This window comes from Molothrus ater, chromosome 5, assembly GCF_012460135.2.
Source record: "Molothrus ater isolate BHLD 08-10-18 breed brown headed cowbird chromosome 5, BPBGC_Mater_1.1, whole genome shotgun sequence".
Taxonomy (NCBI): Eukaryota; Metazoa; Chordata; class Aves; order Passeriformes; family Icteridae; genus Molothrus; species Molothrus ater.
The window spans coordinates 21,963,385-22,085,280 of NC_050482.2; the positions used below are offsets into that span (position 1 = coordinate 21,963,385).

At 39.2% G+C, this 121,896-nt stretch overlaps 5 protein-coding genes across 7 annotated transcripts; 3 read left to right on the forward strand and 2 right to left on the reverse strand.

The window, feature by feature from the left end:
* Positions 1-8,287: 8,287 nt before the first annotated feature.
* Positions 8,288-14,290, reverse strand: LMOD2 (leiomodin 2). Its single transcript, XM_036401146.2, has 3 exons — positions 13,958-14,290; positions 8,789-10,114; positions 8,288-8,445 (listed from the first exon to the last, which is right to left on the reverse strand). The coding sequence occupies exons 1-3, from the start codon at positions 14,228-14,230 to the stop codon at positions 8,419-8,421; spliced, it is 1,626 nt and encodes a 541-aa protein (XP_036257039.1). The 5' UTR covers positions 14,231-14,290; the 3' UTR covers positions 8,288-8,418.
* A 10,611-nt stretch (positions 14,291-24,901) lies between these two features.
* On the reverse strand, positions 24,902-34,504 carry ASB15 (ankyrin repeat and SOCS box containing 15). Its single transcript, XM_036400633.1, is given in 13 exon segments — positions 24,902-24,973; positions 24,975-25,038; positions 25,619-25,719; positions 25,721-25,788; positions 25,791-25,829; positions 25,832-26,184; positions 26,559-26,732; positions 27,321-27,504; positions 27,507-27,587; positions 27,590-27,628; positions 28,040-28,171; positions 28,336-28,361; positions 34,443-34,504. Coding segments are annotated over 13 exon segments (1,395 nt in total).
* On the forward strand, positions 34,485-38,818 carry NDUFA5 (NADH:ubiquinone oxidoreductase subunit A5). Its single transcript, XM_036400361.2, has 5 exons — positions 34,485-34,577; positions 35,542-35,586; positions 37,111-37,227; positions 37,986-38,051; positions 38,611-38,818. The coding sequence occupies exons 1-5, from the start codon at positions 34,503-34,505 to the stop codon at positions 38,710-38,712; spliced, it is 405 nt and encodes a 134-aa protein (XP_036256254.1). The 5' UTR covers positions 34,485-34,502; the 3' UTR covers positions 38,713-38,818.
* A 114-nt stretch (positions 38,819-38,932) lies between these two features.
* Positions 38,933-62,464, forward strand: IQUB (IQ motif and ubiquitin domain containing). 3 transcript variants are annotated; one of them, XM_036400357.2, is made up of 13 exons: positions 38,933-39,328; positions 42,293-42,363; positions 43,405-43,667; positions 44,506-44,637; positions 44,745-44,920; positions 45,166-45,321; positions 47,675-47,885; positions 51,475-51,650; positions 56,006-56,176; positions 57,553-57,729; positions 59,099-59,347; positions 59,769-59,954; positions 62,201-62,464. In XM_036400357.2, the coding sequence occupies exons 3-13, from the start codon at positions 43,439-43,441 to the stop codon at positions 62,360-62,362; spliced, it is 2,025 nt and encodes a 674-aa protein (XP_036256250.1). In that variant the 5' UTR covers positions 38,933-39,328; positions 42,293-42,363; positions 43,405-43,438; the 3' UTR covers positions 62,363-62,464. The 3 variants fall into 3 exon arrangements, with proteins under 3 accessions (XP_036256250.1, XP_036256249.1, XP_036256251.1); XM_036400356.1 differs by lacking the exon at positions 38,933-39,328 and having other exon boundaries at positions 39,936-42,363; XM_036400358.2 differs by lacking the exons at positions 38,933-39,328; positions 42,293-42,363 and adding an exon at positions 42,819-42,869.
* A 4,083-nt stretch (positions 62,465-66,547) lies between these two features.
* Positions 66,548-120,899, forward strand: ATP6AP1 (ATPase H+ transporting accessory protein 1). The gene is made up of 10 exons (XM_036400359.2): positions 66,548-66,775; positions 72,948-73,074; positions 73,177-73,245; positions 80,027-80,220; positions 81,243-81,286; positions 89,096-89,181; positions 108,586-108,827; positions 109,414-109,467; positions 115,215-115,458; positions 120,198-120,899. The coding sequence occupies exons 1-10, from the start codon at positions 66,663-66,665 to the stop codon at positions 120,405-120,407; spliced, it is 1,383 nt and encodes a 460-aa protein (XP_036256252.1). The 5' UTR covers positions 66,548-66,662; the 3' UTR covers positions 120,408-120,899.
* Positions 120,900-121,896: the final 997 nt, after the last annotated feature.

A 121,896-nucleotide genomic window follows, 5' to 3' on the forward strand; every position in this document is an offset into this window, starting at 1 on the left:
TAAACTTTAGCAGAGACTGAAAAGTTTAGCTCATGAGTGGCTAGACAGAAGATAATCCTGGCATGGGATGACATAAATCTTCTAACAAGGGCTTGTAACACACCCAAGCCCATGCTAAACTGGGATGAAAGGCAGGAGTATTTGCCATGGAGTATCTGTCTGGGTGCTGCCTGTGCAGTCACAAACCTGGACTGGTGCTGGTGCCTGTCTCACCACTCACAACATGGGCAGAGTTTGCTTGCTCCTGCCACCCTCCACAGCTGAGACTGACCTGCCACAGTCTGGCCACACTTGGGGAGGAGGAAAACAAAGGGCTGGAATTTGGCTGAAGTGATTAAGAGCACATGAAACTCGAGCACTGTTGCCTTCCAACTTGTTTGTGAAACACAGCAACACAGGCATGGGTCGCAGATTTAGAGAGCAGTAAGCTGAGACCAAGCAACAGGGATGACCCCACACTGTGTACACATAAACACTTCCTTCAGGTGCCTGCAAAATTCACTGCTTTAACTGTAGCTCTTTGGCAGCCCTCAGGAACTTTGATGAGTGTGATAATTAAAAAATACAGCTATACATATACACAAGAAAAATACCCTTCATACGTGGAGGCTATACTTGGTTAGTCTGGTGAAATGTCTTTTAGGCCACTCCTGGGAATCATCCCAGATTTATCCTCCCCAGAGTGCATAAGCATTTCTGACTCTCAGTTCCTTAGATGCTTGTTTCTTAAATGAGGGAATGGCAGAAATGGCGTGCCTTCCTTTTCACAGGCATTCTTTCACTGCCAGGTCAGCTCTGAGACTCCCGTCCTCATGGCTTGCCTCATCTGCATTTACAAATTTCCACACTGGATCGTGGGCTGTGCTTCTCTCACCATTTAGAAACACACCATTTAGAAATATTCATTTATATTCCACCAGTTAAAGTATTCCTGTTAGCAAAAATTAAAATAAAATAAATATAGTAATAATGAACAGCACTTGATGCCTGAGGATCTTGGAGCACACTTCAGTCTATGTGAACATAACCTTGCAGTACTGCGAGATGGATCACTTCTGTGAGATGGATCAGTACTGATGTCTCCAAGGCAAAGGAGAGGTACAACAAATTAAAAAATATACCCCAGGGTACACAAACAGCCCAGGACATAACCCTCAGTCTTGGCTTTGAGATACATGTCTGGGCTCTTACCACACACTCAGTAAGAATTTTTACTGTGACTGTGTTTTAATAAAAGAAAAACATCTTGCCCTGTGTCATAGAAAATAACTCAATTGTTTTTTTGCCATTAAAAAGGGTTTATAAAATTCATATTCATTTGAAGGTAAAGTAGTCAAAGGTTACAGATAGAAAGAAATACATTTGGCAGATAGACTATTTCCTTGCTTTCCACAATGACAGAATTTTTTCATATCTCCATTTTTCTTTTGGACTGATCCATCCACTTTTGACACAGAACAGTTACATAGTTACATCTGGATCTGACAGTGCCCCAGCTACCCTGCAGCTGTCCCATTTTTCCACCATCTACACAGAGAGAAAGCCCTCAGCTGTTGTGCTGTCTCCTTTGCCTTCCAGTTTCAGCACAAGGTTGCAGCCCATGGCAGACCTTCAGCCCATTCTGCCGTGCAGGACAGCCCTGGCACGGCAGGGAGCAGCGTGGGGCTGGGGCAGATGGTCAGTCCATGCTGGGAGCTCCCCCATCCTTTCCAGTGCCCCACGTGCTCTGCCCAGATTCACACCTTCCCTTTGCCTACCCAAGCTATGGCAGCACCCCCTGTCCCTGATCCTCCTCCTTCCTGGCTCCAGGTCCTGGCAGCTCAGGCTGTGGCTGAGGACTGGGAGCTCAAGTTCCACCAAGAGGTAGGATATTGAGATGTTGTCCCTTGATAATGGTGTTTTGTGTGTAACAGCTCTTAAACGTGAGTCCTCTGTACTTCCCAGAGCAAGAGAACTGTCAGAGAAAATAAAATTACTAAAATACTGCAAAAATCACAGAAAATTCATTTAGTGCCTAACTTGAAACACTGTGAGTGGACAGATATTTCACATGTGTGAAAAGAAAAACATCTCATGCTACTGATATAAAAGGGGCCACCACAAATCACCAGGTGATTCTAAAGAGCAGTGATACAGGCATGCAGGTTTTTTTCTAAGCAAGGCACTTTTTCCTGGTGCAGTATTTCTCCTTATGTGTATGGCACAATTATCACTATCATATTTAAGAACTTAAAATTCAAAGTCAAGTAATTGAACTGGCAAGTCAAAGTAAACTTGTTTTATAACTTTTGTGGAATGAATCTAAAAATTAATTCTGTCATAAGTGCAGCATTGGACAAACAGATCTGCAGTGCTGGGCTCATCAATATGTGAACAAAATTCCACTCCCTCTAGTAAATTATTACTTTCCTGCTGGCATCAAGTGTGGATGGTATTAAGCCATAATCTAGCAGAAGACTTTGGTTTCTATGTGATAGTCTTTGTGTAAAGTAACATCTTACTTGCATGGATTTGAAAATAGAGCATCTTACTACAAATTGTAGGAGATTTTTGCAACTTTCAGTACTCTTCCAGGTTTCAGATCCTGTGGAGTTATCACATCTAAGAGCATTAATTTAATAATGGCAGAGCTTCTGTGTTACCAGTTTCAGGCTTCTGCTTCTGAAAACACCAAACCATACTACTATTTTCATAAGCTTTTTGCACTATTTTAACAGTTAGAATTTGTCCATTCTTTTTTAATGGGAAGGCTGTTCCAATCACCTTCTTGTTCTAAGAGTTTGGATATGTCGTCTAATTTCTCATCCAAATGCAGTCATGCACGTTTCTGGGTTTTTTTCCTACTGCTAACTATGTCCCATAGCTCCTTCCACATTGCAGTATTTATAGACATGAGCTGAAATCCCTTTGAGCCTTTGTTTGGCTAGATTGATCCCACCACCTGTTCTCATCTCTCTCACAGGACAGCGTCTTCAGTTCCCCAATTATCCCAGCCATTTTCTGTCTCCCTTCCAATTCAAAACAATTTTTCCTGGCTGTTAGTTACTGAAATTGTACACACCCTTCCAGATGCTGTTTCACTTGGGCCTGCACCTGTGAAAACAGTGTTTGGAGCTACCTCTCCCCTTACATCCAGGCCTTGCAAGTACCCTCTTCATGGCTAACTCATGGTGGTCATTCGTGCCACTCTTTAAACAGCCTGCAGAGAAGCCCTCTCTAATTTGGGTGTGGAGCTGCTCTGCCTTAATCATTACTTCTCCTGAACTGATGGACTTTAAAGAAAGATGTATGAGTGGTGGCATGGAAGTCTGCTGTGTTTTGCAAGAGCCATAACTGTGCTGTGCTGCCATGTGGGCAAGGAGAGGCCTTGGCTGCAGCTTCCCACTCCTCTGCCTCACAGCCTCTCAGGACATCCATTCTCCCACCACGCCATGCAGGGACTGTCCCACAACAGCTCTTCTGGCTCCCCACTTGTGTGCAGCACAGACTTGGCCTCCAGAAATGGATGTGGCTTCACCTGGCAGGAGCCCCCATGGCCACCTGCCCTGTTTGGTGGGAAGGAATCACCTCTGCAGGGCAAGAATTCCCTCTGCTCATCCAAGCCCTAGCTAGGTGGGTCACTGTCCAGAACACCAACAGGGGACTCAAAAGGAAGCAATAAAACTTCCAGAAGATGTGAAAATAAAATTTCTTGCTCTTTTATGAACTCCTTTTCTTTCTATAATTTCTGCCACTTCCCTGGGTGGTGAGGCATGACCTAAAGGGCCATGTACTGGATTTACAGGTAGCAGTCAGGCTCTGGTATTTTGGTTCTTTTAGGTCTTTTATAGAAGCAGAGAATCATTAAGGTTGGAAAAAACCTTCTAAGATCATTGAGTCTAACTCTTAATCCAGCACTGCCAGATTCACCTCTAAACCTTGACTCTAAGCACCACACCTACACATTTTGTGAACACTTCCAGGGACATTTCCACCACTTCCCTGGGCAGCCTATTCTATTACTTGATCACCATTTTGCTGAAAGAAAAAAACTTAATACTGTAGAGAGCTTTTTGGATAATTGGTTAGCTGAGAAAGGACATTTCGATGTGATACCAATGGATAAGGATAGGGGAAACAAGCTGGGAACTGAGCAACCAGTGTCTAATCACTGACAAAGGTCACAGTGACCTTCTCTGAAATGGGAAGACGGGGGAGAAAATCGCTTGCCAGAAAATGTAGTTATCTTAGGTAGAAAAGCTAGAAGAATGCAAACATAGAAGCAAAATAATTGTTAGAAGATAGAAGTAGGTGTGGTTGATCTAAGTGAGCTTTAACCAATGATGAGCTCAGCTTTTGCAATATGTATAAGCTTCATTAACACCAATATAAATATGTGTAAGCTTTCAATAAACTTCGGGATTTGCTATTCACGCATATTGTGTGTCGCATTTCTCTCGCCGTTCACGACATAATACCCAGTCTAAATGTCCCCTGGTGAAATTTGAGGGCATTTCCTCTTGTTCTGTCACTCTGGGAGAGGAGCCTGACCCCCACCTGGTTACAGCCTTCTGTCAGGTAGTTACAGAGAGCAACAAGGCTCCCTTGTCTCCAGGCCGAGCACAGCCAGCTCCCTCAGACACTCCTGCTGTGACTCACTCTCCAGACTCTTCACCAGCTCTGCTGTCCTCCTCTGGACACGCTCCAGCCCCTCAGTGTCCTTCTGCAGTGAGGTGTACAGGAGCTGAGGTGCTGCCTCACAGTGTGAATTGTGCTGTGTTACACATGGAACACACACATGATGGATTTTGATGTGTTTGTTTCTCTGACTGGTCTTTCAGAGAAAAGGGATGGCCACCCACTGCAGGAGCCTCAGGAGTCCAAATGAGGAGCATATCTGCATCCTGGGGCTCCTGTGTCTGACTCTGATGGGAGCATGGCACAGGATGTGCAGGAGCTGACTCCAGGACACCTGTCCTGCAGGTCAAACAAGGGGCAGCCAGCCCTCCAGCAGAGATCATCTCCTTGTGAGCAAGAAGAAGTGAACTGAGCTTACAGGCAGGACCTGGGCCCCAGGGGTGCCTGTTCCCAAGACAGAAACACACTTGGCACCTCTTGGCTCCTGCTAAACCATATTACTGTCCAGGGAGGCAACACAGTAGCTCCCAGAGGGGTTGGGCTGCTTTGTCATGGGGTGCTTGCCTGTTTGAATGGAGAAGAGACTGCTCCTTGGACACATGCCTGGCAGCAGAGCTGACACCCCAGAGGGAAGGGCACTGGCTTTCCTTTCAGGGGGACATCAAAGCCTTAACAAGGGTTTGGGGGTGCCTTGTGGCTCTGCAAATGGGAGCCATGCCTTGAAATGCCTCCAAGGGAAACTGCTGTGAAATGTGGGCAGGCAGAAGGTAATGGCCCAGATTAGACTTTGGCTAAGGCACAGGACGTGACCCTTGGGGAGGGAGTGTGGCACAGAGCTTCAATAGCCACACGTGGCAGCTGCTCCTGAGGCTGCACAGCTCCTCAGAGCAGGGCCCAGCACCTCAGAGCAGGGCCCAGCACCTCAGAGCAGGGCTCAGACCCCAGAGCAGGGATCACACCTCAGAGCAGGGCTCACACCCCAGAGCAGGGCTCACACCCAGAGCAGGGCTCACACCTCAGAGCAGGGCTCACATCCCAGAGCAGGGCTCAGACCCCAGAGCAGGGCTCACACCTCAGAGCAGGGCTCACACCTCAGAGCAGGGCCCAGCACCTCAGAGCAGGGCTCACACCCCAGAGCAGGGCTCAGACCCCAGAGCAGGGCTCACATCCCAGAGCAGGGCCCAGCACCTCAGAGCAGGGATCACACCCCAGAGCAGGGCTCAGACCCCAGAGCAGGGCTCAGACCCCAGAGCAGGGCCCAGCACCTCAGAGCAGGGCTCACACCTCAGAGCAGGGCTCACATCCCAGAGCAGGGCTCACACCTCAGAGCAGGGCTCACATCCCAGAGCAGGGCTCACACCTCAGAGCAGGGCTCACACCTCAGAGCAGGGCTCACACCCCAGAGCAGGGCTCACACCTCAGAGCAGGGATCACACCCCAGAGCAGAGCCCAGCACCTCAGAGCAGGGCTCACATCCCAGAGCAGGGTTCATACCCAGAGCAGAGTTCACACCCCAGAGCAGGGCTCACACCCCAGAGCAGGGCTCACACCTCAGAGCAGGGCTCACACCTCAGAGCAGGGTTCATACCCCAGAGCAGGGCTCACACCTCAGAGCAGGGCTCACATCCCAGAGCAGGGCTCACACCCCAGAGCAGGGCTCATGGACACTCAACAGCCACCACTGGGAGCTCTGGACAAAGCTTTATAGGAGCTGTGCCTATCGTCCTCTCCTTCTGCAAAAGGGTAATTCCAGCAGCTCTTACCAACCTGAAAAATGAATTCTTCCCTCTTCCTTTTTTTCTAGGCTTTTTCTCCTTTCGCATTTTTCTCTTCTCTCATCTGACACTTTTCAGTATTCATTTTCTTCTTTATCATCTCCTTTTGCTATATCATTTTTCACCTCTCATACAGTTTCCTCACTTGTCACTCTACTTCTTTTCTCAAAAGCATGGTATTGGTTTTTAAAAATGTTTACTTGTCTTGTCCAAATCCTCTCCATCATGCTTTCCCTGAGTTCCCTCGTTGCCTTTTATTTTCCCTTGCAGCTGCTTAGCTGCTTTTGCCTTTTGATTAAACATCCAGGATGTTTCTCATCCTCCTCAAGCTTCTGTGTACAAGGTCTGTGGCCACAGGTCTACTCCTGAATGGGGTCTGCATTCCAACATTGCTTTCATCCTCAGAAGATCCCAAGCCCCAGCTTCCATTTGGTCACGGGAGATTGACCACAGGTCAATTTTTATGCTATGGGAGCCTATGCAATTATAAAGGCAGCTAAAGACCAATCATACTGTAATATTGAATTTAGAAATACTCATAAGTAGTTGTGATCCTGAGCAAGAAGAAGATTGTTGCAACATGTTTCAGTTAGTCATAAATTGCTTTTGGTATGTTTTGGTCAATAAATACAAAAGAAAAAGGTGTCTTCACTGTTTTTTTTTTTTGCCATGGTAGTAACATTTCTGACAATTCGATTTCCCTCCAGTAATTTGTTCCTATTTCTGGGAAAATCTATCTCATTAATATTTATAGGAACAAGCTTACCCATATTTTTTCAGTAACACTGCTAGGTAACCTTAAGTAATTCTCATTGGTGTGGCTTCATAGAAAAGAAATACTAATTCTGTTATTTATAGTTGCAATGAGTAAACTAATTAACACTTAGCAGTGCTTCTGGACATACCTACCTTCTTGCCTTTCAACATTTTGGCCACTACTCAGTTTTCTTCATGTTATCACTGCCTTCACACTAGCTGAAGCACCCAGAACCATAACTAATTTGACAGAGGGAGATGTCTAGTGCTACATGAGGAAGGGCTATCCATGCCATTGCCTGTGATGTGATATCTCCAGTTGTGCATCTCCAAGTGACATTGGCTCTGCTTCCACTGTATCACATTGACAGTTCACACCCTGCTTGTTGTTCAACTGATACCATAGGAAAGCCTTTTTCCACCTGGTTGGTAGGCTGCTTTTCAAGTTTCTCTGTCTGACTGGATGTCTGCACTGGGGTTAGTTCTGATTACAGACAGGACTTGCATTGACGGGATCTCACTTGAATAACTCTGCTGCATCCTTAAAATATTGACATTAACTATCAGCCTCTAAGTCAAGGTGAACTACAGCTCTGTTCATCTTCCAGTTCTTCAGGCCAAGTTTCAGGACCTGGTGGGCCATACTGGTGACCTGACACAACCCATAGCTTAGTTTTAATGGCCCTATAAACCATTTTTTCCAACACAAATATGAAACTGCACTAACATATGGGCTCAGGTACTGTGCTCCACACATGCTCAGGGGCAGCTGAGAAAGATCTCAGATTCTTTCCCAGGAGACTTCCCAAATGCTCATGAACTTGATGCAAGCATCTGGAGGGTCTTCACTCACAGAAATCCAGGACTATGTGTCTGCTTGAAAGCTTCAAACCACATTTATTGTAAATTCATGGAAAAAAAAAAAGAAGAAACCACAGGCTGGTAAACTATTACATCTCAGTGTAAAGAACTTGTCCAGTTATGTGCAATCAGATATTGACAAGAATATCTAAATAAGCAACAACTTCTCAATATAAATCTCATTAAATAAAAAAGAAAATTATTTCCATATTTACAGATTACAATGGAAATGGATCCTTAAAGCATTATTTTGTATTTAGCAGGTTTATTTCTTTGAAATAAAAGAGAAATGGCTTGAATCTAAGAGTGTACTTTGGAAGCAGCTTTCTAGACAGTCTATGTTATCACCAGTGAAAGGACAAGCAGCCTCCCCTCGATCACTGTTCTGCTTGTTCTGCCATCCAGGATTTCACCGAAGGGCTTCTGGTACCTCCACCTATGAAACAGGGAAGGGAAGGGCATTCATTACATTTGCTGTACAGTCTAGATGGCAAAACACCTGAAATTCCTGCAGACATACACTGCCAAGAGCTCTGTGCTACACATTATCTCCCATAACAAGACAGAGCCTGGGAGAGTACCCCAATTTCTGTCAAAATCACAGTCAGATAGAAATCACTGTGCTGAGAAAAGCCTAATCAGAGGGAAGCCTCCTCCCAAGTGCTTTATTATGATCACATTGCTAAGATTTTTTTTTAACTAACTATGTGTACTAAAATTACTGAGCTTGTGCTATATTTGGACCACAATCAGTTACTGACCTAGGATCTCTTACTTACCCGCCTTAATTGCTTTATGCTGCTTGCCCGAATTGCTTCCATAAGGTTGTCATGGAGAGACCTTTGTGGGGTGGATGGCCGGGTGGAGGGTCGTGAGCCTTCCTCTGATTTTCTGTCTGAGATTGATTTTAAAGAATCTTTAATTTCTTTCAATATGTTGTTCTCATGTTTTCTGGTTTTTTTGCCTTTTTTCTTTTTCTGTCCATTATGCAAGGCTTTTTTTGAGCTTTCTTGCTGTTTGATGACTTCAGCTATATTCCTGGTAGGTGCCTTCTTCTCTGGAAGAAGCGGAGGAGGGGGAGGAGGAGGGGGAGGTGGGGGAGAGGGGGGAAGGGGAGGGGGGGGTGCAGGGGCTGAAGGCTGACATTTCACTGGCAGTGCTTTCTTAGGGAGCTTTGGGGAAGACCATGGTGAGCTTTTAGGGGACACATAAGGTGAGGACCGAGGTGTCCCCTTCTGCAGAACTTTGGTCTTTGGATTGATAGCTCCGTCACAACCTGACTCCTGCTGCCGCTGCTCCTGCATACGCTTTTGCCTTTGTTTGTCCATATTTCTTGTCAGGATACTTGTCATGCTCATTCTTGGGCCAGCAAGGTCAAAGTGGTAGCCCAGCTTTACCAGAGTGGTGTTCTCTTTCAGCAGTTTGACTATGTCCATTTCCACCTGGCTGCCCATGATGTGCCTTTGATTGTGGAAGCGCAGTTCTGTTAGAACTTTGTTGTGCTGCAAAGCTCTCATGATGGCCAGCACGCCTTTGCCTGTGATAAAATTTGACTCAATATTCAGACTTGTTATATGCTGATTAACCTTTAACATACCAGCAATAGCTATTGCCACGTTGTCATCAGCATGGGTGTTAGCCAAGCTGAATGACTTAACCATTGTGTTGTCCCTCAGGGCTTGAGAAAATTGTATAAGCATCTGTGAAGTGATGTTTTCAATGTTGTTCAGATTGACCTCTGTGGTGTCAGGGTCGTTGCTCCTAACTTTTTCCAAAGCATCTTCAATAACTGTTGGATTTCCACAAGGGTGGATGGCACTGCTTTTTGAGCTCCGATTATCACTGTCTTTTCCATCATGGCCATTAAGGAAGCTTTCATTGTCCTTTGCACCATTACACTTTTTGTGTCTGACATGGTCAGAATGCCTGCCAGCTGCAGCATTTTGCTCTTCCTCATTCTCATCATCACTCTCATCTTCATTTTCCTCTTCATCTTCTTCTTCATCATCCTCTTCAGTATACGCCTCCTCAGACACTTCACTATTGCTTTCTGTGAAACATTCTTCTTGAAGTTCTTCCGAATTGTCCTCTTCTTGCTCAGAATCCTGAACAGGAACGTAGGTGTGGGTGTTAAACATGATTGAAGTAATGGAACTGCTGCCTTTTAGCACAGGAACAATTATACTGTCACTATATAAATTAACATTGAAAGCTAAAAACAAACAGATGCAGTTAGGAGAACAGAAAAATGATTCATCTAACACCTATACAACATTATTTCTTTTACATTCTTTAGAAAATGCTTAGCATAAATTGCAAACACTCTACCAATGTCAGTGATTTCTGCCAAGAGACAACTTGATACAAGGTATTATGACACGGACATACTTCAGGTTTTCTATGTGTTGGCATGTCTACAAGGGGATATAATTTGGATACTTGACAGCAGAAACATAAGACAACAATTTCAGAATGAACATGAGCAGCAAGCTTCTTCATTTCATGAGGATTAGACATCTCAGACTCCCTTGCATATGTTAGTATGTCTAAAAAATTAAAGGTTGCCATGTTTTAAAATACAAATAGCATCTGCATGTGTAGTCTTGTATACCAGCATGCAAAACAGTACTACTGAATTACAGAATTCATGTCAAAAATTACAGAATTGAATTACAGAAGTCATGTCAAAAATACTTTGGATGTATTGCATGGGCTGCACATACTAATAAACTATTTGTGAAGAAAGGTTTGAGGTGCATTCCCACAGGTAAGATGTAACCACATGTCAATAACCCCTGAATTTCTTTGTGTTTGTCAGGAGCTAAGCTGGTGCCCACCATCAGCTGTCACAGGTCAGCCACCACACTGAAAATTGTTATAACTCATTGTCTACAGAGCAAATGCATTGTTTTTCTGAAACACGAGGTTCTTTTAGTGTGTTTGGTGGGTACCAGGAAGGCAAATTTGGAACCATGCCTCAAAGGTCTGCTTGCATAATTGCTTTAGCAATTATGGTGCCTAAAGAGAACTCTATGCAGAGGAGCAGGAAAAGGTCTCTACCCAGGAAAGACTCACTCTTCCCATGGAGGACTCCAGCAGTGTGATGGGGATCTATGGGGTGTTACAGAACCCAGAATCTACAACCAGCCTTAAACCTCTTGCTCAAAAGGTCTTCCATGTCATATTTTGCCTACTGGAAAAACTATAGGTACACATTTTTCTTTACAATTGTAAATGTAAAACTTTGGATGAATTATAATTGTTCTGTAAGCACTACTTTAGCAATACTTGTGTTTTAATCTCTGTAAAATACTAGATTGTATTTTGCAAAGTGAGTACACTGTGCAGAGACACAGTGATTCTGTTTCTGGAAAACAAAAGTGTTACTAGCAGGGCAGCCTATTTTTAGACAACCTGTGCAGTTTTAGGTTTGCTTAGTTATCTGTCTCTGAAAATAGAGACCTGTTAAAATGCAGGGTACTGTTTCACAATTTTCAGTAGGATTCTGTGCTGGGACATATGCAAAAAAGATGCTAATTGTAATGTTTGCAGAACTGTGACTCTTAATGAAACAGGACATTGAGTTGTTTCTGCCTGATGTTCCTGAGCATTCAGTACTTGGGATCTTGCAGGGTCTGATTGCATTGGCCTGCACACAGAGTTCTTGTAGGACCCAGCCCTATTGCTTCTCCTGTAGAACATGTGCAGCAAGGCCCTTATGCTGAGAGATACTGTGCTACCTATAGGCTTATTATGGGATTAAGATTTGTATCTGTATCTTCCATATATGTGTAGAGCTTTAAGACTTGAAAACAGCAGGTATCCAAAACCCTATCTTCATGGCTTTGGTTTTATATCTTGAGGAATATATACTACAGATGAGCAGAAGGAGGTGCCTTTAAATTTACTATTGATATGTGTAGTGATGTTAAATTAATAAAAACCTACTTGATTTTTTTTTTTGAGTGACATTTCTGAGGTCAAAGGCAGAATTTAGTTGCCTGTCAGGTACATTTTCTGGTGTCATAATAATCTGGATGATAATTTTGAAATTGAACATGGAGAGACATATTCTTACTGTAGCAGCACTGTGGCACAGGACTGCTGCAGGCAACCTGTAGGGCTTCATTTTACTTTTTGGGAGTAATATAATGAAAAGTTAGGACTAAGAGAGTCAATGCTGAGGTAAATATCTTGGGAGGACAAGTTATTCACCCTAAAAGGCTATCTGCAAATTGTTTGCCTTTTGGACCAGCTGATCTGTCACCACTAGCTATAGAAGGAGCATGAATAACCATCTTAGATAAAGGTGCATAATTTCCAGACAGTTGAAAGCAAGAAAATTGTTTTCAAGGACCTTTCTCATTGCCATCAGTGGAGAGAGTCTTTGCAACGTCTATATCAGCATATCAACCTTTTATTATTTAAGGATGCATTCTGGAAGTTTTTTCTCAGATCAAAAAGTATAGAATCTTTTGCCAGGACTTGGAGGTATAGCCAGTACCCATCATTAATGCTGCATATACACGGAAAAAGAAAAAAAAAAAGATCCTGCCATTGCATAAGATACAGAGCTAGACCTGTTCAGCAGGTTTTTTAGAAGTGCCCAGGTTTTGAGTTCCAGGCTAAGCTGGAAATAAACATTAATCTTGCCATTTACTCTCTAGGACTGACAAACAGGGAGTGAAGTCGATGTCTGCAAACTGATACTAATGGTCTGCTGACAGCTACTGGTCTCTGCTCTTGCCTGCAAAGACCTTATACCTCCATTCACAAACAAGAGAAAATACTTACATGTAAAAACATCCTGGATATTGCAGAGTAATTTAATACATCTGACTTTCATCTAGGAAGATATTTTATCTAATGTATAAACTGCAATTATTTCCTTGCAAATGAAATAAGCTCCTACATCAAGGCTGTTAGAGGTTCTGAGTTCAGTTTTGCTGTCTTTGCCTTTATTGTATTACTTTCTGCTTAAACATGGGAAAATGTGTCTCTGTAAACACAGTAAAAGCTTGGTAGGAAGCAGTGCTTAAAAATCCCCAAGTCCCCACTTTGCTTTGAAATTACATGGAGCCATCATCAAAATAGAAGTTGCTTTTTGGTTGGGCTCAGTCTCACATACACTTTTAGCAAGGATCAGGAGTGCCAACGTGGACATCAGCTGAGACTGAGAGTGCTCACTGCTTGCCAAGACTAAGCCCTTCACTCCTGCCCAGCTGTACTCCTCATTTGCAGTTCAGGAAATGGCTTTTATTACTAACATTTTTATTTTGGGGAATGAGTTGCCTAACAAACACTACTGATTGTTTTTTTTGGGAATGCAGTTAAATGGTTTGACTGATGACTCTATCCACTTTTTAGATAATGTACAGCTGCCCTCTGACTACAGTTGCCAGAAGACTCCTGACCCATGCCAAGGATCCTCAGCAGGAACAAAGCAACACAAGCTGCTGACTGCAACACAAGCTGCTTTCTTCCAGAGAGCACAAAGCCTAGCATCCGCTTACTCAGCTTCTGACATAACATGTATTCAAAATTATCTTCCTTACATGTTTCTCAGCAGTCAATACTGGTTGTTTTTAAGGAAAGGAAAAGGCACTATGTGTAGCTTTCTTAAAAAATCAAATACTATCCAAAAGCCCACATCTTTAGCTATTAATAATTTCTAACATGCCCTTTAATTTTTGTTCCTGTTTTAATCACTAACAATAGTTTTTATGGCACTTTCTTCTATTCTGAACTGAGCACTTAAGGTACCTGCAGAGAGAGCAAATACTCTCTGATCTAGTACTCAGCGCTTTAGCAGGCACAGAGGTATGGCTAACAATGTTCTTAAAAACGCCACAAGAGACTAAAAAGAAATTAACTCAGTCAGTGAGATCATGCCAATGCAGAATAAAACCAAATATTTATAGGAAAGAGCAAATGCCTCAGCACCTTACCTTTTCGCATGCACCCAACCTCTCTTTTTCCAGGAGTTTCTTGGTCTCCCTCTCCCAGTAGGCCATCAGTGCTTCCCTGCTGAAAGTCCCTGTTGGGGTTTTCTCTGTCAGGCTCTTCTGGCGCTGTCCCACTGGAAGGTTACGGTCGGGCTCTATGTCCTCCAGCTCCCGCTCCAGCTCCTTCAGCTCCTCTTCAGTGAGAGAAGCGAGGAGCTCATCTTCATCAATGTCTTCATATTTACTGAGCTCTCTTCTGTACCCAAAGGTAGACATGGTCCTGCTTGGTCAGGCTGGTACAAAGCTACAGTGACCAGGCATTCAAGAAGGCTGAAGCAAGCAAGCTGTGTCTGGTGTGGTCAGCAACTGTTTCCCTGCATAGCCAGAGGCACCCTTTTAAGAGTAATCATCGGGGGCTTACGACAATGCATGAAGGGATGAAAGCATGCTCCGTTTTAAGCATCAGACGTCAGCTAGACATCTGAACAGCAAGAATGTCCCAACACTAATGTTTGCAAGTCCCTTAAAGAGGGGGATTATTGACACACTGGCCATGGCCATATTTAGAGCAGGCAGCTAGTAGGAGAATACCAGCCTCGCAGACGGGGGGGGGCGGCACCAAATAAAACCCCGGGCGCACTGACACTGGCATCGTGTCCACATTGCAGTGGGGAAAGAACAATGAAAATCCATTTAATCCTGAGCTGTCACAGGGGCTGGAAATAAAACACCCTTGCTGTTGTTCAGTGAACTTCCTCTCACAGTTTTCTCGTGGAATGCTGTTATCCCAGCAAGGTGTTTGCAGGTGGTTGGGCTCTGTGGAAAGGCAGCCAAGGGGAGGAGGTCGGCGTGCCAGCAGCCGTGGGGATCACTGCTCCCACAGTGGTACACATTGTCTGTAACAAATCACACAACTGAATTTTTTATTAATTCCCTTATTTCTTCTAGGACTATCAGAGTGAGAATCAGCTGTTCATGTCCATTTGGAGCACCTGTGAGATTTTTGTTCACGTGGAGAATTGTGCTCTGCTGGGGGGAATGGACAGAGTCACCCGGAGATTTAAGGGTAACAAGCCCTGGGTGGGCAGGGGGGCTGTGCCTTCATCACTTCTGACGGGACGAGCGACTGAAGGCCTCTAGTGGCTGTTCTGTTAATGGCTGTTGCTCGCTGTCACTGACTGATGTGCAGCTGGAGAGAGCCCTTCAAGTCTTTATTCTAAATGTATAGCTACATTATAGTTTCTGATAATACATTTTATACTATTCTGACATTATTTTTATTGACAGGCATCTTTCAGTAAGAAGAATTACAAAAAGAAAGATTAAACTTTGTGCAGTTTATTGTTTGTTTTTCTGATGTGGTCGTTTTTTGTTTTTTTCCTTTTTTCTATTTAGCAGTGCATGATGGTGAGCTAGCAGCATTTTCTGAAACACGCCGACTAGCAATACCTGCCAACCTCTGTTGTGAGAGAGGGGGAGGGAGAGGAAGAGAGAAGGTTTTGGTACATGGAAGTAGGAACACATCTATAACAACATATATCAGCCTTCTTAAATGATGACACACAGTGTGTTTTAGACAGTCAAGCCTATATTTAATGGAAATGTAAGTAAACATAATTTGAAGTATTGTTATTTTCTGACATCATCTCTTTGGTCAGTATGGATTGGACACCTGCACTGAGGTATGTTGTTTAGCCAAATTGCTCATTTAATTTCATTATTATGCATACAGCTTTACTGACAGTAGAGAGAGGAGAATATCAGACCTTTATGAAAATCATACTCAAACAAATCATATTTTTCCTTTGATAATTCATCTATATGAACATCATGCAGTTATCTTGATCAAGAAATGGTATGAAACCTTATAACCTTAGTCTTTCCTAACCTACAAAATACATTAATAAAGCAGACATAAGAATATCATGCAGTTTAATATAAAATAAATATTTGCAGGTCATTTACATTGACAGAATCTTTGGATAAAACAAAAAGGAGGCAGATGCTTGGCTTCTGTAGCTAAGAGTGTTACCTTCACCCTTTTACCTTCCTGGTATAAGGTCCCATGATGGGCCAAGTGCACACAGACAGGTCAGTGGGTCCACAGAAGTTCTGTTCACTCTTTCACCTGCAGAATGAAGCCTGGGCCAAATTCTGAAAAATGTGAAAGACTAGAAAAATATAATAAGTTCCTTTTTTTTTAATTTGGCATTTTCAATGCTTTTTGATAGAGCTGACATAGGCATTAATTATCTGTATATAGCTGCACTCCAAGCAATTTTATTTATTTAATATGTCTAGGACAATGGTTCACATTGTTATCATTGGAGTTAGCCAGAGAAGCAGCATAATGAAGTTACATTTCTTGAGTGCATTTTTGCTGACAACATTTTGTTACACATTTTGATGGAGTTAGGAAATGTGAACTGGATATATTTTCTGTTGGAAAATCTGATTGAAACTGAAATGCTTTTAGAAATATGCTATATTTTATTAGTACAATGTTGATATGTACAACACTGATATGTACAAAAATATGCTGTTAAAAATTAAATCTATTCAAAAATACTGTTTCCAGAAAAAAATATCAGCTTCCTGCTGTTCCTTTTTTGTTAGGTACAACAGAATTTCTATGTCTTTCAATTTTCCTGAGCTGAGAGTCCATTATACAAAGTACAAACATACAGATACCTGAATTGTCTATTTGAAATTTTCTATGTATAAACAAAAATTTCCAAAATCAAAGAAACTTTTAAAAAGCAGCATGTATAATTCACTTCTAAAATAATATTCCAAAGGAATATTAAATACCATGAGTATTACCTTCAATGCTACTCCTTACTGAGACATGATACAAGACTGGGCCAGTGGTTTTTTCTACACAAAATGCCAATGATGTCCATTCTAGCCATGAGATAATTTAAAGACCTTACTAAAGATGGACAAGGTACTTTCTTGTACATTTCTTCCCTGAAGCAGGGAGAAAACTGGCAGTCAGGTGAGGTTATGAAAGGTTTGTGTCCCTTCTTGATCCTATATGGCACTTGTGGTATTTTATGACCTATTCTTTACAGGGACATGGCCAAAGGTGAAGAGCCACAAACACTCTCCAGGAAAATTTTAATAAAAACAATAAGGCTGTAGCACATGGAAAATAACACACAGACTAAAAATAATATGCTAAAACTGTAAAGACAAGTACTCACAGGTCAGAAAATGTAGGAATAGTATTTATTGTTGCCTACTGATGAGCACTGAAACACAGTCCTTAATTCCATAGTTCTCTAATCACATACTTTGATCCTAGACACGAGTGTCAGAACCTTTACTCAGAACCTTTACTCTTTTTCATTGCATGAGAAAGATCACACACATTTAATAGCTTTACAGTGTTTTATTTTGCCCCTGTTCTTCAGCATAGTAAAGCTATCAATGATTTAATTGTCAGTGGCCTTTTCAGAGGACATGAAGGTGTTACCAGTTTTTCACAGAAGAAGAAAGAGGTACAGAAACCTTAAGACTCAAAGTATCCACTAATTTGGAATTTGGGATTCCCTTTCTGGCAGTATTTGGCATAATGCAAGCATTTCAGCTGATCAGGGTTGAGTTCCTGTGGGCATCAGCCATGGCTGAAACTTCCCACCCTTACAACATTTCAGATCACAGGTTCCAACTTCCAAGAGGAACTCAGAACAAAGACAGGAGTAATTGTGTTTTCCTGTTATTAGCATTCTTACCTGAAACATTTTGTTCCTGTTTCATAGTGTCCTTTCTCAGGTACTATAAATGTTCTGATTTCTAAAAAAACCAAGCCAAAGACCCAGAGGTCTGAGCAAACTTCTATCTCCCCAGCTGTGTTCTCAATCACACCATTAGAAACAGTTTAGGAAGAGTCCATTGTGTGCTAGTGAGGTGGCACAGGGAACTTCCTTCCATCACAGGAGGCAGTGAGTAGAGCATGAACAATATGTAGTACAGGAAGGCAAATTTATAGCAGCTACATTGGCTGCTGTTTAGGATGAATCCTACAATTAGACATTAGGAAAAATCTCTTCATGAAAGGGGTTGTCAAGTATTGGAACAGGTGTCCATAGCTGAGTCACCATCCCTGCATGTATTGAAAATACATGTAGATGTGGCACTTAGAAGCACAGTTTACTTGTGGTCTTAGCAGTGTTAGGCTAACATTTGAACTTGATGACCTAAAAGATCTTTGTGATGATTTGATAAAGTGCTTTGCCAACTCGTAACAGAAAACCCAAACTCACCTCCCTAATGCCCTGCTGAAATCCTCTATGCAGGGAATTCACCATTTCACCAATAGGTCATGAAAACTCATCTCTCATTTGACAGAATTATTAAATGTTTTTTCACTTCAGAACCTGAGCTGAGAGAAAAGGAGAACTGGAAGCACCCATTTTATAGAAGGAGGATTCACTCTATCATTGTAGACCTTGGCACCCAGGGTTCCTGGCTTTCAGCAGCTAAATTTCAGATAAGATTTTCCATCTTTCCTAACCTGGAGGAAAGATCATTTATTGTCTTGGTTTTACAAGAGGAAACCCTTTGAAGTGTCCATTTTTCCCTTCAAAGCAATTAATTATTTCAATCAGCAGCCAAGGGAACTCTGTTCCGCCTCTCGCATTTCCACACTTGGGGCACATTGGCTCAATTGCTTAAAGGCCACAAGCAACATGTGGCAGGTGGTGCCCACCCCACAGCAGGACAAAGCCCACAGATAAATGCATATTTCCACTCAGATGAGTGCAGGGAAAACTACAGGCAGGCAAGGAGAGGGCTGTACAACCTTGTCCTCAGGCACAGGACAGTGGCTATTTCAGTCCCGGCTCGGGAGGACAGCCTGTCAGACAGATGCGTTGGCTCATACTGAGCTCAGTCCCACACTGCAGGAACTGCTCCAATTGCCATAGAGCACATCAAAAACAATGCATCACAGTACGCTGGGCTTTCCCCATGCCTCCTGCTGCCCATCTGCTGTGCTGCTTGCTCCTGCAGGCCTCCCACCACCACTTTTGCAACCCTCAGTCCTGAACCAGCTCCTTCCCTTGTGCTGTCCACTCAAGGCACCAGCCCCTGAGCTCTCTCTTCATGCCTTATTGCTGCTGTGCTGCCTTCTCCATCCCTGGTCCTGCAGGCCCCCCACTCCTGCTTTCCCTGCAAACCCCTCACTGTTCTCAGCCACCTCCACAGCCTGTTTGCTGACCTCTCCTTCCTACTCCTCCTTGCACGTCTCCTCTGTCCTGCCCTCGTGTTCCTCACTGCCTGCTCTCCCCCTCCCACTACAGCAATACATATATATATATATATTTATCTCTATATATGTCTCAGTTTTTGTATGCTGCATGTACAGGCCCAGGTTGAATGCAGAATTCAAACCATCCTGGAGAGACACAGGGTCAAGCAGCCTGGCAAGTACACAAGACCACGAGGCAGACTGATAGGACAAGCTGCAGCTCTTTCCCTCGGGAGACTCGCATACCTTGTGAAAATCGTGCACACGGTACTGTGCCTGAAAAGGATGTGTCATCACCTACATTTAACAGTGGTGTCAGCAGAGCAAATGGGACGAAGCGTGCACTGAAGGCATTTGAAGAAACAATTTTTCAGCTGCTTTTCTCAGTGCCAGATGATTCTGTTGTTCACTCCATCTCTCCGGGTGATGGCTGTAAACAGGGAGTCACACAGAAGAAAAAGATGTTTTCTGTCATACATGCTGGGGGAACCCAAAGTGGGGTAAGTGCAAACATGACCCTGATTCAAAACCAGTCTTTGCTTGGGAATCAGATTCAGCATTCTAGCTCAAAGACAGATTTTTCCCACAGATTCCCTGCAACACACCCCAGGCTACCAGGAGGGCAGATTCCAGGTGCAGGCTGTAGTTTAACAACTCAGACCATCGTAAACAGTAATCAGCTTTCACTCAAATACATGTGCACGTGGGCTGCCTTATTGCTCAGATCAGTTTGGAAAACAGCTTTCTCAACAGTTGCTGGGGACATAATTATGCACATATACCCATAAGGCACAGGACAACCACTAGTCTAATGTATTTCAGTGGTGGGGGTGTTTGTGTTGCCTTACTTATCAAGACAGAAGAGTAAGAGGGAGTGAAGAAGCGAATGGGCTCTGATAATGCTGCTGATGGGAAGATAGTATGGACGCATCCTGGAAGGGGAGTAAGGGGGGAGTCAGGTAAACCTGCCTGCAGGGAAGGACTGGGGGCAAAAATACATCTGAGTGCAAATAAGAACATTTCTGAACTAACAAATTTCTCAATCTTTAATGAAAAGAAAGAACGCTCACCTTTGTGCATGGATCCTGGTGGTCTATTTTATTATACAGAGAGGATGCCACTGGGTGCCAAAGGTGCAGCAGACTTGGGACTTATTGCTCCTTCTGCCTACCTGAATCACACTAAACTAAGGAAGACATTGGGGGAAAATAAATCTTATTGAATAAATGTCATTCCAATTCCCAGTTTTCTTTTCTTCCTACACAGTCAATACTTTTTAATCATCTCATGTCAGTACAATGTCATGCTCTGTATTAACAGCATGAGATGAACCTGCTTATCTTTGACAGCACAGACTATTCCTGCCAGGGTTTTGCCCAAAGCAAGTGCTTTTTCATGTCTCTGCAGACTGGCCACTTCCTCATTTCTCCACACCAAATATAAACTGCTTTGTATGCAAGGACGGGCTTAATGCTCCTGCTTTCCCAGAGCTGCTCTTATTCCTCAGGAAGAATCTCAGTCTGCTTTACAAACATTGCCAACAGATTTACAAACTATATATAGAAATCGTTTCACTTGCTACTGATGTACAGACATAGGGTGACCACAGCAGCTGTTTGGAATATTACATCGCAATATTGCTCAACAGGTTTGGAAAGGAAGTAGAAGCCACTGTATTGCGAAGAAAGTAACAGAGAAACTGCTGTATGCACAGAAAATGTGGGGTTTGGAAGGATAATTTCAGTGGGATGCAGTTAGCCTACTACTTTTTAAAAAATGAAGCATAATAAAATAGGTAAAAATTACCAATGTAAGAACTGTATTATTTATGGTGGTATTTGCAAATACACTGTAATATGCATGTCCGTATCTGGTAGTTATTAAATTATAAGTGATTGTGAAAACCGCATGGATTTCATCCTTTGTTAATATCTGGCAGACAATTCTCTCATGTAACTTAGCCAAACCTATGGTTTGTCATTCAGTTTAAAAAATTATTCTATTTCTTTATACACAAGAGAGCAAAACAGGTAGTTACTATATTTAGCATTTCCTTTGTCACTTATTTTTAACAGTGTGTGTTTATGAAGATTTTTTTAAAAAGGAGATGCCAGCAATATAAACAAGTTACATACTTCATAGAGAATTAAATACATGCAGCAGTACTAACCAGGTAAATTCTCTATTGTCTTTAATTATGTCGGGGGTTTGTTTTGTTTTTATTTTTTGTTAGTCCATATTAATGACAACAGAAGTTCTGCCAATATCTACCATGCAAAGCAAATGTGGACAAATGGCAATGGGTTTGCCCAATTAGATGTAGAGATTTCTACTGAAAATGTGAATTTTGAAAATTAAATGAAAATACATTGAACATGTCACCAGAGCTACACTGTTATATCATTCTTATGACTACTAACCATTCACTAATATATTTTTGTAGCTTTTCAGGAAAACGCCAGCTCCCTCAGACATTCCTCATAAGACTAATGTTCCAGACCCTGGAAGTGATGGAAAAACAAAAGAGATAAAACCTGTTCTACAGAGATAAATCAAAACAAATTATATCCATGCAAGCCATAGCCAAACCATGGATATTTTAGTAGAGTTTTTTTCCTGCCCCAAGTAAGGGTCATGAAAAATCCGTTTACCTTACCCCAAGCTAGACACAAAAGAGCCTGTGACTTAGTGACGGTGTTTTTCCATGTGTGACTCGTGCACTGATGGCAATAGTCTGAGAAAGGGCAGCTCAGGCACTTGGAGCCCATGTCAGAACACAGACTGCTGCAGTAAAATTGCTGCTCACTTCCCACCTCAGCCTCACCCTGGCCTTGATACCCAGAACAAACTCTGCCATGCCAGCTCCCAAAATTAGATGGTAGCCAGTGCACAGAGCTTTTTGGATAACCCACACACAACATTATGGCTTCTACAGGGAACAGCTCATCATATACAGGACTCGTGGCGATGGTTTTCTCCCTCCTGCACTGAGCTCTGAAAACACTCACAGCTACAAACTCTATCCCACGGGTGCTGAAAAGGCTAAAGGCTGATGTAACCACTGTTGAATGTCTGGCTCCTTGGAGAGCTCACAGCCTGGTGCAGCTGCTTGTGTCAGATTTTTATGAGAAATAGAAACCAAATTATACCTCTGATTTCAAACATTGTCCCCAAATTGATAGGAGGCCCTATCCCACAGCATGCCTGATTCAGTGCCAGGGCATTTAATTACTTGTAGACAACATTGCCCGGGGGTGGGCATGCCATGGAATTGGGTTGCGATGGAACAGCCTGTGGGACACACCCAAATAGTCGAGAAAATTAAATGCTAGTGTTGCAAGGGTTCAATCACAGTCCAAGTAGGGAAAATAAAAATGTTTTTTCCTACCAATTTTTCTTCCAGCTGGGAATGAAGCCTTTGTGTCTTTTCACACAACCACCAGCTCTGGCCCAGTTACATTTCCTGGTTCTACCACCACATAGTCAAGTCCATAAAAAGTAGCATCAAATGGTCAGGCTGCAAAATATGGGAGTCAAAACAGTTGTGTTCAATTCCTAGCTGTGCCATAAGCCTGACATGGGGAAAACAGCTCCGTGACTATCTCACCTCATATTTCATTTAAAATAAAGTTTTGCTTTTCCCTCCATTCAGTTCACAGTTGCCTTGAAAATATAAAAGACACTTTCTCATAATGCTGTACTTGCTTTAGAGTTAAGGAGGATGGGGGTGGGAAGGAAGGGAAGCAAGGGTGGGCAGAAGTCTTTAATAAATAAACAACTTCAATGGCGAAGGATAGAAAAGCTTTATATCAGTATCACCTCCTATAAAAGGCAACCAAACAAAAAAAGGGCTTGGCTGTACTGATTAAAAGATAAACACAACCAGTACCATGTCTTTTTAGCTTACCTAGTGATATTCAAAGGACTAGTTCATGGTATTTTAAACACTTGGGGCAATGTTCAGTGCTACATCTGAATGCTTTGATGCTACAGGCAATGTAACTACTGCCTGATGCTTGTATGAAGTCCTAAATATAAACCTTTGCCCATGAACTAAAATTACTAATGGAATTTGGCTCTAGCCACAGAAAGGGTTTAAAATCTCCTATCTAAAGCCTTATTTGATCATGTTTCCTTTGCTGGTTGCAGTATACTGTATCAGATATGCAATTACCTAAATTCTTCTGTTGTGGTCACTGTATTAATTAAAATTACCACAATTTAAGATTTACTATGATCAGGCCCATATTTCTAATTAAGAATTCCCACAAAGAAGTATCAGTTTATAGGTTAGGAAGCATACATGTATTTATCCTGTTATGTCCAGGAGGTATTGGCCAGTAGAGCCTTGACTTGCAGTCAGCTGTGTTGGGCTCACTGGGCACTCTGTGCTCAGGCCATGCCTGCAGTCACCAGTCACCTGGGGCATCCTTCTGTCAGGGGCCTGGCTCAGATGCCAGATGCCTAGAAATTTTTCAAAAGTGACTAAATTAATATTTTTCATCCTGGTCAAAATTCCTGGCAAAATCCCCAGAAGTTATGTCTCAGAAAGCTACATGAATAATAGCCCTACTGAGAGCAGAAGGAGGAATGAAGCCTTCTGTTAAACCTTCTTCGTATCCGAGACCAGTAATTTTCACTTCTTCCATTTGCTCCAGTGAATCTGTCATGAAGAAGGACACACAAAGGACCAATCTAGCTGCCTTGGGAAGTGGAATTTACATGTCTGACTCAGAAGTTAGGTCTTATATGACGATGACATTCAGCAAGTAAGGAGAAATTCTGAAGAACATGGAAAGCAAGTTCAGGGGGTAGGGCAGAAGCATACTGGAGCTGAGTTTTGGTTTCTGTGAATATGTGTATGTGTAATAAACAGCAAATCTCTCAAATAACAGGATGCCCAGAGTTGTTGTGGCTGCCCCATCCCTGGAAGTGTTCAAGGCCAAGTTGCAGATGGCTTTGAGAAACTTGTTTTAATGCAAGTGTCCCCACCCATGGTAGGGGAGTAGGAACTAAATGATCTTTAAGGTCCTTTCCAACACAATAATTTGATAAATGTGGGTTTAGCTAAATGGATTATGCCCTGTGTAATCCTGATATCCACCAATTGAAATATCTTCTTAGTTGGGAGGGTCTGTATTTTTTTCTTTCCTCAAGATGGAACAGATGCTAGAAAAACAAAGGGAGTAACTGCAAATAATTTTTAATTAAATATCTTTAAATTTATTCTGTTGGATGTTTGCTCCTCTAAATGTGCAGAAACATACTGTGCAGTGCATGACAGCATGACTGAGGGTGAGTCTGTTAAAGAACTGGTCTGCCAAAACTCTGGAATGAAAATTAAAGTTACAATATTTCTTAACCAAGGGGATATGCTCCTTGATTTCCTGGTTTGCTCATCAAAATCTACTCTTTGTTTAAAAGAGCCTACCTAAAGTCCCTTAAATTTTGCCAAGCCTTGAAACATGCACACACCGAAGTTGTACCTGGGACCAAACACTTTGCAAAAATACCTAAAAATAATCATTTAGGTGTTTGAAGAATTTTACATAGGACCATGACCTTTAATGTATAAAGTATGCTACAACACTTTGGATGAATGTGACCTGACATAAGCAATTAAAATTTCCTATAATAAATCATAATGTTATTAACTGGAAGTTAGATATTTATCCAGTCTGTGGTATCTCTGCTCATTTTTTCTGTGTTTCTATGAAAAACTGAATTCTTGTGCTTAGAGGCACATAATCTGTGTAATCTATAAAAAACACAAGCCACTTTTCCAGCTAAATGTCTCAGTCACAGAACAGCAATAACCTCACAAAACTGAAACAGAGAACACATCAAGCCATAATTTCAAAATCTGTGCAGAGAAATGCCAAAGAACAAATTTTAAAGTAATTACAGAAGATAATTTAAACAAAGTCCTAGCAATGGCCTTCAACAGTCAAATTGATACCTAGGTAGGTTACTTTAAAATTCATTTTCTTCCATGTTTAGCCTTTGTGAACCCTTAATTTATGCAACCAGGCTTGAAGGCAAAAAAAATGCTGTAATCTGTGGCTCTGTTTTGTTCAACAGAAATATTTCTTTGGAAACACATCTAATCCACTAGTTAGGAAAAGAACAGAAATTCCAGAATCTTTCCTCATGATTTCTTAAAATTTCCTTTCTAAATTTCTAATATACTAATGAAAATAAATAATAAAACCACCTCACCACCATATGTACATCATTTTCTCTACCTCAGAGAGGAAAATGAGGAATGGCTATTTTATCTTTAGAGTGTTTTCAAAAAATTATTTTGACAGTATGTTAATCTTAATTCAACACTATAAACCAGAGTGTTTCAATCTGGCTAATGAAAAGAGCCAAGTGAAGAGAAGCAAGGAATGTATGTATTTATTAGTTTATTATTTATTGAAGAAGTAGTCCAACTGGGAATAGGCTCGAGCTCTGGAGCTGGCCACACAAAAGAATTTCCAAAGATACCCTGACACATAAAAGCCCAAACACATCTTCACATTATATCCATGACTGAGCAACAGCCTCAGCATCATGTCACCATTCAAAGAATACCAAATGCACTGGGGAAATGTGTATCATTAAGCAACAAAATTAGCAGTTGACATCTGCTCCACAAGATAGGAGTAGTTTTACAATTCCATGGCTGTCAGCTCTCACTGCTACAAGAACACAGTTTAAAGGATCCTTGTTTGGATTTGCTCCTGCTTTGAGCAATATTTTGGTGCAAAGAATCTCATTACTAGAAACAGCATGACAAAGTGCAGTCTCTCTTCTGTCATCATAAGTATTTGAAGTTATGTGTTCAGACAAGAGAGTGTTGACATCCAAAGCATTTTCAATGACAAGCTCTAGACACTGGTTCTGGCTGTCTACAGCAGAATGAACAGTGCTTGACCCACTTTCCTGGATTAAAGTTTGGGATGTGGCTGCAAAGAGATACTTCCTGCTCCTAAAAAACTGTCAACAAAACTAGGCAGGTGTAACTTCCTTACAGGACGAAAATAACCCTCATCCATCTATGTTCTTAGTTACTACCTAGACATCTTACAAAGAATCAAAACACAGAAACATCAGTTTTGAGTACTCTCAAATAAGATGTGTTTAAGTCGTTTCAGTGGTTTTCACTTAATTCTAAGGAACGTGTTTTGCATTTTGCTTAGTTTCTGCTAAAAATAAAAGTTAATTAAATCTAATCAAACAGAGGTATTTCTGAAATAGAAATGTACCTGAATATACATTTGCAAGCTTACTACAAACATCTTTGACGTAACCTTGTGCCACATTGTTTCTTAGAGAAAATGTAAAGTCCAAGCTCATACTCACAGGTGATGCCCCTCATAAGCCATTTTGTGTATGGGAAGCAGCCCTGCCTCACCAGGCTCATTGCCACTTCCTCCAGATTTCAGAAGCAGAGCTCTGCAGTCTAGACTGTGTCCTCGAGCTGCTTAAAACAATACTGGTACACGATCATCTGCTAAGGCCTTGACATGTCCACCTCAAAGGAGGATATAGAACTTATATTTATATTCAAAGTGATTTATAGATCATCATAAAAACAAATCCAGAGTACCTTCCTCCTTATTTTCAGATATATTTAAGTTAAAGCTTTACTAAAGCACGGAATATTTTTTGTGACAAATATAAAACCCAAAATCAAAATAAAAGGTGTACAGACACAAGTTCAAGTGCTCACCTGAGCGGGCTCTGCTTTGACTGTAAGCATTACAACTGAGGACTTTCAAACTGACATATTTCAAATATACTTCAGTAATTAATACCAATATAATTCCATACGTGGAAGGAAAGGTAGGAGGCAGGGATTGAGTGGAGTAAAGAGAAACACAGAAGGGCAAGAAGAGCACGTATAGCAATCTCTCCTTGACTGAAAGGGATTGCTTTCAACTCTGCCACTCCTCTCACATGCATTACAGAAAGATGTAAGCATCACTCCAGTCCAGCAGAAACACTCACATATGCTTCCTTTCCTTCCAGCTAGTTTCCTCTTTTTTTCCTGAAAGACCTCAGCACTCAGGCAAGACGTATGCCAGTGCAGAGGTGAATTTCTCTTTTCCTCACTACATATCATTATGATTAAGATGCTCCAGCACATCACAGTGATCACATTCAGTCGTAACCCCTAATGGTCTTACCCAATATTTGTCCTTAATGTTCACATTTCCATCATTCTTCAGAATGTCAACAATGTCTTTGCATCTCTGTTTTGCAGCTTCTTGCATTGTTGACCAATAAGTTTCTCCTTGTAAATCATGGTATTGGGATAAACACCCTTTTCCAGGATCATTTGCCCATTTTCCACAAAGCCAGTTTTTGCTGCCAAAGTTAGTGCTGTTTTCCATTGCATGTTTTTTATTGCCACGTTGATTCATAAGATGCTAGAGGTAAGAAAGTGAAAAAAAGATACAACAAAATAGAGCACAAGGCTGTTAACACATACACATATATCAGAAATCTTAAATGCTAAGTTTTAATTACAAGTATTTGTAATTATGTTCACCTAACCAGTTCTGACAAACACACTGAATACTGAATAGAAATTCTTGCCTTGTCTGTAAGCTTCTGAACAAAATGTTAAAAATGGTCCAATTTATTTGTTGGTGTAAACTGATGCAACTTTTCCAAAACCAGAAATTTGTTGGAACATTTAAACAACATAAGCAAGATGCTTCATGGAGGACTTGATCATACTTCTTTCAGTTAACATTTCTAGCCTACATTGATGTCTACATTATTCTATATTTCTTTGTTGCTCCCCTTATCTTATGGGATATTTTAACCTTTCTTGCCATCTAAAGTGACTTCAAATACTTGTAGAATTGGCTGAACTGCAACCTTGTGCAGTGGAAACCACTCTCTTTGATCAGTTTCCTTCAAAGCATATGTCAGGTTCACAAGTCCTTGAAGCCCAGATACTTGACCTTACAAACTTGAATGGATAAACATGATGCAGTTGAAAAACAATATGTCAAAAGCTCAGATTTGCAAAGGGACTATTTTATTTAATTTTAGGGTGTCATTTTTGTTTTGTTGTTTGTTTGTTTGTTTGTTTGTTTTGTTCTGTTCTGTTTTTACCCTAGGACACCTTGCTTCATGGATGTTACAATTTTCCTGTTGTTCTCACGAGGTGATAGAATAAAATGGTCTCATCTCATGTCATTAATTATCTCTTTTAATGGTCCTTAATATATTAAAACCCCCCAAAACAAACCTCAAACACTCACAAATATTGTTTTATCTTTATACTGCCAAAGCACAGTGTATTAAAGAAGAAAAAGGTCTTTGGACTCCCCGCACTATTTCTGCAGTCGTGAAGTTTAATGGACATTCACGTGAGTTTGGTACACAAGGTCAGGCCATGGCCAAGCCATGCCACCTATTATTTTCAAGGTGTGAGAGTCATAGAAATGCTCAGTGGATTAGTAACAGAGTATGTCAAACCTTTTAACTATAGTCATCAACTTAATTCAGTCTGTTCATATCACCAACTGTAACTGTGGCTTATGTTCACTATGCTTTTTCCTCATGATATCACACCAACCAACCACCTTACTAGTAAATTCTCATTACAACTGGAAGGTCAGGAATTATCTCTTTACAACATCTTCCAGGTTTTTGAACTGTAAAATGCAGTCTTTATATGTTATAAAACAGACAGAAATAAAAATGTTTTAAGTTAATACATGCTGTACCTACCTAGGTTTTTCCAAATGAGTTTTGGGTTTTGATAGTTTCAAAATAGTTTGACTGTTTGATTCAATCTTAGTGGCTTAACCCATTTGTCTTGTTGAATCTTTTTATTTATTTTTAAACTACTACTTCCACAGTTTGTGCAGTCATGTGCTCTTTCTACCACACTGAACACTTATCATCCTCGAAACGTTGCACAAATATTACACAACTATACTAAGTCCCCGTTGTATGTTTGTCACAGCTCATGGTTCTAGTCATCCTGCAAATAGAGAAGGAGCATTGGAAATGCTACTTGGAAGAAATCTTCTGAAACTTATTTTCAAGGGGAAGAGTTAATCAACTTTCTCTTCAGACTAGTTTCTGCACTGCTCTTGTAAGCAGTAAGTCACTCAAAGTACCATAGCCAGTATTATAATCCCATCCACAAATACCTTACAAGTTAGTATACTATGATAAAGCTTGCAAACCAAAATTAAATTAGTAAGGGCTTACATTTAGATTGACTCAGAAACTAACTGAAAACTAACTGACTAAAGGTCTCTTGGATTCAAACTCCCATATAATAGTTTCTCACCTTTTCCAATGTGCACTGGAATCATGGCCTGGGTTTTCAACTGCAAGGAAACAAATTTGAAGGAAGATGTTAAAAATCTCTACGTCAATCCCATTTTCTCTGATGGAGAAAATATACAGCTTGGGTCTTGAGTGCCATCTCTGAGCACAAAAAAAAGGAGTCCAAGAATAATAAAAGAATATTTACGAACACATTTTCATTTAGGGCTTAGAAAAACAGATCTTTCTGTTGTTCATAAAGGAGAAGCTTTTCTGAAGGTTCTCTTCTCTGTCCCTTCCTATTGTGTCCATAGTCAAGATTTCAGCATAACAGGCCAAAAGAACATTTAACATGGAAGTTGGACTGAGGAACTGCTCATCACAACGTGGACACATGTACTACTCTCCCTCATCTCTTGTGGGCAATACACTCCATTGACAGGCAGAAGAATTCTGAGGCAAGATTCTTTAACGCATTTTTCCTCTCATTTTCATTAACACTTCTCAAATTCTGATGGCACCTTACAGCTTCCATCACTTAACTCACAAATACACTCCTGTTATGAACACTCACAAACCTTTCAGAGAGCAAAGATAAAATTTCTCCTGGACTAGCAGTTTCAGAAATATACATCAATGAACACAACTGCAACCTCCAGCTGCCATCAGCTAAAAGGAAAGTACATTTTAGAGCACATGAATATCTCACTGGCAGCTAAGAGGTGCTCCTAATCAAACAGTTAATTTACATGAGATAATTTATTAAGGAGAAATATGTAACATTCATAAACTTATTTCTTCCACAACTGCTTTAAGACAAAAGTTACCTTCCCCTTTTTCATACCTTTCATTTTGAAAACCCTCACTTTGAAGATTTTATACCATTGATAAAACTTTTTTTTAATGAGTCAGGATCACCCTATTGGATTCATGAAAGGACCTTCATGCTCTGCCAGCCTTACTGAAGTTGCTGTCCTTAAGAAAGTTGAGAACTATTATATTCCAGCCCATCATGTTATATTTACCCCAGAGCCTGAACTGAAAAGGCTCCTGAAGACTTGCACAGACCTCAGATCACACCCTCACACTGCAAAATCTCTGAAAAAAAAAGTCAGTTTAGTATATTAAAAAGACATTTTAGCAATGTTCACATATGGTCTATTCCTGCCAGATGATAAATACGCTCTCAACATCAGTGTTTCCAGGAAGAGTTAAGAACACTAAGATAGTTTTTTTAGTAATAAAATAGTTTTATTTTCATTAGAATGTATTTCCTTTCTATGACTCCTTTCTCTCCAAAATATCAGAGGAATAAACCAGTTTAGAGGCCACCCCAGAAAATTTTCTCGGGTCACATAGTTTCCATACCCAAAACCTTCTCCTGCTTTGCTATATTCCCCTGAGTGATTTCACCAGAGGCATCATAAAGCTCTTGAACACAAACTTAACCAGAAAGGGCTCAGATGAGCAGTGTTTCAGAATTGCTGTGTGTACTATTTTCAAATTATCTTATTCCACAAAAATCCAAATATTGTAAAATGAGAAAGTTGGTTAGTAGCAAGTGACTGTGACAGGGTAGAGTCAGTGTGAGGCAAAGAGCTCCCCAGAGCTGGAGACGCTGCCAAAGGGTCTACAGGCACTCCAAGAGCCTGATTTGCTGTATCACTGCTGGTAATACACTGTGCTGGGGTGACAAGGGCTGACCAAAGCATGGATGTTCCACAGGGATCACAGGGAACAAAACAGCATGGCTGATACACTGAGCAGCAACAGAAACATCGCTGCTCCCTTACATGATGTGGCAATGAAAAGGCTAAAAAGCTCAGCAGGAAAATCTTCTTCCATTCACCCTCTGGCACTTTCTCAACTGCCAGACGCACACACTAGATCACTGGAAACAATTGCAAACCCTTACTCTAAATAAGTTGTAGTTTTTTATATTACAAAGAAGATTTTCCTGAAACAACATTTTGAGTAGCCTGATATTTTTCTGATACGTTTTGTATTCATACCTGAAACACTAGACATTACTCCTTGATGTTCTATTTAGAAAAAATGTTTTTCTCTCTAAATTACTGTTTTCTCATTAGAAAAAATATGAGCTACTTGCTAATCATGGAAGTTGCATCTTTCCTTGGAAAGACGTGTATCAAGCATTTATTGCTTTTAAACACATAAAGTTAGGTGAGAGTTAATGCTATTCTAATTTCTTATACTTAAAATAAGCTAGACAATCTTAGCTTTATTCTATAAATAGGAGGCCCTTAGGCATGCACAGAGGTTATTCATAGCAATGAAAGAATTACTAGCAACCTAAATTTGGACTCAGTCTCTGAAGTATTACGTTTTTAAACTATTTCTCTGTTAGTTTAATTGGCGAGCACAGCACAGTCTCACCATTTCAACCCATTATCTTGCCAGTGCTACTCTGGAGCCTGAATTTTAAGCAGCCAGGAACAGTGCCCTGCAAGCTGAGGTGTCCTGTGATACTTCTAAAATTAAATACGCAGTTGTTAGATAAATTAAGGTCTGACCTTGTACAACTGTAACATAAGCAGACTCGACCCTCAGGAAAGTATTACATATGACTTCTCTAAAATCTCATCAAATGTAACACGAGGTCTGGGGATATAAGAGTATCTGTGTCCCCATTGGTTAAACTACTCCCATTAAGAAAATTAAGTATTTGCCAATTATTCTCAAGCACTACGTTAACAACATATGGGAGCATATTTACATAAATCACAACAAATTTGAGAAGGTTTAGCCTTCAACTAGTTGCAGATCCCACCATATTACATCACCAAACACTAATCTCTCTCTCTGAGGCTGACATGATCAAAGCTTTATAGATTCAATGACAGACAATTACAGTACTTATTTAACCAGTTTAGTAACTTGAAGATGGACAAAGAAGCAGGAAGCATGGCACCACAGACAGCAGTGAGGAAAACACAGAATAACTCCAGAGTAAGATCAAGAACAGCAGTACCCAGCAAGCTAAACCCAGGCATGGGATGAGGAAGAAGCTGGAAATGTCACTGATTCAAATCCTGTGTTGTTCTTGCTTTAACCAATTAGTTATAATTTTTACCATAATGAACAGACAATAAGGGTACACAACAAACTGAAAAAAACCCCAAAACTTCCATCTTGTGTTTAATTGTTCTAATGAAATTAAATTTTACAGTGAACTCCTCTGTGACTTTTGACTCACTTGCATTTATAGAACCATAAAAGTGTAAGCTTAACTAAAGCACTACATGCATTCCAATCTTTGAACACGAGATCAACAAAACCATTTAATGATGATAAGCAATATTCACTGCAACTTCTTTGGCCAATGCAACCTAACTAAAGGTGGCACACTCCTAAAAAACCCCAGTATAACAGAAGCAGACAGAAGCAATGCTGAGATCCTGTTCTACTGCTAGCTATGAGATTATATGAAGAGAGATATATTCTTATCTAATTTAAAAATGAAAAACATGCATTTTTAATACATATAAAGAACACAAATGTTGTAATTATTTACTTTCAGTTCTTTCATTTTCTGTACATAACCAAGACACCATCAGAATTAGTACATATCCACATTACAAACATGGAATTGTTTTGATTTTCAGATATTTTTAATAACATTGTGCATGAAGTGCCTGATTCCACTCATACATAATTACTAGATATAAATCCATCAATTATGTTTCATGCAGAATAAATAAGTTGTAGTTGTATATACACCACATCCCATGGCAATTTGAGATATAATATCATGCAATAAATTCATTGGTGAGACAAACATGAGATGGAGAGCTATAGCACAGCCTTCTTAAGTTACCTACATACTGAATATTAATACATAGGATACTAGTCATAACAGAACCCACGGTGTAAAACAAATAATAACTGTGAAATGCTATGTGGGAGGTTTGGGGTTGGGTTTTTTGTTTGTTTGTTTTCAAAGTCAGTACACTGATAATACTTTGTAGGTTTCAGCTTTGTTATATTTTAAATAAATCATGTATTGAAATGGGATTTGACCAGTTTGGAGAACTTCCCACAGTACCACTTTGAGATGGGTTTAATGAAGATTTTCATCAACAATGCCTATTGTTTTTCACTTTGTTTGGATGTGGCAAGCACTCCCACGTGCTTAGGCTGTCCAAAGTCCCTCAGAACTACTGCTGGAATGACACTGACTGTGCTGAAAGATCGTCAGGGGCAGAACCATTGGTGCTGTGCTCTGTTAGTGTCACCAGGAGACAGATCAGCTGGTTGGACCATCACAGAGAAGGGGAAAATACAGGGCTGGTCCAATAAAAAAAAAAGGCATGAACTTTTAAAGACTGGCATTTTGGAAAGAAAGAATTTCAGTACCTAGGAAAGAAATTCCAGCTGTTTCCGATGCAATTGCAAAGAGCACAGATGTAGGGAAACACAAACCTTGCATACTGATATAAACTGTATGAGGCACTATGCTTTAGTTGCAGACTGGAGGAAGTGCTTGTTTTATCAATGCACTGGCTTCCAGGGAAAAATCTGATATTCTGAGACTCAGCTGGGGGAGTTTGCTTACCAGTTATGAAAAAGAGGAGCTCAAGAGCAGGACAAAGGAATTATAAAGAACGAGTTGTCCAGAGTAAGACACAAACTTACAATGTGATTATTATAAAGTATTACTGCGGAAAACTCACACTTTAAGCTAGCAACTAAGCATACGACTTAATAGAGGGACAACTGGATCTTCAAATGAACATCATGTTCACCTCAACCAATAATTTAAACTGTCTTTTCATTGCTCCTTTGTCCCACTGTCTCTACCTCAAGGTCCTTAATTAAGTTCCCTGTTTTCTATTTTCTGCCTAGTTCTGTTTTAGGGCATTTTTTGCTTTTCTAAGCGATCCCACGACAGGACCCCGAGCAGGGCGCTGCCGCCGCAGCCATTACCCGCAGCGGCCCCGCGCACGCGCACTGCTGCCGGCCCGCCGGCCGGGGCCGCTGCGGCGCATGCGCAGCCCGGCGCCCTCCGCTGCGTCCTCTGCGGGCGCCGCGAGCGCGGCCATGGCGGGGGCGCTGAGGAAGGTGAGGCGCCGCCGAGGGCCGGGAGCCGCGTCCTGCTCCTGCGGCGGGCCGGCATTTCTGGGGGCGGGCAAGGAGTGCCTCAGCCGTGCCGCGAGAGCCGGGCGGCCACCCTGCTAGGGAAAGGCCGAGGGCAGCGCAGGGCCTGGGTGACCTCCCCGGCAGCCGGGGGCGGAGGGCCCGCGGTGTGGGGCGGCTGGAGCCGGGGGCACCGGAGCTGTGCCAGCGGCTGCTTGGTGCGCATCAGGCACAGCAGCGCCAGGATGGCGAAGGAGGGATTGTCCCGCTCTGCTCTGCACTGAGGCGGCCTCAACTAGAATGTTTGATCACCGCGGTCTGAGAAAGATATTAAGCTATTAGAGAGCATCCAAAGGAGGGCAGCGGAGATGGTGAAGGTCCTGTAGGGGAAGCCCTGTGAGGAGCGGCTGAGTCATTGGTCTGCTCAGCCTGGAGAAGAGGAGGCTGAGGGGAGACCTCGCTGCAGTTACAGCGTTCTCATGAGGTGAAGAGGAGGGGCAGACACTCATCTCTGTGGTGACCAGTGAGAGAACCCGAACAAATGTCCTGAAGTTCTGTCATGGAGGTTTAGGTTGGATATTAGAAAAAGGTTCTTCACCCAGGGGGTGTTTGGGCACCGAACAGGCTCCCAGGCAGGGTCACAGCACCAGCCTGACAGAATTCAGGAAGTGTTTAGACAATGCTCTCGGGCACATGGTGTGATTCCAGGGAATGGTGCTGTGCAGGGCCAGGAGTCAGACTTGATGCTTGGGGGGTCCCTTCCAACTCAGGATATAAGGTGAACTGTTCCCTCTTGGAGCACTGGAACTCTGGGATAATGGGCATATGGCAGGAGGTAACGCTGGTGTCATGGAATGATCCCTGTCAGGTGTATATTGAGTCAAAACAAAATGATTAGTGTGGAAATGGATGCTTAGGTGTGTTAAGTATGTTTATGCTCTCTCTGCAGACCACTGGACTTGTAGGATTGGCTGTAGCTGAGAACCCTCATGAGGTATGTAACATATCTCATTCTGTAGTAATGGAAACTCTCAGTGAGCTCTAAGGTTTTTGTGATGTGTTTGCATGGGTAGGTATGCAGTATATCTTAACCTGGTTCCAGCTTTATGAAATAATTAAAATTGTGCACTGTGATAAAGGTTTAATGCATGTCATTATAAGTTATTTTACACATGTACTTTTTGTGGCATGCACTGATTTCAAAAACCTCTCTAGTATTAGTATCTTTATGAACCAATATTTGACTTCTTTCATCAGTAATTCCAAAACAAAGAACTCTTTAAATTCATTTCTTCGTAAATATAATTCCTGCTTCTCAGGCAAAAAGATTTTTGCTGCTTTGCTGTGTAAGCAAGTATTGAAATAACTTACACTAAAGGGCTGGCCTAGTCTTAGATGATAGAGACTAGCCACGTGCAAAGCCACACCAAGGCGCCGGGATGGCAAGCAGTGCTGAGATTGGAATACTTGAGTGGTACCTGGAAACTGCATTAGGTGGTTCTTGTAGCAATATGTGGCTTTCTTTTTACCTCCTCAGGCTCACTAGTGTAGTATGTTGTCACATCATGCTTATTCAGGAGGCATTAGCTTTGAAAGAACTTCAGTGATTTTTTAAAGTTCTCCACTTCGAAATTTCTTATTATATAGCAATTCTATTTCAAAAATGCTTTTTGACTCCAATACTTAAGAATGCTGTAAAAAAGAACCCTTGAAAAAATCACTGTTTGGTTGAAATTATTCTAGCTCAGTCTACAGCCTTGTCAGATGCCTTCTGGGTGAACTTAGTACATTTTAGTTTTTTTCAGCAATTCAAAGCTAAGAGTAAAGTACTCGACAAGGGTTTAATTGAAGTTCAGATTCTTTGCCAATTTTCTTTTTGTTTCCTGTTTTTTCTTCCTCGAACTTCTTTTAGTATTCTGCTTCTATTTCTTATTGTTCCTATGGGACACTCATACCTTGTCAGATAGATACAATTACCCAGTACAAAAGTGTGAACTTATTCACCACAATGTGTCCTTTATCCCTGCATTTAAATCCAGCAATAAAAGTTTCAGGTTTAATTTAAATCTATTTGTTAACCAGAACTTTGCACCAGCATGAGGAAAAGTGACAAAAAACCCTCACTTATAATCTCTCTGTATCTACTCAGATAAATTTTCAGTATCTGATGGGTTAGACATGAATTTGCCTCTTTTTTCTCTCTCTTTTTTTTTAAGAGCACTTTATGGTCTTTATTGTTTTTCATTTTGCATCAAGTGTGTTCAGATTGCAACTGTCTTTATTTTCTCATGGTTCTTTTTTTCCATTGGGGAATGTGACAGCAGGAATTTTTCAGTCCTGAGAAATACCTGCTTTACCCAAGATAGAGTTCAGTGGCTCAGTCTTAATTATTAGTTGATCTTACACTTCTGGATTGAATACCGTGTTTTGTGTATAGATAGTAGCTTAGCAGGTTTGTTAGGACAAGAAGTTAAAAATTGCAGTTGTGTATTTTAACCATGTCTTGTGATCACTTCAGCGCCTGCGAATACTGTACACAAAAATCCTTGGTGTCCTGGAAAACATTCCCAAAGATGCAGCTTACAGGAAATACACTGAGCAGATTGTAAATGAGCGATTTGATTTGGTTAAAAAGGTAAGTAATGCTAGTGCTAATTCATTAATGCTGCTCATTAAAAAAAAAATCATAGGATGAGAAAAGTGATTTTTGGAGTGCCTGGCTGTTTCTTAGGTACAAATGTAACTTTCAGGTATCAATTCAGAAACAGTTAAAGTATCTAGATTTGTTTTTGTTATTGACTGGGATATTTTGATGTGATATTGACTGGGATATTTGGATATTTTGGTATGAAAAGGAATTGTTAATTTCCTGCTGATGTTTAATGATAATTAGAAGCAAACTTTTTTTTTTTTTTGAAAGATTCCTAGAAAAGTGGTAATTTTCACACACTTTGACAAGAAAAAGTACGTGCTCTTGCCAGTGTAGTATCTTAGCACAAGCCTTGTCTTTAATATTTAAGACCACTTTTTGTTACGTTAAACTCTGCAATACTGTTACTGTGTATTTTGGGTGATAATTGAGAGCTTGCATATAGTTCTATAAAAATCTAAGAATAAGACTTTTTTCAAACTAAAGCCTTTATCTGCTAATATTTCTTTGGATTCAGTAAATAGCATTCATTCTTTGTATTTATCATTGAGGGTTTGATGTTTGCTTCTCAGTAAGAAATGAGTGTGAGATTTCTTTCATAATGTAAAATTATATAAGCCAGCTGATTTGATAGTAGTTCTGAGAAAGACTGGAGTGTGATCTAGTTAAATGATTGTTTTCATGCTTCTCATGGGCTTTCTACTCTCACTAAAACATTTTATTGTATGTATTTAAACACACAGGAATCTGATGTGCAAAAGCTACAGGACAAACTGAACTGTGGTCAGATAGAAGAAGTCATTGTACAGGTAAAGAGGGGAAATTTGAGATGACATGCAAATTTAGCTGTGTTTTTTAGTGCTCCTTGGGCTGAGCTTTTGTTCAGAAAATTGGAAGTTTTGTGTATCTTCCTTTGCTGCAGAAGAAAAATCCCTGATAACAAATCGTCATGTAGTGATGGGATGGCCTTGCTAAAACCTAAGAAATTAACAGCTGTTTCTTGCATTATGCTTAGAGATATGCATGTATACCTACATTGCTGCTTACAGAGTCTAAATCAGTGAAAAGGGCAGGAGAGGATTGAATAATACTGGGGGTAATCCAAACCAAGTGGAAAATATCATGAAGTTGTCATTGGGAATGTCTCTCCGAACAGAATATCTGTTTGGGTATTTAGGGGTGATGGGAATTTTTTAAAAAACAACCCCCAAAAACATACAGTTCCTTTGATATTTATAGGTGAATTTTGTGGTAGTCTGTGATCATGATAGATAATGACATCACTGAGGTAATTAACTGACATAGAGGTAATCAATATTTTGGCAATTGTATAATATTTAAGACTTTGTGTATGGTGTTTATTAACAGGCTGAAAATGAGCTGTCCCTGGCAAGAAAAATGATACAGTGGAAACCATGGGAGCCTCTAGTTGAAGAACCTCCTTCTAATCAGTGGAGATGGCCAATATAATTTTCAAAATGGAGTAACCTCTTGAAAGTCAAAAGAAAAAATTAATTATTAACCTATTGTTACTGACAGTTGTCTTTAAATTAAAGATAATCACTTCATTAAAATATATTTTGTCCACTTAATTTAGCAATCTAAAGGCTGCTGCCAATTTCTTGGAGAAATGGTTTTAAGAAAATTCTTTCTGGCATACCTACAACCTTTTGTTTATTTAATTTTTTGCATTTTATATTAACAGGGTACTTGCATCTTATGCTGAGTTGTTTTTATAATCTGTATTTCTATGTTAAAAATACAGATATTATAGGCTACTTGAAATCAAAATCCAAGTTGTAGAAAAGTATGGTGATTTTGTCCCACCTTTGGCTATGTATTTTTGCTACCTCCTGACAAGGTCTTAATGGCCATGCAGATACTGCAGTGAGGGATTTAATGCTTCCCAAAAACAACAGGATTTTAGGTTTCAGCTGAATCTCTGTCCTGAACTGGCTGACCCTACTGCCCACATAACTAAACACTATTTTTGACTTGTGGGAGGTACTGGGGAGATGGGAGAGGTGACGGGGAGAAAGAAGACTGCCACTCGGATTGATGGCAGCAGCAGGTTCCTTGTTAACAGGTAGGTTACCATGCTTGGCATAACACCTGTGGCACAGACCTTGGCATTGGCATCTTAAGGAGCCATTGTGCAGATATTGGTCTATTGTTGATTCACATCTTGAGTGTTACGTGTTGCAGGAAATGGGCTGACATCAGGCTGGCTACCAGTCACCAGCTGGGTCCCACAGGGCTCCATCCCAGCGCCCTTCAGTATGTTCATTAAGACTTAGATGCAGGACAGGAAGGGATTCTCAGTAAAATTGCTGATGACACTACTTTGGGAGGAGCTGTTGGCTCCCTCGAAGGCAGAGAGGCCTTGTGGAGAGACCTCAACAGGTTAGAGATGGGCCATCACCATAGGAAGTTAAAGAGACAAGTGCTGGATTCTGCACCTGGGATGGGGCAACCCTGGTAGCAACACTGAGGAATAAGACACTGGAAAGCTGTGCTGCAGAAAGAGACCTGGGGGTCCTGGTCAATGGCCAGTTGAATGTGAGCCAGCAGTGCCCTGGCAGCCAGGAGGGCCAGTCCTGTCCTGGGGGGCATCACCAGCCAGGCAAGGGAGGGGATTGTCCTGCTCTGCTCTGAGCTGGGGCAGCCTCACCTTGAGTGATTCTCACAAGGGGAAGTGGAAGAGCAGGGACTCATCTCTGGTGACCAGTGACAGGACCCAAGGGAGCAGCATGAAGCTGTATCACAAGGGGTCTAGGTTTGCTGTTAGGAAATGTTTTTCAACCACAGGGTGGTTGAGCACTGAGATTAGCTCAGTTGTTAAAGTGTGGGGCTAATCACACCAGGGTGTGGGTTCAGTCTCTGGATGGGCTGTTCATTTAAGAGTTGGACTTGATGGTCCCTTGCAGGTCCCTTCCAACTCAGAATATTCTGTGATCTGGGAATTCAGGATATTCTGTGATTCTTTTGAAATCTTATGTTTAGAGATTTAATCTTATAAATCCCGAACAAAATGTCCAAACTAGATCTAAGGGTACTGTGCAGTTTTGCCTTTACTGATGTTTTTTTCAAGACCATTAGCAACATTCCTGCAAGTTTAAAGACAGGAATATAGCTATATCACAAAAATCTGCAGTTTAATAAGCATTTGTATATGCACTACTAACATTACACAACATACTTGGTCACAGCTGTTTTTTCATAGATTTTAGGCTTATAAATTTACTTGTGACATGATTATTATAAATGGATTAATTACAAATTTATATTTTATGCAATGGTATTTGGGGGTAGGTCAATAGAAGAGAAAACCAGTATTCCCAAGGTATTCACTCCAGAAACTATTTTCACTGCATTCTTTAGCATTGGGTTTCCCCCCCCCCAACTATCATTACTATAATTACATAAATATTTTCAATTTTGAAAAATTAAGAATTGAAAAATACTTAGTTTTATTGCTTGGTTTTAAAGGATTTTTCAGTCTTGACCAAGATAGAAGCTGGTCTTTTCCTAAGTAAAACCACTAGATGGCATTCCAGAAGAGGACTTTGCTAAAGTCAACAAATACAACTTTCACATGAGAAATAGTAAGGGATTACAGACTTGAATGAGGTCCAATGCTGTCACATGAGTAATGAAAATTAATGGATTTTGGTAATAAGTATTGAGCTGACCTGAGAGAAATCAAAATAAATTAAAAAAAAAAAGCACAACAAAGTCTAGTATAAATGATAGAGACATGAAATACTGGAGGTAGGGGGAAAAGGAGTTTCCAGAATATGGTAGCAACAATTGGAATTCTTTCTACTCTTCCATAACTGAGACATTTGCTGAACTTGTTCAGTTCTTTTCTCTACTTCTAAAGATATATTTGTCATGTGATTTAAAACAGCTCTCCTATAAGCTTATTAATTGTCCTCCAGGGGAGAGGAAGTTTTTTTCATGGCCCACTGCTGCTGAAATTTGATCTATGGCCTTTTAAAACTGAGTTTCACAAATGAAAACATACTCTCATCTTCCTTTCACAAATATGTGCATCTGTGTCCTCCATACGGGTCCTAATTTATTCTGAGAGGAATATGCTAGCAAGGTATAATTTGAAGGCTAACTAATGATGCTGCTTGATTTTTCTCCTTTAATTGTTGGAAATACATGATGATGCAAAGAATTTTATAATCTGTTGTAATCTAATTTTATAATCTGTAGTAAGGTAAATCGCTGCAAGCTGTAGAGTTAACAAAGTTTAGATCTTTAAAACATTGAGATCATCACATTGAAGTCATGTCAATAAAAAAGTGGTTTATCTGCAAGGATGGGCCCTAGCAGAGACAGAGCCTTTTACACCAGAAAAACAACCTTCCCATCATGAGAGCAGAGCAAATACTGAGGTTTTTGTAATTCCTAACCTGCCATCTGTGCTGCTTAACTTATCCTGAGTGGCTGTGTTCTGAACCTGAAACCAAAACCAATAGGAGATGAGTGAAGGCTGCTTTTTATTATTTTAATATTCAAAGCTTATATGCTATTTCATTAGGGAAATAATGAAAAATCATTGCAACTTGAAAATGAGCTTGAATGTTTAATCAACTATATAAAAGTGACAAAGTGACACAAATGACAGTATCTTTTTACAGGATTAATGGTGATCCTATTCTGGGAGTTCAAACAAGGTTTTAGAAAAAACAGCATTAGTAGTAGTAATGGGAAATTTCTGTCCTTTAGATGCAGAGCAGGCCACGTTCAAGTGCAAACAATGTCTGGGAAACAAGGTAACAATGATCCTGGCATACAATTATTGAGTATCCATTTGAATTCAATGCCTGCTGAAAGGCTTTCTTTCCGGATTCTCTTGGAATTGCAACACAGAACTGTGTATTTCACATCTGAAAGTTCTGTGATGTGACCGTCCACTCGGTTTTCTTGTAGCATGCTGAAAACATTTGCAGGAGTTGTGTCAGAAATGGCACCTCAAACACCAGGAAATCCATTTTCGTATGGTTTTCATTCTGATTTGCAAGTCTCTAATTTCCAGTTACCAGCCTCAGGCCTCACGCCACGGACCCTCCAGGAGAGCAGCACGATTAGGCACAAGCCATGTCGCAGGTAGGCACAGCTCGGAAGGGACGGTGCGTGGCACGAAGGCTGCCAACACTCACAACACCCTTTCTCGATATCCAAGAGTTCTGGGGCTTTAGTACAACTTCTGCTATTATCCGCAGCAGAAGGATATAAGGAAAACCGGTGTTTTCATACATCGCTGCCGCTATGGGCTGGTACGAGCTCTCATCGCCCTGCTCCGGCTCACAGCGCGGGCACGGCCCCTGCGGGTGTGCCGGCACTGGGGCCGCTCCAGGCCAGCACGGGTTCGTGCAGCTGCTGTGGGCTGGAGGGAAGCAGGGCGCTTGCTCGTCCTTCTGCACCGCCTCCCTTTCCTCTCTTCCCGACCCTTCTGGTCCCCGGGGCGTTTTCAGTCCGCCCGGCCCGGCCCGGCCTGGCCCGGCCCCGCTCCCCAGTGCGCACGCTCCTGCTGCCGAGGCCCGGCCCGGTTGCCGTGGCTACCGCGCCGCCGCCGGGCCGAGCAGCGCCTGCCCGGAGCGCCGGGCCGGGAGGTGCCGGGACCGGGACAGGGACAGGGGCGGGAGGGTCGGTGTGGGGGTCCCAGCCGTGTCCCGAGCAGCGGCCGCACCCCCGGCCCCGGTGCGCACTGTGCCGGGGGCCCGCCCGCCTGAGCCGTTTGGCATCCCCGGGCTCCCGCCGCGAGCTGCTGCGTCCCGGATCCTGCGGGTTTAGTTGTGGTTCTATGCTCAGGAATATGGACTTAGGACTCTTCCAGCCCGTATAATTTCGGTGGCAACTTGGAAAACCGTAAAGGTGTGCTGTCTCTGGGTAATGACCCCGTGGACCATCCTGTTCTGTAGGCAGAGAACGAGAGATAAAAAGAACTGTGCCGGCTACCTGCCTTGGAGTGTTACCTTTGGTAAACACCAGCCAAAAGTGCTTTCTGTTTGGTGGAAGCAAACATCTCATGCTGTTCTCAATAGGCCTTTTGGAATTCGATACACGAAAAGCTTTTCAGGACATAATTCTGGTAGTAGAAATGTGCCAGTATGCAATTTATAATAGATCCTGTGATTATTGTTGCAGGAAGGTTAAAATCATGCAACTAATGCTTTAGAAAATGGAAGATGCATCAGATAGCTTTGAAGTTGTTACATCAGAAGGATCAGGTGCCGAGCAATCACCTGCATCCTCACAAGGAAAAGCAGTCGGAGAGGCTGGGGACCCAGCAGAAAAGCCTCTGCTTCCAGAACCTGCAGGCACTGCACAATCAGAGAAGGGCTGGAACCAGCAGTCTCCTTCTCAAAATTCAGTACTACCAGAGAGCACAGAAAAGGGGACAATGACAGGTAAAGAAGTTGTTAAAATGTTGGGTATTAATGGTTTAAAGAGATATTTTTTATTCAACTTGGTTCTTTCACTCCCACACACCCTCATTCTGTTTATGCTTGCTGAGATTTGGTCCTGCAGTACCTTTTAAATTCTCATTTGAAACATACTCCAAAGGTAAGGAATGTATTCTTTATCTCAAACTGTAGTAGTCATTTCTAGATGGCATTTTATAGAATGATCCTTGTTTCCAGAAATGTGTATGAGTAGGTATACATATTTTGTAAGTGCATTTAAATTAACAGTTTAGCCAACATTCTAGAAATCACCTTACTATTTTACCTTTCTTAGATTCCCCTGTAACTTACCTGCCACCCTTCTTTCTCCTTGTCTTTCTCCTTGTCTTTCTCCTGCAGTCTCCCAAATACTCCATCATTTCCTACACCTGTTCTTCAGTGTTCTGGATGTCTTCAGTCACTTCCTCTTCCTAATACAGGACCCCATTTTCTTGGTTCTTCAGAGCAGAACACAGCATATCCTGTTCAGCACCTGAGCACAGTGAATAACAATTCCTCGTATGGACCTCCTGACTACTTTCCTCTTGGCTAGGTTGCATTTATCTGCTCTCATTCTGAGAAGCTGGCTAGGAATATGTTTATGTGATGGCAGTATTACATTAGATACCGCCTTTAAAATTTATGATAATACTATTTCAGCTTTCAAATAGACTGTCTTTTAGCTGAAAAAATGATGGTTATGCTGTGTTGCAGTGTTACAATAAAATCATCCTCGGGTAAAGTTGAAAGAGTTCTTTGTTTTGAGAAGCTTCTCAGGAATGAATTTTGGTTTTATTTTTAGTAAGCATGATTAAGGATAATGTAACACCTAGGAAGACTTGGCCTAACTTTGAGAATCAGGAATGTTTCCCTGGAGAAGTCATTCAACAGGATTACCACATGCCTGATGTCATAACTGTCAGAGTAGAAACAGGTAAATGCTGCTTTTGCACATTTTTCAATACATATGTAAATATGGTCTAACCTAGATGTGTTACTGAAATAAGCAATATTTATATTTTGGAACTTCTATTTTAACAGGTTCAAATTCATTTCAAGAAGTAGTTGTAAAAGTTGAAAGACCTACCTATAATAAACCTTTTCTGGGTGGATTTCGGAATGTGTCAACAGGAGTGGAATTTCATAATGCAGGATCACAAACAAAACCCAAAAAACGACCTGACAAAGGAATTCAGTTATTTTGTAGGGGAACACAGGTAAAGGCTTTGTAATGTCCTTTAAGAATGTTGTTTTTGCCAAATGGAATAAAATGCTGGCACTATTTCTGATAGGAAAGAGGAAGTAAATCTGAGATAAATGTGCAAATGAAAGTATTTAATAGATAAATATCATTATTCTTGTGATTTTTATTGCAAATAGCTAATTTTGCTACTTACTGTAATGAGGAAAAAAAAAAATCTCTGTGTATTTGCTTCTAATCTGACATGCATTTTTTCCCCAGACGGCCGTGGAAAAAAATACGCGACAGCAAACAAGAAATACAACATCGACACAGATGACTAAAACTGGCCTTTATGTATCAAACATGACTGACAAACTAATAACTCCTGGAAAGTATTTTACAGCAGAGGAATACCATAAACGTAGAGTTGAAGCAGTAAGTCCTTATCTGTTTGAAACTATCAGTAAAATAATGAATTGTGAAGGTTATCTGAATATTTAATGAGTGTTCAGAGCGTTCAAAGATGGAATTTCAAAGTGAACTGTAAAATGTCTTCTTATGCTCATCTTTTGTAATCTTTCAGATACAGGGGAAGTGCGTGTTTGCTCTGGGGTTTTAGTGACATTTGATACCTTGCAATCTCTTAAATATTAAGAATTCTGAAATTATTGTTTTCTGTCTCACAGTGACAGTTAAGTTCCCATGTAGAGCATTAAGGATTAAAACAGGCTTGTTCTTACAACATTCTCATGATCTCTTTGGAATAACCTAAGATACATGCTTAATGTATGGCCTGAAATAAGTGCAGTATTGGGTTAGGATTTAGGAGATCTGCATTCAAGCTTTTGAGTTTTGAGAACAATCTATTATTGTTCCTTGTCTGTTTGGTTGGGGTTTTTTTATCAGACTTAGTAGGTTACCTTGTGCAAGCTGATCCATTTTGGATTCTGTTCAAGATCCCTGCTTTGACACTAAAGTAGAAATGGGCTGTTCAAACACAGGCAGTGGGTCTGTGGGGTTTTCTGGTGCACTGAGCTGCCTCATGAAGGCAATTCATATTACAGATTCTGCATGTTCATTGTGCAGAGGATGCCATTTAAAGCTTCCACTCTGCTTTTTGGAAACCATGTGTTCTGTGACTGCACATCTAACTCAAGTCTGCCCTAAATTGTGTTAGATGAGGCACTGCTTTGTAAATGCTCTAGTTATTAATTTGATTGCTGGAAATGGACAGTCTGAATCCAACTGAATGAAGAAACAGTTGATTCCCCAAATGTCTAAGTAGAATGATTGTATTGGTAATTGTATTGACATGGTTGGCAAGATCTTTGAAGTTTTCTGGGCAGAAGTTTTCTTGTAAATGTGGTGGTGTTCGCAGGGGTCCCAGGATGAGAGAAGAGACGAGAATCTTGACTCCATGTTTCAGAAGGCTGATTTATTATTTTATTATATATATTAAAAGAAAATGATATATTAAAACTACACTAAAGAATAGAAGAAAGGATTTCATCAGAAGGCTTGAAAGGAATACAAAGGAATGGAATGATAATAAAATCTTGTGACTGACCAGAGAGTTCGAGACAGCTGGACTGTGATTAGCCGTTAATTTAAAACAACCACATGAGACCAATCAAAGATGCACCTGTTGCATTCCACAGCAGCAGATAATTATTGTTTACATTTTGATTCTGAGGCCTTTCAGCTTCTCAGGAGAAAAGATCCTAATGAAAGGATTTTTTATAGAATATGTCTGTGAGAGTAAGAACTTCTTAAATCGGTCAGCTTTAGCTGATGGCAATGTGCATCTTGTAGAAATGGAACCCAAGTAGGGAGTAATTTCCTCAGGACTACCAATATGTTTTACTGTGGTCTTTAGTGACCCTTATGGAAATCTGTAATGTGTCTATAGGTAATTGATAATGCACAGTAGAGAGATGTCAGCTTGATGTTGGTTCACATTGATGGATTTGCCCAGTGCTGTAGAGGTCCATATTGAAATACTGTTTGAAGACATATTCAAGAGAAGTTTTAGATTAAGATATTACCAGAGACAGTGGGACTGTATTAGTATGATTTTGTGCTTGATAGCTTTTGATGCTGAACAATGTTTGGTACCTCAAGGCATTGATCTGACTGAACTGTTTGTAGTGCAAGTACTAACTCAGCCAGCAGAAGCTGAGGCTTGTGCAGTATCCTCTCTTAACATATTGTAGACACTTCCCCAGTCCTCAATAGCCACAGCTTGGCAAGATCGATGATTTAATTTTCTTTTTTCATTTCTGTCATAACAGCATTAGAAATTTCACTTTCATTATTTGTTCACAAATAAAATGCAGTTGATGTTGTGTCTATGTGTTGATTTTTGTAACTAGAAATTTAAAAGAAATTTTGCAAATGTGTCTACATTTCCACTCTGTAAATTGGCAGTAAGATAAGGCAAAGAATAAAAACAGTGCATGACAAAATACATTTTTAAGGGGAGATTTGAAAAAGAAAAATGGATATTTAAATGTAGTTTATATTTTGATTTGATTATTTGAACCTATTTTATCCACTGTACTCACTGGGTAAATTCCTGCAGTTACCTAACTGAGTAATCATACTAGTGCTTAAACTAATAGTACATGTTTGATTTTGTAACATTTAAATTAGTTTCAGTACAAGAAAAATCTTAGAAAATGTAGTTAGGGAGCTGAAGAAAAGAAGAGTTAAGAAATAATACTACACTTCAAAATACTCTGTTGTTTTATTTTAAATTCACGATTCTTTGGTATTGCATCACATATAGGTAATAGTAATACAGAAGTATTTCCGTCGTTGGCATGCTGCATATTTAGTACAAAATCTGAAGGAACAAAGGAGGTTAAGGCTGGCACAGGAGGCACAAGAAGAATTACAGAAAAAATGGGAGAAAGAAGAAAAATTGAGGAGGGAGTATGAGAAAAAACTGAACCCTAAAACAAGAGAAGACTTTGAGCTACTCTACCATGACTTGCAATGTAAGTTTTCTTAAAGGGATATCCTTAAAGCACCAAAACAGTACAGTTTGTTTGAAACAAACTTAGGGTTTTTACATGTTTTTATAGATTTTTTTATTCTGCTTGACAGTGGAATCTTTTTCATTGTAAAATTATTATTTTACTTTCATGTATTACTAGAAACAGGAAGAAGGCCTTGATGCTCTGTAAGCACTGCTCAGCAATAACCAAACATCCCTGTGTTATCAACATCCAGCACCTTACAAGCTGCTGTGACTAAAAATTAACTCTATTGCAGCCAAAACCAGTACACCTTTTTTAGAAACAACTGGCTTATAGAATAGTGCTCTTTGGCAGTTTTATTAACATTTTTTATTTATGTCTAAAGTTAAGGTCAGCTAGAAGAACAAAAGGCTGTTTTTTTAGATCAGAGTTGCTTTTATCTTTCACTCTACATTTAAGATGCTGAAGAATTTTTGTACAGAATTTTACAACATATGACAGAAGTTATTCCTTTTGTCTTAGTTGTCCTCTACTGATGCTTTTTCTCCTTCCTAGTTCATTCCATGTTTCATAAAAATGTTGTCAACATTTTAAAAATCTCTTAGGAGTTCTGCAGGATATTCTGAAAGTCTTACATTTCCTATTCTTGGAATAGGTGATGTTTAATACAGGCAAGCACCTCTAAACTTCTTCAGAAAAGTAATGTGAATACTGCAGATAATTGACACAAAACCTTACAAGAATGCAATGGTGCAAATAGAACAAAAAACTCAGAGTATTTCCTTTGGAAAAACGAAAACAGTCAAAAGCTGTGCACTTGTAGCAGCATACAATGAAACTGCAAGACAAATTTTGGTTTTTTACAATGCCTTGCCTCTTTTAAAGCCAGAGGTTTGTACTGTGACTTGTAACAATTCTTATGTTATCTCAGCTACAGTGCTTTATGGTCTAGCTCTTTACCAGTTTGGATATTGTTGTCCCTGTAGCAGAGCTGACCTAAGAGATGACCTGCTTCATTGCAAAGCCACCTGCCCTGCCTTAAACCATCTCAGCTCTTTCTTCAGTGGTAAACTGAGCATAAATTTGATGGCATGTGTTATTCATAGAGCTTAGGATCACGATTCAAAAATTCCCAAGTTACACACTAATCTTTTAGTGCTGTCATACTTTGTGTGGCTTTGTCTGAATTAATAACTGATTTATAAATATCACTGTTCGTGACAAATGTAAAAATTATTGCTTGTCTTGAGCTTTGCAGTTATTGGAATGGTATCTTCATGAGATTTGTGGCTTGTTTGAGGTTGTCTATCCCCTCCTCTTTTTCTTTGTAGATAGTTTGCTTTTCACTTCCCAAGAATCAAGCCCTTTTCAAGTTGTACCTGGCTAAGTAATCAAAAGCCGAGGTACTCAAATAGTACTTTTTTCCTTGCCACTTATGAGAAGTCTTACTATTTCACATCTGATTTTTTTTTTAAGTGTGAAAAGTCTTACTTGCAGTAGAAGCAACCAAGTCCTGTTGAAGTTATGGAAGAGTGCTGATCTTCATGATATTTTTAGATCTAAAACTTGTGGTTATGCAAGTGTCTCTTGCTTAATTGAATGACTTTGGATTCACAAAAAATAAAAGTTTCAGCCAAGCATGTTCAGGAATTTCATATCTAGTCAACCTGAAAAAAACATGTGCCACTTCAGAACAGAACAAATTCCAGTATTTGAAGTGGCTTTTTTTTTTACTATTTTGTTAAATATAATGATCTGTATCCATCTTACAGTTTAGTTTTTGTTAACTGGTGTTGAGTAGTTGCTACTCTTCATGGAGATTTGCAGTCATGCTCTTCATTTTAATAGAGCTTAATGATTCTAGGAACTTGGGGTTTTTTCCTACCTGCATCTGAAACAATTTCGCATTCTTATAGTGCCAACAATTTACACAAGCTAAATCATTGTGACAGTAATAGGATGAGACTATTTTCCTCCAGGGATCTGTGAAGGTTATTGCTGTAATCACCACAGGGTTACTATTACAGGGTCAGCCAGTACAAGCAATTCCTGGTGGTACGAGAACTTGCCTGTTGACTATATAGTGCAAATGAGGTCTATCTATATATGCAGCATGTCTGCATAGGCATTTATTGTTTATTTGAAAAGTATGAACTATTTTACTTTATAAACAGTGGAGTAAAAATTGTAACGAGTAAAATCTCTGCAGACAGATAATCTGCAGAACAGATAATCTAAGTGGAGGTTAGATTGGTTGCAGGCAAATGGGGAATCAAGAGGTGAGTATCAATGGTGAGTGGCAGCTTTTTCATTTCTGAATGTATAAAATTGCTTACTGTATTTATTGCTCCACCTTAGAAGTTGCTGGGGGGCATTATTATGCCCCCTTCAGGCATAATAAAGCTTCATGTAAATAATTCTGTATAATGCTGTTGTTTGGTGAATTGGCTGTATTTAAAATATATATCTTTGGATTCTCAGAACTTAGCAGACAGCTGTCATATTACAGCTTGGAGAGCCTTAAGGAAATGAATTGAAATATTTAAAAATGGAAAACAAGGTGTTGTAGATAAGAAGCCACAGGCAGAAAATAAGCCTTCCTCCTTTCCCTCCTCCTGCCTCTAATCTTACCTGATCCAGGATGTTACAGGCTTTTTCAGTGCCTCACATATTGAATGGGTTTTTTTTACTCTGGGTTTTGCTTTTGCGTAACTGTTCTGGGATGATAACAACACTTTGAGGTATTCTTTAGGAATGTTGAAGTTTTGCATCTTATAAAATTCCTTACAAAACTCTAGAGGTATTTGAACTAGATCAGACTTTTCAGAGAAGCCAGAAATTGTTATGGGATATGCAAAGGCAGTAAACACAGTTTGATTTTAGAGGCAGATTTCTCTAAAGCCATGCAGTGTCTATATTGGCAGCAAAAGTGTCAGGGGGTCAGATTCTTATGCAGCATGTACTGATCCATGTGCTGCTCTCATCACCATCCTGTGGCTTCTTCTGTGGCCACTTTCACCCACTTGAATTGTTATGTTATAGAAAAGGAAAGGGAGAGTAAAGCAATGACTGTCAAGTTATTAATGTGTTCTCATCTGCCTTGGGTGGCAAAAGATGATACCACTGCAATATCCAGTGTAAAACCTGAAGTGCTAAATGTGACTGTCAGTCAAGTTTTATCTCAGTTTTGGAGGACTTCAAGCTTCTTTAGATTTTACTCATTTATGCAGGGAGAAGCAGTAATATTCTCAGCACTGAGTACTAGTGGTACCACAGTAAGATGCAGCCATTTCATCATACATTTCCACAGGAGCTAAATCCTTTTTCTCACATACAGATTTTTTTTCTCCTACTCATCCTTGAGTTTGGAGTACAAATTGGCAGTCTGGAGCTGATGTACACACACATACTCTAACAGAACATCTGTATAATTTACATTCATTTCTAGGCCATCTTGCATGTATTGAAAATAGCTATAACCATCAATTCCCTAAAATGGAAACTGAGTTTTAGTGAATATTGAACGAAAATTCAATTATGTTGTTTCTTAAATATGAAAGCAGAAATTTTGCTGGAAAGCATCTCATGAAAATATTTGTATCTGTAGTATGGATGCAGGAGGAGACTGAGCGAATTAACAGAACTCTTACTGGAGCTAAAAGAAAGGCAGCACTTTATGCACTTCTGGAAGAAGAGACAGAGCTCATTGCTTGCATTGGAATGCACAAATTAAGTGCCAATCTGGAGAATCAAAAAAAAGCAATACTGCACTTTCTGGGTAAGGTCAGTAATTACTCTGATCATAAAGAACATCAAAGTACAGGAACAGAAAAAACACCTGCAAGGTACAAAAAGTATCTTTTGTAGTTTTTAACAGTTAATCATGTGAATGCAAATGTTATAAATAACCAAATTATGTGGTTGTTCATGTCAATACAATTCAGTAAATTTCTTTTTTCCAAGCTGAGAATTTCGTAGCTGCCAGACCAACTGAAGGCTGAACAGTGGATAACTAATGATGTTAACTATAAAAAATATAAACAATACATATAATTAATTATAATAACATAAATATGTTATCCTTCAGGAAGTACATTTTTCCTTATTTTCCCAAATGATAATAGGCCTCTGGTCATCATATGTCTGTCTTTAAAGAAAGTATTTATTCTGTTTCCCTGTATAAAGAAGAGTTTGAATCTGATGTTGAATTCAGGTATTAAATCACTGACTTTAGTTCCATTAGAACTTTAACTTGAGATTTCATTCTTGTATAATCTTGGGGATGATAATTAAAGGAAGTGTTCTTCAGTCTTTATAAAAAAAAAGAGAATTCTTTAATTCACAAAAATGATTTAAATTGGCATTAAATTCAGTGGTATCTTAATGTAAAATACAAAAACCCCTTGTCCTTTTAGGTAGATGTCCAGCCATTGGAAAAAAGTAATAGTTTAGTTTCAAAATATATGACATGATTATGAAAAGAAATACTGCAACAGAAATGGTTTTTAGCTATCTAATTTTTTTTATTATTGTTATTTTAAAATTTTGACTATTGAGTGCTTAAAAGTAAAAATGGTGGTTTTGTCCAAAAGAGACTTTTTTCCGTTCTTTTTATTACTCATGCAGGGGAACTGTACTCTAAATGTGATTTGATAAAATGTATTCAATTTCTCATTATGAACAAGTTGCTTATCTGAAACGTTGGTGGAACTGTTACCGCATTTATTGCTGTGGTATGACTGTTTTCTGTCTTACTGCTTTCAAGAATAAAAAAAAAAACAAACAGAAAACCAAATAATTAGGATTATTTTCAGAGCCTTGAATCATTTCTATGTTTAATGTTTGCTTCTTCTACTTACAATCTGTTCTGTTACCTTCTTAGAAAAAGAAGCCTGGAACAGTCAAAGCAAATATATTTCTCTTTTAACTGACTCTTGTTACTTTTCCATAAGGACTGTTTTCTCGTGTCCTACCTGTACAGATTGTTTCCAGCACATATTCTGACAAGCTATGCAGTTTTCTTACATCTAGAATCAGAAGCAAAATGTTCTTCAGCACAAGAACTCTCAGTGACAGTTTATATTTGGAGAATCAGGAGACACATCAGAGACAACTGATATTTTGTCTTTCCAAACAGTGGAAAGACAAGTGGAAAGACTGTTTTTCCTGAAGCAGTCACTAATAAGTTATTTATTCCTACTTTAAATGTATAAATTATGCTTTTCATGAAAGGGACTGTAATCTTTTTAGTTTTGAAATTTATTGAGCTTCTGAACTATTGCACATTCTGTGCAATGTTTCATGTTTTTTATCATGTCAGCTGTAGGATTTTGAGTGTTGTTCTAACATGGAGATAGTTCTAACTCGGAGAAAAAGTAAAAATTTTTGCATTTTTATAAAAGATAATAAAATTTTGTAAATCTCAAATTAGATGGATGGTTTGCTATGACTGTAACAGTGCAACTTAAGCACTTTAAATTACAGTATGAAATTTATTTTTGAGTGCTTGAGTAGAGATTATTGTTTTTTTCTTGAACTTTGAGCTGGCAATGTCGATCTGGACACTTGCTAGTTAAAGCTGCAATAATATCTTTCACATCTGAAGACTGCAAGCTGCAATAGCCAATGTGGCATGAAAGTTGTTTCTCCATGGAAACCTCTGTTCCCTTCTTTGCTACTTTAGGCATGTACCTCCACAGGTATGTGTGCCCTTATGAAGGTTGCTACTGGTTGTGTGTGCCCTATGTTCTAGGGGGTTCTTTATGCTGAACTTGTTCTTCTTCAGCATTTCTACTTTGGAGAGGAAGTATTTGATTAAGCTTTTGTACAGCAATCATATTTAAAGAAATTTATGTCACTATTAACTGTCACTCAGTTCATACCTTTCATGCCTTGTACTATTTCTGCACACATCCTATGGATTTTTTTTGGTTATACTTACCTTTTTCTCTCTCTCTGTGGTGGTGTGTTTCTCTCCTCAGGCCCTTTTTCTGCTTTCATGCATTAGCAGCAGAGTGTAGTTGTAGTAATACAGATAACAGGATTATTGTAAATTCCACAGCACTGCCAGCAGACTGAAAGACAAGAGAAAGCTGGCAGAAGATCTCAAAGTTTTAGTTTTTCTCCTGTCAGTCTGGAGTACAGAAAAATAGTCCTGAAACCAGAGAACTTGTGATTCTTTCTTTTTTTCAGCAGAAAGCTGCATATTTTTTTTTTCTTTTACATTTAAAAATTTTTAATGTAAGACCCAGCTATGATAAGGTAGTAAGAAAAAATACAGAAGTTACGTATTTATTTTTGAAGAAATAATTATAATAACAGAATTGGTCTGTATTAAGGGTCATTTGAAGAATGGGTTACCAAGTCTACTTGCACCTATTTGGTCTGCAAATTATCAGAAATATCTAATTTTACTGACTATTTCTTAGGGTCTACCTTGGCCATTGATTTTTTCCTAGCATTAGCAAATGACCTTTCTCTGTTATTGTAAGTGATTTCCTTGACAAGGATCAAATGTCAGTACTGAATTAACTACTATATGGAAAAGAGTGATTTGTCCCAGTCTAACATACAAAGGATTGTCAGTATGATAGACCTTCTAAGTTGGTCTGAATTTCATTGTTTGCAAAGTGTGGAGTTTTGGTTTTATTTTAGGGTTTTTTTAAGAATTTCTAGTATTGTGCAAAGATAGTGAAACAAAATGAACCTACAATAGAATGCTCCCTATATATGACAGAGAAAAAACTGCCTTGCTCAAGTTTTGCAGAAATTCAAAGATTTCACCAAGTAATTAAGAGTTGGTTGGTTGGTTGTTTTGGGGTCTTTTTAGCAAATTTTAGCAAATGTCTGGTTTTGCTATTGCATTTCTTAGTTTTGGCTGTTAAGAATATCTACTTTAATTAGATTTCTACCCCCACTGATAGTGTAATTTAGTGTCATTAATTTGATGTTAAGTCCTTTCTAAAATTATTTTTTCTTTCTTTTCCTTACCTAACTATTTATTTAAAAGTGAGGAAAAGTTTTGATTGTAGTGATAACTAATCATGTATCTTCCAGCTATCTAAATATTCTTGATATTTTTATTACTTATCACCATATCAAGTCTATTTCATCAAAATAATGATTGTGTCAATGCTGGGATCATGTCCAGAAAACTACTAGGCATGTGAATACAGCATAAAGTGTTCCTGTTGTTAGGTCACACTGAGACTGCAAGGTGAACTTCGTTAGTGTTAGTGAGTACTTAAGTTCCAAATATAATGAAAGCGAATAATTGAAACATAGAAAGAGGTTTTAAGTACCTCTCCCCATTAAGAGAAGGAAATAGAGTTAAGTAATGTTGGGAGAGACTTTTGAAAACTTTTTCTATTGGAATTGGACACCTGTCTCTTTATGTAACAGTTATTTCTAACCAAAACCCATCTTCTGGAAAGAAGAAAATGAAGAAAATGGTTGTACTTTTTAGATCTTGTGGGGCAGGTGACATCATGGAACTTCTTACTGTCTATAAAAGTTAAAGGTGTGCAAAGAGATAATTGAAGCACAAGGCATATGGCATGTGGTGGAGTTAGCAAACAAGAAGCTAGGTGAAGTGCCTGGTAAACTGTGAACACATAGCTTGCCCTAGCTCTAACAAACTGTATTCCTTCTATCGTTCTCTGCAACTAGTATAAATAGAACAGCTCCCTGCAGATACTTTTTATGGCAGTAGACTCTAAGGTCTTAAATTTTCAATCTTTGCACAGTCAACAGACCCATTGATTTTTACTGATAGTTTGATGGGATTTATGACTGCAAAGTGAAATACAAAACAAATGTATTCTAACACTACTGTCAGTAAATACACTTTAAAGAAGTAGAGCATATCCCTGTAGGAGAATATTATTTGCTTTTTATATCCTGTAAGTCAAAATTGTCATGACCTGCTGCTTTAAATAAAGTATGCAATTGAATGCTTGCTTTGGTGGAAGAGGTGCTGTATGAATATCAGCAATAGAATTAGCCTTTTGCATTAGTCAAGCATTAATGTTGAGTCCTTCTTTGCTCTGATAAAACTTGATGTAACATAATTGCACCAGCAATTGTTCAGCTGGTGGTCAGATTTTAATAGCTCAGAGTTCTACAAATTGTTTCTGAAGTGTGCACAGCCTAGGAGGTGGAAAGCATTTGATGGAAAAATCACTGAAATGGATACACAGAACTCACTCCGTGGCAAAGAACTACTTGAAATCTACCGCAGCATTAACCTAAAGGACATCCCAAAAGATGAGAGGATATCTGTGCTGTTAACACTCAAATGGACAGTGAAGGTAAGGTTTAGTTTTCTATTTATGTTTAGCTTGAAGCTGTACTTTCCAAAGGTGCTGTCACTTAATTATGTTGACTCATTTGCAGTGCTGCTGCTGGCAGACAAGTGCCATGATGGTGAGCTAGAGACCCTCATGCACTATCTGGTGTGTGAGTGTAATTTAAATTCCAGATACACTCTAAATTCATCTTTCACTTTATCATGTGCATATTTGTCTTCAGGTTGTGTTCGAATTTTAACCCCGTGGTTTTAGACTTCTTTGTATATTAATACATAATACAATTTTAGTACAAAGTTTTGTTTCCTACTTAATATCAACCTTATGAGTACCATGGCAGGGATATATGTGGCAACTACCATTAATTTTTTCTCAGTTCTTTGAAATATCTGTTTAGAACCTTATCTGTTGGTTTGGATTACCAATTTTATGGGTAGCAAATACTGATTTTTTTCTGCTTCTCTTTGCCTGCTGCCGCTGTTGCTGCTAGTGTTCCCAATGAATTTGAAGCTGGTTGCATTTTTTTTTAGTCTTTCATATAGGTTTTATTTATTTACTCATGTACAAAAAGAATGAGTCTCAAGGTCCTTTCAGGATGATACTGTTGACATCAGCCTAGAATAGAATGCTGCTTCCTGGTCTTATTAAAACAACAAGTATCTTGCTGTTTGTTTTAGTAGTGGCAGTATTTGATTTAAAGTCACTATGGCATTGAGAACACTTCTGGTTTATGAACTCTTGCCCATCTTAACACAAGTCAATATTGCTGTAGTGAACAAGTGAATTTCTGTAAATTAGCACTCTCTTTTGAGAAATCACTGAACTCATTCACCTCTAACATCTCTCTCTCTGGAGAATCTCCTGCCAAGCATTAGAAATATTGAAGTGACTAATTTCCAGGCAAAGTCCCCCATGCCTCTTGTGTGGTGGATTTTTTGGGTTTTCTTGTGGCATTTTTTTTAAACCCATCCATATTACACCTCCAATCTCATAGCCAAAGGAAGCTTCTTAGGGAAATATTTCTTTGGACTTTTGAGGACTTAAAATTTTGCACTTGTTGAGTACCTCTGCTAAATATCTTTTAGTTCTTCCAGGCTTACAGTTCCTCACAGCTTTGGTATACATATACAGGCTCTTTAAAACAGAATCTGTAAGCATTCTCACTTTTGTAGTTCTACAGTTGTTTCCCTGGAGATTTTTTTCCCTGAGAGACTAACGAGTTCTTCTGTGAACATGTTCTTATATGAACATACAGAGGTATGAATGGTAATGTCCATAGATTCCATAGGTTTCTTTCATGTCTTGTTGAATGATTTTGTTTGTTTGCTTCTTTATGGTTGTGCACTTTATTTTCCTTTTTCTCTTTTTTTTTTTTCCAGGAACATGAATGTAAATTAACCCAGGAAATAGTGGCATTAATTGACAGGGAAATTGATCTTATGTCAAGAGAGGTGAAAGAATGCAACTTGGAAGGACTGAGGAAAAGAATTTGTACATTATTTCTCCAGTATATCAAAACTCCAGAGTTTAACCCTCAAGTTGCTGGGTTAATTAAGGTATTATTCTTATTTTGCAGCCTGACATAGTGGCCATTGAACTAAAGAGAAGGGGGATGGAAAATATTGAAAGGTTTTTTATTTTGCATTTTGCTGTAGAATTCGTGGAGGAGTTCCTCAGGAAGTAAAATGTAGCAAGTACATAGGTTTCACACAAATAAATTTATATTGTCCTATTAGGAAGCATGGGGCATAGACGTGGTCATAAGTACCTGACAAGTGGCTGGCAGCACTGAGAGAGCCCAGGAACTCTTGTGTCTGAAATAAAAAATCTGAAAGCTATAAATGGTAGATCTCATGGAATGGTATCAGCAAAATGTAATAGCAAAGCAGTATCAGTATACTGAGAGATGAAGTTGTGTTTTTTCTACTGGTCAAGAGGCCGCATGCCGTGCATCCAGAAAGGAAGAGCATAGCCCATGTCAATGTCTAGTGAGTTTGCACCTAAGCAAAAACTGTTCCAGGCTTCTGTTGCAGAATCATTTACTACTGTGTGTGAAGAAGATGTGGTTAGTTTTGTGTGAGTGTTTTTCTTTTCTGACTACATATTACAAATAAAAATATGAATCACTGTCGTATATTGCTGCTCTAAGTAGCAATGTCCGTTTTGCATCTATCAGAAGAGCATTCCTCATACAGTGGTCAATGTTATCTCAGGAGCAGAGAATCTGTCAGATGTAGATGTTAGATTTAGAACCAACTAACAGTTAATGTTACACTAGGTTCATTAGCAGAGACTGAAGATTATCAGACTACTCAAACTGTCCAGTTACAGATTCAATCCATCTGCACAGACCACATTACATTCTTTTCAGAACCCATGAAGGAATGTGGGGATGAGGAGGTCACTATCAAGTTTAGTCTATTTTCTTCCCATGTGTTGTTTCTGGACATGTGGGACTGATGATTTCGTATTCTTATGCCAAAATATTAATATGCCCATAATCTCAGGGTTTTATCTTTGCCATAAAGGGCAGATTAAATTCTCCACATTTGATTTTTCATGTAGAGTTTCTGTTTTCTCTGTGTTGTCATCTTTCCAGAATAATTGACAATCTGCATACTTAAAAGCACCAGGAAGAGCACTGGAACATAAATTTTAGTATCTTCATATAGCTTAAAAATGAATTGACTGATTTATATAACTGATTTTAGCAAATGCAGTAAGAAAGTACAGTTTCTCTTGGTATCCTATCCAAGAAAAATCACAGCACTTTATTGGGTATTTTTAAATAAATACTTTAGCTTTTACATATGAAAATACTTGCATGAAGATATGGAAGACTTATCCTGACAGTGTTTGAGTAACATACAAGTAACACAAAGATACCCTGTGGTAAATTAACTTTTTTTTTTTTTTTAATTTTAGGTTCCACAAGATCCCTTAACACTTTATAAAAACGTTTACTTCTGTCATAGCTGTGAAAAGTACTTACCACCTTCTGAGTTTCCCATTCCTGCAAGTTCCCACACCATTGGCAGATGTCGCTCCTGTTACCAGCTTGATAATGAGGCTCGGAAACGAGAAGCATATTTCAAGTACAGACTTATACTGGAAAATCTCAGGAAGTCTGAAGTTGATTATCAGGATGATAGTAAAATTGTTTTCTTAGTTCAGGTACTGTTGGAAAGAGCACTGCAACTCATAGTAAGCAGTGGCTTTGACTATATGTCCTCTATTTTGTGTTTGTTGTGGACAGATTGAGAAACGGGCTAAAAGCTACAGCTTCTTCCTGTGATATGTGATGTTCCACACCATAAAGAAGCAGCCCTTAAGCTCTTGAAGCATAGGGGTGCTTTAAAGGGGGATTTGCAAGCTGTACACTAAATGAAGTCTAGCTGACAGGTCAAAGAATCAGATATTCAACAATTATGCAAAAAGTATATATGTATATCAAGATGCTCTTTAATCAAGTGATCATATGACATGTGCATAGAATTTTTTTTTAACCCAAAGGTTTATTTGTATTTTTACATGGGTTCAAGAATTGTAGGATGAAACATGCTTATTTCCTTTTTAACCCTGTTTTCTATTTCAGCTTCCAGATATGCAGTACCTGATTGAGAACATATGGAACTGCCAGTCAGCTCTAAGTGCCTGCAGTGACCTGTATGAGTTGGTTATGATCAGGTGGGATAAGCAACATGAGTGGTCTCCATGGAATACTATTCTCCTCACTAAAGAAGAGGCAGATGCACATCTTAAGCTGCATAACCTTCAGAAGGTAAATTTCAATGGGCTTTATTTTTTACCATATTTATGTTATGTTTTAGTAGAATCCTGTGACTAATTATGTTGGGCCAAATTTAGTCATTACACTTGTCTGTGTTTGAATTCGCTCATTGTGACTATTTAAATGATTGCAGTACTATTAAACAGAATGGACAGTAGTCCAGAAGGCATCTGGCATGTCCATCGCATTCCATGTACCTGAACTCTGTCTTGCCCCAGTTCTCCCTCCTGAAAAGCAAGAAGCTGAGTGGCCTCACCCATGCTGCCTGCTGAGAACAGTGCCATGCATGCTCTCTTCCTTCAGATCAGATCAGACAAGAGCCAGGCTGGATGAAAAGCATTCTAAAGACTAACCATAAATACTGTGTCCATTGTGTGCCTGTGCTCTTGGACGTGCTCTGGCCTCATTAGTTTCTGGTCTTCTAAATTTCTCATCAAAAAGAAGAATGGTTCCTTGTCTATAACTTGTCCATTTGTCATCATAAAATTTGTCACTACTTTCTTACATAAATATCAGCTAAGTATCCCTTACAATGTAACCTTATAGTTTGCATTTAAGCAATAGAGGCATAATTTCTCTTCTGAATTAAAACCACTTAGGACTGCATTAAACTCATAATCAAAACTGGATTTTTACACAAATCCTCCCAAATTCCATATCTAAACATGGTAGTCTTTGAAATACCTCTCCACTGAACATAATATATTAAGAGTATTTAGTTTTGTAAGGCACAGGAGAATCCTGTGAGTTGTATTTGTCCTGCACTTAATAATGGCTTATTAAGCCTTTCAGTTCCAGGTTATTGATTTAAATAAGTCATGATCTGCACTCATTGTTGCCTAGTGTTCTTTTGTTTTGGGTGTTCTTGATTCAATTTTTAACACAATATATGTGCATCAAAAATGAAGCTTCAGCTGTTATGTATTGCTCTTCTTTCTGGAAGTCCTAAGAGCAGACTAAACAGAGCAAATTAATTGCTCTCTTTAAAGTGTTGCTTTATGGATGAAATGTATCAGGGGATTCTAAAGGCAAAAGGAATTCTGCAATCCATTATATTTTGTGTGTGAGTGCCCAGTGCGTGTCTTCAAGCAGACACGTTTATGTGAGCTTTAGCTTTAGAAGGTAGAATCAGTTTCAAGCTGAGAATCTCTTTCTTAGCTCCTCTCACTCACTGTGAGTCAAGAAGGCTATTCAGACAATCTGAATCCAGTGATGCTCATCAGCACCCATAAATTTGTTACCAGCACTATGGCAGGCAAAGATCCCGATGGAGCACTTCTCTGGTTTGATGCCATGAGTCTGGATGTCATAGTCAAAGAAATGCCATGAATTTGATCAGGTCCAGGGCTTCAGTGGATGGGGGGGGGGAGTTAGGTCAGGACAGGTAAGCTACACAAGCCTACATAAAAACCATGAGGTATTTTCATTAGCTCTTGCAACAAATCTGGATGTGAATCAGTTGTAGTGAGGACTCAACTTTCTTCTTCAAAAGAATAAAATGAAGAGTGTGAAATAAGGGAAATGAGGCGAAGATAGAATGTTGTAAGTTGAATCATTGTTTTCATTCACCGAAACAAAAAAGGCCTCTTAAGCCTTTTGTTCAATAGCAATTATTCATAGTGATTTTACTTTAAAGCAATTATTCAAAGTGATGACTACAGCAATCGCAAAAGGTTTTTTCAATTAAATATTCTGGTTATTTATTCCATCATCCAAACTACTAATAATAGCTAGGAATTTGGGAAAATGTCACCACTGCATGCAAGTGCTGACTGAAATGCTGCAAAATACTTGCTGCCATGATTAGTTGAAAATAACTACTCTGATTCTTATCAAAGAATGCCCCTACATCTTCTCCTTGCAAATGTTGCTATCTAAGTGTTGCCTTATTTAATTTTCAAATGTAAGTGCAAATGTTCCCACCAGAAATAAATAAATAAGTAAATAAGTAAGTTTAATCCTGAATGGATAAAAAAAAGTTACTCTGGTTTTAAAACACGACTAATATTTCACAAGGAGAAATTTTCACTACTGGTCCATAAGACAGTACTATAGAACTACAAAATATTTCATTATGTATACATACAAATAAATTATCTGCCTTAGTTTATTAAAAGATCACTATTTATAATTTCTAAAATATGTTGAAATGTTTATAATGTCTAAAATATGAAGCAACACATATATTTTTAGATATCTTAATTGTATTTATGGTATTTGAATTTTTTTTTTTTCAGACTTACGAAGCTCCATTTATTTACAAAATAGAACAAAAGCATATCCGGGCAAAAAACTACTTTGCTCGAATTCCTGCGATGGCATCATTTTTGCATAGAAGTAACAATCAGTCTAATGCAAATTCCTACCAAAAAAATAGTTCCTCGAAGTTAAAGAAGTGAACTAAATTCCTAGATTTTAAAGAAATATACTTTTTCATCAATACCCTAATTGTATTAAACAGATCAAAATAAACTTCTTAGGATAAAATAATTTGATCCCAATCTGTTAATTTAACTGTGTTTCAAGTTTTGTAACTTCATTAAAAAAAAATAAAATGTTGTTAAAGGGCTTTGTAAATTCTCAGTTTTTAGAGCAATGATTATTTTTCTGTGTATTCCTGAATTGCTTGGAACATTCTGTCTGTAGCGTAATATTCCCATTGGGCAAATTCTGTTAATTTTTTGTCACCCTTTAATTAGAAAATTAATACTATAGCACTGTATTAAATTTATTTTTCTTCTCTTAAGCACATAAGGCAGAAACCCCCTCAAGCCCTGGATTCTTACAGAACAATGGAATATATGTAGCTTTCCAGATATAGCCACCTTGCCCTGCAAACATTTGTGCAAAAGAACAACTTTACATTTTGTTGCTCATATAGATGGTCATAGAAGAACTGCCAGCATGTAATTGTATCCAAGATGTTGAAATGATTGTAATTATTATAATTTGACTATTATAATTTAAATACCATAATTTGAAATACACATTTCAGACTGTTTGAAATATGTTTCGTTTTGAGGAGTTTGTATTTTTTGAAGAAGGGAATTCTCCCCATAATTAAAAAAATTATGTTTGATCATAGTTACAGAGAAAAACATATGGTGTAAATCCAAAAATCCAACAGAAAGTTGCAAGGTTCTTCTTGAAACCTCTATTATAAGATGTGGATTGACCCAGACTTTTGTTCTAACAGATGAAACTACCTAGGAAAAAGCAGTAGGCATTTACAAGGAGAAATAAGCACATATTTGCCAGCAAACAGCTGAAAACTGAATTGACTCCCTCAACAGAACATGAACTGTAGAACCCGTATCTGGCTGACAAGTGCATTTTAACATCATTGGAAGCTTTCCACTGATTTTACCATTAAATTCAGAATTTTAGTTTGTTTAAGTTCTGGATTGTAGTTCAGTACTGAACTAATTGTAGAATTGCAGCACATGAGCATTCCAGCTGGCTTATGTGCTTTCTGACATCTGAGCCTTAAGATAAGAATGGCTGCTAAGTCTGAATTTCCCCCAGAGTGATAAAAGGAGTTTTGAAGTAAATTATGGGTTGAATGGCAATGAGTCACATAGATAGGAATCTGCCTCTTTATAAATTTTTTCCTTCCTTCTTAAGCATATTTTTAAAAAGGTAATTTACAACTCCAGAAGGATGCTTTAAAAAAAAGTAAGGAAATAGTTCAAACAAATGTGAACTCAGTAGTCCATTGATTTCAATCCAGTGTGGTGTTGGAGGCTTCTGGAATCCCAGAATCATTTAGGTTGTGAGGACCTTTAAGATCGAGTCCAACCATTAACTTGACTCTGCCAACTCCACCATTAAACTGTGTCTCAGTTCTACATCTACATGGCTCTTAAATACCTCCACGTGTGTGGTGACTCCACCACTCCCCTGGGGGCAGCTTCTTCCAAAGCTTGACTACCCTTTCTGTGAAGAATTTTTTCCTATTATCCAACATGAATCTCTTCTGGTGCAAATTGAGGCCATCTTCTCTTGTCTCTCTCAACTCTTCACTAGCTTCATTGCCCTTCTCTGGACATGCTCCCCCACATCATTCTCTTTCATCATCCTTAGGCAACAGACCCCCTCATCCAGGTCATTGGTAAAGACATTAATCAGGACTGGCCCCAGTAGTGAGCCCTGGGGAACACCACTGGTGGCTGTGTGCCAGATCAGTGTGAACTCCATTCACCAGCACCATTAGCTCTTTTCTGGCAGTGCCATTTAGTCACACTGTGAAAACTTTTGTGTAAATAGTTAAAAATTTGTGCTGGAAGTACAGTCAGTCAGATGCTTGACTAATATTTGGAACATGCTTTTCCACAAAATAAGTGTCTTGTAACTGTCATCCTTCAAATCAGTGTCCAAAAACCCACTATTTTTAGGAGTGAAGAAAAAGGAGAAAATATATGCAGATATATTTGTGAGCTAAATTTACTTAGTGAAGCAAATTAAAATCCCACTCAATAGGCTCTTCTCGTTTCTTTTTTTCAAAGCTTTTTTCACTTCAGCTGTTCCCAAACTGTGGTTTGTGGCGAAATATTAAAAAGGAAAAGTCAGTTTGTTTTCAGTTAAAAGTTTGTTCATAAGAGATATGGTAATCTGAGAGAAAACACTCTGGTTATGTTTCAAGAAGATTTAAGACTGTTTCTGTAAGGCAGAATACAGAGTATACCCCCCAACTGTGCATCTCACTGGTGTGTGTTCCAAGCACTGAGCAGTGAAGAGAGGGCAAAGCTCAGCGTGTGACGGAACCTGGGCAGAGTCCTGTGGTTTGTGTTGCCACGGCCATGGGGAAGAACGGGAAGTGAGGGTAGAAACCATGTGGCTGTGTTCCACTTGTTGCCCAGAAATGTTTTGTACAAACCAAGTGCACCTCCTGCCATCAAATATTCCATACAATGCAACTTCACAGAGTGAAGGTTTGACCACAGTCCTGCCAACAGTGCTTTGCACAACAATGGTTAATAAAGTCTAAAGTGTACCTCAATTTTGTACTTCAGTGGGGGATGAGAATTTGACACAAAATTTTAAGGAACAGATTGACAGGCTTGTCTTTCTCACCCTCCACAAAAAGGATCCCTTTTGATGAGTCTTGGGTCGTCAGTTATGCTGAGTATTGACACAGGAAATTAAACTTGTGATTGCAGTCATATTGTTAATGCAATATATTCTGCAGCAGCTGCTTTTGTCACCAGCAATCCCAAAGAAGCTACATTCAATAAACCATGGATTTGTGAACCCAGCTGGCTCTTCTGAATGTGATCAGACCTGCAGACTATTTGTGCATCTGGTGTAGGACTTAGGGTGATGTTTTTGTAACTGTGTGAATTGGTTAGTGTGCCAAATATTGTCCTTCTGCAAAATTGAGTTTTGTTGGAAATTCTGCAATTCCTTTATTCTGTCTAGGTGCTTCTGTTTCTACCTCTGTCTTTGAGGTCTGGTTTACTGTCTTACCTGTACAGACCCTTAAACAGACAAACACACACACTGGCTTGTTAAAGGGAACAGATGGGATTTCTAATATATCTCTGAGGTTGAGAGGAAAAAGTACAGTAAAAATCTGTATTATGTAAAGATAACATGGAGAAGAAAAGGAACATGACAATGTTTTATTGCTACCCTTATTTTTTTTCTGAGAAATCAGATTTCAGATTGAGTTGATGAACAAATTGCCTTATATTAGGAAACCACACTCTTAACAATATACTGTGATTCAAGACAAGTAGATTTAACTGATCTGGCTACATGTGCTCAGATTTAGTCATGCATATCTTCTGACCTCTCTTTCTGTCATCTTGTACAGTTTTCACTGTGCTTCCTTATTTTTCCCTTAATACAACTCATTTTAACATAGCTCATAACTTCTTTTGTGTATGATCTCTAACATCTTGTTCTGATGGTGAGGAGGCATTTGTGCCCAGAGCCAAACATGTGCCCAGGCTGTGCTGCCTAATGTAGTCACGAGGTGTAGAAACTGCTCAGTGTTTGGCAGCCACAAAAAAGCGTCCCAGAGCAATTTGCTTCCAGGCATGAAGGAATTCTCTAAGACTATTTTGTTCTCACATGAGTCATGCAAAATACTGAAGTCCTGTCACATTCTGGAGTGATTATAATTTGCCCTGACTTAAAATATTTTTGATTTCAGGGGCAGCATTGCTCCGTGCAAAAGATAGCTTAACAATTCTGTGTTTCAGTGGCTCTGAACATGCCATTTTCTCTCTCTTCCTTCTTGCTGGAATCTGCAGTTTGTTGCAGATTTCAAACCTGTCAACACCCGAGTGTGTGACGCCAGATCTCAATATATGTGAAAAAACTAAGCTGAGGGACATGATAATATGTAGCAGGGAAAGAAGATAGAAGTTCTGCAGAATATATTTCGTGCAGTACAGAAAACTTTTCTGTAAACTCCATTTTGAAGTTACATAAGTGTTATCAGCCTGCATAGGACAGGAGTTTGGACTTCATGACTTTCCCTTGCACTTCAAGGTTAGAGGAAACTGACACTGCAGAGCGTTTTACGAGCTGTTTGAATCACAAACCTGAAAGTATTAAAAATAGGAGTAACTCCCAAGTTCAGGCGAAGGAAGTTGGTGTTCTGAAGTCCCCCTGCTGTCGGGGAGCAGCGTCAGCCCGAGCGGGAAGTGCGGCTGTGCGCAGAGCCGGGCTCTCCGTGTGCAGCCCGGAGCCATGGCACGGCTGTGCCCCGCTGCCCCAGCCCTGCTCCTGGGCTCCCTTGCCCTGCTGCTCCACGCGTCCCTGGCCGTGCATCACGTGCCGATGCTGCTTTGGTCAACTCGGAGGTAAGAGATCGAGTCGAAGTGTATCCCTGCTTGTGCTGCTGCTCTGTGTGGGTCTGCGCAGAGTGTAGTGTGCCACCGAATATGGTAAATCAGCTCTGGGCAGTAAATTAACCAATAAACAAATTTGCACCTCGGCCATCAAACAAGTCAACAGGTGATTTTACCCATTTTTATTTATAATTTTTGTGTTCTAAGCTAAGCAAGAAGTAAATTAATACTGTAAACTAATCTGAAGTAGATGTGCTTAATTCACCCTAAAGCATCTTTGAACTCTACTGTTAGAGATGTTATGGCTTAAATCCACAATATAAGGCAGTGGCACATAAAGGAGCTGACCAAAAAATCTGTTGTAGTTTTTTAATCCTTAGATTTCCTAACTTCTGAACCCTGACTTTTCACTTTAAATACAAGTTCTTAAGTACCTTGCTGTATGTATATGCATCAGATGTTAGAAACAACTGCAGTCTTGACAGATCCAGAGACATGGAATTCAGGGGTTTGCATATAACTTATAAAAACAGACTCTGAAGCTGTTTTGAAAGAACTAGGAATAGGCCTCTTTCTTTCCAACCAGGAATTTTATTAATGATCACTTTAAGGATTTGTACCATTATGGGGATTTCCAGAAATATGGCAGGTTGGGCAATGCAGTAGTTTCAGGTGGATACTGAATATGTAAAGTTGTCAGAAAAATTCATTACTACTTATTAACCACCTTTGCCATATGTTTACTCATCTTTTATGGATTTCCAAAACCTGAAACTCTGCATATGGAGATCTGCATGTTTTGAAAAAGTTTGATTTTATAGCTTTCACTTTTTTTCTCCCCCTAAAAGAAAAAAAAATGTTTCAACATCAAGGCAATTTTATATTCAAAATACATAGTGATTCACCACTATATAAGACAGGACTCATATGAGTGTATTACCCCTGTGTAATACCCCTGTATTTAAAAGCAAAGTAAATGTTGGAAAGCACTGTTCTTAGGTTAAAAGTGATTCTAAGCATCTAAGAAAAGATCACTGCTTCCTTTGTCCTACTTCCTGGTTTATATAAAAAACATACCTGCTGTATATATAAACAAGATCTTATCACTTAATCCCATGTGGTCATAAAAGCAAACTTTCCATCAAGATGCAATTAGCAGCTTGTTCTACTGCAGATTTTTCTGGTTTATACAAATCCAGAGCAGAAAATCAGGATACTGGACTGGGTAAACAGTTTCGTGTCTCCAGGAATACAACATTTTGTGGAGGAAGTGTTCCTCCAACCATGATACTTGCATTTTGAAAGGTAAAGCTCTTGTAGGGCCAAAATTAGTTCTGGTGAAGGTCTATGAAGCAACTGAAAAGAAGTTTTTCGTTATTTTATAAAACAAAGTAACACTAACGACAACTTCCTGTTGCTAACCCCTACGTCTGTGCTTTGCATTTGGTACTTCCCAGTGATGTGAGGTTTGCAGTGTGTCATCCACAGGCCTATGAAATTTGGAAATTACTATTAAGAGTCTTAGGAAAGTTAACTGGAGAATTGCAGTAATTATGGATATCTGTGGATATCTATTCACTCTGTAGGAACATGTCCCACCAGTATAAAAGTTCAGCGATTCATTAATCAACAGAAGTTGTGATTCAGTGATCTATTCCATCACCCTTTCCCAGGTTATCTGTTAGGATTTCATATTGAATAATTGAAGGATACTACATTTTGTTCTAATTTAGAACTAGCCAGTGTTTGCCAAGCTGTGTCTCAGGACAGCTGTATCAGAGAATGTAACAGTCTCTTTTATGCATTATTACTATACTGTATTCATGCTATTAAAGATTATGTTAGATGCCAGACAGAGGTGAAACCCACAGCTGACAAACACAGGCAGTGCACAAAGCAATGGGAAGTATGATACCAGTTCTCACAGAGAAATTAGTAAATCAAATACCTCTTTCCTCTAGAAAGTAAAATGCAGATCCCTACTTGGAGAAAAGTTTTTTTTAAAAAAGCAACATTCTATCTCAATTCAAATATGGACTAACTCAGTACGTCACACTGTCCTGTTTTTCACAAAAGAATATATCACTGGATGTTCTTCAAATAACTTTGGTGTGGAAAATTTGACCTTTATTTTAAATCAGCCTTTAAACTAATATTCCCTGGTTGGGTTTTTGAAGCAGGGGAGGTTGAAAAGCTCTTCTTCCATATGATACACAAAAAAAAATTGATTTAGCCATTTTCAACTAATGTTCAGAAGAATTTCTTTTCCTCCACAGATAAAAAGAAGGAGTTTGAGCAAATAAATTCATTAAAATTAGCTTTTGTAATTGCCCCCTCATGTGTTTGTTTTAGGAATGATTTTTCCCTACAGTCTTTTAAAATATATTACTTCCTTTTTTTATGCTATGCTTATATAGGGAAGATAAACTTTTTCTGACAAACCCAGTTTATAAATGACTTTGAGAAGGTCTTAATGCAAATTAGTACATTTGCACTGTTTCCTAAACTACAGGGGCTTTACTGATAAATCTACTGAAAGAAGGTGTAATATAGAAAGGAAAATAATTTTTTTTAGCTATAATTTTATTGGATGCCTATGGAGACACTGTGTGCCAGCATGAAAGCTATTTTACTTCTCCTGAGCAGGGGAAAACGTGATTTCTTACATGGTAATCACAAGGTGGCTGATAGAGACAGCTGACAAGAATAACTTGTAGGAAAGAGTTCTGAAGCCAGCCACAAAGCAAAACTGTAATCATGAGTTAGAGTGCTAGAAGCCTTGTTGTCTTCCCATCTGCCCTTCTGGTGGGTCCAGATACAGGAAATCTTGAAATCTTTGCTTCCATCAACCCAATTGCTCAAATTCCAGAAAGAATACTGTTCAGGAAGGAGCATAATGTTGTCATGTCAGAGCAGTAAGGTATAAAAAAGGAGCAAAATACCAAGCTAAACTTGCTTTCCTCACTTTCTTTAGGGCACTGTTTGACTGTTGGAGGAAAGAAAGAGCAGTTGAGTTAAAAAAGCTTCCTTAGGGTTCCTTAAAGCTGTGTGCTCCTGCACACATCCATTAGCAGAGATGTTTGTCATTTGGAGCCCCGCTGGTGCCGTGGCAGGCAGCCCACTTGGCTCGTGGGTGGCTGCAGGAGGCTGTGTGTCTCTGGGCACAAGAGTTTGTGTGAGCAGTCCACAAGAGCAATCAATATGTGTGTTGGCCTGCTGCTGGTTCCACACCAGCATCCATCACTGAGGTGAGCAGCTCAGTGGGATGAGCTGCTTGGCTGTGTTCAGGGAAGCTCATCCTCACTGTATCCAGGAGCCCCTGGCGCTCACAGATCTCCCTTTCACCCTGCAGCTCCCAGTAAAGCATCCACTAAAACATCCTGACCAGGCAAGGCAGCTGGTGGGGGCTGGGGCACAAGTCTTGTGAGGAGTGGCTGTGGGACCTGGGGGTGTTTAGCCTGGAGAAAATGGGGTGAGGGGAGACCTTACTGCTCTCTACAACTCTCCAAAAGGAGGCTGTAGCCAGGCGCGGGGTTGGTCTCTTCTCCCAACTAGGAAAACATTGGATAAAAGGAAATGGCCTCAAGTTGCACCAGGGGAAGTTTGGGTTGGATATTAGGAAAAAATTCTTCACTGCAAGTGTGGTCAGGCATTGGAACAGGGAAGTGGTTGAGTCAGCTGGAAATGTTCTAAAAACAGGTGGATGTGGATGTTGCACTTAGGCACATGGCTTAGTGGCGGACAAGGCAGTGCTGGATTGACAGTTGGGCTTGATTTTAGAGGTCTTTTCCAGCCTAAATGTTCCTGTGGTTCTCTTTCCTGCCTGAACCAGGCTGAGAATGTTGTAGCACCAAGCAACAGCTCCCTCAGTGAAGGATGTAGCCTTCCCTACTGCCATGCATAGTGCTCAGCACACTGTTAAAAAACAGAAAAATAAATGTATGCATAATGTTGTGAATACAAGTATTAGGCAAACGCTGCATTTTAAAAGAATTACTAATCAACTGATGTAGATTTTTTTTTTGATGATGAAGTTACTAAAGTTGACTGCTTGAAAGTTAAAAAGTGTCACAAAAGGTGTTTTCAAGGTTAGATAGCTAACAAGAACTGCTTCAAGGAACAGGGAATTTCTTAGAAGCAAGTATGTTTTAAAAGAGGATCATTAAACTTCTGAGGTTTTGAGTTCACAGCAAAAGCCTTTATCATTGTGCTGCTGCAGATAATTTCGTTTTGTTTCATGTGCTTTTGTTACTTTTTAGTCGTAATTGCAAGTCCCCAAAGCTCTCAAAAGCTTTATTTTTCTAAGATTAGGTATGAAATAGATTTATTTAGGTTTTTTTTAAATAAATATATCAAGGTATTCAGTGTAATTTTCTTTCACACAAGCCATTTTTTTATCATCTTTTAATTTGTTCTATCTGCTTTTTCTTTAATATCATTAGTATTTTGATGTGGCCATGCAAGGCACAAAGTCAGTATCAAAGTCAGTTCCTGAAGAGTCATTCAGAATCTTTGTGACTTTCTGTGTTTTCAAATATATTCATAGAAAAGATTATACTAAATTTTTTTAAATTGTGAGGTGTGTCTTCTCTGAAAAGTTGAGGCATGCCCGTTGCAATTTCTCAGTTGTTTATGTTTATAAACATAAGTTAATGTGGATTTCCAAGCACAAATTAACAAAGCGAAGATACTGAGTAAAACTAAAAAAAATCAGATAATGTGAACCAACAAAAAAACATTTCCTTCATCTCAGCAAGATTTATTTCTAAAGCTTGTAAAATGACGGGCAAAAATTCTACTAGAATTTAATTTTCACATTTCCAGCACATTGTCCTGAAGGAGTCTTCCACATACAGAATTTTCTCTCATGCTTTCCCAAACCCCAGAGTCCAAAGTGAGGTGGGATCACCTGGTGCTGCAGGACTGTGCTGGTTTGACCTCTGCCATGGGTGCAGTTTGACACTTTTGATTCACTTTCAGCAATCTTCTTTGGAATTCTAGGGAGGACATGGAGTGCAATTTAGATTTTCTTATCCAAAAAATCACATTGAACCCCACATATGTGTTCATTAACCCTGCTCTGCCTCCATCTTAAAGGACTGCAAAGGTTGTTCTTGTTCATAAAAGCTTGCTGTGCAATGGTCATTTGCAAATTGCTTTGGGTTAGAAAATTTAACTTTTATCTCAACTTGATCAAATTACAATCAATAATAAATGATGTTAGAGCACACAACAATTGCCTACATTTGACTCATTGTAATTAGAACCAGTTGGAGTGTCATCAATTGCTAAAACCTGTTTTCTCAGGTTGCAATTGATGTGTACCTGGGCAAAGATGGAAGATTATGCATCAAGTTCAGTTTGTTTTTCCAAAGACAATTTTCTTTAGTCAAAACACCTAGGATAAAAATGTTCATGAAAAGTTTCATTCCTACAGACCCATGTTGCATACTGTTAAAATCCCAATGAGATGCTGAAAGAATAATGCCACCTCTTGTTTTGCCTGTTTCCTGTAGCAGCAGAACTAAATAGATGAGTTATTTCTCTGTCCACTCCTCATAGGTTGGTAAAGGAGTTGTAGGCTGGGTGCTTTGAGTCATTCCATTCAGAAGAGCTCCTGCTGCTGGAAAAATGGCTTTTCTGAGTGGCTTCTGTAGAATGTTTCCTTCATCATGAAAACCTTAGCAGAGAACCTGTGTACAATGGCTCTGTAAGACACTTCTACTAACAAAAGTTCTATTGACAAAAAACTAGTTTAAGACAACCTGTGATTTAGTCTGAGTTGTACTCCTCCTGACCTCCATCTATCAGCACTGCAAAGTGTTTTGGGAGCTGGGATGCCATCTGGGAATTCTCTCTGAATGTTTTCAATATATTCATTGCACTTAGTAAGTAACTTTTTATGGAAAGATGCAACTCTGCTGTTGTACACAAACAAAGAAATAGAGAGAGACATTACCCCTATTCATTCCTACTGTAATACAGTCAATTTGATGCAGGCATAAATGAGCAAATTCTTTTTCTCTTGAGTAGAATGAAAGTAAACTGAACTGCAAAGTTGATCTTAAACATGATGATTTCATTACCTGCAAGATGATGATTTCATTACCTGCTGCTGCATATTTAAAGAAAGGTATCATCATTGGCAGAAAATTCTACAGAAAAAGGAATTATTCCTTTGTAGATCACAGTGGAATCCAGACATTGCAGTGCATGAAGGAAAAGTTGTCTCAGAACAGGAGCTGACAGCACTCTTGCAACCTCTTCTTGCCCAGAACTCCAGAAATCTCATCTTGTTCCTGCAAGATAGGGTATGTAAACCATTTTTTTTTCTCACCAGTTCTGAGCACAAGTCTGTACCTAAATGAGATGCCATGGCTTCTTCTCACCAACCTACTCTCTTTGTTTTTCAGCTTAGCATAGATGACTTCACATACTTCAGTGAATCCTATGGCAACAAGAATCCGTTTCAAAATGTTCAGGCAAGCATTTATTCCATTTATTTCTTTATGTGCAGTATTTAAAAAGAAAAAGAAAGATGAAAGAAAGATGCATAGAGAAAATAACTTGGAAAAGGGCACTGAGTTGCAGAAGTTTTCCTGTTTAAATTATTGAGATTATTCCAGTTTAACCAGATGTGTTAAAGGAAATAAACTGAGTTTGCAGATACATGCTTTGTAGCTATTATATTTTTAGAGACTGAGTTTTCACAAGTCATCATAACTGACAAAATTGTTCTTAAATATGCTGCAATTTTCTATTGTAAAAAACAATATAAACTTCCAGACCAACACCTCAAAATTCGGTTTTGAAGCCACAGGAAGAAAAGAACTTAAAGGAACCAATAACTTTTTTTTTGTATTTTCAGAATTTAATATCTCTTTTGTTTTTACAGAAATTGAAGCTCATTCTGGGAATTAACTCTTTTATATTTGTATGAAGTTAATATATCACTAGATGTTATTTGCCTAATCTTCATGAAAAAAAATAATGCTAGTTGATTAACTTGAAATAAACTCTAGGCACAGAGTTTAAGATGGAATCATTCTGAATCAGTCAACAGCTTCAAGTTTTGTCCTTACTGAGAAGTTTTACAGATTTGTGTAGAACATCTATGGTTGTACTTACATGACAGTTTATTGAAATGTAATTAGACAAAATGTTCACTTGTGGAAGTCATAAAGACATTCCTGGAGGCAGTGCAGGATGAACAGAGCTATTAGTAATGTAAATGGCATCAGAGCACACAAGGAAATGTAAATTCCCAAGCACCACACAGCAAGCACTATGTGTAATTAAATACATAAATATTCACATAATACCTGTCTCTACATCTTAGAACCTCATGTCTTCCTTCTATAAGTGGAACTGGAGATATTAATCTCCTTGTCATATAACAGCATTTTAACACTGCTGCTGGAAGAGAAACAATTATTCAGAGTATCTACATGGGTTTTCTGAGGAATGAATGGGAGTGATAATAATCATCTGTACTGGGAGGATCAGTGGCTGTGCCCGCAGGCAGATGTGCCCGTTCTTCTCTGCTATGTTTTACTTTCTCAGGGTTTAACATCTCTGCAAGGCTGTGTCCAGAGGAAATTTTTGTTGCTGCCTGACTACAAAACGGGTTAAATTTCAGCTGTTTGACATGCATTGCAATGCATGACATTGCAAGTTCCTAATAATGTGGTGGTCTTATTGAAGTAGGCCCTCCACGTTTAAGAGGCATATCAAAGTACTTAAAAAATTCTTCTTTGCCTTGTAATCAGGACTTCATCAGCACTGTAGATAGAGATTAAAGGCTTTAAAGTCTAGAGATAAGGCCAGAGACTGATGGGTTTAGAAATCAGGTGGTATACAAAGGGATTGGGACCTAGTGAGGCTGGGAGGGAGGTCCTCAGCTAAACAAAAGGTCATGTTTAAGTAAATCCTTGTCTGTATCTGGCAGGTCAAACACTTATACCCAAGTATGTAACAATCTGCAACTGGTTTTTTTCTGACTTTGTCTCTGTTCCCTCTCTGTCTTGGAGCTGAGAAATTTTTTCTGTACTATGGCTTCTTTAAAACTGGGAAGTTTATTTTTACAAATTGCTCACCTTAACTCCAGCACTTCCTACATTTTTTCTGTTGGATTTGGCAATCTTAATGCTTTTCCAGTTTGATGGAGGTGAGGTGAGTGGGTTTATAAATCTCATTTTCTTTCACGTGAGTGAAAGCAAATGAGATGTATAAACTGCATACTTTCCTTTTCACCTGGGTGCCCATAGAGGGAGTTTTGTCAATATCTATTGCTTAGGGTTTAGTTCTCAGGGCCAGAAAAGGAACTTTATAGTCATCCATATTGGGCATAACAGAGTCTACAAAAATTTGCTATCGTATTACCCGAACTCCACTTGAGATACTTTGGGTAAGAAATCAATTCTTAATCATGCAATGAAAGATTGCAATAATACTCACACAACACAGGACAAAATGAAGGTCGGGTCTGAATTTTCTCACTGGGGAAATTAGAATCCTTGATGCTGCATAATCAGAAGGTTTTTACCTACACAGTCTGTATTATACAAGTGATCAGTGAAGCTATAATAAATGTTCCATTGCTCTCAAGCATCCTCCTTTATGAACCTCAGAAATGCAAACTTATTCATAAACCTAAGCTGGAGATTTCATTTAGAATGTATAAGAGCATGTAACAGCATGTGTTCTACAAGAAGAAAGTGTTATTTGAAAAAGAGTTATAGACTTGTAAACCCCAGAAACATTTGCAGATATTTGATTTGTTCAGCTGCATTAGCAGCTGTTCTGAGATTTTGGTATCAATGGGTTTGCATGCAATAAAAGAATCTTATTCCAATTCATACAAATGGAATCTTATAGGTAGATAATTTATCTTGAACTTTCAAACAACTTCTAAATTAAATAATAAAATACAGAGATTAGCATTTGGGGAACTTCTTTCTCAAGAAGTCACCTATCCTACAGACTATTTTTCTTTAATATTAGCTTTGGCTTTCCCTAGACAATGTTCAGCTCCTTAGAACTGCAGTGTATATTAACACACTCCAATTAGTGGCCAGCTGTGCATCTACATAATTATGACTGTAAGTCATTGCCACTTGTAGTGTGATAACTCCATCCTATCCTCACTCAGTGGTCATAGACTGAGCAGTACTATTTATTCACGTGTGATACACAGGTTCTAACAAAATTTTGACTGTCTTTATTTTCTTTCTTCTAGTTTTATTATATTATATTATTTTTTGACAATGGAACCTGCACAGAGCTGCATAATAATCAAGATAAAAGTTCATCATAGATTTATTCAGTGACATGATGATGTTTTGTTCGCTAGCCTTTTCGAAAATACTATTAATATTTGATTTTTTTTTCCATCCTGATCACTATCAGCCTCTGAATTACCATTTTCAAAGAGCTGCTGTAACTCTCAAGATTTCATTACTGAAGGGTAACTCAGTTCTGAGTTTAATACCTGTTATTGTGTAGGTAAAATTAGGTTTGTTTTTCTGTCACCCTGCACTGTGCTAAAATCAATTTACATTGAATCTTATCAGTTACTCAGTAGACCAAGAGGCTGTGCCAGAAGCTGCTTCTGTAGCTCATCAGTCAGACACTGCCTTTACTAACCTGGAAAAATCAGCATAATGAGCAAGTTTCATTAGCTCAATATTTATATTTTTATCAGATAGTTTAGGAACATATGGAACAGAACACACCCTAGTGCAGTAACAGGTACTTTTTTATACCCCTTTCTTGCTAAATCTTTATCTATTCTTTAGCTACCTTCTTGTATAGTCTGCCTCTCTCTCCAAAGCAGCTCAGTTTCTTTAGTAGCCCTTGCTTCAAGACTCTGTCAAATGCCTTGTGTGGGTCCAAGCAGACTGTACCATCTAGAGCTTCCTAGATGCCCATTGACTCCTTCAGATATCCTCAGCAGAACTGTTAGGCAAAACTTTTTTTGGGAAGGCCACATCAATCTTTTCCCTGGTACAGTCCTTTGTTATTGTTATAGTCTGTGTTTTATTCTTTGGAATGCTCCCTCCCATTCTTGGACTTCAGGTTTTCTTCTTGACAGTCCCTTGGATCTGTCTGTAATCCTCAGGGAAAAAAAAAATTGTGTCATGTTTCCCACTATACAGTACAGCATGGAGGTTTTTTCAGTACTTCCTGTAGCTGCAACACACTTTATCACATAAAGTACATCAAATCAATTTTCATTAAAATAATAACTTACAGGTTTATGCATACATTTGAAGGGCATGGCTACAGTGTAAAAATTTGTGGGATAGATAACAATTGGAAAGTTAAAATTAAACCTTCCCCGTCTCCTTCTTTCCCCCTTCCTCTGTCTCCTTGTCCCTCTCCTGTTCCTAGCTACTATGTGGTTTTCTTTAGCAGAATGCAAAATCAGGTGTTTCTCAATATCCTCTTCATTCTCAACCCCCTTTTGAGTTTTCATGTTTTGAACAAGCATGGCAGCTGAAATCCTAAAATGTGCAAAGTAACATATGGGTATTGTAAAGAAAAGTGCACGATTGCCAAATGGCAAGAAGGACAAAGAGGCATGGGATCAGATTGCCTACCTGAGGCTGCTGAGCTGATATCCAGCTGTGTCTCCCCTTCAGATAAAAAGCAGCTGAATACCAGTGGCTGAAAGCTGAGACAGATGGCAGTGCAGCACTGGTTAGGAGCAGAAGCACAGTTAAGATGTTACTCAGTAATTATACATTTTATATCTTATTCTACATTAAATGAGTAATCTGCTTAATATCCTTCGATGAAATGGCTGTTGCCATTCTGGCTCCTGCTATGGGGCAAGGGATTAAAATATTGAAAATAAAAAAAAAATTATTGAATTGCTCAGAGTTTGAGGTCTAAATGCAAATCTGTAAACAAATCAAAATTATATGTTTCATCTTTTTTCTTCCAAGAGGTGCTAAAAGCACTACTCAAAGACTAAACACTCAAACACTCACAGACAGACTCAAACATTACACAAGATCAGTGCTTTCTCCTCTATTTTAATTTCTGCAGTTACTTTTCACTTAGTCTGGGAAATCAGACAATTCCACATAATCCTTATGAGCATCTATAGAAATATGAAAGTACCTATAGCCTTTGCCTAGGAAGGAAGATGTGAGAAATTAGAAAGAATTACAGAGCAGGTCAGAAAAGCAGTCAAAGAACAGACAAAAAGGAAAAAATGAATAGTAGGAGAAAAGTGTTAGGAACACCACAACACTTGCATTGGAGGGAGAGAGAGAGTCTGTAATAGCTTGAAGATCTCAATGTTGGATCAAGTGAAAGACTTAATCTGGACTTAAATGTAGAAAACCCAAAGGCAAAGTTAACAAGCTGTAAACTAGGGCTCAATGAAAAAATATCTTCCAGTATTCAATTTGTATTGGGTTTTTGTGGCAAGACTTTGGTAGTGGGTGGGCTGCAGGGTTGGCTTTTTTGAGAAGCTGCCAGAAGCTTCCCCTATGTCCAAAAGTGTCAATTCTCCAAGAGAGACCCACCAATGGCCAGGGCCGAGCCCATCAGAGACAGTGCCAGCATATTTAAAAAGGTGAAGAAGTTACTGCACAGAAGCAGATGTGTTTTGAAAAGAGTGAGAATTTATGAGAAACCAGCACCAAGGTCAGCACAGAAGGGGTGGGAGGAGGTGCTCCAGGCAACAGAGCAGGCAGAGATTCGCCTGCAGCCCATGGTGTGACAGCTCTGCCTCTGTAGCCCAGGGAGGAGCAGGGGAGCAGAGATCTACCTGCAACCCATGGAGCACCCAGTGCCAGGAGAGCTGGGGGCCTGAAGGAAGCTGTAACCCTGTGGGAAAGCTCCTGGCAGGACCTGTGGAGAGAGGAGCCCAGGCTGGAGCAGTCTGTTCCTGATGGACTGCACCCCATGGGAGGGACCCACGCTGGAACAGTTCATGAAGAGCTGCAGCCTGTGGGAACGACTCTCCTTGGAGAAGTCCATGGAGGACTGATTGCCATGGGAGGGACCCCATGTGGGAGCAAGGGAAGAGTATGAGGAGTCCTCCCCCCAAGTAGGAAGAGGCAGTAGAGACAATGTGTGATGAACTGACTACAGACCCCATTCTCTGTTCACTTCTCCACTGCAGGGCAGGAGGTAGAGAGTCATGGGTAATGTTGTGCCTGGAAGAAGAGAGGGGTGGGTAGAAGGTGTTTTTTGTTTTATTTCTATTATCATACTCTGATTTGATTGTTAATAAGTTTAATTAATTTTCCCAAGTCAAGACTGTTTTTCTTGTGTAATTGGTTAGTGAATTCTCCCTGGCCCATGAGCTTTTTATTTTCTCTCCTTAGTATAGTTGAAGAGGGAAAGGATAGAGCAGCTTTGGTTGGTACCTGCATCAGGCCACGGTCAACCCACCACAACATTAAATATGGGCTACATTAATTTTGATAATTTTCAAATCTTCACCCTGCACTTTGTTTCCCCAAATATTTCAGGTTAATTTTATTATCAAGAAAAATCTAGGACAGATGTTTTTTGACTGTGCGGGTTCCAAATTTAAAGAATGAGAATGTTTTTCAATTAACTTTATTCAAGTATCTGTATCAGGAACTCAGCTATCTGTAAATAAAGTGGATGATACCCTAATGCTTTATCTGAACCAATTCAGCCTGAGCTTTGTAATTTGTACTTTGAGTAAAAAGGTGGAAAGTATGACATGAATTTTGTTTGTGTGTGTCTGGAGGCTCTGTAGATCCTGAAATCTGCAGCTTTTAAAAATTAATAATTACAAATTAGACATTTTTCTGTACCATGTGCTGTACCACCAGGATGTACACAAATGCAGGGTGTTTTTTATGCAAAGTATGACTTAACTGAATGGAGCTGCTGGAACTGGAGGTGTCTGACACTGATCTTTCTCATATCCAAGGGCATTTAGTTAGAGTCATCTGAGCTTTGCTTCTGGCAGTGCTCATAACAACTACACTCTTAGCTTGAGAACTTCTGCATCATCTAGCTCTCCTCTTCCATACATGTGGAAAAGACAAAAAAATTGGTGTTACTGAGTGCTTTAAGCTTACTGCAAGAAAGTTTAGGAGCAGCCTGCAAGCCACCATCAATCAAGCTGGTGAGAATTCACATGCTGTTTACTGTGGAGGTCCCTCACCTTGAATGTTAAATTAAGAAAACATTATAAAAAAGGTTGTGTTAATTATTAAGCAACTGAATATTAAGCAGGTAAATAAACATCTCGTAAATTTTTTACAGGAAATTCTTCAGTCTTCTCCTTCATCTCTAGTTTTGCCAGCTGTTGACTGCAAGGCTACCAAGTATCTCCTGAATGTTCTTCAAGAAACCGGAGATTGGAAGTTAACAAATGTAACCAATCTCAATGTCTCTCAGCTGGAAGTGAATGCATCTAACCCAAACTTACTGGTGGTTCAGCTACTACCACTTGCCAGGTAGGGGCTTATCACAAACAGAGCTGACCCACATGTGTGCATGACTTTTAGAGCTTTTGAAAATGTCAGTTGTATTCAGGAAACTAAAAAAAAAACAGAGTGCAAGCTTGTAGTGCTATCAAAATTGTTTCTCTTACAAGGAAAAATTCAGTGTTTTTCACAGTCCCCTGATGAGCTTACCAGGTGTAATAGATGAATTATGTTGAGAAAGGTAGTCAGGCATTCCTATTTTGTCTGCCTCATTATATGAGAACAAAGGGGCAGCTAATAAAACTAAATGGCAACACACTTTTCAGCAGAACGGCTCAATTATTTTACTTGACACATGATTTACCTGCAGAATTAATTGCTAGAGGCATTCCAGGGGTCAAAAATACTGGCAGGATAAATAAGCAAGCGAATAAACATACAGACAAAATAAAGAGCCTTATTTTCCATCGCTATGGAAGGAAGGGGAGGGTTATAATTTTTCATGTTTCCAGCTCTGTGAGGGCTGTGATCTAACAGAGAAAGGGAGAGACTGTTCCTTCAGGTGAATGTATATTTAAAAAATATAAGGCATGGTTGCTGAGTTCCTTCTGCTTACTCTTCTTCCCAGCTTGTTACTTGGGCATTTGTACATGTTGGTGTAAGGTGCAGATATCAACATGTCCTAAACAAATGCAATTCTAGCTGTCACATCACAGGAGGCATGATAACAATTTTAAAGAGCTCCTGAACAAATGTTAAACAAGGGCCCAACACCAAATGAAAAACAGCTTCTCAGAGGCTGACCAAAATACTGTCAGTAGTATGGCTTCCCTGCTGCCTAGAAAATCTGAGGGGTTTAAGAATCAGCTGAAGTTGTGGCCCTACATTTTTAATGGCTTTGCAGAAGAAAAGGGTCATTAGGAGGAGATGAAAGAAAAACAGAGGGACTGACAGTAATCCTTTTATCAGTCAGTATCTTCATACATTTCTGATTCACATCATTCTTGCCTAGGAAATATTTTTAATTATTTCTCTTCCCTCTTTTTCTCTAGTGATTTAAAAGAGATTTCCACCCTGGAAGCAATTGCTGAAAATGGTAAGTGATAGTACCTAGACATAACTAACATTTCATCATTTGTGGTTTCAATTGAGCAGCTAGTATTCTCTAGTTCTCAGGCTTTGCTTTGCTACTACCATTTAAAGGCTTTTATCCCACTCCCCTTCTACAGTATTTATAAGCTCTGGCTGTCTTAGTTTTAATCAGACTCTAAGTGTCTGTGACATGAAATGTGAGCTTGATAAATTCACATCTGCTTCAGGCATGGGCCTTTGCTCATTCTCTGAGCAAACCCTACCTGTCCGTGCAGCTTGAGCTGCCTCCTTCAATCTCACCTTGCACACTGGCAGCTGGAGGTGCCAGGCTCATCTGGCAATTCCAAGGCCTTGGTCTCAGCAAAGGGTGTCTGCATGAATAGGAAATGTTTTTCTAATCTTTATAAAACAGTACCGATGGCCTTCTTTGCCTTTGATATCAGTCTTCTATTGGTTTTGCAGTGTATTAAATGCTACTTGTTAAAGTTGAATGTCTCAATATAATACTATAAAAAAAGTTTCTTGCCTAGCATCTCGTTGAAAAAGAGGTGCCATACATGAAAATGGCACTGAGAGGCATGTCATTGCAGAGCTTTCCCTTACTACTCCAAATTAGAAATCAAATTATAAAGCGTGCAAATCACTGAAGTGGTGGTTTTGGAGGTTTACAGTGTAGTGGGCTGATAATTAAACAGTGTTCTTAGTGGCTATAACTGTTTCTGCTCAGAACTGGGGTTGTAAAATCAGCAGCAGATTTGAAAATCAGGGGAAAATACCTTAGTTGTGTATCCTTTTATGTTTGTTTTTATTCTGGTTCAAAATGAGTGGGTTTTATACTAAAACAAGCAGTTGGGTTTTCATCTCTGAATTGCAGAGGAGGTATTTTGTTCTATTTTCTTGTCCCCAGAGCATACTGGGTAGCTGAGCTTTGGCTTAATGTTGGTCTTGGCTAAATAGTGGCTTTGTCTTTATGGGACATTTCTTTCATCAGCTGCATGGATTCAAGAACAAGCTTCCCAAGCCCTAGCATCATAGTATCATAGAATATGCTGAGTTGGAAGGGACCAGCTGGGATCACTGAGTCCATCCTAGCCCTGCACAGGACACCCCAAGAATCACATCATGTACCTGACACTGTTCTCCAAATGCTTCTTGAGCTCTGTCAGGTTTGGCCCTCTGCCACTTCTCTGGGGTGCCCTATTGCAGTGCTCTGGGTAGAAAACCTTTTCCTGATATCTAGCCTAAACCTCCACTGACTCAGTTTCATGTCATTTCCTTGAGTCCTGTCACTGGTCACAAGTGGTGAGATCAGCAGTGCCTGTCCCTTCTCTTCCCCTCATGAGGAAGTTGTAACTGCAATGAGGTTTTGCAATGAGGTTTCCCCTCAGTCTCCTCTTCTCCGGGGTGAACAGACCAAGTGACCTCAGCCACTCCTCATAAGGCTTCCTTCCCCCTTTGACCCTTCATTGTGAGTCAGTGAGGAGCTAGGGGTGGAGCTTCCTGTGTTGCTGCTGAGTTGGGCTGATTTTAAGAGGCCTCTGGGGAGCACAGCGAACAGGAGCGGGCAAACGGGTGTGGTGATTGTGTTGAGTCTCTGGGGCGTGTACAAGGCAGTTTGCACAGGCAGGGCAAGCAGGCAGGGCAAGCAGGTAGGGTTGCCAGCTCTCTTGGTAGTAAGGAGTCCTCTGTGTTCTTTGAGGTCTTTCTGCTGCCCGGTTGTGTTTGAAGTGTCTGTTAGTAATGTTTTCTACACGGTCAAAAACTGTGGCTGGTACAAGTGTAAGTGACCAAGTTGAGCCCTCCAAAATGGATGTGTCTGTACAGACCCATCCGTGCCCAGAGTGTTTGAGCTTATCGGTGGCTTCAGGGAGTGTTGTGGAGGGGACCTGCCTGCACTGTGAACAAGTGAATGACCTCCTTTCACTGGTGACTGAGCTTAGGGAGGAAGTTGAAAGGTTAAGGAGTATCAGGGAGAGTGAAAGGGAAATAGACAGGTGGAGCTCAGCCCTTCCACCTTTAAGGGAGGCCTCTGACCGAGAGACTGAGGACTTATATGCCTCCCGCTCTCAGGCAATAGAAGGGCACCCGGTAGATGAAGAGGAGTGGAAATGGGTCCCCATTCGGGGAGGCAATAACAAAAAATCCTCCCCATCCCCATCATCCAGACAGGTACCACTTCAGAATAGGTATGAGGTCCTGGATCTAGAGACGCAACTAGATGATTTAGGAGAAAATTGTCTGCCCAGTGAACCCCCCAGTTATGATTCATCTGTAAGATGGATCACTACCTCTAACATCAAGAAGAAAAGAAGGGTAATCGTAGTAGGTGATTCCCTTCTGAAGGGAACTGAGGGCCCCATATGTTAACCAGACCCATCCTACAGTGAGGTCTGTTTCCTCCCAGGTACAAAATATCACTGAGAGACTTCCTGGGCTGATTCAGCCTTCTGATTCAGCCACTGCTGATACTCTAGGCTGGCAGTGATGAGATTGAAAAGAGTGTCAAGGCAATTAGAAAGGACTTCAGGGTACTGGGTCAGGTAGTTGATAGGGCAGGAGCACAGGTAGTGTTCTGCTCAGTCCCTTTGGTGGCGGAGGAAAATGAAGAAAGAAACAGGAGAATCCGCATCATCAACAAGTGGCTTAAGGGTTGGTGTCATCGGCAAAATTTTGGATTCTTTGATCATGGGGAAACCTTTACAGCATCTGCTCTGCTAGAACCAGATGGGGTAGATCTCTCTGTTAAGGGCAAAAGGTTTTTAGCTCATGAACTGGCAGACCTCATTGAGAGGACTTTAAACTAGATTTGGAGGGGGAAGGGGGAGCAGCTGAGCTATCTGGAAGCAGGCCCAAGAGTTGCAAGGCTAAGTCAGGGGCGAAGTCAGTAACCCAGCTGAGGTGTGTGTATACCAATGCACACAGCTTGGGCAACAAACAAGAAGAGCTGGAGGCCACGGTGCAACTGCAGAGCTATGATGTAGCTGCCATCACGGAAACACAGTGGGATGACTCCCATAGCTGTAGTACTGCACTGGATGGATACAAGCTCCTCAGAAGAGACAGGAAAGGAAGAAGAGGAGGAGGGGTGCCCCTTTATATTAAGCAGACTTTCGATGCCGTAGAAATTGAAACTAAGGAAGATGGAGTTGAATGCCTATGGGTAAGAATTAAGGGGAAGGCCAACAAGGCTGACACCCTGCTGGGAGTCTGTTATCATCCACCCAACCAGGAAGAAGAGGTAGATGACTTAGTCTATAAGCAGCTAGGTAATGTTTCAAGATCATCAGCCCTTGTTCTTGTGGGTGACTTCAACCTACCAGACATCTGCTGGGAGCTTAATAGAGCAGTAAAGAGGCAGTCTAGGAAATTCTTAGAATGTATGGAGGGCAACTTTCTGTCGCAGCTGGTGGGTGAACCCACCAGGAGAGGGGCTATGTTAGACCTGCTGTTTGCAAATAGAGATGGGCTGGTGGGAGATGTGGTGGTTGGAGGTCGCTTGGGGCAGAGTGATCATGAAATAATAGAGTTCTCAATATTTGGTGAAGTCAGGAGGAGCACCAGGAAGACTCTTACACTGAACTTCCAGAGGGCAGACTTTGGCCTGTTTAGGAGACTTATTCAGAGCGTCCCTTGGGAAACAGCCCTTAAAAACAAAGGAGTTCAGGAAAGGTGGGCATGCCTCAAAACAGAGGTCTTGAGGGCACAGGAACAGACTGTCCCTGTGTGCTGAAAGATCAGTCAACGGGGTGAACGTCCAGCCTGGCTGGGCAAGGAGGTTTTGGAGGTACTTAGGAATAAAAAGAGGATGTATCAGCGTTGGAAGGAGGGTCAGGTCTCTAAGGAAGTATTCAAGAAGGCTGCTGGAGCATGCAGAAAAAAAAATTAGGGAGGTCGAAGCTCATTTTGAACTTAGAATGGCGACTTCTGTAAAGGATAATAAAAAATGTTTTTACAAATCCCTTAATGCTAGAAGGAAGGGTGAGACCAGCCTTTGTTCTTTATTGGACAAGGGAAGGAACTTCGCATCTGCAGATGAGGAGAAGGCAGAAGTGCTTAATGCCTACTTTGCCTCAGTTTTTAGTGGGAAGATGACTTGCCCTCAAGACACCTGCCCGCCTGGAATGGTTGATGGTGTCAAGGAGCAGAATGGTCCCCCCATTATCCAAGAGGAGGCAGTCAAAGAACTACTGAAATGCTTGGATGTTCATAAATCTATGGGACCAGTCAGGATCCACCCCAGGGTAATGAGAGAACTGGCAAATGAGCTTGCAAAGCCACTCTCCATCATTCACCAACAGTCCTGGCTCACTGGTGAGGTTCCGGATGACTGGAAGCTGGCCAATGTGATACCCATTCACAAAAAGGGTGCAAAGGAGGATCCTGGTAATTATAGACCAGTCAGGCTGACCTCAGTACCTGGCAAGATAATGGAACAGTTTATATTAAGTGCCATCACACAGAATTGACAGGATGGCCAGGGTGTCAGACCCAGTCAGCATGGGTTTAGGAGGGGTAGGTCATGTTTGACCAACCTGGTCACCTTTTATGACCAGGTAACCTGCCTAGTGGATGCAGGGAAGGCAGTAGATGTTGTTTATTTGGATTTCAGCAGGGCCTTTGGCACTGTCTCCCACAGCACACTCCAGACAAGCTGGCAGCCCGTGGCTTGGACAGGAGCACTCTTTGCTGGGTTAGGAACTGGCTGGATGGCCAGAGAGTGGTGGTGAATGGTGCCGCATCCAGCTGGCAGCCAGTCACCAGTGGTGTCCCTCAAGGGTCTGTGCTGGGGCCAGTTCTGTTTAATATTTTTATTGATGACATGGATGAGGCTTTAGAGTCTTTCATTAGCAAATTTGCAGATGACACTAAGCTGGGAGCATGTGTGGATCTGTTAGAGGGACGGAGGGCTTTGCAGAGGGACTTGGAACAGTTGGATGGATGGGCAGAATCTAATGGGATGAAGTTCAGTAAGTCCAAGTGCCGAGTCCTGCACTTTGGCCACAATAACCCCCTGCAGTGTTATAGGCTGGGGACGGTGTGGCTGGACAGTGCCCAGGAGGAAAGGGACCTGGGGGTGCTGGTTGACAGTCGGCTGAACATGAGCCAGCAGTGTGCCCTGGTGGCCAAGGAGGCCAATGGCATCCTGGGCTGTGTCAGGAACAGTGTGGCCAGCAGGAGCAGGGAGGTCATTCTTCCCCTGTACTCGGCACTGGTGAGGCCACACCTTGAGTGCTGCGTCCAGTTCTGGCCCCTCAGTTTAGGAGGGACGTTGAGATGCTTGAGCGTGTCCAGAGGAGGCAACGAGGCTGGAGAGGGGCTGGGAACACAAACCCTGTGAGGAACGACTGAGGGAGCTGGGGGTGTTCAGCCTGGAGAAAAGGAGACTCAGAGGTGACCTTGTCACTCTCTTCAAGTTCCTGAAGGGTGACTGTGGTGAGCTGGGGGTCGGTCTCTTTCTCTGGGCAACAACAGACAGAACAAGAGGCCACAGTCTCAAGCTGTGCCAAGGGGAGATACAGGCTAGAATTAAGGAGGAAGTTTTTCACAGAAAGAGTGGTTAAATACTGGAATCATCTACCCAGGGAGGTGGTGGAGTCACCATCCCTCGATGTGTTTAAAAAAAGACTGGCTGTGGCACTTGGTGCCATGATCTAGTTGAGATGTTAGAACATGGGTTGGACTCAATGATCTTAAAGGTCTCTTACAACCTAGAAATTCTGTGATTCTGTGATATCCTTCTTATAATGTAGCACCCAGAACTGCCCCCCAGCTCTGGAGGTGAGGCTGCCCCAGCTCAGAGCAGAGCAGGTCAATCCCCTCCCTTGCCTGGCTGGTGATGCTGTGCCTCATGCCCCCCAGGACAGCGCTGGCCCTCCTGGCTGCCAGGGCACACTGTAGACTCAAGCAGCTGCTGTCCCAGGCCACTTTGTTTTGGGAAAGCAAAGTTAAGAGGTGATCTGTGGGAGGATGGAAGAAAAGGCTATGCCAACTTTTTGGTTAGTATCAACTAGATTTTACTCAGGAAGAAGGTGTGCGGATTAGAGATGTGCCACTTTGCTTGGCCAAGTACAGAATCTGCACTATTGTTCCCAAGTAGGTACCTAATTTAGGTGCTCTAGAACATGGTGGACAGTCTGAGCTCTTTTCTTTGGAGAATTTGAAAATACTTCATAAGAAAGGTATATTCTGATCACAGGCAAACAAGAGATCTATATCAACCCTCTTGTCATAAGGATGTTCACAGAAGCTTCTCTGGATGAAGGAGTTACCTCTAGAATCTTCCTGAAGGCAGGAGTTATAGATGTTACTGGTAACTATAGTTACATGTATCTCCCTTCTGAAGGGAAATGCAAATAATATGTTATTTCAGAAAGCTATTGGTTGCTTTAATGAAAGAAAACCCAAAGTCAATCTCTGCATTTTTATACATATTACTTTTTTTTTGTTCTGAAAATTTTTGCTAAGGCAGAAGAGAATTTCCTATGAATCCAGATTACAAAATCAATGTTATATAATGCCTTGGATCTCCACAACCAATGTAATTATGGCAGTAGTTTTTAGGCAGTTGTTTTTCTGAGTAAGTACATTTCTCATAGTAGATTCTCTTAGCAATAATTTTGAGAAGGAAAATTCTGTGCTGTGATTCTTGACTGATATGAGGAAATCAGTTCAGCTGAAATCCTACAGAAAAAAGCAATACTTCAATTCTTACAAAAGCCAAATATTTTACTCAGCCAGGACACCATAATTACAGTAAATAGAAGTGATTAAAGAGGATAATAATAGAAATTCTTAATTTCAGCAAATGCAAATAAAACACAATTCCTCTAAAGTATAACCTCAAAAATCTGAGAAGTTTGTATATCCAGGTTACAAAATCTCCATCCACCAGACTGGTACATGAAGGAGAAGTGGGAAGGCACTGAAACAGTAAATGTGAGTCTGCTTGCTTGCTTCTCAGGCAGTCCCAATAACAACACTAATAATGGCTCATGAGTCACAGCTGTTGTGCTCCTTATAAGCAGATGTTCATGTTTCTGCACAAATATTGAAAACATTTGTCAGTTGAAAGCATTTATTGCAACTGCCTGTGGTTTCAGAACTAGAGGAGGGTCTTTTGTAGAGGCATATTTGGACCTTTTTGAAAGGCCCTCTCTTCCTTATTTGCTTCTTCTTACTTTTTCAGAATACTCCACCATATTTCTCCTTTGGCCCAATATAATTGGGGAAATTTTTCTGTGTCCTGTTGGGGGTGCAGAAGCAGGCTTTAAATCCATGGAAGAGAAAAGAATTATTGCTACCAGTATTATACATATCATGCTCCACACTAAACACCATGTTTTGAGTGTTTTTTGTCAGTGGTAGTTACATGTATTTTGTAATTCACAGAACAGCACTGATTACATTTTATTATTTATTTATTAACTGATCACTTGACTAACAGTATATGCATCCTGCATGTACTCTCTTAAAGAAAGAAAAGAAACCTCTGAAGTGATTTCTCCTGCTCGTGCTTTTAATTGCCCAAAGTTCAAACTTTTGGGTATATATTCTGTGGTTTTACTTTTCTATTTCAAAATCACCCCTTTTTCTGAACAGTTGTATTTTTTTTAAATCATCTCACTGAAATTGTGCATTTTTCAAGACATTGAGAGTGTCTTATCCCATTTGTACCTAGATAGAATGAGCACTTAAGTTGCTGAAACAAACTGAATAAGCTTAAACATCTAGCTCATTACTTCTCCAACTGCTGTAGGATTTTAGCTTTCTTACCTTACTGAGTTTGTTGAATTATACATGTTTCTGTTTACAGACAAAATAATTGGAAGAGTGACCATGGATCTGCAGGAACGAGGGATTCATTTTTCAGTCATTTACACTGCAGTGAGACCTTCAAGGGTGAGTAATCATCAGTGCCTACAACTGTCAGATTTTTGTCATCCAATAGCTTAATGTTTACAGGAGAAGTCTGTAGATGATTTTCAAGATTATAGAGATAAACAATCTATATTATATGAGGTTTTGACCAGAAATGATTGCATGAATTTTCATATATGATAGCTATATCACATAACTATTGAAGTTTTACTCTTTTAGGAGACTATAAATTTGCTTTTGTCCATAGAACTTTTTAATGTTGTTAAGAACTGTAAGTTAATTTATTTTTTCAGTTTAACTCTAGTGGTTTTGCAGTGATTTCTAGGTGGAACGTTATCAAACTTCCTAGTGTGGCTGGTTAGTACAGACAGAGTGCTATAAATTAACTGAAGGCTACTAAAGTATCCATTTTAAAATTAATTGGTTTAATTTCTTTTAAGCAATACTTGGTATTTACAACTGCAAGGTTAAGTTTTCACCCTTGCTGATAGTCAGAATATAATTTATAGATCGCATCATATCACATTAAGTAACAATGCAGGATAGTTATTTATGCAGTTATCTTTTTGTATGACATACAGGTTGCAATCAAAAAATAATAATTTTTTAATTTTAATGTGAATAAATAGAAGACAGTCTTGCCTTGAGGAAAAAAACAGAATTCCCATTAAGAAGAGAAACATGTGAAGGATGGGCTGAATCCTAAAAAATGCAACTGTGTCTATCTGTTTCAGAAGTAACACAATGTGAGCTCCTAATATGATAATGGACTCATAGAATCATTAAGATTGGAAAAGACCTCCAAGATCATTGAATCTAACCTTTGACTGATCACCATCAGGTCAAATAAAGCAGAGCACTAAATGCCACATCCAGTAATTTCTTGAGTAGTTCCAGGGATGGTGACTCCACCACCTTCCTGGACAGTCTGTTTCAATGCTTGACAGCCCTTTCAGGGAGGAAATTCATCCTGATGTCCCACCTGAACCTCCCCTGGTGCAGCTTGAGGCCATTTCTTCCTGTCCTCTTGCTGGCTGCCTGGAAGAAGAGGCTACACCTGGCTGCAACCTCCTTTCAGGCACTTGGGAAATGATGAGGTCCCCTGAGCCTCCTCCTGTCCTGGCTGAACACCCCAGCTCCCTCAGCCCTCCTCATGTGGCTTGCTCCCTAGACCCTTCCCCAGCTCCACTGCCCTCTCTGGACACGCTCCAGCCCCTCAGTGTCTGTCTTTTTGTTCTGAGGGGCCCAGAGCTGGACAGAGCCCTTGAGGTGGGACCTCACCAGTGCTGAGAACAGGAGAACAATCTCTGCCCTGGTCCTGCTGGCCCCACCACTGCTGATACAGGCCAGGATGGCAATGGCCTTCTTGGCCACCTGGGCACACCCTGGATCGTGTTCAGCTGCTGTCAACCAACACAGCCACGTCCTTTGTACTCGCACAGTTTCGTGAGTGTCCAGGTGGCACAGTGGGTCACTAGCTGCCTCCTCTTGGATTGCAGGGCTCCTAATCTGCTCCCAGACCTTGTCTAGCAGCTAAAATGTTGCCCTGAGGACAACCAGTCTTGCTGTGACAGACTGAGGCAAAGAAAGTACAAGTACCTCAGCCTTTTCCTGATACTTGGTTACAATGTTCCCCCCTTCCCCACATCCAAGGAAAGAGAATTTACTTAGCTCTCCTTTTGCTGGTAATTTATTTATAAAAACACTTTTTATTATCTCCCACAGCAGTTGCCAGATTGAGCTCTAGCTGAGTTTTCAACTTTCTAATTTTCTCTCTACATGGCCTAACAACACCCTTCTACTCTCCCTGGGCTGCCTGCCCCTTCTTGGAAAGATCCTTAACTCTTTTTTCTTTTTTCCCCTCTGATTTCCAGTGAGAGCTCCCTGTTCAGCCAGGCAGGTCTTCTTCCCACATCAGCTCATCTTCTGGCACATGGGGATAGCCTCCTTCTGTGCTTTTAAGATTTCTTTCTTAAAGTGTGTCTAACTCTCCTGCACTCCTTTGTTATTAAGGACTGTCCAAGGTAGAGGTTTTGTTGACCCTCTTCCTCACTTCACCAAGAATTGTGAACTCTACCATTTTGGGGTCGCTATGCCCAAGGCAGCCTCTTAGCACCACATCTCCCCCCAGCCCTTCTCTGTTCATAAACAGCAGGTCCAGCAGGGCACTGTCCCTGGTAGACTCAGTCAGATGTGTCAGAAATTTTTCTTCCTCATGCTCCAGGAACCTCCTAGACTGCCTCTTCACTGTGTTGAGTTTCCAGCAGACATCTGGCAAGTTAAAGTCTCCCACAAGAACAAAGGCTAGCAATCATGAAACATTAGCCAGTTGGTTATAGAATGTTTCACCTGCCATTCCTTGGTTTAGGCAACATGAAAGACGTTTGTGTGATTGTCTAGATCTAGCATGAGAAGTGCCAACAGGATCTTGAGAGGCTGGAAGGTTCTCAGGAGGTAGCACAATGAAAAATGCACTGCTATTCTTATTACAAGAATAAAACCTAGAAAACCTGTGTTCAGTGGGTGCAGAGGGAAGTCCCTTTATCTTATCCAAAAGAAGAGTAAGAGGCCACATAAATGGACTTCATGAATGTTCTTTAAGTGAATGAGCCCCTCAAAGGGGCTGTGTTCATTTGAAAATAGGATGGGGTTTTGCATGGAGGCAGGATCTTGAACCTCTGACTAATCCAACAAGGTGATCACAATACTCTCTTCAGGCTCTGGGGCAAAAGCAAATTCTACTGAAGAAAAACAAGAACTTTCTTCAAAAATTCACCCTGGAAAATTAACTTCCAGAGACTGGATTTTGGAGATCAAACTTAGAAAAAAACCCAGTAACATAAGGAAGCAAGCTCACATTGATATGTACTGTGTGTTTTTTGTGGCAAAGGATAGAATATTAGTCCAGAACTTGTGATCTGCCTTTTCTTGTCTTTCTTTTTTTAACAAAGACCCAAAATGAAACTAAAATTTATTTTGTTATTGTGGCTCTTTATGGTTTGAAATCAAAGGCACATGGGCATTCTTAGCTGAAAATTGCATTTAGAACAATTGGAATGAAAAATATTTTTAATTAATGAAAAAGTGGAATTAAGAGAAGGAATTTTTTTAATCAATTTTAAAAAGATTTTAAATGTATGCATATTTCAACAGGCTTTCCAAATTAAAGTAACTAACTTTGAGCAGCTGAAGAACCTTTAAATAATTAAAATAATGTATTTTAAGATGTTCTACATTTTTAAAATAAAAGCAATTTAAACTTTTCACAATTGTATAAAATTTAATACTTTATAAAAGCATTTGAACCATTTTTTGGCCCCTCACAATAACTTTATTTGAGTGCATTCAAGGTTATCAGCTTCTGTACAGAGCTAGAAAAGCCAAAGCAGAATGTACTTTTGAGGGTTCATCACTCTGTGTATTTGTATATAACCTCTCCTTGGTATGTATTGCATATCTTTGGCTGTGCTTGAACTGCAGAAGGTATGAACTGTTTGGTAACTGTAAATACAAATACTAACTCCCTTTGCTTAAACTTTAAAGACTATAGTTCATGATGTAGAAGTTACAGGATCACTCCCCAGTGATAGCCAAGATCAGTATACATAAGAAGTAAAAGATCAATATATATAAGAAGTTTAATAACAATGAGAGTGATTTTCAAATGCGCTATGTAAGCTGTATAGCTCTCATTCACTATGGAAGATTTTGCATTCACTAGTGTCCTTATTCTCAGTGATAAAGGAAATTAGCTTTAGGTATTGCACTTTTTAAAAAAAAAGTAATCTCCTTCTAGTTAGGTAAATTAATTTTTTTATAATAAAGCTCCCAAAAAATGATGCTTTTGTGATGCTTCTCTTCTGAAAGCTCTACCTCCTTGCTCTTGGTCTGCTTATGGCTTAATAACACCGCTATGTCATATTTGTTTGTTCTTCCACTGCCTCAAACAGAAAAAAATAGATGTGAGAAATGCATATATTAGAAAAGGTTCCAGACTGGTACTGGCTTCACAGAAAGTGAACTAATGAGCAGAACTCACCTATGGTTGAGAGTCTTTTCTGATTTGATGAGCAAGAGCTATTTGGTTTAGTCAGTGCAGACACAGATACTTTCAGGCTATTATAATTATCAGTTCATTACCCCAGTGCAGGATGGAGATTTGCTCAGACTGGTTCTTGTTCTGTTCCAGTTTCAGCATGATTGGAGGGCTAGAGTACCTCTTCTACAAGGAAAGGCTGAGGGAATCAGGATTGCTCAGCCTGGGGAAGAGAAAGCCTTAAGGTGAACTAATTGCAGGCCTCCCAGTACCTGAAGGGAACCCACAGGAAAGCTGGAGAGAGGCTTTTTTACAAGAGGGTGTAGTTGTAGGAAAAGGGGAAATGGTTTTAAACTGAAAGAGAGTAGGTTTAGAAGCCCTGAAACAGGCCAATGCCCCAGTCCTGGAACTGTTCAAGGCCAGGCTGGATGAGACCCTTAACAACCTGCTCTAGAGGAAGGTGTCCCTGCAAGGGGCTTGGAACTAGATGATCTTTAATGTGCCTTTTAATTCAAGGCTTTCTATGATTCTATGATTTGAAGCTCGAAGACAGAATTAAGACTCTGAAAGAGACACCACTTGGTGACCGATTTGAAATGGTTTCACTAACCAGTTGATGATTCCTCCCACCATCTCATAAAGGAGCTGCCTTCCTCCAACAAGGCAACTGCTGAGTTCTGTGGCTCATGTTTTGAAATGCTTTGCCTTGTAGGTCTGGCTGAGTTGGGATGAGTTGGGATCTCTCTGGCTGAGTGATTTGTATCACCTAATTCTGGGCAAGTGAGGTCTATATGTCTATATCTGAATTCATCCACCAGGGTTCTCTTTACAATCAAGGGTTTTTAGGTTATGATCTTTCTGACTGTTTTGTAGGAGATGGCTGCAGGATGAGATAAAACTCACCCTTAGAGGCAGTCATCATGCTTGGGTTAGATCTTGACATGTACATATAGTCAGACAATTCTCACTCAATATTTCTCATATTTTTTCCATTAAAAACCAGAAACTTATCTCAAGATATGCAGAGTGTCTGGCCAAGACTTTCCTTCCCTTTGAAAATCATTTGATATCTTATTTTTCTTCATGAGAACCAAACCCCTCTGCAGCCCTTTTTCTACTCTTTCATCAGGAGTTCTCATGCATCTATGAATTTCTGTGTTCTTGAGGCGTTTGATCATGGTCACCTCTCTACTTTGCTTTCTTCTGGTTAGTTTTTTGTCTTATGGTTGTAATGCATAATTTTACTGTGCTGTTGTAATTGCAGAGTTTAAAAAGGATGCAATGATTTAAAGACAGATATGCTTCAAATCATAAATCTTAACAAGTTCCCCATCCTTCTGATACTCATAGATGTCCCTGTAACATTTTACTAGTTTTCTTCTGAAACTGCAAGAGAGTTTTATAGTTGTTATCTTTTCTTAGTGAGATTGAATGCTGAGGGAGCACATACTGCTAAAGGAGATTTATGGCTACATTCCAGCTGATACTCAATTTGTTGACTCCACTTTTTACAGATGCATTGTGAAATGCTGTTTAAATTTTCTGTACTGCCTCCACATTTCAGAGTGCTTCAGTTACCATCAGCTTTGGACTCCATTCTACAAGCTGACTGCTCTAGTTGGTGTTTCTGTGTGTTGAGTCTGTGGTGCCACTCGGAGCCAAGCAAGAGTTACAGAAACTTTTTACAGTCAGAAGTAACATTGGAATCTGTCACACAAGTGGTTACTTTTGACACTTAAAAAGTGTCTCTTGGAGATATCTTCAGGTGCTATGGTTGTGCACCACAGCTGAAAGGAATATGAAAAGTTTTCATCTGTTTTGACAAGTGCTTGTGGTTATGTTTTCTTTGTTTCTGCCTTCCATCTAACACATTTTAAAATGCATCATATTTTGCTCTGCTGCCTCTTCCTCTTACATCCAGCTCCCCCTGTTTTGTTGACTATTCAGTTTACCACTCCGAGGAGACTAAATGCTGCAACAGCCACCCCACTGACTTCACAGCTTCTGGCTAATGGAATGCTTTTGACCATTTAATATACTCAAACTTTACATAACATGAGCTTTCCCATGAATAAACATTAGGAAAATACTTATAATGCCATTTGAGGAGCTGGGGTGTAGATTAAATATCCTCACATATCCTTGAATACAGGAATTGCCTTATTCATTTAGTCTTCTATTTTTACATTTGAAGGAGCAGCTGTAGTTTGGCACAGTATAATAAAGCATTGGTGTCTCCAGCCTAAAAGAAGAAAAAAAAAAAGGAATTCCTTTTCCTTTGGTATCCTTTGGTCCTCTCCTCTCCTCACTTAATGAATGCCATTATAATAAAACATAAACTTGTAGATGAAGTATGTATATTTGATTATTTTCTAGCAAACTCAGTTTTGAGAATTTTTTTCTGAACAGAGGTAGAGTATTTTTAAATAACTACAAAAGAACTGCTTAAGGCAGGTTGAAGCCAGTTAGTTGTCACTCTAGATGAACAAACATTTAGCCAAATTAGTTTCAAAATTGAGTGATGAAAATGTGAGAGATTCTTGTTAGCAATTCTGTATGATTCATTGAATGTGTTAGTGGGGAATTCAGAGAAGTAACTAGTGTTTTGCCTTTAACTCTAGACTTTGCACCAGAGCAAGTTGATTCACTTACTTTAAACATTTTTACAACTTTAGCTAACATTTTTTATTTATATATATATATATATTTATATATTTATGCATTTCACTGCTCAATGAAGGGCAGCATGGAGCTAAACTGTTATTTTTATCTGATCAGAACAGCTTTGTTATTTTCAGGTGCTAAGTTTTTAAGGCATAGATGAACCCATAGATGTACAGATGTTCCATATAGATCAAATCAGAAAGTTGTGTTTATTTTGCTTTTAAAACAAAGAACCAAGAAAACTGGGGTGGAGGAGGTATGGAGGGAGAAGGACACAGGTAAAGATGAATTGTGTCTTAGGAATAAAATTTACTATAAATTGGTAAAACGCAGGCATAAAAGTTGCAATGAGTATTCTAAAAGATACAGTCATATATAAGCAGAAGTCATAAAAGTAATAATGCAGAATGAAATTAAGGTATAAGGGTAAAATAGGATAGATTAAATGGAATATGTAAATGTAAACAGGCATATTTATATGACATGTTGGTAGGCATACTAAACACTTTCTGGAAGGAGAATGCCTAGGTAAAAAAAGTATTGGAGTGATAGAATAGAGTTGTAAAGGACTGATGTTGTGTATTAAAGTGATTTTGGATTCCAGGGAAGAAAGATAAATATTCAGAGAATCCTGGAGACCTATTCTAAGAACAGTCTTTGAAGACTGAGGTTGAATGAAATATCCAAATGATATCTCTTTAACCTAAAGATTAAAAATAATCCATCTATCTGTGATTTGATAAATTGCCCAATAATCTACACTGATTATGTTGATTGACACTGCTTATATCTGGAATACAAACTGCTTCAACACAACATATTAAAAGGTCAAATAAGGTCAAATAATATGTCAATAAAGCATTTTTCCCCTAAACCCCCTCCCCACATGGAAACATCCCAAACTGTGTGATAAATAAGAGAGTGAAAGAGTGAGGCTATTAAAAGTAATAGTCACACTTCAAAAAGTATAGTCCTGTATGATACAGAAAATTAAAAGAAATATAAATAAATATAGTGCAGCATCATATGGCAGACCAAAAGAGATTCAGAGGAATAATGTGCAAAAGACCCGAAATCTATTCATAAAAACACATTAGATAGGAATTCTTTCAGAGAGTACTGGATCTAATAAAAAAGAGGAGTGCAGAAAAATGAGTTACAATGCAAGGCCAAATGGCCTTTGTGTTGATCATTGCTGTGGTAGGACATAAAGAAGTTCTCATTTCAAACACTATTTCAATAGTCATTGAGCCTCAAAACATTTTGCTGCTACTCCATTAGCAATAGAAGAGATTTCAGAATAAATAAATAAAATTAATTATGTCCTATCATCAAGGTCATTTATTATTCACTTAAGTTTAAACTAAAATAAGAAACTGCCAAACTGTCACCATGATTTCTAATTTACAATTTTTGAATTACAATTTTTATAATGTACATGAAAACTAAAAAATAGTTTAGTCTTCACCACAAGTGCGACATGGTGCTTGAAAAGAGGCTCCATATGTCTGGATAAATACTTCCAGGAAACCTACCTTCCATACTGACAAAAATGGTTGAAACTGTAGTCATAAATATGTGGATCTATGAAGAAAATACAATGTGGTTCCAATGTTCTCTAAGAGGCATAGGATGTGCAAGCAAAAGTTACAGTGTTGCTAAAGTAAAAAGGGTAAATAAGCAAAATCCTTAGAGATTAGCAGAAGTAAAATCTTTAAAGGTAGGAAACAGAGGATAAAAATAAAGGATTCATGTTCTCAGTGGGGAGTATTTGCCAGTGGAACTCTGTGGGGATTGATGTTGATGCCTATGCTGTTCAGCAGAGTCATTAGTATGGAAAGGGAGCTGAAATTCAAAGTGCCAAAGTTTGCTGATGTACTGACGGGTTGGAGAAACCACTCACAGCACAGCATTACTGAGTGATGAAAAGACAGATACAATCCAATCTGAAGAAAAGTAACATGTAGGAAGACCTTAAATATGCATATTACACTGTAGTGAGTGGCTGCTATTTCTCAGAAGAGGAATTGCAGTACAGACGTGGGTAGATCTCTTGGAACATCCCAGCAGTCAGCAGTAGGATGAATAGCAAGCAGAGTGTTGGAAAGAGGAAGGCAAAGCAGCATCAGTTCACTAAGCCCTTACCTAGTACAAGTCTGCCAGTGGAATAGTGCGTGTGGTTCTGGCCACCCCATCTCCAAAAAGGATACAGTAAAACTACAAGATTAAAATATTTCAGCTAGGAAAAGTGAGGGCAAGTCAAGAGGGAAATAATAAATAAAACTGCCAATTGCGTGGACAGGCTGAACAGGAAATATTACTCTTCTCTGAAAAGTATTCATGACAATCACCACTCAGATAGTAACATGGAATTCAGGGGCACCAAAGCCCTTTAAAGAAAAAAAGTCAACTAATTTTGGATGACAAAAGCACACAGGCTTCAGTGATTACATAAACTAATGGAAGAAAGATAGGAAGGATGGGTGGAAAGAGGTCCTATTTACATGTGTTCATTTAAAATGCAATCTTCAGCCCTGAAGGTTTCTAACCCAAAGATTACAGAACTCAAAGAGGGCATCCTAGGACAAGTATTGTTTGTATTTACCCTTTCCTTATCTCAGCTGCCAGTTACTATCAGGAGCTCTGGCTGTGAGCTAGGTGGACCTTTGCCCTCACACAGTTTAGCTGGTCTCATGTCTTGGCAGTGGAAGCTTGGGATATTGACATAGCATTTCTCTGGAACAGGAGTGTGAAAAGTAATATGTAACTTATTTAACTAAAGGCCAAGAGCCAGAAGAGGCACCCGACAGAATAAGCAAAGCTCCACTATAAGAAGCTCACGGACTTTCCTCCTCATGCTCACGTATTAGGTTGCTGTAGAACTGCCACTTCTGGAAATGAAAATAATTGCCACATCATAAAAAAAGCCTACTGCATGTAAATCATTGTTCTGCTGTCAACCAGGAAATCCATAAGGAGAAGTGACTGTGCCAGATGAAAATCGGGTAGATGGCAGCTCAAGCTTGGTGCAGTCTTCCCTACTTTCAGTACAGTGAAACAGGCTGGATTCTCAAGATCCTTGTGGTTAAGCAACTGCAAATTGCCTCTGGGAGCTCTGACTCTTTTCCCTGTTCATTGCACAGAGAATTGTGTCTTCAATGTCTACTCCTGACACCAAAGCCCACTGGCATGATCTTTTTCACAGGGAGATACACGTTCCCATTTTAGGAAGCTCAGGGTTAGAAGTGGAAAATGATTACATCTACCCAGAGGATGACTGTGTATGTGAATCCCCCCCAGGAGATACCTGGGGCTGAAAAGCCAGGAGCTGGGAGATGTGTGACTGTATGGTTGGGTGGCCTCTGCATGTGATTAGAGCAAGCCTTACCCTAAATATCTACCTGCAGTATTTCTTGTCTTCCTTCCCTACATAGGAAATTAAACTAAAGCTTGTAAAAGAAAAAGCTGGTGCAATCACAGGGATGCCCTGTGCACTGAAAAAAACATTTGTATCCTGTATCATTTGTTTTGTACTGCAGCCTCTGTTGTCCGTGCTAGAGAAATAGCTGTTAAAGGAACAAAGACATGCTTTACTATCAAGGACATAAAAATTTGCTCTTAATCAATAAAATGCAAATCATGTATTCTGGGAAATGTGAGATCTGATGACAGAATAACAAAGCCCTAAGTTTTAATGCATCCAGTCTGTAATACAGTTAGGACTAGTTAGAAGAAACCTGGATTATTTAATTTTAGTTTCACATGAAATTTCTTGTTCTTTCTTTTCACTTTATAAAAATTTCTGAAAAAAAAATCTGTATGTAGTGCCACAGAAAGTTTTGATTTTGGAAGTCAGTTTTGTGGTAGGAAGACATTTTGTTGTGAAGTTCTAGATCTGCTATATTTTTGCATGTAGCAGATGTGTTTTTCTCTAATTTTGAACTCTTACCCTGAATGTGATTCCCTGAAGTATTGGACTGTTCAAAGCCATCAACTAATGATTTTCTGCCATTTGGAAAGGTAAAGAGGGGCCATCATTATTCACACATAGTCACTGTGTATACAAAAAAATAGAATCATTAAGGTTGAAAAAGACCTCTAAGATCACTGGGTCCAGCTGCCAAACTGTGCAGCCATTTAAACTCCTAAGTGTGGCATGCATGCCTCTAAAGTTAGGATAAAGAATGATAATTTCTAAATGGAATTTTAGATATATTTAGATAAATTCTAAATGGAATTCAAACATATTTATGATTTTAGCAGAGGAATATATCCTTTAGGGATGGGTATTGAAATGTTCTCTCTAAGAGATACTTTTATTAATGTTTAAGTAACTTAAAAAAGTTAATTTCATTAAATAATGAAAGGGTTTTCCATAAAAATTTCGAACCTGGAATTGCATGCAAGTCTCTTTTCATAGTTTGTACATTAGAGCACTAAGCGTACAAAGCTAAGGAATAGCCAAGGTGTTAATAAAAGGTTAACAGAATGTTAATGCAGTATTTTGGTATTGAAACACAGAGCTTATTTCTTTCTGAGGACTGTATAACCCATTCCTGCTAGATGACAACTTTAAATTGAAATTTCAGTCTACTAATACATTATGTTTCTTTTTAGAAAGCTGTCTAACTAGAAAATAGACTGAATAAAGAAAGCTCTGGTACTAACATCCTTTTAGGGAATAGTCCTGTATGGTCAGACCCCTGTACAGTCACCTGTGCTAGCATCATTGAGAGTACAGCAGAGCTAGAGGCAGTGTTGGGAGAGCTCTGGGACTTGCCAGTGTCCCCCTGGACTGTTTACTGGGGAAGGGAAGAGGCAAATTTGCCCTGCATGAGGTTGACAAGTCATTGTTGCTTTTGGGATCTCAGCTAGTATCACAGCACTGTTCTGACCCATGCAGGCCTGCAACTCCCTCCAGCCTCGCATGGGAGTCTGCTATTGAGTTGCTGTATCACATAATCATTAGTGTCACTGGTAGACCTGAAAAAAGGCAAGAAACTAATCCCTTTCCTGACAAAATGTCACAGACATATTTTTTAATTTGTTGATGGAAGAATTACTTTGAAAGCTGTACATAAAGTGATGCTTGACATCAAATTTGATATTACACGGCATACTTTGTTCTTGTGCTGTCTTTTCTGTTTTATGAAAACCTCAATGTTCACAATTTTATTGAAAAACTGCAACTATTATTCTGTGATTTGATTTTTTATTTAGACTAAGTGATTGAGTGATTTCCTAGATTGATATTTAATGAATCAGAAGAAGCACATTCTACTTCTTAGTGCACTACAGTATGAAGGCTAAACCTCAGTTATTTTAACAGCTAGATTTTTTCTTCTTCTGGGACTTTCAGCCAAATCATTTGGAATCAGCCAAATCACTTGGAAAATTCTGCAACAGAACAGAGTGTTTCTTGCCTTATGTTGAGCAGAACTATTGGAAGGTCAATGTCAGATTCTGCTGTGCTTTATTGCTGTTAAAAACTCCTTCCTTCTCCCCAGTAGGGGAATTTTTAGGTTCATTTCCTTATGAACCTAAAAATATTCCTTGCTCCTGATCCTCAGTTCTCAGGATCTGAACTTCCACCAGGAGTTACTGACTGTGGTTGAACCAAATCCCCAGCCAGGCTTGCCATTACCTGGCATTGAATCCTGGATATGGTGTAAGAACAGCAGTAGGCATCAAGCTGCAAAAGCAATCCCACAAGAATGGTGGAAGGAATTTGGTGTTTATTTTCTAATAAGCCTCACCTTACACATTTCTATTTTCCAGAGTTTCATATCAAAGCATCCTGACAAGGATCCATAACTAGCAGACACAGAGGTGGTAGTTCCACCTAACTGCTGGAAAGATTGCATGCATTGGTCTCATTTTGGTTTATTTGGTGGGCTAGAGACCGGTGGGAGATAAAGGAAATTATGAAATTGTGTTTGATGACATTGGCTGGAATATTTAACTAGGTTTTGGTGGAAACATATCTGTTTTGAGAAAAACTTGGAAGAGGAAGAAAGGTTTGTCAAGAGAAAAGTATGGAAATCTTAAAAAAAGCATGGATATTATTTCTAAGATCAGTTTTGTCTAGACTTTCTGATGTGGATTTCATTTATATATATACACCTTCTAGCTTCCATATCCTACTGTTAGAAGAATTATATGCATATTAAGTGCAAGAAAGCAGAGTAGAAATTAAAAACCTTTCAATAGATCTTCTGTGAAAAAATGCTTGTCTTAACTTCCCTGTCAAAAGATCCAATTTGCTAGATTTATTGGCCAGTTTTGCAGATTAGTCCTCCAAAGTCCTGCAGGATCCCAATATTAAGTAGAGAAAGGGAAAATTTTAAGGGTCTTCAGGTTTTTAATTTCCCTGTGACTAGCCTACATCTGGGACAAACAGTGCTGGCAAGTCTCCCAGCACTGTAACACACTTTGGCTCCTGTCTGCATTTTTCAATTAAGTGACCCACCAGACCCCTGTGTAACCTCTGTCCAACTCTCACTGCATATCTGTTCCATTTTTTTGCAGCAGACACTCCTCCATCCTTTTTCACATCTCCCATAGCAACTCGAATTTTGCATATGGACATAAGAAAGGGGAAAAAGCAACCAGTTGGAAGTAGGTATTCCCCTAGCAGTCTAAAAATTATGCAAAATCTGTAGCTTCTTTTATCTCTGTGGCAGAATTGCCCGAAACAGGGCCCAAAATCTAATGCTCAGCCTGGGGACATTGGCATCAGCAAATAGCTCTTGAATGATACATCTGGTAGATTCCTTTCAGGAATAATTTTATTTTACAAGGCAAGTTCTTAATATATTTTTTCGCTCTTTTGTATATTGCTTGCAAAATCTGATTTACTAAAAAGGGGTAAGTGAGTTCTAACACTTTTGAAGATGGCCAATACATTGTTTTCATTGAAGTAATTGTGTTTGGGTTATTTGTCCTAACTGAGATTTAAGGTGGCGAGCGAATTAAGTGTATTGCTCCTTCCAGCTGCTATTCCAGCTTATGTTCTGTTTTACTTTCTAAAATCAGGATATTTTTGTAGAAAAATGCTGCTCTTTCTTACGGTAGATGAAAAAGTTTAGTATAAAAATCCATTGAAAATTGTGGCAAGAAAATAACAGGAAATATACATTTCTCCAGAAAATGGGGATTGCATTTACAGATGTTCTTGTATGTACCATACATTATCTGATTTTAAAGCCTTTCAAGTGGAATTGAATTGAAGTGTTCACAAGTGCTGCATCCCAACACCTTGCTCTGCTCTGGGTTCTGCTGCTCGCATGGTCCCTGCTAACTCTTGTCTCTGCACAGTGTTGGTGGCACAGAGTAGTTCCATTCTCTGTAAATGACAGTCAAGAGATCTTTTATCCATCCCAGGGCTGCTACAGGACAGGCAGCGTGTGAAGAAGCAGATCTAGCCATGAATGTGTGAGCTGATCCTGCAGATCATGTTTATGCATAGATGGATTTGTCCACTGAACTGAGCAGTGTATAATTACTGAGGTTTTGTTGTCTCTTCTAGCAGAAGGTCTTGAAGTGGTTGCTCATGACTTGGTAATCTCCACAAGTCACAGCAGTTCTATCAATTATAAAAGAGAACATTATGTTTTACAGTGAGATCATTATCTCTTACTGTAAGACATGCATTTTGACTTTAACATTTGTGTCCCAGCCTTGTTTTTGTGAAAAACTCTGAGTGATGCAGAACGCCAGGCACAAGCTGAGTGTCACAGTTGCCAAGCCATTTGGCTTGCTGCTAGAAGTGTGCATGGTTCAAGAGGTGCATGGTTCTGCATATTCATCAGATACTAATGTGAGACATTAAGGTTGGTTATATGTGCAAGGCACTAGAATGATCATAATCACTGTTAATAAATGAATGCACATTTCTGTGCATTCTTTTTTACCTGCTTCATCAGAGTAATAATAGAGATGGGAAATAGAGGTCAAGGATTCTTCTGGGAAAAATATCGATATGCTATTGAAATTTATTCTGGTGTCTTGTTTAGGCTTACAGTTGCAGTACAAATACATAAAATAGGGTTGGAAGGGATCCTAAAGGTCATCCAGTTCCAATCTCCATGCCAGGAGCAGAGGCACCTTCAAGTAGACCAGGTTGCTCTAGGCCGTGTTCAACCTGACCTTAAACACTTCCAGGTCTGAGGCAGCCACAAGTCAGCCTAGAGGGGAATTAAAAAACAAAATCCTAAAATGTTAGAAATAATAAAAATGTAGACAGTTAAAAGTTTCAGAAATAGAGATAATTGGTAACTCTGCTTAATGTTCTAGATTTTGACAGCTTAAAGCACTGTTATGTTACAGGCTTCCACTGACAGGTGAAAGAATGAAGTCCAATCAAATATATTTCTGTTTGCTGCATGTGTGATTTTGTAAACTTGACACCATAAAGAACATTTTTTCAGTTATGCCAAATTCTAATGCTTGCCTTTGAAATTGCTGACCTTTAGCAGTGAGATTGCCTGCATCACAGATTCGTGATACACTATCCTTCAAGAAAATTATGTATTAGTAGAAGTGGTCGTGATGCTATCCATCGTGAGACCATGAGGCCATATCAAATAGAAAGCATGGAGGAAAACTGATCTGTTTGTGTGGGAAGGAATATTGAAATGATAATTTCAAAAAAAGGATTTGAAATGTGCTGATACTTGGCTGGGATGTTAATGCTGAGCAGCTTCTGATATGCCACAGCCAAACCCCAGAAAGAATCACGATCTGCCATTTTGCAGTACCCCTCTACTGAGCACATGGCAGCCTCCTAAGGTCATTTTTTTAAAGGATATCTTGCAAAAATTTTTTTTTGTTGATCCCCGTTAAAGCAAATGAAGAACATGCAAGCATACAGTTCTTTTGGTATCCTGTGAAAAGAATTACAGTTGGTACATGATATGTAGGAGCAGTTCCATCTACCAAACCCCAAATCCAGTTCAGATAAAAGGTATTTGTCTTTGTGGTGTTATTTTAGCAGTTGCAGCACCTGCCCTTGGACCTTGTGCTTCATGATTTAGGGCATCATATGTGATCCAAAAAGATTCTTTGTCCTCAATTTTACAATGCATTTTGAACTTATCTCTACATGCATTCCCTAAATATTTTCAGGTTATTTTCTTCATTTGTGCTATGCTGTGCAATGCTAATAAGCAATATCTGGCTCTAATACTGCACTTTTTTTTTTAGTAGAAGCTGGGATTCTTATGTAGTTTTGCAATACTAACAACTGGATTAATCAGGTTATGACTAAAACTAGAAAAATTGCCATTTGCCATCCAAGTCAGGTATATACAGAGAACACACTGTAGTGCACAAAGTATTATGGATGTATAGGCTAAACTAAGATACAGCCTAAAAAGAGAAAGGGAATGGACCCTTCTGCCTACTAACCTCCCTCCTTGAAAGTACAGAAATATCCTTTCAATAAGAGCACCAATCCCACAGAGAGGATGTGGTCATAAATCTATGCTGTTAGAAATGAAAAGGAGCAGCAAGCACCACCAGGACAGTTTTCTTATTCTTGATGTGCACACTTTAATGTAGCAATAAGAAGTCAAAAACCAAAAGATTGAAACAGAAGACACAAGTGTCTGTTGAACTGATATTCAGAAATCCCATGTTGTAACCTGTGTAAAATGTCTGTTTCTGTTGTTCATTACCATTTGTCATTTCAGCAAATGAAATTTTTATTTTCACAGTATTTTGTGTGGTTTTCATATGTGTTTTCACCTGTTTGATTTATATTTGTTTTCAAGTGTACTTTCAAATGCATAAAATGGCCCCAAATCTTTTTTCTTTTCTCTAGCCACTCTGTGTTGGAAGAGCCAACAAAACTGTGGCAACAACAACAGAACAAGTAATTTTGTATGTAAGGTCTGTTTGCTTTGAGAAAGATTTGTATGTTGGTGTATCAAAATGTTCCCAGATCTGCTTCCTTTCTTGTTTTCAAGAGAAATTATTCTGAATCGAGAGGCTTGAAAAACAGATCAAAGGGAAGAAGTCTTTCAACCTATTGCAGGTTCAGTTAGTAATTACAACATTCCACCGAGGTCTAGGAAAAAAAACCAAAGTTCTTTGTTTTTCTTTTCTGTACGTTATTTAATCAGGTCTTGCTGTTGTTCACTGCATGACTGGGATCAAAAATGCCATTGATAAATTCAGAGAATAAGTCAGTGATTCACACATCCCTCAGTTCAGGTTAGCTGAAGGAGAAGAGCACACTGAACAACAGAATTAAATATGGTGTAATGATTGGCAACACTTCCACCATGTATTGTTCCTAAGTAATCTAATTTGATTTACAGTATTTCAGCATAAATATAATCCATTTGTCAAGGAAATGTCTTGTAATTTATACTTTAGCATGAAATATATGACATCTGAGAATGATTTTGATTTGGTAAGCTCATGTTTGTGCAGCAACAAAAGAAAATGTTCCTTAAACAGAGAAACAGGGACATAGTGGGGAAGCTCTCAGCTTCCCACTGCAGTTACCTGGAAGGAGCAGCCTCTGTCCTCAGGTCTTCAGTGGGCCCCAGGCGGGGCTGTTTCAGAGATCCTCCTTCCAGCCTGAAGACTAAATTTTTAAATATCTCTCTCTGATTTCAAGCATGCTTAATTCACAGAATCACAGAATATCTGAGTTGGAAGCAGATTGAGGGACCCCATTAATGCTCATTTCCCCAAGTTTTGGCACACCATCTCATTGCTCTTCACTGGACAGCCTGGTTTTGTTCCTTTCCCCCTTCCAAACTCATTTAAAGCTTTGTCATCAAGCCCCAGTGGCTCCTGGGCTAGAGCTCTTCCCCTCTGAGACAGGTACATTCTGTCAGGTGTCACTGGACCACATGTTGAGTAAACTATCCCATGGTCAACAAGTGCAAAATTTTTCCACTGACGCCAACCTTGGAGCCGTGTATTGACCGGATGGATCTGCCTATGCCTATCAAACCAGTGAATTTCTTTGCCATTGAAAACCCTTCTTTCCAGGTTTGCATTCTTTTGGGTCATATGCTTTCTGAGAGAGACAAGGGAATCTGTATTTAAGAGCCTCATGGCAAAGGACTGCTCAGAGAGCAATAAAGCTGTAGTCTTATGATTATATTTTAATAGCTTTCCTTTTATTTTAAGGTACTTTGACCTAATCCCCAAAGTTATCCCAGTCACAGTACCCAATTGTTTTCAGCTCTTAGCAGGTGGTTTTTAAAGCCCTCTTTAGATGATACATGGGGCCCACATAGTAAAGCCAATAGTTAGACAGGATATAATTTAGACTTCAGCTTTTCCTCTCAATTTGAAATAAAATGATTACATTTCAGGAAAGTCTAAGGAAAGATTTAAAGTTTTATATCAAAAGTTGAATATTTTCTTTTGTTGTACCCTCTTCTTTTAAAGAACATGGTATTCCTTTAAAATAATGCTTGTTCTGATGTATTTGAAAAGGCACTACTCTGAATTAAAAAGAAATTCATAAAGTATGCATGTATGGGAGGGGAAGACTGCATTCTTCACTGGAGCATTTAGTCAAAGGGTTTTAAAGCAGCCCTTTCTGCTTAATTGATATAATGAGGTACCTGCAAAGACAAGCTGTAAATAACAGATGGCCAATAGTGTTTACAGAGCAGCCGTTCAGGTGACAAAATCTTCTGGGGCTCCTCTCCACAGGGAGGTGATAAAGTGATATTATAGTCACTGTTTCAGACTGGAAAATGACTGACTGTCATTAAACCTGTCGTTTTACACTGGTTACAACATTGGCTGTCTTTAAACCCATGAAAAGGAGTTCCAAGCAATACCTCCACATAATTACAGTAATCCTTGTAACCTTTGTGATGCCTTTCATTTCTTGTACCCTAAAGTTATACAAGGGTAGAGGCCACTTGTAGCATACAAGGTTGTAAAGCTGATATGGGAATCAAAAATAGGTGGAATATTCCAGATATGAATAGAGTAAGAAGTGAGGAGTAAGATAAGAGGAGAATAAATTTGTTGTGTGGTAAAGTTGCTTTAACTGTTGACATCTGTGGGGCTGCTTTACCAAGGATGCCCTGGGCACCTTTTTTAAAAGCATTACCTACTAGGCACAATTTGTGGAAATATCCTAAATATTCATGCAAATATCCTAAATTCCTGGAAATATCCTAAAAACAGATATGTCTCTTGTAGGCTGATGTTCACTACATCACCCAAATGAGTGAAGGTCTTCTTTTTCCAGAAGCCATCAGAAGAGTTTAAAAATAAGCTTGCTGTAGTTTTAGTAGACTGCTCTCATGCTTGTTAAAATGAAGACTGCAAAAACAGTTACTGTTACTTAAGGGGAGAGTGTCCCTGAACTAGCAAGTTGAACTTTTCTCATTATGTTATTGCAGGAAAAAGAAAAATGTTGATTTCTTTCAGTATTTTCTTCTGGGAAAAAAATTCTTCTGTCTGTTAGCACAAATGAATGCTACTATCTTAAGGCAACACTACCAACATTGTTTTACATTCATTTGCCTAGTATCAGTGGTGCTTATTTTCACATGTGGACAGCTGGCCTTGGGAGCCTCCTTAGTCTCCACATCACCAGTTAAATAGACAGACAGTAACAACTATTGAGGTTGATTGAGGATTTAAGAAGAACAGGTGCTCATGGTACAGAATGGTGAAGTCTGTTTTCAAGTGAAATGACTCTTACAAAGGGATGAATTGTTAATGTGTTGTTATTCCAGATTTCTAGAAGAACTGATGTGGTGGCAGAATTAAGACGACAATTAATGGCTGCTGAGGAAGAAGAAAGTTCATCATATCCTCCTCTGAATGTAACCATTGGAAATGATACATGCATCCTTTTTTATGCTAGTAATTTCAGCCTCAAAGCCAACAATTCAGTTTTAATAGATTTGACAAACGCAACATTTTTAGCACAGAACGTGGATATTTCTGCCTCTGAGTGCACAGACAGCAACACAACGTGAGTAGCATAAGAAATTTCATATCATAATACATGCAATTCAGAAAAATTTCAGAAATATTATGTCAAATCAGTGCTATTTTAATTGTTTTCTTCTAAAGCATCCAAAACTTAAAAAAATTATTCTTAGAAGAAAGAAGTTAAATCAAGACCACAAAAACTGTTCAGATGAGGCCTGTTATTTTCACAATTTTTTTCTTCTTATGTTCCCCACTTCCTTGTTTGTTTGTATTTGGTCCAAACAGGTTTCCCTGTGCCTGGTCTTACAATCACAAAAATCTCCACTGGCATTAATGAGACTATAATTTCATTCCCTCAAAGGGGAGTATTCCCAGTTACGAGGTAGTAACTCATCTACAAGTACATTAATGAAACATGATCTCTGTTTTCCTTTACTTTGAAGCACCTGCTCTTGGGTAAATAAAACCCTAGAAATATTTAGTCATATTTTTCTGTGTACTGAACCTTTGCTATATGACTTTTGTAATTGCCTACTGATTTACAATATATCCCTCAAATTGAAATGTCACAATGATCTAATTAAAGCTGACTACTCTAACATTAAAAATCTGTTTCTTATTCTTAGACTGTCATTAAAATACACAAGACCAGTGAATGGAATCAGCAGCCTAGAGATAAGGTAACTTAGGATTTATTTTAAATAGACCTTTTGTGGTTTACAATGCCTGTTAAGGAACTAGGAACAAAAAAAGGGGAGAAGTTAAATGAAAATATTTTTTACTTTATTATTTGCTTTCTCTTCTGAGGAGTCATGATGGAGGAAAACAACAGTACAGTCTTTATACTGGAAATATATTATTATTCTCAGGTAAAGTTCTGAAAAAATATTGTAGGCAAACATCCATACCATAAGGTACTGGTATATGCAGCTTCCTGTATTACTAATAGGATTGTTCCACAGTCCTCTCAGGTAAATCTAACTGTGATTTGAAAAACTTTGAGGGGTTGAAGTCTACCTGCATGGCCAGGGCTGTATTGAGTCCTAATGTGGATTTCCAGTGCACTCTGTTAGTGCTAGCTTGTGGTTAATGAGGGATGCAAAAAGTTTTAAAGTCTTTACTCCGTGCATGGTGACAAGACTATATCTCTCCTACCGTGGCAAGAGAAACATTCTGTGTTAAGGTAAAAGGATCCCAAAAGAACTTGTCTTAAGGAGAGTCAGTGATGTGTTTGGAGTGGTATTCAGAGTGCATAGAGACACTTGTATTCAGTGTTAGAGATCATGACAGGTGGCAAAAGACATGTATCTCCCTTCTCCCTCAACCAGCTAGAGCTTTGTAAGAGAACATACTGTACAGATCGATTGCTGTTAGTACAGTGTTTTTACTTTTTTGACTATTGAAATTAGCTGTGTATAGGATCCTTGGGACTTGTCTTTGGTGATGGTGTCAAGCATGCCTTGGTCTGTCATATAAATTATCAAAGAGACACGTATTTCCTTAAACACCATAGGGAATTAAAAAAATATTTTCCTTTGATGCCATTTAAAAGGTACTGATCTCAAACCAAGACTCTACCCAAGCTGTGTTTTTCCTTTTACTACAAGTCCCAGAATATCATTTTTGCTGGTGCTGCCCCGATGCTCTTCTGTCTGTTCTTTAGTGCTCCTCTCCCACTCTGATAGAGACAGGCCCTCCAAAACACTGCTCTGATTCTCATTCTTCATCTTTGCCCATCCTAGCACAAGTCTTAGCTGGTCTGCTATAATCTCTTTCTGTATGAATGAGTGTGGTTGTTTCCTACATTTGTCCTGAATATGGCTACCCTCAGCATATAATCTTTTCTAGTAAAATTACAGTTCCAAAAAAATAGTACAAATCACAATACATCCTACAGAGCATGACACTGTGCTTCAAAACTAGTTCACAGCTAGATCTTAAAGGTGTTGTTTCCTTTAGTAGTCAACAGGCTTCACTTAACTGTACAATGGCAAGTTTCAAACCTTGAGATATTACTATAGAAACAAAATCCTTTGGCAGTTGAAACATTTGTCTTAGATTTTTTTTCTGCAGCTGGCAGAAGATCAAATGTGATGTTAGTACACACATGGATTTAGTGAAGATTATTTAGAATTATGTTTAGTAATCTGTTTGTTAAAAATTTTTCATTTTAATTAATTATTGGATGAAAAATTTAATGCAGTCATGAATCTGAGTTGCATCTGGAGAGAAGAAATTTGGAGCAATTCTGCAGACAAACTGTAATTTAAACGAAAATGCCAGTACAAAAGGTGAATGGTTCATGTTTTCTTTCTTTTTCAGGAAACAAATTTATATCCTTTGAGCCTGTTACAGTAGAGGCAGAAATAGTCACAAAGTCTTTCTTGACCTGTGCCTCTGCTTGAACACATTATAGCTAAATACTAAAATGCATAAACAGCCCTTGAAGCTGGAATAAGAAACTCAGGCTCTACAATAGGTGAGGACTTGAAAAGAGAGCTCAGGTAAGGTCCTGGATGTTTTCATGCCAAGTAAATAAGAGTAGCACAGGCTGGCTGTGTTTTGCAGGAGAATTTGATTTATTCCATTGGGCCATGTGTGATCCAGGTTTTTAATAGACCTTCAGGGCAAATAAACACAAATATGTCTAAATTGATCAATTTTTATTTATGACACAGGTGCTTAGAAATATAAAATGGAATAGAGGAAGAATGTAGGGAGTAGCTTCCAGGGTAATCATTTCTTGGACCTTCACTATGCCTTGGCCTGTATGTGGGAGATAGAGAGCTGACTGTCTCTGTACTGGTTTTTTTCCCCTATCCCCATAACTTATTAAGCTGTCTTCATCTTGACCCACAAGTTTCCTCATTTTTGCTCTTTCTATTCTCCCTTCCGTCCTGTTGAACATGGGGAGTGAGCAAACAGCTGAATGTGTGCTTGGCTGCTGGCTGATATCAACCCATAACACCTCAGAGCCTTTATAAATTAACAATAATTCTAATGACTCACTTGATTATTTTTAGTTTTCTGTTGGATTGTCACTTGATGGGACAATGCTGTCATTTTAGGCCTCTGTTAGCTACCATCATATAGCAGTGCATGCTGTATAATGCAAATAATAAGATACATGGAACAGAACCAGAACAAGCCATTGACTTTTTTCATGATTCGCTAACACTTTATTCACCTTGTGTATCTCAGCATGTCTCTTGTCAGAGCTTCTAAAATCCATGGAGATATGTTGCAACCTCTGTTTTCCCCTCTGGTTCATTTTGATTTGATTTCTTTTTCAAGATTACACCTTGCTAAGATCATGGTCTGCCTAACAAACAGGATACAAGCCAGGCAGAGAGGTGGAAGGAACAGAGCTGAGAGCCATGACTGCACTTTTTGCCTCTGTAAAGGCCTTTTACTAAGTGTAGGATAGCATTTCTTGAAAGTGACTCCAGAGAGGACCATGTTCAAGTAGCTCAGTTTATTCTTCAATAAGGTAGGTTCTAACTTCAGCAGCATGAGCAGGATCCAGAGGCTGCCCCCCTTATCAACACCAGTCTATGCCCAGTCAGAGCAGGTGGTCACATCCCACCTCCACTGACAGCTGCACTGCTGCTTCATCCTGTGCACACACACACACAGAGCTGGCACCTCCCTCTCTCTAGCAAGAGCCAGTCTCACTCATCCTCCTGCACTTGCACTGGGAGATGAGCTGTAAGGGAGTGCCTGGAGAGTGTTGTTGTGATAGTGTTCGGAAAGCAAGCTACTGCTGCAGCAGGAGTGGGAGCAGTGGGCAGTAGTCCTTTGCTGGAAGAAGCAAGATCTCAGTTCTCTCATAAACTGATCCAACTGTTCAAGCACTTGTCTGTCATTTTCTCTGGGAAAGTGTCAAAGTGAATGGGAGTGCACAACATTAGTATTCCAAACTTACATTGATACATACTTGACTGCTCTTGTTGCTCCATGTATAGAACAGAACAGAGCTGACCCAAAAAACGTGTTTTAAAGCCTTTTGCTTAACAGTTGTCTTTCTCTTTGAATATTTGAAACAGTAATTCTAGCTACCTTCCGCTTCAGAAATACCTCTGCTTGTAATGATTAGCCACATGAGACACAATCAGTGGTGGTGGCATTCAGAGTTCATACAGTTATCTGGCACAAAAAATTCCATGACCAGGAATTTTTTGTGCCACCAGTCATAAAGTACATAATGTACATAATTGTCTCTAATGTTTAACATGAATGTAACATTTCCTTAAGAAGCCAAGGTACTTTCAGTTCTGCAGATAAAACCTTTGTTCTCTCTCTGCTCTGTATGATTAATTTGCTATAATGTGCTCTATTTTACTATCTACTCATTTGAGAAAATGTTAAACTAAATTAAGTAATTCTATAGCTTTTTGTTGTTTGAATGCCTTTTTTTCTTACAATTTCATGAACTATATTTACATCCATTATCAGTTAAGTGTGTGCTTGTTGGAGGCTATTCACTGTTAGTTTGGAAAAATGCTAAGGAAAACAGCCTTCATTACTAAGTTAACTGTGATCAAGTAGTTAACCAATTAGAATGTTAATTCTCATAAATCTGCAAGTAACACATTTTAGTCTTTGGTGTAATATGAAGAGAAACATTCCTTCAAAGTCATTTTAGACTGTACTCACATGCATGGCCTTATAAAACTGTTTGTTCATAAGGTCTGTTTAAAAGGAATTTCCTTCTTTACCACTTTTCTCATCTTATGAGCAAAAGTACAGACCACACCCAGCCTCTGTGGTTGTCATAAACATTTAAGTAATCTTCTCTGTGTTTATAACTGGCTTTCAGCTAGTTATAAACACAGTATAGTGCTAATATAGTGCCTATAGCATTGCTACTGGGGCAATTCTGTTCAGATTGTACTGTACATCAGCAAAAGGTTCCTTTCTTCTAGCAATAATTTCATTTTGTAACTGTATAAGAATAGAACATTTTCTATATATATATCTACAAATGTGGACTGGATAGAATTCTTTTTTTTTCTTTTTCACTGATGCTTGCAGAATGCCATAAGACAAAACATCCTTTTCTCACTTCAATGACACTGCATTCTGGAATTCCTTTTGAGCATTTTGAAACTCTTGATGTTTCTGAACTTACCTGAATCAAAAGCCCACTGATTATTAATAAATATTTTTTAAAAGCATCATTTGTGCTTAGATTCTATGCTGTGTGGATGACACAATATTGAAAGTAACTAATTTGAACAAACAAGCAATATTCTCCAGAGAATAGAGAACATATTCTCCAGAGAGAGAATATGTTCTCTATGTACATATACCCTACAGAACATAAAAAAGTTTATATTGTGCCTCTTTTAAGATGACTATACTTTTTTTTCGAACCAATCATAATTGCATCTAAGTTATTAGTTCAAATTTTAAAGTGAACATACAGTGTCACTCATTGTGGATAAACATATTAGAATGTTTCATTTTGTAGAAAGTCTTATTTATTGATAAATAGATTTCTAAATCTTTTGTGGTTGCCAATAATCAAAAGAAATCATCAGCAAACTATGTAGAAATACTCATGCATAGACCAAGTAGGGTTAAAGTATCAAACAATGTACAGTAAGGGTAAAGGCTTATAATTTCCTTATTAAATAGCTTGAATGCCTAAAAGTAACTTATAAAAACTGATAAAGAGTAGCAAATAGTCCTGATCTGTAAAGGATCAGAATGTATTTCTGGATGTCTGGATGTTCTCAGTTATGTCTGCTGGGAGCTGTTCAGATTGGTAGTAACTTAAATTACATCATTATAAACTGCTGCAATACTACACACACACAGATGCTTTCAAAATTATAAAATAGTTTTTTGTGCCTAGCCTGCTTCAAATTGTGAAACTAGATCTGACTACCCCTCTGACCCACCAGTGAGAGAAAGCTCTGTCTTCTACACCAAATTCAGACCTTTGCAAAGGAAATGGCCATTTAGGCATTTGAGCCAAGAAAGAATTGCAATGATAAATTAGAATGGCTATCATGCCTATAGCTATCAGAAAAACAATTTTCCAAAAATCCCATAAAATGTTTATTCAGAGCCACTGCAATCTTACTGACACTTTCTCACTTTCGCCTCCATTTATTATAAACTGTTGGTAACTGATGAAATACAGGACTGGCAGAGGCCCTTGAAGAATGAAACTGCATTTGCTTCTTGCCTGCCACAGTTATAGAAAGCTGTGCTTGTGAGGTGAAACTGTAAGTAATAAACACATTCACAGAACTTCTTCACTTGAAACAATCTTATGACATGGGAGCCCATGTCATCATCAACTGTGATGTTTGCAGCTAGCAATAGTGAGCCTTTATCTCTTACTTTATCAAATATATGTTTGTATTTTCCTTCTAACCTGTTGACTTTTTCTTTTTGTCCTCTGTTGTATTCCTAGGTTTTTAATGACCAACAAGTTCTATGAAGTCTCAGCTAGAAGATGGTCCACTTTAGATTCAGTTGAGATTGTACAAGATGGAGACAAGTTAGCTAAATTTATTGTTTCTGGCATCTCTGCCCCTGCAGAGTATTCATTTCATTGTCAGCTGGTGGGAACTAGCAATCTCTATCCTGCAAGGCTGGATAGAGATCCATCCAACAACGAGGCAAAAAATTGGGATGTTTTCATTTCCAATTTGCAAGTGAGTATGCTTTGCCATTTCAGAGATAACTCCAAGTACTATTACTTGCTATTGTAGGTGGTGAGTGACACACATTCATAATGCCCTTACTTTCATTCCAGCCAGAGGGAAAACATAAAAGAAAAGCTGTTCCCCTAGGTGAGCTATTCAGTAGAGGGGTAAACAAGACGCCAGTTGCTAAACAAGGAAAACATGAAAGCGCAGCTTTGAAAAACAAAACTATGAAGTTGTTCACAGAAAGAAAACCCAATTAAACCAAATGCTCCTAATCAGGCAAAGAATGGCTAAGTCCTCATGCCTGTTTAATGAATTGGGCTGCTCTTGGAAACAGGGGCCTCTTAGGTGGGTGGCTTTATGCTGCTTACTTAGTTTTATTTGATTTCTTGGTGCTTTGTTTACCTAGGAAAGTACAGCTTAGTGTGGCTGCTGGTTTTGGAGACATGGACTGTCTGTACTCCTGCAGAGAGAAACAAAGCCCAGTGCAACGAGATTTAATGGGAGGTTTGCCATGGACTTTGATCAGGAATGGTACTAGTTCCTGCATGACCCAGAAGGAAAGCAGAGGGCTTTTTTTGAATGACACATAGCTTTTCTGCTTATTTAGTAGTAGTTAAGACTACATCTGTGAGGTATAAATTATTTCACTTTTACTACTTTGAGCTTTGCTCTTGACTTAAGAGAAGCATAACAACATTTCTATTTTAAAACAATATTTCACTAAGGGATCTCTTTGATGGAAGAGATCATTAAAATAATAGGAATAATTCCAAACTGTACTCTATTTGTCAAACATGAGCTAACCCCACAATAACTGGATACAAATGCTGATATAATTGTATTTATAATTTTGATAACAAACCAAATCCCAATAACCTGACTCCAGACTTGACACTTCTGCTTAAGCAATGGAAATCTCACAGAGAGAGCACTGGTGCTTAGATTTATTTTCCACAAATTCCAGTATCATGTCTCACCATTTTTTGAGAAACAATGTTGTAATACATACCAATGTTGTGAAGATTCTTTATGATGTTATTTTTTTGTAAAGGCTTGTAAACACCATAGTTCATGCAATTGTACTTTGCCTAGTAAACTCTTTGGAGTTAGGCTTTCACATCAGTAAGATATGAAAGGACATGACCTATGAAATTACAAAGTGTATACTTACCACCTATCTTTCCTGTCAGTTCCTATATGCACTGATATTACTGCCTTCTTAAAGCTTAAAAAGGCCTTGCTCCAACCTTAGCAGGCATCCTTTCATTGTGGTCTTAACCATGAGTAGAAGTAGTGGTTTCTCACCTTCCTTATTGATTTGGAACCGCAGCTGCTTCCACTGTTCAGACAACAGAAACTCCAGTTCCTCTTGAGAAAGAGCTTTTTCTCTGATCAAATCCTAAACATAGAACACAACCCAAAAACTCCCAGGCTGGTATTCTTCTGTGGTGTGAGAAAACAGAAGGTGACCATTCTGGGCTCATTTCCAGGTTCTATCTGACTTAGATCATACTTTTCCAGGTATCTTCCACTGATACGTACTGAAAGGTGATCTCTGTTTCAGTCTTATTGCCTAAGGTTTAGAAACCCCCAAACTCTATTGCTTGGTGAAAAAAGCATGTGGGATGTGCTCAGTAGTTGCAGCCAGCACAAAATTTTGTTCCTGAAACTGAGAAACATGATTTTCATGTCAATGTAACGCAATGAGTTAGAAACCAGGATCCAATGCCAATCAAACTGGCACAATTGCACTTCGCAACGCTGGGTCCTGGAAGCTGAATCACAGCAACAGAGGGACAATTCCAGCTGCACAGGGAAGCCTTGCACAACTTGTTCCTGGGCAAGGTTGAACAGGTGTAGCCCTACTTCAGTTCTGGAGCTGCCTCACTCACTGCCATGTAAAAGAAGCTCTGTGGGAGGCTGGCTAGGCATGGTCACAGCCCTGGGTGTCCACAGACCTCTGCAGAGCACCTAAACTGCTCTGGGTTTGGTGGGGGTCTGGTTGGTTGTTGCTGCTACAGGAATGGTTGTTCTTACATGATACCTTTTGTGCTTTTGAGCATCTCATATTTGTCAATGAAGTTAGAGAGGAGGCTGCCAGCAAAAACACTGCTTTTCTTTAGTGTACGGGGTTCAGAAGTACTTTGAAACCCATGAAAAACTGCCCAAAACTTCAAAGTCAAGAATGTTTTGATTCTTTGTAGCTAAAATATCTCAAAGTTCAAAAATTAGAAGTTTGGTGGGCATGTAAGAGCCATAAACCCAGCATATTTTACTTGAAGTTTTTGTCATAGGCCATAGGATGAGAAATCTACATTCAAAAATATTTTAAAATTAACAGTAAGTACAGACTTGTATAACCAAGACAAATGACTGGTATAAACACCAAAATCAAAACTTCCACTGGACAAAGGCCTGTATACAAAACACTTCTGCATTCATAAATATTAGAGAACTACATGTAAGTATTTTTAACTTTTTTATATATGCTGCTGAGATTCTCATTTTTTGCCTGGTGTCTAACACCCCCACAGAAATGATAAAGCTTCAGAAAAATAATAAAATAACCCAGCATATTCTTTCTTGCCTTCCTAAAAGTAGACATAGCATTTTAGGAATGTACAATTGAATCTTTCACCTAGATGGTTCAATAAGCATAATGCTGTTTTAAAAATATATAAGACCACTAAAATTGAAACAATAAATTTCAGTATTTCTGGCTCTAAATCAGGAGTGACAAAGCCCTTCTAAACTGAATATACCTGTTAAGTACTTCAGAGAGCCCTTGAAAATGTGGTAGGAAATGTGTATTGTTTTCCAGAATTTCAATCCATTTTTTTGAACACAAATGACATAAATCATCACTTTCTGTCCATTTTTACTGTCAATAAGTCTTTCAGGCTACATTTCACAACTCCTATTCACATTCTCGCTGGTGGTCAAAGCAGTGGCTTAACAAGCAAAGGCTTTTGCAGTCATGTATTCTCTAAAGCTGTGCAAATAGTTGTCCAGCCCTGCAGCTTGTGTTCACTAATCCTGCTTTAATCAGAAGTCTGACTACCTTTGGTGAAAGCAGACAGTCTTTGTGAGTTAGCTACCATGATTTGGCTTGGAAAGATTCTTCTGAAAGGTTGAATTGCTAAAATTGTCTTCACCTCCACATTATCTAAAGAGCCTTTAATTCCTCATAGTTTTACTAATCACCATTCTGGAAGGTACAGACATTGCTCTTAACACACATATTACATGAACATTAGCGACCTGAGCCATGCCTGAATACAAACCCAGAGTGTGTAATTACTGGTGTGTTTGTTGCCTGGTAGATTTGTTTGGTTTGTACCAACACCTTTCCTAGGAAGTACAAACTCTTTTATTACCACACATAAACTCAAGCTTTCCATTTTTTTTATTGTAAATCATAGAATAATCATGGTGTGGGAACACATAAAAGTAGAAATCCATGATCTTCTGCTTTCATGCTTATTGCTGGGTGAGAGAAGTGATTTAAATAAAATAATCCTTTAAAAAAATTATTTGATAATATTTTATGGAAAATAGTAATTTTTAACATGTCATTTCTTTACCAGTGGGTTTTTGATATTTGGTGCTTTCCTTACACACCCATTTCATAGATGCTGTAAATGTATAAGAATCCCATTCTTAATTTTTCTTTATAAAATTATTTAAGAATGAATCAAAATGAATCAGACTAATTCTTTCCTTCCTCTTCTTCCATCACTTTTGTTCCCTTCCTTCTAAAGGAATCAGTGCCTTTGCCATTATGTGCATGTTTGTAGGGGGGGGATTGTCTTCCCTTTCTTCATAGTTTTCTAATCCTCTGATTGGTTTGAACAAAATTTCTAGGAAGTCACTGGTCTCAAAGGCATTCAGTTTGTTGATATTTTTGTACAATTGGCATCTAGACAGAGACCGTATCTCCAAATTGGTTGATTTTTTTGAGGAAAATAATATGGTCAGAGGACAGTCAGTGGTAGACAATGTGAATTCAGTCAAATCAGAGATATTACAAACTTTTCTAACTGCTGGAAAAGTTTATATAGGTTTTATAAGTTAATAGACAACACATATCCCATACCTCAGTAAAGCAAGCCTTTCCTTCTGTTTTGAGTCTTTGAATTACAAGGAGGGAGGAGGAAAGATTTTGCAACATTTTTCTCCCTGAATTCTCGCTAACTCTCAGCCAAAAAAGGTCATATTAGATGTGTTTTAAAGTAGGTTCCAGGAATTTTGTCTATCTCCTCTGTCAAGGAAATCTTAGCTAAAACTCTCAGACTATTTCAACAAATCTTGTGATCTGAGGAGGCTTAACTCTCATGCCTTTGGGTGCTTTGAGTTTCCTGGTTCTGAAGTGGTCATAGAGCTGATGACCAGTGAATACTGACAATACTGATTATGTGAATACAGAATACTAATCAGAATACAGAGAATGAAGAAAACTGACCATACGTCCCCTCTGGGACTTTACTTCTATAAGTAATACAAATTTCTGAAGTGGGGAACCTACTGCTTACCAAAGAAATGGATTCTACGTTTTTAATTTCCTGGGTGAAAAGGAGATCTGGAAAATTGTTATGCAGAAAATTTTGTTCTCACTCTTTTTTTAATGGGCAGAGGGTATGATTGATAGTTAAAAGCTGTGGGGTTTTGTAATTAACAAATATATCCTGAAAGTAAGGACTATGCTTAATTGCACTCTTCTATCTGCCTTTTCTCATTTTCAGATTCAAGGCTTCAACATTATAAACAACCAGTTTTCCTATGCAAGTGACTGTACAGGTTTCTTCACTCCTGGAATTTGGATGGGCTTGGTGACATCTATAATTTTACTGTGGATCCTGACCTATGGCATCCATATGATCATGCAGCTCACAACAAACAACAGATTTGATGATCCCAAAGGTCCAGCTCTATCAGTTCCTCAGACAGAATAGCCATGGATTGACTTAAAGCCACTGTGGCTTTTCCCAGCCTGGTGTTTATGATTTTTATAACCTTTTTACTTCAAAATATGTTTAACTTAAAAAGATATCATAGGAAAACCAGATAATGAAACTACATACAAAAATGATCCTTGTGCTTAGCAATGATAATAATTGTATCTGTTATTATGATCATTTGTTAACAGCTTTTTGTGTTAAGGTTCTGAAGTGAGACTGTAGATTACTCTCTCTGGTTATTAGAAAGACCATTGAAAACTTTCTTCAGATTAACTTCTATTGGCAAAGAAAACATACCAAAACGCAGATAATGGGGAAGGACAAAATATTTGATGAGAAATTATGCAGTAAAAATACTGGTCTCTCTAAAGGCTCTTTAGCATCATGATGCTACTTCTTTAAGAAATTTTAACTGTGTTTTGAAATTTTTTCTCTTGAGTAAAACATCCAGAAATGTACAGAACTAATAAAGTATAAGTCACTAAATACATAGTCCTGAGGAGTTTTTTCAAAATATATCACTTTGTTCAGATGTGGTCTAACAAAGGAGAGTGGGTAGATTAAGGTTTAGCTTCCATCTACTGTTATCTTACACTTTTGAGAATTATGTTAAGTAACGCTGACTTGTGTTTGCTTTAGCAGTGGACAGGTGATGGGAGGGCAGTCAGTGGCAGAGAGGTCCTTGTCCAAACTGATCACAAAATTAGATTTGGTGTCATGGCAATGAATGCAAATTTTCAAGTATAGAACCTATTATGATTCTGTGTGCTGGTTCACACAGCATCTTAACAGAGGTAAGGTAGTTTTCTTAGCCTCCTTCATTTTCCAGGCATCCTTGGAAAAGTTATGAAGTTCACAGTAAAAAAAAAAGGAAAAATAATATTATATAAAATCATTAGAAGCACTGTGTCAATGTACTGTACTGTTTAAGTCTGAGCATTTTATGGTCATTTCAGTGCTTCTAGAAGCCTGAAAACATTCACAGTGTTCTTTATTCTTCTGCATTTAATTGAAACGCTACATTCTCTAACTGGGTAATCTGATTACGGAGTGAATAACTGCATTTTATGTAGAACTACGAAATAGTAAAAGAGCAGTGGTAAAATGGTAAAAAATGGTAAAAATAAGACTTTTATTCTTTCCTCTGGAATGTTTTTATGACTGTGCATGTTCAATTAGTAGTTCAAACTCCAAAAAATACCATTTTGACAAAATTACGTTTGTGAAATGAGAAAAATTGTAACTTTTCTGATCTTGATCCATGTCATAGTACAATGATACAGAGGAAAGACAGTTAGAATCAACTATTTAACTAGACAGACAGTAGTTTCTACCCATCATTTCTGGGTGTCACATTTTTATTATGCAGTCCAATATGTAGATTAAATGTTTTCCGAAGCTATACCTTCTGAATAATTCAATCCTGACCTGTAAAACAAAAGGAAAGTGTCATAAAACTAGCAGAGGTTTCTCCTGTGCTGTA

What these genes read in the sequence shown, in the direction of transcription:
- LMOD2 (XM_036401146.2), bottom strand. Translation starts at nt 14,230, where the DNA reads ATGTCTACCTTTGGGTACAGAAGAGAGCTCAGTAAATATGAAGACATT. An exon ending in GGTTGGGTGCATGCGAAAAG is followed by an intron (nt 10,115 to 13,957) that starts GTAAGGTGCTGA and finishes GTTCCTGTTCAG; the next exon opens with GATTCTGAGCAAGAAGAGGA. An exon ending in GCATAAAGCAATTAAGGCGG is followed by an intron (nt 8,446 to 8,788) that starts GTAAGTAAGAGA and finishes CCTGTTTCATAG; the next exon opens with GTGGAGGTACCAGAAGCCCT.
- NDUFA5 (XM_036400361.2), top strand. Translation starts at nt 34,503, where the DNA reads ATGCGCAGCCCGGCGCCCTCCGCTGCGTCCTCTGCGGGCGCCGCGAGC. An exon ending in GATTTGATTTGGTTAAAAAG is followed by an intron (nt 37,228 to 37,985) that starts GTAAGTAATGCT and finishes TTAAACACACAG; the next exon opens with GAATCTGATGTGCAAAAGCT. An exon ending in TAGAAGAAGTCATTGTACAG is followed by an intron (nt 38,052 to 38,610) that starts GTAAAGAGGGGA and finishes GTTTATTAACAG; the next exon opens with GCTGAAAATGAGCTGTCCCT.
- IQUB (XM_036400357.2), top strand. Translation starts at nt 43,439, where the DNA reads ATGGAAGATGCATCAGATAGCTTTGAAGTTGTTACATCAGAAGGATCA. An exon ending in TACTGCACTTTCTGGGTAAG is followed by an intron (nt 51,651 to 56,005) that starts GTCAGTAATTAC and finishes TTGTTTCTGAAG; the next exon opens with TGTGCACAGCCTAGGAGGTG. An exon ending in AGCTGCATAACCTTCAGAAG is followed by an intron (nt 59,955 to 62,200) that starts GTAAATTTCAAT and finishes TTTTTTTTTCAG; the next exon opens with ACTTACGAAGCTCCATTTAT.
- ATP6AP1 (XM_036400359.2), top strand. Translation starts at nt 66,663, where the DNA reads ATGGCACGGCTGTGCCCCGCTGCCCCAGCCCTGCTCCTGGGCTCCCTT. An exon ending in CAGCTACTACCACTTGCCAG is followed by an intron (nt 80,221 to 81,242) that starts GTAGGGGCTTAT and finishes CTTTTTCTCTAG; the next exon opens with TGATTTAAAAGAGATTTCCA. An exon ending in GGAAGCAATTGCTGAAAATG is followed by an intron (nt 81,287 to 89,095) that starts GTAAGTGATAGT and finishes TTCTGTTTACAG; the next exon opens with ACAAAATAATTGGAAGAGTG.